At 40.9% G+C, this 144,179-nt stretch overlaps 3 protein-coding genes and 2 long non-coding RNA genes across 10 annotated transcripts; 1 reads left to right on the top strand and 4 right to left on the bottom strand.

Annotated features, from left to right (window-relative positions):
- The first annotated feature begins 9,098 nt into the window (after window positions 1–9,098).
- angptl2b (angiopoietin-like 2b) lies at window positions 9,099–18,674 on the top strand. Its single transcript, XM_034692728.1, has 5 exons — window positions 9,099–9,548; window positions 13,877–14,791; window positions 16,913–17,106; window positions 18,030–18,300; window positions 18,420–18,674. Exons 2-5 carry the CDS (start codon window positions 13,912–13,914, stop codon window positions 18,617–18,619), a joined length of 1,545 nt encoding a protein of 514 aa, XP_034548619.1. The 5' UTR covers window positions 9,099–9,548; window positions 13,877–13,911; the 3' UTR covers window positions 18,620–18,674.
- An 11,542-nt stretch (window positions 18,675–30,216) lies between these two features.
- On the bottom strand, window positions 30,217–30,740 carry LOC117819403. Its single transcript, XR_004632548.1, has 3 exons — window positions 30,568–30,740; window positions 30,425–30,498; window positions 30,217–30,332 (listed from the first exon to the last, which is right to left on the bottom strand). It is a non-coding gene; the product is annotated as an uncharacterized LOC117819403 (long non-coding RNA).
- A 9,367-nt stretch (window positions 30,741–40,107) lies between these two features.
- Window positions 40,108–54,013, bottom strand: zbtb34 (zinc finger and BTB domain containing 34). Its single transcript, XM_034692031.1, has 2 exons — window positions 53,815–54,013; window positions 40,108–46,769 (listed from the first exon to the last, which is right to left on the bottom strand). The coding sequence occupies exons 1-2, from the start codon at window positions 53,830–53,832 to the stop codon at window positions 45,207–45,209; spliced, it is 1,581 nt and encodes a 526-aa protein (XP_034547922.1). The 5' UTR covers window positions 53,833–54,013; the 3' UTR covers window positions 40,108–45,206.
- A 2,917-nt stretch (window positions 54,014–56,930) lies between these two features.
- Window positions 56,931–62,318, bottom strand: LOC117818277. The gene is made up of 2 exons (XR_004632333.1): window positions 62,065–62,318; window positions 56,931–60,252 (listed from the first exon to the last, which is right to left on the bottom strand). It is a non-coding gene; the product is annotated as an uncharacterized LOC117818277 (long non-coding RNA).
- Window positions 62,319–90,803: 28,485 nt separating this feature from the next.
- lmx1bb (LIM homeobox transcription factor 1, beta b) lies at window positions 90,804–143,417 on the bottom strand. 6 transcript variants are annotated; one of them, XM_034691213.1, is made up of 12 exons: window positions 143,310–143,417; window positions 141,499–141,625; window positions 140,916–141,000; window positions 139,724–139,808; window positions 139,239–139,361; window positions 138,577–138,763; window positions 98,128–98,360; window positions 96,008–96,183; window positions 95,432–95,509; window positions 94,997–95,063; window positions 93,118–93,279; window positions 90,804–91,995 (listed from the first exon to the last, which is right to left on the bottom strand). In XM_034691213.1, exons 5-12 carry the CDS (start codon window positions 139,306–139,308, stop codon window positions 91,838–91,840), a joined length of 1,131 nt encoding a protein of 376 aa, XP_034547104.1. In that variant the 5' UTR covers window positions 139,309–139,361; window positions 139,724–139,808; window positions 140,916–141,000; window positions 141,499–141,625; window positions 143,310–143,417; the 3' UTR covers window positions 90,804–91,837. The 6 variants fall into 6 exon arrangements, with proteins under 6 accessions (XP_034547104.1, XP_034547100.1, XP_034547101.1 ...); XM_034691209.1 differs by lacking the exon at window positions 139,724–139,808; XM_034691210.1 differs by lacking the exon at window positions 139,724–139,808 and having other exon boundaries at window positions 141,499–141,622; window positions 143,310–143,341.
- Between the last annotated feature and the right edge of the window lie 762 nt (window positions 143,418–144,179).

Below are 144,179 nucleotides of genomic sequence, written 5' to 3'. Positions count from 1 at the left end.
AGTGATTCAATTATTGGTGTGGGATGCTGGCACTTGCCTTTGAGTTTGTGGATCATTAAAAAATGTTGTGATTGAACAGAGAAATAAATTATTGTTTCATTAAGAACACAAGTTAAAGCTTATACCATTCCAATATAAAATCTGTATATTCAGGTCTGTGATAACAGGTTTAATTTCAAGTGTTCATTGATATTTCAAAAATATTTCACACCATTCATTTGTAAAATAACTATTGTGGTTATAGCTTTGGGCCGTACTAATTTCACAAGCTTCTACACGTTAGCTGAGGTCTCTGGATGGACAGACTTTCAATATTTACATTGTATGCTAGTGTGAACAGACATTATAATGAAAACATTTCTAGTTCCGCAAACTCTTGCTTCCAATCCTAGAGCTCAAGAAAACTCACAATCAACAGACCCGTATGTCTCTCCATGTGTTCATAACAACTCTTCCAAGCACACGGAAATGTCCTCGCATACTACAGGCTGTATTTTAGTGCTGTTGAGGGAATAAGCTTGTCGTTTTTATGTCACTGGGGATTTCAGACTCTGCAAATGGTGCACAAAACTTCACAGATTGTGACAATAGATGTGTACTTGTTGGCTGGCTGCAGAACCAATAGAGTTAAATACTGCCTAATCCATGCACCACGCTTGAATCTATGTTTATAAGCCTTGAGACAGACATATTGTAGGCGATTGGTTGGTTTGACCATCAGTCTTTTGAAAAGAGAGTTTTTTTAAATGTAACTTTAAAAGAAACGAGAGTAGTGGAAGCACTGCAAGAACAAATCGAAAACTACTCAACACAATTACAACATGAGTTCCAATCAAAATAGAGGTGTGATTTTACATGCTGAGCTGTGCTTAGATTCTCAGAGGAAATAATCAAACTGAACTAGTCTACTGACCACATTTAAGAAATAATAACATTGAACACTGAGAATATTTATACTAATTTTTTTCTGGTTTAGATGTACCCATGAACACACTTTTGGCAACCTATCCATGACCATTTTTCCACATATTGCTGCTCTATAGATGCATCGCTTAGTGTCAGACAATAAAGTAAATCAGTATAACAAACAGCATATGATTTTGGCCTGAGTTTGGGGTTCAGTTTTATCCTTCAATGATTCCATAAATAGTCTGGAAATGAGCTATGGTCTACCTTCAACTGGGGTGCCGTTCCAATTATTCCCCAGGCTGTTCTTTCCCAAGACATCAATCATAAAATCTAGCAGACCTGAACCTAAATACACAGCTACAGGATACACCTCGTTCACTCTGATCCAGCAGCTGAAACCAAAGAGAGAAACAGGCTTCTAAGCTTGGGTTAATGAAGCTTTTCTCCATGTCACACCTGACTTGGATGCTGACTTGTTAAGAATGAAACTGCTGCCTAATAAATGTCCAATGTGATGTGAGAGAGCCAAGAAGATGACATTTAAAGAATGATCACCACTGCTTTAAAATAAACCTGTCATGTAAGCATGTGGGATGACACCGTTAAGGCGAATTGGATCCAGGATTTATGAATTACTCCAATTGTAACTTAAAGATGCTTGTGCTCCTGAGTGAGGCTTGTTATAATTATATGGCTGTTACAAATACAAAAAATACTCTGTTAGGAACATCAGACACCCACTCAATGAAACATATCATACTGACTGTGTTTCATACTATATTTTTTACTAGCAATAGTTAGTGTGGAATTGTGTGTTTTTTGCCCAACCAATGGTCATTGGGCTGAAAAGTAGGTCAAATATGCTGCTGACATAATCCACACTAACTTGAGAGCACCACTGAGAGCTGAGTGGAGCTTTCTGAAACCCGAACTCTACTCCAGACAGCCTCCCCTGATGACAGAACTATATGTGTTTACCATGAAAACTTCACTACTCTCCTACATTACAACTCTGTCCTCAGGAGCCTGACAGGCCCTAAACTTCCCTGACACACACTATCCATGTAGTGTGTACCTTCTGCCATTGCTTTTCAGCAGCACATTAGGTCACACATAATTATAGTTTCAAGCTTATCCTCTATGGCACAGGCTTTTATTTGTTGTTCAGTCCTGCTTCCATGGATCCCAAATCACAAAACCAGTAAAATAAAAAACCTTTACCTACAACAGAGTGTGTTCCTTGGGATTCTTTCCAAATGATGTAAAGGCTGCCCTCTTGTAAAACATGTCTGGAGACCATACACTAAACCTTTAGCACTTATGACAAATAGGTACTGTAACCTTGATCTTTAAAATTCCAAGCTACACAGCACAGTGTCATACTACATATATGTAAGAAACAGAGCTGGTCGAGGGTTTTGTACTTGTGTGGTATCTCATCACAGAGGGGAAGATTAACAGGTGAATGTACTTCCTTATTAATCGTCTGAATCCACACAAATAAAAGTTGATCACTTTGCTTGTGGTCAAATCTCCTGATGTTCTTTGCAGCTCCAGCATTGTCAGACAAACTGTAAAACCTCTGTATAAGATATATCAACGGAGTTTCAGACAAGGCCACACAGGATGCTCATGCTTTCAACATCCCACTAATGAAGTCTGAATGAAATCCTGTTCCTCTCAGTTCTCACACGTTCTGTCTTTACTGCTCTCATTTGGCAATTGCTGCAACAGTTGGGGTGAGCTTGACAAAATCCTGAGCCAATCCCATTCTTTCCACTCAGATCATAAAACTCAACAATTTTCCCTCCCAACAGAACAGTCCTTGTCGGTCTCGCCATCAGGCACAGTGAGTCCTTCACAGCAAGGCCATGGAATAATTAAGCAAACTCTTTCCACACCACATCACAGAAGGAAAATGCTAATATTTCTATTTTGATAAATTTGTTGCAGTACCATCTGATTCATAATTTGGCCACACGAAAAGACATAAGGCATGTTGCACAACAACTGTTTACAAGAAGTTAATCCACAGTTGTACTTTTGCCATTCACAAATGCACAACAAACAGCAAGCAGCAGTCGGCCAGGGGTGACAAGGTGGATACAGGTCACAAGAGAACCATCAATCATGGCTGGCAGACAGGGAGTCATGCTGGCCGAGTACAGACCCATGTTTAAACAAAGGTCACTGTGGTGACCTCACACAGTAAGCCACTCATTTAAGGTACCTGCTGACAGCAAAAACAGGACTGCATCCTATGTGATCCATGTCACAACAATTACCGTAGAATGCAGAATATAAGTTGCACTGGTAAAAGGACACTGTCTGGGGGAAAGAGGTCTCAACTGTCTTCCTGCCTGAAGACTTCCATTGTGTTCAGAAACGTGCAGTTTCTATGCAGATGTGTAGCTCTCTCCAGCACCATCTGTTATTGCCATTCGGCCAGCTACCCGGTAAGTCTTCTAAAAATCTAAAATGTTTATTTACTGAAAAGTATACCACTGTTTTCTCACAATGCATGATAATAAACTAATGAGGGAGAAAAGCAATAAAAAGTGACATTGCTACATTGGTTAGCCTGGCTATGTATCCAGCATGCTTTTCACGATGAAGTGGTCATATTCTTGGTAAAATCAAGCGGCAACCTCCGGTCTAAAAATATGAGTCAATGCAGAAGTGTTAAAAGCTGCAGTTCATCGAGGATCCGCTTGAGGCTGGCTCCGGAAGTACCGGAAGTCACATACACATGAATGGGAAAAAGACGATCTTTACAGTAGAAATAAACATGTTTACAGCCTGGTACAAAAGATGAGTGTAGTCTGAATAGCTCATTTCTAGATGTCCTCTCACTGTGAGGGGGGTGAATTTTTTTTCTAACACGGCAATTTCGAAGATATTGAGATTACGAGTCTTCCAATGAGAGGCACAGCTGCCTGTGGGAACACTGCAGCTGCTGGCTCGACAGAAGCAATATGGCTGCCACTGCCGATTGGCTTCAAAACAGTTCTTCAGAAACAGATGGGTGACGTCACGGATACTACGTCCATATTTTATACAGTCTATGGGTAAAATACAGATACATTTGAATACCTCTCTCTGTATTTCATATTGGTAAACTGGTCGAAACGGTGTATAGAACGCAGCTGACTTTTGCATCTAATAGCCTACACCAGATTTTACAATATTTCAGAGCGTAAGTTGGATGTAAGGGAAAACAAACTTTAAAAAGGTGTTTATAGTTTTCTTTAGCACTACGGACAAATAAGTGGTGTGTTGCTTCACTTTCAGCCCGGTGATTAAGATGGTTTTGTCAATGCCAAGCAAGGGTTGAAGCCACTGACTGCTTTCACATCTGTTAATGTGACCACAATACTTTTTGCGTATTTGTGGCTTTTCAAATTTTTCAGTTATTTCACAGTAATTTATCTCTTTCAGTTTGAATAAAAGGTATCCTGTCAGTTAATTAAAGGAAACCATACAAATTTATTCCCTCCACTTTTTCACAGCGAGTAACAGTAGTCTTCTTTGCCAATGGCCTTAAAGTGAATGTAAGAATAATAGGTAGTTTACAATTTTCCAATTAAACATGAACAGCTTGGCACTTGCACAATGTGTCTTTAGAGAGTTGGTTACTTTTTCTTCTACCCCTTTTGTTGTAATGTAATACACAGCAGAATAAAGGGACGACCTTTGAACACCATGCACTGCAATGCTGTGTCAAAGTGTGCCATGTGACCAATCAGATGCAAGGGGAGGGGCACTGGGGATGTTCAGAGCACAGACAGGCACAAGAGGAGTGCAGTGTGCGAAGCAGATTTTGGAATCATTGTTGTTGATGAACTCGTTTATATAAATGGTATTATGTTTATATTTAAAATATATCACAGTAGGCCAATCGCACTGTGTTGATGGGAAACAATAATGTTTAGCATTCAGATTAAATAAGGTTAATAGACATGTGTACTGGTGCTTAATGGTGAAATATTTATATTTTTACACCAAAAATCATGTAAAAGAAGTTATTCTAGGAATGATATGCCTTATTTTAACTAGGATTAATAATGTAAGTAAAATGCATGCATACATATCAGTTATAGGTCAAAACATTGTTACAAATGTCCACCTTTTGTCAGAACTCCCGTCACTGCTGTAACACTTTAACTAATTTACATTCATAAAAAATATATTTTCATATCATCCAGAAATTTCATTTGGGCTAAGAAGCAGGGGATTTTCTCCTTTACTGCACTGTCCCTTATTACACAACTAGTGCTACTTAACATTCATTTTTTACTTATATATTTTCTGTTCTTTTCACTTGGTAAACACTCATAAACAATGTTGTGTTTCATCAAATCAAAGACATAATGTACAGAAAATTTGCAGACAGTAAAAATAGTTGGTGGAAACTGTTTTTGTATGGCCTGTGGCTCAAATCGTGTTAATCAAGCCATAAAACACTGCACAACTATATTCTTTGCATGTTTTGTACATCTGTTTTTGCATTTTCCATTTATGGGACTATATTTCTGACTTTTTTTTTGCTGTGCTCATTGGAAACCTGTTAAAGTCAAGCTCCTCATACTAGGCTTAAGATTCATTCCACTGTATAACTTATACAACTGAAATAGTTCAACCTCTGGAAAATGAAACATAAATATCGAACAGATTTAAGGATTTAAGAAATGTGCCTACCAAAATGATGCCTGCATAAATTGTTTCAGTTCTGTGGATTTGTTTATTTACTGAAATGTTCATTTTTCCAGATGCCTCAAGAGTTGTAAAAGGCCTACTGTGATATACGACTTATGATGTCATGCTTTCCCCTTCACACTTACAGGAGGCACATTGTTGCCAAAACATCAGCTCATGGAAAAAAAGCAGACCCTGTATATCTGCTGTTCTAGAGTACTTGCAATTGAGCATTGTAATGTAGTACTTTCAGACATAATGGTAGGTTGTAAGTTGCAGATAAAACAGTCTTTATAACATATTTAAATTTGAAACACTGTCATTCAAGTTGCTTCATATTAACACAAAACAGTTGACTGTTTCAGCAGAAGTTGCCTGTATGTGAGTGTTATGTTAGTTGAATGTTCATTGTTTTATTGGATCTGACTTGTGCTTGATAAATCTGCATGTTCGTAATAGGATTAACAGCAGCAAAGGGAGTACCAGAAATTACATCATTTATAAAGGATTACTCCATGTTAAACTCTTCATTTTTATGTACTGGTGACAAATTGTTCTAATAACAGAACCTCTTCTCCTGCTAATCCCACATGAACTGATAAACGTGCACATTCATTCAACACAGAAGTCCATCTGTGAAACATTTCCAATATGAAGAAACTTTCCATGGTCCCTCCCATGTGGTTCTAGCAGCTTTAAAATGCATTGATTGCTTACTATTTTAATATGGGAGTTTTTCCCCTTGACTTTTTTATGATCCTTTGTTCCTGCACCTGCTGGAGATTAGAGATGGAAAAATAACTAATTATTACACCAGCACTGTCATTTTGGCTGACACCCAATGAGTCACTTAAAACACTTGACATTGAAAAGAAGCTCAGCTTCCCAGCCGCTGAGTAAGTTTAGCAGTTAGCCGCAGAGTCAGCTGCAGTTGTCATTTAGGAGAGGAAAGGGAAGATGATGTGTCTAAACAACTGAATTATACTAGTTAAGAATTATTACGCATGAGAGCTAAATTTAGTCACATTTTCATTCATCAGGACTCTATTTTACAGGATTAGCTTGTGTGTTTCTGACTGTTCCTTCAGTCTGGCTTATTCTCGGATGTTATGAAATAAAACTGACTGCTTCTTGTTGGTCCAGTATCTTCTGCCAGGAACTTTGCCTCATAACGCCAGTTGTACATTCTCACTGTGTCATCAGGGGGAACATTCAGACCGCTCCTTTTACTCAAGACAGAAATTCAATCAACATCGGAAGAAATCATCGGCAGTCCACCTTTTAACAGTAAACCACACGTGAACAAAGAAGTCATTCATGACTACATCAGCCCTATGTGAAACGAACAAGGATTGTGTTTATGGAGGTGATGAGGTCCTAATTAAAGATGCATCACTCTTTCACCAACTTCTAATTCATACCCAGAGGATGATACAGCTTCTATGATCTGAAACGCAAAATGCTTCCTGTTGCAAATCTCTTTTCCAGTCTTACTACATTTGTTTAACAGTGCATGGAAACATTTCCCAAAAGTGAAGTATGACTGTTTTATTACCGGACCAATCTTTGATATAAAACACATGAACGCGAACTGCACGAGAGGCTGGGTTTCAAAGATGCGGAGAGGCTAAAGTTTAGATCCTGAGGCTTACAGGGAAAAGTGGATGGAAATTTAAAACACAACGGAAAACACTGATTGTATAATATACAGTTCAGTAGCACGTGAGTAGTTACATAAACAGTAGGAAATAACAATCGGGCTTGTTAGATGTGAAAACTTATCCTGTAACTGCAATGCTGAGCTCTAAATTTAGCTCTTTATTGCAATTCATTTAGACTTTCTAAACTGCAAATTAAAAAGACAATAAACTCATATGGATAACTGTTTTTTAACAACTAAATAAAAGTTATGTAACCAAAACGTTGGTAGATGAGAGGCATGCAACTTCTACTCATTCACTGTTAATTTTCTGCCCTTCCTCTTTTTATTTTAAGCACATCCCAACTCCGTTCTGTTTTATAGCTGGCACATATTAAAGTTAGTCACCATCTGTAATAAATTTAACTTTTATGCCCCTTGGGGTAAAAATCACACATTCAATGTACTGTAAAACAAACTCCTTAGCCAAACATAGACATTTTATTTAACGCAAAGCGACAATAAAACAGTGAAGTAAATGTTTGCACCATCCTTAGGCATATACACTGCGTGGAAAAACTGCAGCATGATGAGGGGACTACTTGTGAGTGAGGATATGATGCCTGGTTTTTTATTTGCTCAAGTTTAAAATGCATGCGATGGCAGCTGATGAACACAGTTGTCCATCTGATCCTGGTTTAAAATAACTAAATTACAATGGCTCACAGAGAAGTGTGATATCAGAATGTAAAATCAGTTCAATAGCCACGAGAGGTGTAAATGTCTTTATAGTCAACCTCTAAGGAAATAATGCTTGTGTGCTCTCAAAGGAGAACTCTTAAACATGAAATAATCTCAGTTCAAACAGGAAACCCAATGACGACATTATTGGCTGAGCTGAATCTCAGATCTTATTGAAAACAGGAAGACAACACAAAAACAACAGACAAGAGCCAAGGCAACAGTCACTAAAGCCAAGAGTTTCCTTGAGAAATTTATAGGCAATTGGCAAGACTGTCTCCACTTTGACACGACAGAGTGTTTCATATCCTTTTGTCCTCTAACACACTGGGACACGAGTACACACTGCGCTGCTTTTGAAGCCCTTATGTGATAATCCCCTTGTAAGATGTAGTTCAAGTGTGCTGCTATGTACGCAAATATAGCCACTTTCAGACGCCTCCCCTCCAGGCTAATAACCATAGTCTGCTGCCCCTCACGCAGACCAGGTCTAAGCCAAACACCTGGATTTGCTTCCTATCTGTCAGCCTCTTCCTGTCTCTCTAGAGACAACTGATCATTCATGGCCGATTAGGATCTGATCGGTGTTACATCAGTGCTGCCACCACCAGAGGAACCATGCAGTTCAAGCCAGAAATAGTCAGTGGTGGTGGTAAACCAGTGGCCAGGGGGCAGGAGGGTAGAAATTTGAGTAGTGTGTGTGTTTGTGTGTGTGTGTGTGTGTGTGTGTGTGTGTGTGTGTGTGTGTGTGTGTGTGTGTCTGTGTGTGTCTGTGTGTGTCTGTGTGTGTGTGTGTGTGTGTGTGTGTGTGTGTGTGTGTGTGTGTGTGGGTGGGTGGGTGCCTTGTATTGTGAATGCTTGTAGATCTCTTTTGTGCCATGGGGAGGAGGGGGGGAGAAAGAAGGCCATTGCCTTAAACAAGAATGTGTTCATTTTTAAGAAAGGGGGAGGAACTGAACTGAACTTGTCTGCCTACTGAAACACTGCAAGAGGGGTTTTCATCATTTAAAACCACCAAGGAGGGAGAGGCAGTGAGAAAGTGAGGGAGGGAGAGAGAGAGGGAGAGAGTGGGAGAGAGGTGCATTTGAGAGAGACAGCCTCTTAGAGCTGTGAGGCAGAAGTGATGGATTCAGCCCACAGAAAAGTGACAGTCTTCTCCTAACGGGCCACAGGCAGCACTCAGACCTGACCTGGAGTCTGAACATCTATCAGGAAACTACCTCTAGTATCCAGATTAAGTTTACCAGCTCTCACCTGAAATTGTTCCAACTTCTTCAAGTGGAATTTGAAACAATCTACTTAACATTTCCTGAAAAGTTTCAGCCAAGGTAAGCCTCTGTTGGGCTAATGACAGTCTTTTAATAATAGGCTTTAAAACATCTCTACTTCTGCACTGCTGGAATGGACTAAGGTGACAGAAAGTGAGAAACTAGACGGGTAAGAGGAGGACACAGGGGTGCAGCTTTCACACTTGGGATGACTTTCTACCAGGAGAAACTTCAATCAGCTTTGCCAGGAGGACAAGGCAACTGAGGGAGCCTCATCAATACTCTACAGTTCTCACGTAAGCATTGTGTAACCTTTGATCTTTTTATACATCAATCTAATTTGTAGGTTTATTTGAAAGGTCCAGAGCTTGTTTACATTACATTAAAACATGACCTAATATCTCTGAAATGATAAACCATCCACATGTGTAACAAGTAATGTATCAGAGCAAATGATGACTGTTCTTGGTTTTGACATAAGTTTTTCCAAAGGATCAGAATCAGTCAGGAAAGAGATATTACAAACAGAATGTTCACGTGTTTTCATGAAGCTGATTGAAGTTAGACTCTGGCTCTGCCCTCTTAACTGCTACACCTTACATAATAGTGATTTAGTTTGATCTTGAACTCATCTGTTGTCATGCAGCATCTGGTGTCTGACTCACTGTTTGGTGCAAAAGGGTAATTCTTCTCTCTGATGACTAACTGGAAGACTGAGTGGGGTTAAATCAGCGCAGGGGGATGCTGGAGAGTGGGCTCTTTAGGCTGAGTGCTTCATTGCTACTGATAAAACCCCCTCAAGGGGGATCAAATATAAGCACATGGGTGCTGAGGAGCGTGTGTAGAGGATGATATTCTGTGAAGCAAGAGCTTTGTGAGATACATGCAAACATTGAGATTCTTTTTCCACCATCTTAGAGGTACCATTTACTCCCCTAAAAAGGATAATGTACACAGCCTGCAGCTTCAGGATGTTCCCCTGGGCTCAAGGGGACAGGGAAGCAGGCAGTTGAATCCAGTCTTTGTTTCTGTTGCCAGGGTAGTGTTTGGATAAGGGGGCTTTGAGGTAAAAAGCTGGACCTCATCGAAACAATTCCCGCAACCCCCTGCCGCTGTGTCTAACTCAGATCACAAGTGGAAGAACGCACCAGGCACCATGAGACTCGGAGTGAAACTTAAGTTTGAGCAAGAAGTCTCCTGCTTTTTAGAAAGAAGAAACAAATACACCACCAAACTGAGCAGGTAGTTGAGGTTAATCATGTTCAAAATGTCATGTTACACACTTACAGGGATTACATGCTTCAGGAAAGAATGAGGTCACCCTACAGGTAATGTAATAGTGCAGATTACCATGAGCAAATTGAATTTGACTCTGATCCAACACATATTGGGTGTCATGCCAGAGACTGCCAGTTCTCCACTGGGTCGGCCCTAATTTGAACATGCAGCACAAAGCTGTCCCGCAAAGTGACCGCTTCTTTTCAGCTACCGACAAATTAGGTGCAGTGTAGTCATGTTGTGATCTCCTGTTGTGGATGATGATGATGTGATTATGAGGCATTCACACAGAAAGTAGGACAATGAAAGTGAAATGGGTCAGTAGCTACAGCATGTCTTACAGGTACCGTAGGGATAAAGGGAGTCGTGGTCTTGCGTCTGGAGGGTCTAACTCTCTCCGTCTGCCACCGCTGCCGACTCTCCATGTGTGTATGGCAGCTCACTCTAATGAGGTGACGAAGAATGTGAGGAATGCCATGCTCATGCTGAAATGAGAGGGGCTGGGGTGAGACATCAGCCAGTCTTAGGCTGCCCACCTTCTAATTAATATGTGCTGAGCATGACCAAAAAGGCTGCAGAGCTGTGCTGGTCAGAGACACACTGACCTGCCCATACATTACACTTGATTTATCCTTAAGTACAATCCTGCAGGACGAGTTGTACCACCTGTAGACAGTTAAACCCAAACTTTTAGGTGTGAAGTAGACTTTGAGAAATTACCTAAGAGGAATTGCGGCAATCAAATTACAATGAGAATGTATTTTTTGCTGCACTGAAGCCGTTTGTCTTTAAAACCGGATACACAGACGTATATGACACTTCTCAACACCAGTTAATCATTACAGCCATTGACTAGTCAATAGCAGCTTGTTAAAGTGAACTGAAGTAAGCACAATAATGAGCTGTGGGGACTGTTAACAGCAAAGACAGCAGAGGAGGAGGCTTTCTGTTGTTCCCTCTGGCAGACTGCAGATGGGTTAATAACAGGCTGTCTCAGTTGGGGCAGATGGGACTCTCTCTCAGGTTCCTGGGAGACAGTCAAAGAAGAGTTGTTTTTTTAAAAACACACATTAACAGAGAAACACAGACAGGCACATACCGCATACGCTCATGAAAAAACCCTGACACATTTCATCACAAGCTGCAAGCATTTTCCCCTCAGCTTTGAAGTGTAGTGAAGCCTGCAGCAGGAGATTCCGGGCTAACGACGGCCAACATGGGACTCCTCAGCAGCAGGAGTAAATCTCACGGCACTGCGCAGAGAGACTGAGCTCATGTTCCAGGGGGAGAAACCGCAGGAGCCACTGGCCAAACACAGTCATCAGCGCATTACAGGGGACAAGCCTGAGGCTGCTCTATTATCTTAGTGTGGGCTTACTTGAAGCTGTAATTAGGTACTTTACAAGTTGACCTAAGAGATAATTTTATTGAAAACTGACAAAAGTTTCTTTGCTAGACTGAGAAATATTTTTGACATTACAATTACTTCATCAATCAGCATCTGCTGAGGTGACGTCAAACAACCAGGCTTTGTACTTGGGATTAGTACTCTGAAAGACTTCATACTGTGCTGACAGACAGTTTCATGGTAGATCTGAAACAGAAAGCTCTCTTCTTTGTTTTTTGGTCAGGCCGGTAATGAATCAGGCGAGTACTTGTTAGTTATTGTTACTGTTAAGTGGTCACATTTTTCTGTACTTCTTGTGTTTTTTATAGATATCAAAAAACCTGACAGGTTACACAATAGCACCATGTGAAAAATCCAGTAAAAAGATGTGTTTTCACCGTCTTTTCTAGACAGATAAAGCCAGAAGGGTCGAAGGTGCCAGGGGTCATGTTCTTGGAGAGCGCTGCATTTCTTTTCTCCATGTCTCAGACCTAATGTGCTGGCAGCACGCCCAGAATAATGAGACAAAAACATTTCTGCTGTCTTCCTAATTCTGTTCTGGCTAATACGTGGTACATTATCTTTTGCACCGAGATAAACTATAACAAATGCCTGAGGGAAGCACTGGAAAGATTGGCTATTCTAACGCACTTCTTCAAACCAAGCCAATATAGGCCTTTCTACAATGCTTTTTGATTAGACTGGCCCCTTCTGACTCTAGGGAGGTGTCACACAGGACCCCTCTGTAATCCAATATGCAGCAGCTTTCAATTAACGTGCCCCAGGAGTTCAGAGCCTTGATATCCTTACACAGGAGTTGCATTCTCTGCAGCGCTCAGTGGCATCTGCTAATAACACACTATCTAGAAACAGGGCCTCCACTTTTGTGGGTCAAACATTCAGGCATCTCATCCTCATTCACTTTAAGAGAAAATTACGCTAAATGCTTAAAATCACATTTTACATGTTCAAAGTTGATATACAAAGTCATTTCTAAAGCTGTCCTGTGTTTGATTGCCTCCTCTGATTTCCCTCGTTTGATAAGAGTTCTGTCCAGGACTGATGCAACATGCTCAGTGTTCAAAACAGGTCCTTGAAAAGCATCATCTGGTAGCGTGTCTCAAATTTTCCATAAGCAAAGATGTCCAGGCCTGTTGAGTTGAGCAGATAGGAGTGTTTCTGTGTCAAAGACCAACAGTGGCAGCTGCCCAAGAAAACCTGAGCCACCACTGCAAACTAAGCTAAACACACTCCACAAACAGCACGTAACTGACTAAATAGATCAGCACATCATTAGACAAAAGAAAATATTTGTCTTTGAGGCATCGTGGAGATTAGTAATTTTCAAACCACATGTTCTAAAAAGGTTTGATGTGGAAACCTGATTTAAACAAATCTTGATCAAGACCAGATTTGTTCAATAACACTTAAAAGCTAAAGGTAAAAGGTAAAACGGCAGTGTGTGCAATGGAGACGTCTGATGAACAGGGCATTCTGCATTCATACATTATCCATTACATATGGATATAATATGTTTCCTGTCATGCAAAGTCATAGCAGCCACCGGGGCTTCCAGCAGGAATAGTAGGAGATTTCCTTTCAGATCTAATCTTTTTGGGTAGCTCAGTTTTGTGGGTCTGTAATGATCTCCAGCCTTGCACCCTTAGATGTGAATGCTCTGGGCTTCTGTGCTGGCCTCCTGCTGGCATATTGCAGAAGATGCCAACAGTGTATCATGATGCGTAGCCTTCTTCTGTCTCAAAGAATCAGAGGAGGACTCCATTGATGCTCTGTCAAAATGAATATGTAGCTCAATTTTGAGGGTTCAGTTAAAACAGTGAGGAGAGACATATTGAATTAGGTATGCTTGTGTTGTCTTCATTCTTCAGGCTACAAAAGTGGGTCAGTTATGACAGCTTTTTCATTACAACACAGTCATGTTCTTCATTTTCTGTCCAGGTCTTGGCAGCCTTTGGTGAGTTGGACACTAACTCATGGATCCCCCTCCAATGGTGCTATTGGGGCTCCTTCTTGTTTATGGACTATCCTGTGGCGTTCGGCAGACTCAAGGGAGTACGTCGGATAGCAGACATGGCAAGGACAAGGTCCAAGAATTTGAAAGTAGTGAGGATGGTCCGGAGAGAGAGTTTCTCTATGCTGGAAGGAGCAAACGTGCTCCAGCTGACCAGCAGCAGGACAAGTGTTCGTACACTTTCATTGTGCCTCAGCAAAAAGTGAGTGGAGCCATCTGCGTCAACTCCAAGGAGCCGGAGGCAATGCTGGAGAATCGGGTCAACAAACAAGAGTTAGAGCTGTTGAATGTGGAGCTACAGAAACAGAAGAGGCAAATCGAGACCCTGCAGCAATTGGTAGAGGTGGACGGAGGGATTGTCAATGAGGTCAAGCTGCTGAGGAAGGAGAGCCGAAACATGAACTCCAGGGTCACTCAGCTGTACATGCAACTGCTCCATGAGATCATCAGGAAGAGAGACAATGCCTTAGAATTGGCTCAGATGGAGAACAAGATCCTGAACCAAACCTCTGAGATGCAGCAGCTCACCAGCCGATACAAAGATCTCGAGCACAAGTACCAGCACTTGGCAACTTTGGCCACAAACCAATCATCTCTTATTGCCCTCTTGGAGGAGCATTGCCAGAGTCGCCCTACCCCTCGTCACGTGCCAGTCCCCCAGCCAAGACCTCAGCCACCACCACCACCGTCACAACCTCTAAACAGGCCTTTCCCACCACCGGTCCTTCCACGAATCAGCAACCCGATCAGCAATGAGATCCAGAGTGACCAAAAATCTCAACCACCTCTTCCCACAATGCCCACTGGCACGCATAGCCCCTCCACCACAGACAAGCCCTCTGGTGAGTCTGGCATGATCCAATGTCTATTTTTATACTTAGTACCTTGAATTGTAGATCTATTTTTGTTTAACGCTTACCAAACAGACCAGTTATCATCACAGTCAGTACTAGTCAGAGACAAAGAGTGTGCCTGAGTATTGTGCACTTTCTCATCATTGATCACAAGAAGATAGTAGGCACCCATTCTTTCAGTGGTGGCAAATTTGAATACACCCCACACATTCCCAGGGCAAAGGGCTCTGAGTGAGAACAGTAATGCTGTTGTCTACAGCCTTTTGAGATGCATATTGGCTATTCCCATGATTCAACCCCCGCAAAATAGTTGGCAGATTAGCAGGCTAAATACATGTTCTTAAATAGATTGATGGACCCTTGTTGATGAATCTATTTAACACAACAGTTACTAGATGACAAAGCTTCAAAGTTAATGTGACAGATTTTTTGTATAATCAGTTGTAGGGAACAATTCTTTGCTGGTTCTTTTCATTAATAGCTTCAAAGTAGTGGAAAAAGACGAGCCATTCCCAACCTGACTACTGGGAGTTTCTTTCCACTGACATTTTGTGACACTGCTTGCCATTTTCACCAGGCTCTGTGTGAACGGTAGTCTTTGTATGCAATGTTTGAATGGAGGCAAGTAATTTCCTGCCCTCAGCCACGCAACTAACACCCTGAATTGTTACATAAACCCTTAACACGAACTGGGAGTTTCGCACGATGTAGGAAAGAGAACACAAGAGTAGAACACAACCTGAAAGAGGGATGGTGTCTATGAAAAAGCGGGAGGGGGAGAGTACAAACAGATAGAGATACTGGGAGTCAGTGATGTCATTTGTTCCACTTGCAGCAGGCAGGAATCAGTCATATGTTCCACCAAGCTGCAGACTTTATCAAGCAGAACAGACCAAGGCAGGGCAGGGCAGCTTTCTGGCTTGTATCTGCTCAACAGAGAAATTCCTGAGATTAAATGGATGGCAGAGACAGGACCATGAGACAGATATCACCCAGAGTAATTTCATAAAACAATCTTTGCCTGTTCACATTACACGAACACCTTTTTCTGTTTATGTCTGGCATAACATCACAGCAGGATCTCATGGCATGCCTTTTTTCTTATTTCACACATCTCCTCTTTCTTCATCTCAGGAACTGTTTATGCTTCCCTTACCTCACCTCTACCTTTTTGCGTGACCCTTCTATTCTCTTTTCTTTTTTCTTCATTGTATTTAAACACTTTGTAATCCGGGCCAGTTGGCAAACCACGCAAGTGTGAAATCTTGAGAACTTAAACACTTTCACAGCCAATTGAATCAGGGGAGCCAGTTGCCCCATTAGGGTTTTTCAGTATCCACTGGGTTTGGAATTTTAACAAAAGTCATCCTAGCTCCGAGGAAAATATGGTTTCACTGATTAGTAACAAGAAATCTAAGTAAACAAAGGTTGACCTTGCACAAAAGCTACACACTTTTGTTGCATGAATTCTATCAGAGCAGGATCGAGCAGAACTCATGATTCTTAATTTCAAACATTACTCTTGTTAGAGAAGCCGCTTGGTCCTTTTTTTCAGTAGTGCAAGAAATCTTCATGGCATGCTGCAGTGGCTGTTCTGTTACATCACACAATAACTGCAATACAAACAAGCTTAGCTAACTTCCTAGTAAGAAAGTGCAAGTAAAGACAAGGATTTACAAGTTTCCCAAAAACCCTCTCCTGGTGTAAAAACTGAATATGTAAACCTCCACTTAAAGCATATGTCCGTATAATATAAACTAAAGAAAATCTAAGTGAAAGTAAGTAAAATAATCCTGCACTTTTAAAGCGTCCCAGATGCTTGAACCTTTTCGCTACTGTTTCCTCATTCAGCAGTCAGAGTTCCCTTTACCCTGATGCCAGTGTTTCTCTTGGCTGCGCAATCGGCAGCCATTTCCCTAGTGAGAGAAGCCGCCAAAGTCAATTCTGCTGTAAAAATGAGAGCCTCTGTTGAAAAATGGGATTCCCTATGGCAAAGAATAAAAACTCTTTGTCATTGTGGCTTCTTCTGTATTCTTAACGTTAGAGAATAAGTTCTAAATGCCAGGATTTGATATGCTTGTTATAACTTGATGACATCTCTCTGTTCAGGTCCATTTAAGGATTGTCTGCAAGCTCTGGAGGATGGCCACACTACAAGTGGCATGTATCTGGTTAAGCCAGAAAATGCCAACCGCCTGATGCAGGTGTGGTGTGACCAGAGACATGACCCAGGTGGCTGGACTGTGATCCAAAGAAGGGTGGATGGATCTGTCAACTTTTTCAGAAACTGGGAGACATACAAGGTGCGACAACCTCACACCAAATCAAAGACCTCATAGCCTAGATGGAAGCTGGTGGCGTATGTAGGTTGTTTTAACCAGCCAGATGTGAAACAGTTATGAATAGGTAATTGTTCAGGTTTCAAAATTTCTGATGAAGCACCAGCCTCAGTCACTGCTAACTCTATATGACTCATTAGTTCCAGCAACATCAATTGGTCTTTGTGAATGACTTCACGCTGAAATAAAAATGTAAGAACTCGACTTACAAGTCACATTGGTTGGTTATGTCAGCAATCCACTGATACACTGGCAAAATAAATATATTTTACATTTATGTGGTACATTAAGGGTACCCCACAAAGAAAGAATTCAGGGGAACTGTTTTTTAATCATTTGAAAGGGAAGCCCCCTCACAAAGGGAGAAGCAGATCACTGGTAAACATTAGTTTCCAGCCCAGAGCAACAGTTGAGATCTTTCCAAGACTTTTATGGAAACCTTTAAACCACATTAAATTTGATATTGCATTTTTACACTTATCCAAAGATGTGTTTCCATGATTCAAAACACGTGCAGGGTAGGAGATACCACAAACCAACTTAGAGTGTAACTGGAACCAGAAAAAAGCATAAAGACAACAACCAGTCATTCAGATTTTATACTGTATGCGGTAAACCCTGCTGTTTCTTCAATAAGAAAGATTGGTGGAAATCTGGACACCCGATGCTGGCTATGAACTTAACTCCAAGGGTTCACTTACGTTAATGTTCCATGACAATAAACAACCCCATAGATGGACTCAACTCTCAATTACCTCCAGATCATGAGAAATGACCCCAAATCACCCCTCAGACTTTCAAAGTAACTGTTCAAAGCTGTTCAAAGAGCATTCAGCAAGCATTTCCAAATCTTACTAATGGTGTTTTCTTATCACTCCACTTCACAGCAAGGTTTTGGCAATATAGATGGTGAGTACTGGCTGGGGCTGGAGAACATCTACTGGCTGACTAACCAGGGAAACTACAAACTACTGGTCACACTGGAGGATTGGTCTGGCAGGAAGGTGTTCGCAGAGTATGCCAGCTTTAGAGTGGAGCCCGAAGCAGACTTCTACAAGCTCAGGGTGGGCCGTTATCATGGCAATGCTGGAGACTCACTCACTTGGCATAACGGCAAGCAGTTCACCACACTGGACAGAGATCATGATGCTTATACAGGTAACACTTTTTCTTTTTTGTAAGTCTTGAACTTGGATTAAAAACAATCATGTAATATCATGGTTCCAAAAAACAATACAGTCTAACAATTTAATTTGTTTTTTGTTCTTTTATTCTAGGCAACTGTGCACACTACCAGAAGGGAGGCTGGTGGTACAACTCTTGTGCCCATTCAAATTTAAATGGGGTATGGTACAGAGGAGGACATTATCGCAGTCGCTACCAAGATGGAGTGTACTGGGCTGAGTTCAGAGGAGGAGCCTATTCGCTAAAGAAAGTGGTCATGATGATCCGTCCAAACCCTAACACCTTCCACTAAGCATCCAAGAAACACATACTGTATCTCAATAAAGAAAAACATCACTGCTCTTTAATTCCAAGAAAGCACAATCTGTTTTTTAACAGGGTGGCCCCCCGGCCAAGCCAGATGATAAAGAGAAGGATAATGTTGAAAGGGCAAAGACATGACATCAAGCTGATAAACTGGTACCTCATCAGAGTGCAGATTGCTGTATTTTGTGCAACATAATTCAGTTGTCTGTACCCTTTCCCCTTTTATATATGGCTCAGTTAGGACATATGCTGACTGCTCAGGAGATGTTTTAAGCACACTATCTTTAGCTAAACAAGAACCATTAGCAGACAGTGCTCTCTTTTGAATCCATTTGACCAACTTTATTTGAGATGAAAAAATAAGATGGCAATAGTTAATTTACATAGCTTGGAGATTCCTACCCTTTATGCTTAGTTAGTATGTTTTTTTTTCTTTTGCTGTAAAAGCAAAATAAGATTGACACAGGAAACGATTCCAGTGACTTAATTTCATTCTGAAAACATTTTTTAAATGTTTAATTTATAGGTACAGTTACATTTATTAACTTGTAATACAGGGTTAATATTCCGGCCAGTTTTTTTAAATTTCAGTATCCTAAATATACTACACGAATATTGTCATGTTATTTTCTTGCAACATTCAAGAACTTTGTGGAGGCACCGTCTCTTCAAAGTGCTTCCTTTCCTTGAAAATAGTTGTATTGAAATCTTAAATTGCTTGAAGAGGTATCCATCAATTTGCTTGTATGAACCAAGCACTGTATTTACTGTATAAATTCAGCAGTTTGTTGATGTCAATAGATCCAACACATTGCGTTTGTACATAAGATATTTGTAATATAAGGTTTGAAAATGTGGTATTTCTCTTTTAAGTTGCAATAAAAATGTACAGCCTGTGTGTTTCTCTCTTTTGTCTCTTGGTTTAAGGCGTACTGATGATCATTCATAAAAAACGCCAGCAAAGTGGCCTTTATCTATGATTCAAAGTGACAGAAAGACCACTCTTATAACTATATTTGCCATGAACATGAATTATGTGGTTATGTCATTTAGAGTTACATCAGCTAAAATGTAAAGACTACACCCAGTGAGTCAGACCATTGTCAAAATAACACAGATAATCCTATAAGTCAGAGAAGCTTTGAGTCATAGGTCATCATTAGAGTAAACTACATGTAATTTCCTTGTTTACCATTCACTTTTTACATATATTTTATATGTTTCCTCCTGCACTCACATCTTTCTTTCAAGACAGAGGGATGACAATAAGCAAAGGGTTGAACCCTGGACAATAGTTTTTATAGCAGAGTCCCGTACAGCAAGCACAGTTCATCAACAAATCAACAGATCTCTCTTCACTTTGGCCTTGGTCTACAGCTTTACCTGTTCCACTGGAATCAGTTGTGGTTCAGAATATGATCACCATGTGAAATATGTTTGGTGGGGCTTAAATATTCACAACTAGAACCACATCAGTACGTTTTAAGTTTCTTTTAAGTCATGACCATGATAAGCTATAATTGCTAACGTCAGCCTCACATATGGGTAAAATAATTGTTATCTGTTGTGGTCATTTCTATCACTTGGGTAGTTCAGTTCTGATCCCTCACTTCCTAAAATCTCATTAATAGGGGGCATAAGGGACATTATTGATTTGTTTTAATCCCTTCTTTTCAATAGGCTTCAAATTTGTGACTTCTCAGTGACCTCTTAAAACGTGTTTGAGTTCAACCACTAAAATATGTACTGTTACCAAAGCACATAAAGGGCTAGTGTTGCCATATCACACTTTTTATATATAAACTGCCCTTGCATTAAGGCATGAAAATATTACCCTATGTCTTTTGATAGTTGCCTAGTCTTGATTGATATCAAAAAGGTCCTAAGGAACATTGGTAGACATTCTGGTAGAATTATAACATTTTCTTTTTCAACTTTGTCCAGACCAACCTAAAATTCTTTATTCCGATCTCTGCTCCCTGATGGCTTAGGTTGCTTAGGGACATTTTTTTGTATTGTTTTTTTGGCAACATGTTACTTCACACCCGCAGTAACATTTTCATGAACATCATGCAAGATGAGATGAGAGTAGCAGCTGTGGGGCATTTTGAGAGAGCTGCTGGATGTTTTTTGCACCCTCTGGCATGGTGGATCTTTCCAGCAATCCTTCAACCCTCAAGGTGTGATCTGACAAAGTGGAGTCAACTGAGTACAGCACACTTCTTCTTAACAGACACATGACTTTACAGAGTCTTCTTCAGAAAACCATCCGTCTTCATTGTATCAAATGACTTTTGTTTTTGCAACCATCAGCTGTTCCATGCTAAGTGTTTTCTTTTCCATAGCAGATTTTTACTTTTCCATGTGCTGTTGCATAAGAACCCTCAGACTCTCTGGATCGCCTTTTGACTGACTTGTGTAGAGTTATATGTCCTCTTCTTCTTCAGGTGGATTAATACTTCATTGACTCTTAATCCAAGAAACTGCTCTTCCTGGTCTGTCCCAACATGAGTTAACTGTTTAGAGGGTACACTTTGATTCTTATTATTGATTTTAATCGCTGTTGCTTCCATCTTTAAACCATTTGACAGATTTTCAGTCACATTGTACTGTCATTGTCTTGTCTTGCTGTAACAGAATAGTGTGTAACTTAAAACAATTCTTGGATTTTCTCCATTGCACTGATTTATGGGCCTCTCCCAGAACTGTCGATGTGTTTAAGGATTGTCAAAATCTCATAAAAGTGCCACGATGACAGTCTATATTGACGGTCTCTATTGCAGCATCATGTCCATTTATATTGCAACATTTGCTACAACAGGTCTTGTGATCTATTTTTCTGTATGTATTCTCTGTTAAGGGCATATCAAGACTTCTCCGTTGGAAAATAAAATAATTGGTTCTGCTTTAATAGCTGAAAAAAAAAAAGAAGTATAAATCAGCCTTTACAGTAGTGCAATGAGAAAAACTTAACATTTAACATTAAAGTTACAAGTTTTGCCTAATGAGTGGCATGGGTGACTTGACTGATAGGCATCCTTTTGTTAGTAAGGATGCTGACGGCCTGCCTCAACTCCACCTCTTGACCTCATGCTCGATCGACCAAAAGTTACGTTGAGTCCTTTCCAATGTGGCGACCGCCTTATATACAGAGGCTACATCTACTACAGTCTATGAGTTGGTCACATCAATAGCATCAATTTTAATGCTAATGTGGAAAGTTCCTGATCATTCCTGCTGTTTACTGTGATTGTTTCAGTGGATATGACAGAAATACAAACATTAACATAACTTATACAGTGGCCTGTGTATGTGTGTTTTATTGCCTATTTTGAAGCACAGTAGGAAGGAATTTGAATATGCAGACTCAAACCTGGTCTATTTAATTACAATGATTGAAATCTGCAGTGCAAACAGTAATGGGTCTGCGTTCAGGCACACATGGACTCTTAAAGGTAATGTGAGCAGACACTGATTGTTTGATTCATTTTACACTCATAACTCACCTATGATTAATTGAAGGACTTAATCCAACCTCTTTGTCCCCTGTGCCTCACTTGACACACAGACTGTGTGCTGCTTCATGAGCAAAATGCAGACTAACATGCCCTAATTCACTTTGCCCGATGTACTTTCGACTATGCATTTTAGATAGTTAAAGTAGGGCCCAATGTATGCAACAAGACAGCTTATAGGACACAAACTGAAGGTAATAGTTATGTTGACAATATTAAATATGTAATTTGGGTTAAAATCATTGTGTTTTGAAATGTCTTTAAGGATTCAGATCTATCTGTAAGAAGAAAACTGGTAAACACAGTTTTTGTAATGTCAAAGTTTAACATTTCCAAACTAAAACATTATATGAATTGTTAGTGTTTTAATGTCCAAGACTATCCTTATAGCTAATATCCTATCAAGTGCTATCCTTAACTTTTCTGACCAAGAATGGTGTATTTCTACCAAAAATGTGCTTTTTATTATGTTCATTCAACACATGTTGAAGTTTGCTGTGATAGTCCGATTTCAGCATTCTTTTAATTAAAATAAAAAGCGATGCAGAGTAACTGACACTGTGCAGTGGAAAACTGTATTCAATGTTTTCCTTAACATTCCTTCAGATTATTTTATGAGAACATGTTGTATCAAGCACTATCAAGATCAGTGTTTGCATACGGAATATACACGCCAGGAAATGACAAATGAAAAGTGACAGGCTAGTAAAACTAATGCATCCAGCAGTCCTCCCCACTGACAGCAGAAACCACCTTCACTTCACTATGTGTGAATGAGATTTCCAAAGACAGCTGCAAAATGAAGCAAAAATGACTTAGCGCTGCACTGAACCAAGCTCCATTAATGTCATATTTTGTGAGTAGCCCTGATTTCAGAGTTTAGAAAGCATTTAAGATCTACTTAGAGTGATTTCCACTTATCCAAACCGCTTATCAGAGAGGAAAACGTCAACCTTATATTGATATCCTCTCACTCTGAATAAAACCCAGCTCACAATGCTAGCATTCTTTACTGCCAAAGGAAAGATGGATGCTTAAGTGATGCCAAAATGCTTGTCTTATATTAAACAGACAAACACTGGCTGCTAAAACTGGCTCATAAATCAAAGCTAAAAAAGCTTTCTTCCTCATGACAAAGAGGCTTTGGACAGAACAAAGGAAGGCATTCATCAGTGCTACTGTTGCTGCTGTCAGCTGTGTTTTTGTTGAAGAAAGATGGGACAGTAAAATGCTGTTTTGCACAAAGTCCTTCTGTCTTCCCAGATTGGTAAACACTGTTATTTTAACATTTACATCCAAAACCAGTTTAAGTCTGCTTTTTTAATCAACCTAATCGTGGTTAAACAGAGGACCGTGTTTCACCGTCTCCATAAACAGAGAGGACAGACTCTTTGGATGCCGTGTACGTCTGAGGACTCACCACGATGGAAAACCTTCAGTAAGGGTGGCCTGTGCAGCCCCCAATCCTCAACCAACATGGAAAACCATGGGCTGACAGAGTGCTCACTCAGCATAAATAGGACCGCATTTCCTGAGCCTTCAAACCTGAACCCCCAAACTGGCCTGCATTGTTGTTACACATCTGTAAAGTCCATGTCCACGTACTTTAAGAACCGCTTTCTGCTGTCCTGTGCACCCACAAATAGTTTTCACTTCACCTTTTGAGTAAATGTAGTCCTGGTCCAGGACAACCACAGCTATACATTTTCACTAGGCCTGTAACCACTTAAATTGAATGCCTTTACTACGACATGGAGGCAAAGAGAAGAGATGTGAAACATGAAGTTTGAATAATTGTCAATGGGTTTTAATTAATAAGTTTTTTAATTTAATGTTATCATACTTATTCTGCAGACCGAAACAAATCTTCCAACTGAACAAAACTAAAACCAAACAAAAAGCTCTCTCTGATGAACTGGCCAGTTTTAAGTTATGTTAGAGAGGTTCCAAACAGCTCACAGAAATCACTGATGTCATAACTTTCCATCTTGCATGGTACCAATTAACACAGCTACCACACACTTATTTTTCTCAAGTTGCCATCCCACAGTTGCATGTGACACGCAACACAAGAAAATGAAAAGAGCTGTCACAAGTGCAACAATATGCAGTGGTCCCGTCAGACTATGATGCTCTACTGTGGTCTGACCATCTACTTTATGTTGACACTAGGTGCTATAAAACAGGAATGTAGTATTTCTGATGTCAAGTTTTTGACATAGTGGGTTTCAATAGCATGTGTTGGAAATTATGGCTCAACCTAACTTCAGGTCAACCTAGAAACAGGGAAAGGTGGAGCTGAAGCTGTCTTTTAGCCTTTTGGCAAACACCCCCACCTGTCCGTCAACTAAGCCGGCCCCCTTATTATGGAAATGTATGTAGAACTCTTAGCCTTTGTATCATCTAACAAATGAGTTATAAAGAAATGTCACCCCATACCCATAAAGTATGCACAAAAACATCCCATTTTTGATCTCATGTTTCATACAATCAATTCTTACCAGTGTCTTGATTTGGGAATCAGATGAATACAATAAAATGATCTTAACTGCTACACCAGTGAGGTTTGGAGACAAGACTTTGAGGTAGGGTTCAGCTTCAAAGTGATTATTCTGTGAAGCAGTCTGTATTTTTTTTTTTTTTCAAGGACAGTTACACATGAAGAAATATGCAGGTGTAACTGTCCTGACTGGATGTTTAAAATGTCCAAACAATGTCAATTTTGTGAGAATATAGTTATTCTGTAAAATTATCCATTATTCACTAATGTCCAGTGATTCCCGGTCAATGGGACAGCATTTGTACTGTTCAGGAGTTCCAGTTCTGTTGCTTTCTCTGTTTCATGCAGATCCTGTACACATGAAACTATTGTTCTCAGCAACAATAAAGCAAATGACTGGTCACAACATGTCAATCTGGGATGCCCCTTAGATCGGTCTTCCATGATGTTGACTTGCCTGCATTCAGTTGCTACCCATATAGCAAGCACTATTAACTTCTCCAATTAATTTTCATCTACAAAACAAATAACTGAGCCACAGGTGTCTGCAAGAAACTGCTGGGTTCTCTGATGGCAGGAGGGCCAGTGGTGCTTTTAGGAGGCCCAAAAGAACTTCATTCACCACCACATTTCCCTGGCACCAGATAGCCACACAAGATTGGGTCTCAAATAATCAGCAGGGTACTAGAGCAGCAGAAGGCCTTAACCCAGGCCCTGACTGAGGACAAGAAGGTGTGGCATGTAATTTTATCCTGGTTAGATACAGACGTCATTGAGTCTGTCAGCAAAGCACTGAGCCCACTTCTGGAATTCAAAGGTGGATGTTCAAAAGGAGATTACTTTAATGTCTCCTGTGTGAAGGCAGTACTTCACCTCTTCAAACCTGCCATAATGCTCATGCAACAAGAGGAGAAAGCACTCAACAAGAACTTCATAAAATAAATGTTTAACTACATTAATTAGAGATATAAAGATGACTTCACAAAACATGGCATTGTTTGGACTCTGTATTTTCTCTAAGGCTGCAGGGACCTCAGATATGATTGAATGCCAGAAGACAATTAGCCTCAGTGCTGAAGAAGGCTTAAAGCTGCTGACACATCACAAGCAAAGAAGCCAAGAAGTCCTTGGGAAGCTTCTTTAAACAGAGCTGAGCTGCTGTAAGGGGGTGACTCTTCACCGGCCCCTAGAGATGCAGTGGAAGCAGAGTTTAACTACCAGCTGACACCTTCTAAACACAGGAAGGAAGATCCATGTGCATGGTGGAACCAAGCAGCAACCTCCGGTCTTAAAATATGAAGCTAATGCGTAAAGTTTAAAAACTGCAGTTTATCCAGCATCTGCTTAAGGCTGGCTGCAGAAGCACTGCAATCTTCCTCTCTCAAGCCTGCACGAGTGGATAGACTGCTATTGTTAAAGAAAAACCTCAACATTCAAACAATATGAACAGATGTTTTAAAATACTTACAAACAAATTAAAATATATATTAAGTAATAAAGATTAGTTTTTTTTATAAATCTAAAGATGTATTTTTCTGTTAGGTCCTTTACAAAGAATAAATGCAGGTAGTGCAAAATTAGAGGTTTCATTTCATCTTTGTTTGTTTAGAAATGATGAGCAATCATTTCTTCAAGTTTGTTACTGTTTCCAAAAAATAATTTGGAAGATTTTGTTAGAGAAATGGTTTCTGTGTTGATAGTTGATACTTATTACAAGTTCATTTTGTTATCTATTGGAAAAAAACTGTAAACTAAGTTTACTTACAGTTTTGTTTTTTTGTTTTTTTCATTAAGAAAGCTGTTTTTAGGTTGCATTTTGGTGCTTTAATGTAATCATTTTTATTACTTCTATTCAATCCTTTCGTATTTTTTCTTCACAAAAAAAACCCGATTCCAATGTGAAGTAAAATGTTAAACCAAAACATTAACCACGCTTTTTTCATGTTTATTTTATGGTTACTCTGCAAATTCACAATTAAGCTGCCTTTGGATTTCTCTGCAGAAGCATTCTGTCATAAAATAATCTTTGTCAGTTCGTCTACAGTTATACTTTTTTTCATATGGAGCTATTAAAGTCATATCCCAATGTATTTTTTTCCAACAACGTGTAGCCCTGGTTTCTATCACACTATTCCTCTTCTACCACTGTGTGTTTTGTGGTTATTTTGAGACTATGTCTGCAAAGGTTACAGTTTGTGATTCAGTAGCTTTTGCATTGGTATGTGTACCAAGAGAAAATCTCATGTGCCCCCTCCCAAAAAATAACCCTCATACAATTGACATTAAACATCATAATAAGTAGACATGTACTAAACTACTATGACTAAAATCATGTAACTAATACCCTGGCAAGAAAAAGTACTTCAAGTAAAGTTCATTCTGGCCTTATCGTGTATTCACATCTTTGAATCAAATGTGACAGCACGTGCGCTCACCATGTACAGCACTATGAAAGAGCTGCATAGGAGAGGAGGGGAGGTTTCCAGTGTATCCTCCTCATATTTTCCAGTAGATGCAAGGCAAGGTCATGCTAAAATATTTCATGCAAGAACAGCTGTGAGACAGAAGTTAATTATATAATTATCAATTGAGTGGAATACTTAATATGTGAGCACAGATTTTAAATAGAATCCTTCCTCATACAGAATAAGCCGTAATTATAGTATAACAGACAAAGTGTCTACTGTGTAAATCAGATCCATCTTTCTGTTGTCTTCTCTTCCACTCCCTTCATCAATGTGACCCCTCCATCTTTCTGTCATAGCTTACCACAGACTAAAAACAAACTGAGGTACCTCAGATATACTGTCTATTCAGTCTGGATCACTCCTCTGTCTCTGTCAAATCTATGTAATGGAGAATTTTTTCTGAGGTGACACAGCCTATCAATGTTAATGTTGCACTGCAAGTCAGCAAACGCTCTGAATACTGGAAAACCAAATTGTAAGATCCCACACAATTTAGTGCAATAAAAGATAATGAATCTCTTTTTGAGTAATTTCTTCATACAACTCTATTTCAATGCTGTGAAATTATCACGATGCATACGGGAATTGTTAAAAAGTGCTTAAAAATAATGGCATCACAATAAAGCAGAAATGCTTTGGGGAAATACGTCAATTCATTGTTTTTACCAGAGTTGAACCACTGCATTGTTTTATTTTCCAAAAGCTCAGCTCTTGAGCTGATTTCCAACTGCAGACATGTGCGGACTTTTTTTAAACTATACAGCCTCAATCCAAGACCATTTTTTATGTCTTGTCAAAACGTCCATGAGTCCTCTACAGGGAGCTTAAAGGAAATCTCTTGTGGAAACTGAATTTTCAAGGTATTGCTGTGGCCAGTGTAGTAGTATTTCATTGATTCAACATTGTTCAGTGGCGTTTCTTTACGTTGAGACCAAAAACTGAAATCTTCTATAGTAGATATAAAACGTTTTTTAATTACCAGCTACACTTGTTTTTCAATTTGGTACTTTTTTGTGCAGCCTGTGTATCAACTCAGTTCAACTTAAGCTCCCTATATCAATAATTGCCAAAAGACAAAAGGAAACAAAGACACACACGAGCCCCATTATTATTATCTAGTATAACTTTGAAAATTCAGTTTTAAATTCTCCAGATGTTGAATAAAACTCATTTTTTGGCTGAAACATGAAAAATAACACCAGAGTGCCAAAATGTCCAATACTAGGCTTCACAAAACTGATGTATTACCCTGCAGTTTAATATTACTGCTTTATCTAGAATGCATTTCAGAGGACAAACAAAAGACTATGTCATGGAAATCAAGCAAACAAGGGAGGATCATCAGTCTAGACATTCACCTTACAGGTCTGTCTTAAACTGAAAAACTTTGAATATCAACATTAACTGTAATCTATCACATTAAAGTTATGTCTTTTTTTTAAATAAAGCCAACTCTTGACAAAACAATATGTCACTTCTGCTTATTAATTGCTCATTAACTAATTATAATAAATATCTATAAAAAACAGCTTTGGTCTATTGGCAGTGCACCAAAAGCCTCTGAACCGTTACTGGCCTGTGAGTCAAAACTATTGGAGCATGTATCACCTCCAGTGCAATGGACTGACTCTGTTTTAATAAAGGAAAATATGACCAACATAAAAGGCTTTTTCTGGAAAACAAGGGGTTTCTCAGAATCTCACAGATGTTCCTCTTTACCAGGATTTTATGTTATTAGGTCATCGAAAATACAGCAAGACAATCTCATCCAAACGCAAGCTTTTTCCTCATCTCAGTAAGTGCACGTGATTATCTTTCTTACAGTGCTGGCGATGTATGAAAATACACACTTAATGTATCACTATGTCTATGCTGAAGGTTAAAATTGGTTGAACTCTCTAGGAGTGATGCATAGAGATATGATGTATACCTTAAATCATCCATGTATTACTGCACAGTGTTCTAGTGAGGAGTCAAATTACCCCAGTTAATTACATACTTATGTTATTCTGTCTTGTACAAACTTCCCACAAAATACATGTATGGTTAAAAGCTGCTATACAATTTAAATTCAATCCAGCTAAATGCATTAATTTCTTGCATTGATGGTTTAAAAACACAAAAAGGTCCCAAGGTCACCAGATATTCTATAAATCTGTAATGGTAGCTTCTTGGTTCATTTTGTCGGGTAAAATCAAAAAGGTAAAAATGTGAGAAAAAGTAAAGTAAGAAGGTGAAAGAAGCATTCTCAAAACTACTACAAACCATGATCTGTAAATACAGTTACCACCAACAGGTTGTCACAAACTGTTTGAGCTGCAAGTACAGAAAGGTCAACAAAACTAACACAAAAACAAATATCCTTCATGTCTATCTTAGTTTTTTATCAGTTCATGTCAATTCTGATGTATGTGAGGATTACCAGTCTTCCCAACTCTGACTTTGCTCGTCTACCTATGCATGCTGGCAGGACCAAAACTGCTACCCAGGCTAGCTTACAAGTTGCTGTATTAGCAGATATTTTTCAGTACCTCTCTTTTGTTTCTTAAAAAAAGATGTGCAACGCCAATATTCAGTTGTTTAGAAGTAACGTGAAATTCAGTATATAAGGGCCATTGTAATCCATTTTTGTAATCTAAGAAAGGAGCTAGGTCCTATACACTGATGTAACCAATATATCAGAATAAATCACAGAGAGGTATTTTATTGTGTTGTGTTGTGTTAGTTGTGCTTAACTTAGAAGATTGCGCTCAAAGAATCAAGCAACTGCTTTCCTGTGCTAAGTATAATGCACACATAGGAAGCCGGGCCACGTTTTAATGCTTCTATCTTAATAGTAAAACAAGTTGCAGGTCTCAGCAAATCAGTCACAGGCAGTGGTTCCGTCCATACCTTACCTTACAACTATCAACGCTGCTTGGCTGAACTCAACTACCTTGGAGTTTTAGAAAGCAACTGAATAGAAACTGCACATTTCTGAAGGAAGAGGAGGCCTTCATGTAGTAACAGAGTTTAAACCTTTTTTTCCCTTGGAGTCTGTGTTTTATAAACTAGTGGAACTTAAATTCCAGATTTTACAGTAAATGTTACCTACCTGCTAGTTGCTTTTTGGCCTCATTGTCATTGCTTTGTATTCACTCTGATGTCATGGCCTTGATAGCATGTGGAGCACACATGTGCACTTCAGTCTTCCAAAATGAGAAGGTCCAAATTTAGCTATTGAGAGACAAACAATATCATACCTGTTAGCTGTTTTTTTTAGGCTTCACTTTCATTATGTCACAGCATTAATAGCACAGAGAACACACCTGTGCTCACATGCAGGGACACTGTGGTGCTGTCTGGATAAGGCCAAGTACAGCTTGGCTGTAGATGTCATTCCCTGCAGGAAAAACAATCCTGGTAAACCACAGGACTGTGTTTTCATTTTGTGTGGGTGGAATCCTCTCACCTGTTTTTGTAGACTTCCACGCCACTTTCTCTCAAATCCTTCGTAGCGAGGCAACAGTATCCCATTCAGAGGGCTGTTTAGATCTGTGTCACAGGCAACAAGGTCAATTACCCTCCAATCCCGTATGGTCATTGAGGTAGAATGTCAATCAGATGGAAACTTTTCCAATTCTGAATCTGAGAAGGTTCTGAAATCACATTTCAAAACCAGTTATGTTGCAGTACATGGTCTGTAAATCATTAACAGAATACTCAGAGATAAACTCCAGTAATACAGCTTATGTACTTATGTACTACTACTGGGGACAATTTTAATAAGGGACTCTTGCATATTTCTAGATATTTAAAAAGCATTTCAGCCTTGCATTTGGACCTGGAGCTAAGTCAAGGCTTCTACTTCTACATTAGTGTGCCATAGTGAAATTTACTTACCTTAATTATTTCATTAATTAATTATATCTCGAGGTTTTATCATAGAAATATCACAGGTGCTGTAAATAACATTAACTGGCTCTGTATTTTAATTGTATATAGGAATGTGTTCCTGAAGACCCTAACACAGCTAAATCAACTTACATCTGTGCCAAGTCCACTTTTTACAGGTAAAGATATACATGAAAAAGCCTGTTTTGGTGAACTAAAAACAAATGTAGGGCTCTTTAAGATATCATGAACACCTGTGTGTACAAGGTTATTTTTTTTATATTTGAATGATGTTCAATAAACATCTTTGCAATGGGACGGCTACTTAGAAAGTGTTAAAAAACAATTTGAACTTTCAAGTAGTACGGTGCAAATGACAAAAATGTAATATCTTTACACTATAATGGTGAAACAAAATTTACATTTTAAATTAATAAAGTGCAGCTGGGCATACTTATTCGACATAAGTGTACCAGTTATTATTTGTCACTAACCCCTGTAGCACTCGCTTGATTTTAGCTAGCAATAACAAACAGCCACACACAGCTAGCTAATATACATCAGCTACATTAGCTTTAAAACAACCAGGGTTCCCACTCTTTTCCAGAGATCATTTCCAGGACATTTTCATTGATGATCAAGCTGGTATGATAGTCTAAATTTAGTTCCTAATTTAGTTCCTAAATAGTCTAATATGTTCCTCTCAGTGGAAGTCTACATTGAAAGACATGTAGTCTATGGCTATCAATGAAATCAGCTCTTACATACTTACAAATGATGGCAAATTGATAATAGAATAATGCAACCACAGATGTACAGCACTTCACTTTATTAGTGCAACCAAGTAACATTGATGGGCAACATCTCAGCTTTCTCTTTTCTCAAAAAATATAAAATGAGCTAAGAAAAAAACAAAAGAGCTAGCAAAGGAATCAGGAAGCTGCCTTACTGAAATAATTAAATAATAATAATGATCAGAGGATCAGTGCTTTAATGACCTAAATAGATCTGAATGACAAAAATGGCCACAAATGTTTCTCAACTCAACTCAAACTCAAAATATACCTGCTTAATCCTGATATTCATCCTGCTAAGTGGTCGATATAAAACAAAGCAAATGTCACGTTTTTTTATTTGAGTTACCGTAAACTCTGAAAAAAACGCACCAGTGTAAAGACGCACTCTGTATTTGAAGATCTCTCAGAGGTTTAAAAAAATGTAAACTGTCTTCCTGCATGGTGATGTCTATTATGATCAGCGACATCTACAACGTGGAGTTTCTGTGCAGCTGTGCAGCTCTTTTTGTTCTGTTTGTTTTCACTATCGGGATTTGGACTCCTACTAGCTAGAGCAGGGGTTCTCAAAGTTTTTGGAGCCAGGGACCCCTTACAGGTGAGAAAATTGTCCAAGGCCCCCTCATAACTGTAACACAGATTAAGCACATTAGTGATGTGTCATGATTAAAAGCTGCGGCTCTGAGAGCCGATGCTTTATAGTGAATCAGAAGAGCCGCCTCGCATTGAGAGAGAGCCGGCTTCCAGTTTTTTCCTTTCGCTGCTTAGCTCTCTCAGTGCTCAGCCCCAGCTCTGCTCACAGCAGAACTTTGTTTTGATTGGTCAGCATGGTGACCATGCGGCCAATCATATGTGAGGATATAGGATACAGGTGATGGAGGGGAGGCTGTGTATCCTGGCTACATCTGTTCTTTCAGAGAGAGTCTTCTCGAAGACCGGGCAAATACTCACTGAGAGGAGAAATCAGATCAGCCCATCCAAGATGAGGTATCTGATTTTTCTCAATACCAACCTGAGGACATTAATAATGTTTGTTTGAGTTTGGTTCTGGTTCTGTTTGCTTGAGTTTGGTTCTGGTTCTGTTTGCTTGAGTTTGGTTCTGGTTCTGTTTGCTTGAGTTGGTTCTGGTTCTGTTTGATTGAGTTTGGTTCTGGTTCTGTTTGTTTGAGTTTGGTTTTGGTTTGGTTTGCGTGAGTTGGTTCTGGTTCTGGTTCTGATTGCTTGAGTTCGGTTCTGGTTCGGTTCTGGTTCGGTTCTGGTTCTGTTCTGGTTCGGTTCTGTTCTGGTTCGGTTCTGGTTCCGTTCTGGTACAGTTCTGGTTCGGGTCTGGTTCGGGTCTGGTTCGGTTCTGGTTCGGTTCTGGTCAGGTTCTGGTATGGTTCTGGTATGGTTCAGGTTCGGTTCTGGTTCGGTTCGGGTCTGGTTCAGTTTTAGTTCGGTTCTGGTTCGGTTCTGGTTCGGTTCTGGTTCGGTTCGGTTCTGGTTCGGTTCTGGTTCCGTTCTGGTACAGTTCTGGTTCGGTTCTGGTTCGGGTCTGGTTCGGTTCTGGTTCGGTTCTGGTCAGGTTCTGGTATGGTTCTGGTATGGTTCAGGTTCGGTTCTGGTTCGGTTCGGGTCTGGTTCAGTTTTAGTTCGGTTCTGGTACGGTTCTGGTTCGGTTCTGGTTCATTTCTGGTAGGGTTAGTTACCCTACAGCTCTGGCTGATTCTGGTTCGGTTTGCATAAGTTTGGTTCCGGTTCTGTTTGCCTGAGTTTGGTTCTGGTTCTGTTTGCTTAAATTTAGTTCTGGTTCTAACCCTAACCCTAATCCTAACCCTAACCCTAATCCTAATCCTAATCCTAATCATGACCCTAACCCTAACCCTAATCCTAACCCTAACCCTAATCACAACCCTAACCCTGATCCTAACCCTAATCCTAACCCTGATCCTAACCCTAACCCTAACCCTAACCCTGATCCTAACCCTAATCCTAACCCTAACCCTAATCACAACCCTAACCCTAACCCTAATCATAACCCTAATCCTAACCCTAATCACAACCCTAACCCTGATCCTAACCCTAACCCTAATCACAACCCTAACCCTAACCCTAACCCTAATCATAACCCTAATCACAACCCTAACCCTGATCCTAACCCTAACCCTAACCCTAATCATAACCCTAACCCTAACCCCAACCCTAACCCTAACACTAATCCTAACCCTAACCCTAATCATAACCCTAATCCTAACCCTAATCACAACCCTAACCCTAACCCCAACCCTAACCCTAACCCTAATCACAACCCTAACCCTAATCACAACCCTAACCCTAACCCCAACCCTAACGCTAGCCCTAACCCTAATCACAACCCTAACCCTAACCCCAACCCTAACCCTAGCCCTAACCCTAATCACAACCCTAACCCTAACCCTAACCCTAATCATAACCCTAATCACAACCCTAACCCTGATCCTAACCCTAACCCTAATCCTAATCATGACCCTAACCCTAACCCTAATCCTAACCCTAACCCTAATCACAACCCTAACCCTGATCCTAACCCTAATCCTAACCCTAACCCTAACCCTAATCACAACCCTAACCCTAATCATAACCCTAATCCTAACCCTAACCCTAATCACAACCCTAACCCTGATCCTAACCCTAACCCTAATCACAACCCTAACCCTAACCCTAATCATAACCCTAATCACAACCCTAACCCTGATCCTAACCCTAACCCTAACCCTAATCATAACCCTAACCCTAACCCCAACCCTAACCCTAACACTAATCCTAACCCTAACCCTAATCATAACCCTAATCCTAACCCTAATCACAACCCTAACCCTAACCCCAACCCTAACCCTAACCCTAATCACAACCCTAACCCTAACCCCAACCCTAACGCTAGCCCTAACCCTAATCACAACCCTAACCCTAACCCCAACCCTAACCCTAGCCCTAACCCTAATCACAACCCTAACCCTAACTCTAATCCTAGCCCTAACCCTAATCATAACCCTGATCCTAACCCTAACCCTAGTCACAACCCTAACCCTAACCCTAATCCTAACCCTAATCATCACCCTAACCCTAATCACAACCCTAACCCTAATCACAACCCTAACCCTAACCCTAATCACAACCCTAACCCTAACCCCAACCCTAACCCTAGCCCTAACCCTAATCACAACCCTAACCCTAATCCTAACCCTAACCCTTATCACAACCCTAACCCTAACCCTGATCACAACCCTAACCCTAACCCTAACCCTAACCCTAATCCTAATTCTAGCCCTAATCATAACCCTAACCCTAATCATAACCCTGATCCTAACCCTAACCCTAGTCACAACCCTAACCCTAACCCTAATCCTAACCCTAATCATCACCCTAACCCTAATCACAACCCTAACCCTAATCACAACCCTAACCCTAACCCTAATCACAACCCTAACCCTAACCCCAACCCTAACCCTAGCCCTAACCCTAATCACAACCCTAACCCTAATCCTAACCCTAACCCTTATCACAACCCTAACCCTAACCCTGATCACAACCCTAACCCTAACCCTAATCCTAATTCTAACCCTAGCCCTAACCCTAATCACAACCCTAACCCTAATCCTAACCCTAACCCTTATCACAACCCTAACCCTAACCCTGATCACAACCCTAACCCTAACCCTAATCCTAATTCTAACCCTAACCCTTACCCTAATCATAACCCTAACCCTAATCACAACCCTAACCCTAACCCTAATCACAACCCTAACCCTAACCCTAATCCTAATTCTAACCCTAATCATAACCCTAACCCTAATCATAACCCTAATCCTAACCCTAACCCTAATCACAACCCTAACCCTGATTGAGTTTGGTTCTGGTTCTTTTTGTTTGAGTTTGGTTCTGGTTTGGTTTGCGTGAGTTGGTTCTGGTTCTATTTGATTGAGTTTGGTTCTGATTTGGTTTGCGTGTGTTGGTTCTGGTTCTGTTTGCTTGAGTTTGGTTCTGGTTCTGGTTCTGTTTGCTTGAGTTTGGTTCTGGATCTGTTTACTTGAGTTTGGTTCTGGTTCGGTTCTGGTTCGGTTCGGTTCTGCTTCGGTTCTGGTTCGGTTCTGGTTCAGTTCTGGTACAGTTCTGGTTCGGTTCTGGTTCGGGTCTGGTTCGGTTCTGGTTCGGGTCTGGTTCGGTTCTGGTTCGGTTCTGGTTCGGTTCTGGTATGGTTCTGGTATGGTTCAGGTTCGGTTCTGGTTCAGTTCTGGTTCGGGTCTGGTTCGGTTCTGGTTCGGGTCTGGTTCGGTTCGGTTCGGTTCTGGTTCGATTTTGGTTCGGTTCTGGTACGGTTCTGGTTGGGTTTGCATGAGTTTGGTTTTGGTTCTGTTTGCCTGAGTTTGGTTCTGGTTCTGTTTGCTTAAATTTAGTTCTGGTTGTAACCCTAACCCCAACCCTAACCCTAATCCTAATCCTAATCATGACCCTAACCTTAATCCTAATCCTAACCCCAATCCTAATCCTAATCATGACCCTAACCCTAACCCTTACCCTAACCCTAATCCTAATCCTAATCATGACCCTAACCCTAATCCTAATCATAACCCTAATCCTAACCCTAACCCTAATCATAACCCTAACCCTAATCCTAACCCTAACCCTAATCATAACCCTAACCCTAATCCTAACCCTAATCACAACCCTAACCCTAATCCTAATTCTAACCCTAATCCTAACCCTAACCCTAATCATAACCCTAACCCTAATCCTAACCCTAACCCTAATCACAACCCTAACCCTAATTCTAACCCTAATCACAACCCTAACCCTAATCCTAATTCTAACCCTAATCCTAACCATAACCCTAATCACAACCCTAACCCTAATCCTAACCCCAACCCTAGCCCTAACCCTAATCACAACCCTAACCCTAATCCTTATCACAACCCTAACCCTAACCCTAATCCTAACCCTAATCCTAACCATAACCCTAATCCTAACCCTAATCCTAACCCTAATCACAACCCTAACCCTAATCCTAACCCTAATCACAACCCTAACCCTAACCCTAATCATAACCCTAATCCTAACCCTAATCCTAACCCTAACCCTAATCATAACCCTAATCCTAACCCTAACCCTAATCACAACCCTAACCCTAATCATAACCCTAATCCTAACCCTAACCCTAATCACAACCCTAACCCTAATCCTGATCACAACCCTAAACCTAATTCTAACCCTTATCCTAACCATAACCCTAATCCTAACCATAACCCTAATCCTAACCCAAACCCTAATAATAACCCTAACCCGTATCACAACCCTAACCCTAATCATAACCCTAATCCTGATCACAACCCTAAACCTAATCCTAATTCTAACCCTTATCCTAACCATAACCCTAATCCTAACCATAACCCTAATCCTAACCCAAACCCTAATAATAACCCTAACCCTTATCACAACCCTAACCCTAATCATAACCCTAATCCTAACACTATCCCTAATCCTAACCCTAATCCTCACCCTAAACCTAATCATAACCCTAACCCTAATCCTAACCCTAATTCTAACCCTAATCCTAACCCTAATCCTAATTCTAACCCTAACCCTAATCTCAACCCTAACTCTAATCACAACCCTAAGCCTAGCCCTAACCCTAATCACAACCCTAACCCTAATCATAACCCTAATCCTAACCCTTACCCTAATCCTAATCACAACCCTAACCCTAATCATAACCCTAACCCTAATCCTGATCACAACCCTAACCCTAACCCTAATCACAACCCTAACCCTAACCCTAATCACAACCCTAACCCTAATCACAACCCTAACCCTAATCTTAACCCTAATCATAACCCTAACCCTAATCCTAACCCTAACCCTTATCCTAACCCTAACCCTAACCCTAATCATAACCCTAATCCTAACCCCTATTACATAATTCTTTATATGGCTGAGAAAAAAAATCAGAGTATGGGAAAATAACATGAATAAATCTATGCTTGTGGTTTTACAGTGTCATAATAACATTGAAATGCAAGATGACCCACATTCTATGCTTTTGTAGGGCAATATTTTTTCAGAAATAATTAAAGATTAAGGCAGCTAGTACCATTGATGGCCCAAGGAGCACACCGATTTATTTCTGTCAAACAAGAAGCATTTTGAACCGCTAATCTTAAGATTGAGATATAATATTTCCAGCCACCTTGTCTCTAAAGGCATTTAATGATGTGTCCTGTGTCATACGTTTTAATAACATAGAAACAAGGCAGGGCCGATGATAGCATGACAAACTTGCAGCAGTTTGATGTTCTGTTTTACAAATAAAATCCTTCTAAATGCTTTAAATTGTGTTTATGCATGAAATATATTTTATTTAAAGGGCTATTTAGGCAGTCAACAAAGAAACATAAAGTACCTGACACATAAACCTTGGTAACAATCAGTTTCTGGAGGTTTAAATAGATGGGGTCAAATTAACCCCAAGGATATAAGATGTTAGTAAATTTGAGGGTAACAGAAGGGTTAATTGTCACTTCACGTAAATACTAACCCTACAGTTTCCAGTGGCTTCTTAGCTGGTAAATATATTTCTTCTGGGAATGTGTGAGCCTTGTAAACCACATGGCTGTGTTTTTGTTTTGTGTAGAAGAGAACCTCTCACCTGCTTACCTCCTCTTTCCAACCAGCGGTACTTCTCCCAGATGTCTTGTAACGTGGCAGCGGCATCATATTCAGAGGGTTTGGCAAAGTTTCACAGGCCACAGGGTCATTATGCCCCATTGTCATGTGGGCAGAGCTCAATTTAGTCTATCTTTAATTCTCAGTTTGACTCAAAGTGATGAAAGAATAGCTTGAGTCAGCCCTATTACATAATTCTCAATTACATAGTGGTATACAGAACATTTAAATGCTGTTTTACAAGAACCACTTCAACAATCACATGCTGACTGAGAAAGGAGATTCGAAAGGGTAAGAGGGCTGCAGTTTAAGGGTTTATTGCTATGAAGGCTACTAAAGTATGTAGAAAGTTCAATCCCAAGTCATGTTCTAGCTGCAAACCAGCCATTACAAAATTAATGTTAATCCCGATAGTAGATATTAACAAATGTGTGAAAGTCTATACCTATCAATTATGTACTCAAATCCAACTACATGGGTTTGAGTTACGGAGCCACAATACATCATTCCCATAGAATGCAGTTTAAGACCCCTTGTGGAAACAGCTACCTCGGTTTCCTGGCCTTGTATCTTGTGGTTCTTTTAATGCTCATATTCCACTGAACAGTGCAATTTAGCCTATTATTTTAGGATCAGATGTCTACACAGACCTGTAATGCTGTCATTGGAGCAATCATTCAGTAATAGCATTTTCAGCTATGCGTGATGCTGCCATGTATTATGTTATTCAGTGAGATAATCAGTTACTGCAGTGTATTTAAGAAAATGTTTGAGACTTTCAAACACTAAAACTGTGCTCAGTGAGGCCAATGACAAGTTTCCCCACACAGCCTGTAAGTAAAGACCTTAAAGGGAATGCAGATGAAGCATACAACAGGCCAATTTGGTGATTTATTGGTCATTTGGCTGCCTCATGGTTCTGCTTTCTGTAAAACCTACATACGGTGGTACGTAAGTCTGTGGGGGACAGTTGTACAGCTGTGCCACTTTACGAGGCTATTTCTCTCTTCAGGTGCTTTTTGTAACACAGTTGGGACAGAAGCAACTACACTGCAGAGGATTAGGCAAATAAGTTCACTGGACATCCAATGGGAAAATAAGCCTGTTTGGTGATAAATTAACTTTACTACCAGCTGTTTGAAACTAATGCAATTTACTGCTTTATATTATGTAATGTGGCTTCTGTTACTTTTCTAAATGGCTTTTTTTCCACAAGCAAGAAATTAAAAAAAGGGGGGAAATCATAAATAAATGTAGAAAGAACACTGCAGAATGAAATCTCCCCTCAGACATCTAGTTTGCTGACTGTTGTCTAACTAAACATAGACTTCATTTCGACACACCAACAACTAATGCCTTTGAGATGAGCAACCTTTTGAGCTGCATTTGTTATTCCCTGGCTCCCTCTGCAGGGTCACAGCTGCACATACATCAGATATTCCTCCACATGGTATCATTGACGGCATGGATTCTATGCATGCCAGCAACAGGTTATTAACATGTATTGAATGTCTAGAATTGAAAAGGACTGTTAACAACATAGCTACAGGACAGCTGAAATGCATTGACACGGGTCATTTGAGTTACCCTGCAGACACACAAAAGAAGAATCGTAATAGAGTTTGGAGAGACACAAAAGACAAATCAGAGCCAAATCAGCGTCTTTATTTTATAAACGCATTTTTCTAATGACTTTTTTCATATAATAAAAAAGCAATTTACAAGCTTAAGAACCAAAATGAAGCAGCACAGAATGATTATGAGTAAAATATATAATTTGAATAAATATATTTTATTTCATGCTATAAAATAAATTCATAAATGGCAATAGATACAACATCAGCTCTAGCTAGCTTCATTTACTTCATAGTTGTACAAAACAGTAGAGTTCTGAGGTTCACAGTTGGGTTGTGAGGTTGTGTGTAGAGTGGACATAAACAGGAGTAGGGGCATTTCTGCCGTCATGGTTTCGGTTCAGGTTCTCTGATGCTCCTCGAGCTTCAGCTCTGTGGAAAATATGGGCTCATTGAGACCTTGAGGCAGAATGTTTGGGAACCACTGACTGAGGACTTGTTTCCCCACCTGAAGAGAAGTGCACAATTATACTATGGACATAAGTTTTACGTCCAATGAGACCACTTTTAACACTATATACCCTGAGTTCTAAGTTTTTTTGCCTTGTCACCAAATACATACGAGCCAGAGACGTTAAAGTGCAGAGTTCAGGGAGTTGTGAAAGGAAAAGAAACAACAGTAAGACTGAAAACTTCCCCTTTGATCCTGAACAACTACAACTACAATCTCGGTGCCCGAGGAGCTTAAGTAGAACCTTGAACCTCAACATGACGGCAAATTACCCGCTCCCAAACAGTGGCTCAACAGCCCAAAATCCCTTTCATTCTTTGACACAGCTGGAGGTGCAGCTCTGAACAGTGCCACTGAGTTGGATGACTGAACCACACGCTCAGTTCTTGTGTTGCAGTTTGCTGAAACCACTGGTTTTTGATGAGCTTTTAAAACACTAGCAACAACGGTTGTTCTTTTGAGTGTAATTTTCTGAAGAGGAAGTCGACCTGTCCAAAGTTTCAGAAAATATAAAAAAATCAATATCAAATTGTCTTGGTCTTACTTCAATTCAATAGCTCCCTGACATTCAGTTTGTTTGATGTACGACAGGCCGATATTTCAATAGGCTTGATGATCCCAATACACCACTTTTAAAAAGGTTATTGCTTTTTTATAATACACAGTGGACAGAAACTGACAAAAAAGCTATGGAAGACTTAAGATTTTTCTAAGCCTGTATCAGTGTTTGTAAACTACCTGAAGTGAGTTTATTATAAAAAGAATAGGACGAGCTGCAATTTCAAAAAGTAGTCTGACAGCCTTCCCTGTAAACACTTCCTTTTGATTACTTGTGGCCCACAATGCATCTCCTGTTCCTCTCTGAGGTGTGGAACTAAGAGTTGACAAAGAGTCAATGTGAGTGTGTGTGTGTGTGTGTGTCAAGTTCAGTTGGTTCTGTAATTGTGTACTATCACATATGTAACTATAGTACATGAGAAGCATTTCAAGAATTCCCCCTCCATTCAGCGATGATGATTACATGGACTTGTTAACTCAATTGTTAAAAAAAAAATCGGACTAATCTAAAAGCACCATTTAAGGGGAAAAAAAGGTCCCTAACAAAGTGATGGAGGCCATTATAGCAGAGTCCCTTAAGGGTAACAACTGATATCAACTACATTTCCTGGATGGAATTGGTTCAACTATCAATGAAAAGTTGTAAGTGCACAATTGATGACACAAATACATGAAAACTCAAGTTGAAAAATGATCTGTTGGCAATTTTATACAATTTTGTGGTTGAGCAACGTGCAATTAAGCTACAGTATATGAGGATAAGCTTCTTTTTTTTTCTCTCTCCACAAATCTTTAGTTTCTTTTCTGCTAAAAACCCACGCAGCTGTTCCCTCTCCTGAAGCTCTAAGAGAACAGAGAGGAGCTGCAGGCTTGTGTTTCTCATGCATCCCCTTTTCTCTGAAATGCGTAAAACTACAATACATTGCTAAGATTGTCCTCAGTAGTTAGAGAGGAGGGATACAGTATAGTCTCTGAACACTGGGCAATGGCTTTCAGGGAACAAGTCTGCCTCATCTGATTGTGATCACTTGCTACAAAAGTGGTTAAAACACTAAACCAATTGTGTGTCCCGTAACAGAACAACTAATCAAATGGTAAGAAGCATGGAGGGGGCAGGACTTGAGCTAGAAAAACTACAAACGGACAAGTACAACATGACTTAATTTCTAATCATTCTTGGCATCACTTTACAACAAATCATGTGGCCATATTTTGTTATTAAAACCTCTATATTCAATCCAATAAAAAAGAAAGAGGCACAGGAATCTAAGTGCCGGATTCTAGATATAAAGCTTGTGGCAAGGCACTAAGTTAAAGATGCCACCTTTTGTGAAGTTTCTCTTTTTTTGATTACATTGGCTTTTAACAATTACAATACCTATTGCACAACTTCTACATTGTCAGTTTTTGTATGGCTTAATATATGATGCTATTCATGACTTTACGGCTTAATATCTTCTAAGCAAGTTGTTCAAATTTTATACAAGTGATTGTTACTAGCTGGGAAGCATACATTCCTTGAAAATAGCAATGAACTAAGTCCTACATTTAATTAGGAACCTAATCTTGATGAGCATTCAATACAGTCAGTATCTACTGTTAAAAATCACCCATGAGTCTTTGGTGTGAACTCTTGGCACAAAATTGAAGTAGCAGTTTGTACCCAACATTATTGATAATAATGCAAAAAAAAAAAGGTGTTATGCTTTCCCCTCCTCTGTCTCTAGGTGTAGGGCATCATAGTCAGATCCAAATGAGCTCGCAACTGATTTTGTTGAGGTCAGATCAGCTGTTAAACCAGCACATCACATCATCAGCTGACAGAAATGAACATGACTTAGTAAACATTCATCTAAAAAGTTACTGAAGAGGTCGATCGACTGTGTGGTTGTGGCAACAAAACTGTTGGTGATAAATCCTTGCCTACAAAGATAACGAAAAGCTAGCTATACTGATCTTTGCAAAAAATCCCCTAAAGTTTGGTTTGCTATCTTAACCGTCAATGAGAGAAGATGTTGACCGCACATTCAGTGGAATAGAAAGACGGCCATCTTGATGCAACCTTAGAAATAAGCAACAAGGAATTATGTTCTCCCGCCAAATGCACAAAAAGTAGAAAATTATATGAAAACTGTGAAATAATCAAACTAAATTCGTTGACAAAAAATCAGCATGGACCAGGTGAGACAAATTAAAAGCTTATAGCAGGTGCTCTACTGAAAAACAATTACAAAGCTGATTTGTAAGAAAGGGTCCTTTCAAGCCGAGCTTGAAGTGAGCTATAAATGACAGGATAGCCAATCAGGCTGTCATGTATTACCGTGAAAATCACAATGGAAATAAAACCAAGTCTCTATATATACTAGCAACACCCCCATCCCTGATCCCTATGGTTCAAACAGTAAAGATTAAATGATGTTGCCATATGCAGGGCTCGTAGACAATAGTATTCATGTGGTTGCAGAGTTTCATCAAAGTTCATATTATTTTTACTCAGAAGGAAAATTAATGCTATAAAGCAAGTCAAAGTCTGACAGTGCTGCTGCTGCACCAGAATTAAGACACAAATCAGCACATTTTATTCAACGGGTCAGCACCCAAGATCCTAACCACTAACTCTGCAAAGTGCATCAATACTTTGGATCGCCAGCTACTACGAACAACATTTACCTTAGCCTTAATCCAGCTATAACATGTCCTGGTCAATACCACAACGTAGGACTGACTAATGAGGGAAACATGTTTCACGTCTGCATCTGACCCTCCAACGACACGGAGGTCAAAGATCACGGATCAAATGTCCCGTCATAAAGGGTAGGACAGAATGAACGAAAAAGAAACAAACCAAAACCTCTTTCAAATGATGGAAGAAAAACCATGTCAGAATGGCTGAGATTCCTTTGTTCTTTCTGTTTGCATATTTTTCAGACTTGTATCCTAAATAGATTTGTGTGAACAGATCTGAGGCTGTTCCTGCTGTGCTGAGTTTCAATGAGTTCTCTTGTCTCTGTTAGACGCTTTATATTAACCTAAAAACCTCCCTCAGGACAAAAGAAACGACTTACACGTACGATTATTCAGTAAAAGTTGGCAATCAGAGCATAGAGGAATACAAATGACTTCACTGTATGGACGAAATACACCCATCACATGGATGACAGCATCTTAAACCACACATTGGCTAACAGCGTGAGATCTCCAGTAGTGATGAGAGATACAAGTGTTTGAGAACAAAACGTTCTTCAACAGTACAATTGTTATCTTGTGAGTATACAGGGCCATTTTCTCACTCTATTCTCTCCAGAAAAACAAACATAAAGGAAAGCGAGCAAATTTAATGCACTCCTAACATAGCACCTTCTTAATCTATATTTTAACCTGGCTGACCATAAAACATTTGACAAGGACTTTGTCCCTAATCCATACAATCAGCAAGGAATATTTCCCCTTAGTATCAAGGCTTTGTGTTGAGAGCATAAACTTTACATGGTTTGGCAATAAGATACTGTACAAACAACCTAAAACGGATTCAAACGGTGAACACTTCTGTGCCTGGTAGGTTCTTGGCTATGAGGTAGAACCTGGTGAGTTTCATTTAAGATAAAATACTGTCTATTATGAGTATGTAGTTGCATCATGAGGTATTGAACGGATATGTCACACGAAGCTTTGCACTGGCAGAAAAATCATTCCTTGTGAGTAAGTGACCTCCTGTGGCCACATGTGCAAAAACAGGTCAGGTAAAAAGGTGATATGACTAGCATCTTACCAGAGCTTTCACATTATCAATTATTGCAACATGCCTATATAACTCTGTAAATATGTTTTAAAAAAACATGAAGAGATAAAAAGAGAAATCAAGCAGGGGGTCTTGATTATTAGGACCTCCTCAAAAATAGTAAGTTGTTACTCCCTTTGCTTGAAAGAATCAAATTTCTAGAAAGCACCCATTTTCTCTCTGCATTCAACATCTAACTTTCACAAAATTGACAGAAACCCTTGAAGAAATGTCTATAGTGGAGGGAGCTGATTCAAAAAGAAAAAAAGTCCTTTAAGTTGAGTTAAAATAAACATTTTTTAAAGCTTCCTTAACCTGAAGCAGGACCTAAAAATCACATCTTGATGCTTGCGCCTCCTCTGGACTGCATTTTGAACTCTCCTCCATATCATTGGCTGGTGCCTCTTCTGCATACTGAGCCTCAAAGGCCAGCCCCTCAGATGTATCCTCTTGGTCCTTCTGACCTGAGCTTCCCTTCGTCCTCTCTGGAGAGTCCATGTTATTACTGCCGTCTGACGCTCTCATGTGCTTCTTCCTCAGGTGCTGGTTAAGGGTGCCCTGAAACGGGAAGCATTTGCCACAGATCTGACAGTGGAAAGGCTTGTTGTCCGTGTGGCCACGGATGTGGTACTCCAGCTGGTCTTTCCTAGTGTACTTCTTGCCACAGAACTTGCAAACAAACGGGGTGATTCCCATGTGCAGACGCATGTGGCGATCCAGGCTCCCCTTCTGATTGAAGGTCTTTCCACAGTAGATGCAAATAAGTCTTTCATTGAAGGGATACCACTGGCTCCGCAGGCTTCGCTCTCGCACATCGTTCTCCAACCCTGGGGCTCCCACTGCTGATTCACCGTCTTCAGAGACTGGTTTGATGTGACTCAGCACTGATGCTGGGATGGCCAGGGGGCGCTTTGCCCTGGCTCGCCCACCTCTATAGCCACTGAGGATGGAGCGGGAAGGACTGGAACTGCTAAGGTTGACAAAGCACGGGGAGGTCAGCCCTGAGTAAGAATAGGTAGCAGACTGGATGACGGGACCGTAAGAACCCACACTAACAGCAACTACCTGTTCTCCATCGACCAGCTCGGTGTGGTAGCCATCATCACCAGCTGAGGAACTATCTGAGTAGGTGGGCCTGTCCGTCTTCTCTATCTTCACTTGCACATCTGTTACCTGCCCATCTTTGCCAATCAGTTCCACCTGCTCCATTTCTCCCTCCATGGGAGCGTCATGCTCCGAGACGCCATCACTGCTTCCTCGGTCTGACTGGCCTTCCTCCTGCAGATGACGCCGCCGGCCCAGGACTTTACCCGCCAGCTCAAAGCGTGCTTCATGTGCTGCCTGACTCTGGCGTGAGTAGTAAGGGGGGGAGATCTGGGTAGGGTTCACAAAGAGGTTGCTGTCATTGACTCCATTGTGGCTGACCAGCGAGTCATCCTTCCCTGGGCTGCAGACAGTAACTGGGATACTGATCTTGGAATGGATGCTCTCCAAGATTTGGGTACACTTGTCAATGATGGTCTGCATCTGCAGAAAGCTGGCAGCTGTGAGGAAACTGATGATATCCTTGAGCTGCAGGGACATATGACCTGTGTAGCAAAAAGCAAGAAGCTGCTCAAACACCTCAGGGTTTTTAATGACTGAGATGGAAAGGCCACTCATGGTGCTGAGGGCAGTGTGGTCACGAAAGTAGGGTGAACTAGCTGCCAGCACAGCCTTGTGGGCTCGAAACGGCTGGCCCTGAATGTGAACGATGATGTCACACAGCTTCCCTTGCAGCCGCAGCTCGTTGAGCTGGGTCAGGACATTGTTGCTGAACTCCGGCACATCGAACTCGATGTAGCTGCCGTCGTCCATTTCTTGGATATGTTTCTCCAGTTTGTCGGCTGCCTGAGGGAAAAGATAAAAGAGGAGAAAACATTATGATATGAAACATTAAAAATCCAATGCAGCTATTTCGCAGCACACAATTTTACACAATACTCTCTTGATTTCTAATCCAAACAACACAGGAGGCTGTAAAGATGTACGCTTTTTCCTCACAGCACTATTTACACCAATAGTATTCGAAACAGGACCACATTGATGCCTTGCAGAAAATAAGTGCTAATTAAGATAACCTTTGAAATGACTATAAGCTGTATTGTCCCTCACTGTAGTTCTTTATATGACTTTATATCTGTCTTGTAATCAGTTTATTACAGTGATGAGTTTATTACATATGCTGAGAATAACTATTCAGTTATCTCAAATCAGAGGATTGTATCTGCATTATCTATCTCTGCTTTGTAATTGACCCTGTTTGAACTGCTGCATTGAATCTCTGCCGTCGTATACGCCATAAGTTTATGTAGCCCTGTACCTAGGCAGAAGCAATTGCACATAGCCAGACGCACACCTTCTCAGAACTATAACTACACACCAAAACAAAATAGTCTTGTGAAATGTCCTTGGGGTAGCATTGCATTTTCCTAAATTTACATCTATTCAAGTAGAGCCGTCTACACTGACTCAGGCACTGTACATTCCCTCTTCTTGAATGTCTCCTCTCTTTTCCTCTTTGTAATAACTGCTGTATGATCAACTGCTGCTCAACATTTATTAGCTCCAACTGCGGTATAATACGCTCAGATTCAGTCACACAAATAAAAAGAAGTGTGGTTAGGTAGCACCAGGAACTACCAATATGATCAGCATAGAAATCACACTCCAGAGTGTAGGTGGAGTATTGCAGAGTAACGTGGACACTTCAACACACAAGAATGTAGTGTACACAAAGGCATACACCTGCAGGGTAACTACAGCACAGAGCCAACACATAATATAAACAAGGTTTAATAAGAATTCTTCATAATTACTGTTACTCTTTTGCTCGATAATTGCAGAAACTCTTTTTCCAGTAACTTACTTTCTCCAAACCAAAGTTCTGTCACCTCATTTTTAGTGATCCTCGAGATATATCTTTATCACTCTTATGTTACTGTGAATTATTTCATTATTATTTTTGCCGCAGACTAAATAATCTAAGGCCTGGTCCTCACATATTTTTAGAAAAGGAGGTTTTCTTCTTCTGTCAAAACAATGCAGCGACCTCAGGCAACGAGAATTGAAACCTATGGTGAAGTACTGGAAACCACATACACACCAATTCAAAAAAGCCAATCTTTACAGCAGAAATAAACATGCTTACAGCCTGGTACAAAAGACTAGTATAACGCAGCAATTTTGAAGATGTTAAGATTACGAGGGTTCAATTATGAGAGGCACAGCTGACTTGTTTGACAGGCGGGAACTAGGGCTGGGGGATAATTCGATAACGATAATTACGCAAATTTTTATCAATATAAATATAACAAATGTCCAGTAAATATTCTATATATTTAAACCTGTAATTAGGAAAGGGAGGGGACGCTAATGTGTCTTAAACGCGAGTTGCCACCTAACAGAAGAAGAAGACAACGACATTAAACAGCCAATTATTTTGCAAGGTAAAAGGTAGGCGGGCTTCAAGACGTTTGGAGTGGAAAGTAAACACAGCTGAAACAAGTGACACTGAAGAAAACGCAAAACCTACCAGCTCAAAGCAGAGTTGTTAGTCTGACAGTGTGTTGACTCAGCGTTAACTTTTAACTCAATATACTTTAAGGATGTGGGTGAATAAATCTAACAGCTAACAAACTGTCTGATTTCTTCAACTTTGACTCAGGAGCAAAAATCTGCCTTTAAATTTAAATTAAATAATGATACGTTTTTTAATTGTGATAATTATTGATATCAACTTATATGAAAAAAGAAATGCGATAACATCTTTTCTTTTTTATATCGCCCAGCTCTAGCGGGAAGAGAACACTGTAGCTGTTGGCTAGGAGGCTCAAAGTCCGCCTCTTTGCCTCACAGTAGCTCGACAGATGTTAGGTTGATTTCAGCATTTCCAATATGGCTCCCACCTACGCTTAGCTTCAAAACAGCGTTTCAGAAACAAATGGGTGTTGTCACGGATACTACTTCCATTATTTATACAGTCAATGGTTCACACAAACGCTGAGTTCTCTAAAACATCTCCATCCACATGACAACACAGAAACACTTGACATCAAACACCACATAAGAACACTAAGCACATGCTCATTTAGCAACTTCTCAAGCAAGAGGCAATTATAAACAGTGTTAATGTACTGTGTACAAAGTGGAGACTTAAAAACTATAGAGCGCGATATATTAATTCTATGAAGAACAGCTAGGTTTCATTGTTTCCTGGAACTTTTTTTTTTTTTTTTTTACTGTCTACACAAATACAGGCAAATAAACAATTCCGTATCTTACACCCAAAAGAGAAGTCACAGTACAGAGAATAGGATCCAGCAGCATAGCAATTTCCCAGCAGTTTGACAGTACATGACTCCACGGCGGCTTCATCAAAGAATTGAGATGATATGCATACTAAACATTTAAGGGTGTGGATATTTACCTTCCTTTGTGTACCAAAGATGAAAAAAGAAAAGAGAGGAGATCTGATCAACGTGATTTGCATTTGGAATACACACAGAGTTCTATAATGGTCTAGATTTCATTATGGTCTGATATGAATTTTAACCACTTAGCTGTGTTTCAGAGCCTTCTATAGACAGTGCAACATGAGGACAGTGCAATTGTAGCATATAGTTTGTCTGTCGATCCCCATGTTCTACTGATTTCATTTCATCCGTAACACTCACTAATAAAGAGGATCAGTATGGCGAGTATATGATACAATCGTGACGGGCTGAACACAATGTACCAGAGCACATTACACATACAGTGTCGTGAGGCGTAACAGTCATATAGGGGAAACCATAAAGGTATACATACATCCAGCGTTTGGCAGAGAAAGAAGAAAATCTGGTTCTGCTTGGAAAGCGAGCGTGCATCGAGTTGTCTTCATAGTCTGCTACAAAACCTGAAAGGCTTCTTTGATGTATCTGAATAAATACACATAGGCAAAGACACTGACGCAAACACCTTTGTAACTGCCTGATTGTGGTTAATGCCAGGTGATCTTCTCATCGGTGTAATTTGTGCTCATGAGCTGCCTCTCCCTGCATTCAGAAATTTCACAACATACAAGCCAGAATATTCGACACTTGGCCTAAACTTATTTTGGCAAAAATACATTTACCCTGGTGAAAGGCACTGCTGGCACACTACCCTTACACTATAGCATACTGACCTGTGCTGGTTGATAAAATATGAATAGATAAGCTCTGCTTTCTCTGCAGAATCAGATATGACACATTTCAGAAAGCTGCAACTGTAAGATCAAACGATTCAGTACATTCTGTGTAATAATGTGCTTGTGTAGGAAACTTCCATGTTGCAAAACCTGGCTATGAGTCCATGAGCTTAACCCTCCTCTCTCCTCACCCCATCTGCCCTTCTTACATCTCTCCCACTGCACCCCCCCCCCCCCCCCCCCCCCCCCCCCCCCCCCCCCCCCCCCCCCCCCCCCTCCCCCCTCACTCTCCCTCCAACCCCCTTGCTAGCATTTCAGCATGATGTTCTGCGCATTGAGTCCCTGTCAGCACTTTGGGAATGTAAACACTTTCTCCAGTTGCCAAAGCTTGCCAAGACACCTGTCCAACAAACCATATGCTCTGGTCCTGGCACAGAAGAAGGAAAGATGTAGCAATACACAGCAGTGATAATCACAAGAAGGTGTACGTTATTTCTGCTCGCCCATTACCAGCACTAAAATGCAACATGTTCATACTCTAAACCATATTAGCAATGGCTGCCAACTGCATGCTTACTGAACGGAGCCAAGTTGAAGCAAAGCCAAAGAATGCATGCTCAGTAGTTGAGATGATCTTGCTGGGCAGGGTCACATGCTCGGCTCACGTGGGAAAAACTGAAAATGTTTAAACGCTCAAAAAAAAACTCCATCTGTGGCTAATGTACACGGCCTGGCAATAAACCTATTTGACACAGCTGCTTCATAGTTATAAAGGATTCTGAGTATACAGAGATATTCTTGCTGACCTACACCTGAAGCCTCCAAGTCTCTGCCGTGTTGATCAAAATAAGGACAGAGAGAAAAAAATACAGATGAAAAATCAAAGTCAGCATGCAAGCGCTGAATGTTTTCTTCAACATCAGCAGCATTTCACCTAAGTGAGAAAAAACAGCTTGTGGGGCAGACCAGACCCAGAGCAGAATCGCTTAACATACACAGGTTGGAAGAGCAAGTTAAAACAGAGCATGAAAGCCGAATAAAATACACTACAGTAGAATGTATTGTGTGAGGACCTTAGATGGTGTGAGAGTATGTTTTGTGGAAACTGTTTTAGTTTAGTGGAAGCTCAGTGTGCAGGGCCGAATACTGTATGTTTAGCCTTTGGGTGTGTTCTCGGAGTGGATAACTGGAAACTAAAAAATGCTCATCTTTCATCTCTGCCTACTCATGTGATTATCAGATGAACAGCACTGTCAGATTATAAAGATTTGAACCCTTCTTGTTCTCTTTAAACTATTTCAAGAGCATAATCGCTCTCAAACCTTTTCAAATTTGTAAAAAAAAATAATACAATTACACAGAAATGTTCTGTGCGGTGAAGTACATTGGTATGATCACGCTGTCAAGTTCTTCCTGGAGTTGCTCAAGGCTAAGAGACTGCACAAAGAAATCGTGGGGGTATGATTCTGAATTTTAATGCAGAGGAAAAAGACTTTCTCGTTCAAACATCCACATTCGCAGCAAGGACGGATGGACTCAGGGGAGAGACGACGAGTTGAGAGGTTGTCTGACATTAACGTTGGTAAATTCACTTCACGGTACAGCCAGCAAAAAAGATTATCATCGTGCTACACTGTCTTTCAATGTAAAGCCAATCTGCTGACATTCCACTGTTGAAATCATAGTTGGCGATCATAAATCTGACGCAATGCCCTTAAAACAGGATTTTATTTCCACCTAATGGTCAGATGTTAAAGAATTCAACCCAGACAGCCCCTGTTAGTTGGAGACACATAGGGAAATTTAAGCAAATAAAGATTGTCATTGCAGAGAAACAAATACTCATCATGCTTTTTGCATATTTACGAAAGGCCTGGTGCCTGTTTCTGACAAAAAATACTAAAAACAATTATTCATTTAATTCCCAGATTGTCAATACAGACCTCAGTGAGCCCAGACATTACTTTATGTGGCAGGCATCTCTATGCCTTGCACTGCACAATCACTAATTCCAGCTGGCAGTTAAAACCAATTCAATTTTACTGCTTATCCCAAACAGAAACAGGGCTATAAGAAATAGGGTCGAATGGGTACAAAGCCATAATGCCCGCTCATGCAAAAGTCGTAATTGGTTTGGCTCAGCTCTGTTCTGACATGCCCTGTAGTTATACCATTTAGACTAGTCTCTGGTGCAATTGTGTAGGAACAGGGCATGTTAATGGTTTCACACTGGGCTTTGAACGCAGCATATCAGAACATTCAGAATAAATCTGTGTCGTAGCAATAGAAGTAAACATCCTCTGGTGTCCTAGGTGAACCCAGCTGTACAGAATAACATGTCATGTCCGTATGTGTCTGCACTTTGTCCTTCTCTGCTATATTATTATTTTACAGCTTGCACTAGTCATAACCAAGCTCATTGCTGATACCTGTTTTTCTCTTTACGTTTAGCTGCGGGAGATTCATTCAACACACCGTTAAAGTTTTGTGTGTTTTTGACACAAGAAAAAAAAAACAGGCCTGATGTTACATTCACAAATAGTTCAAGGTTCAAGGAGTCTTTAGTGGTTTACAGTGTGATATTTGTGATATTTCACATACAGATGCAATATCTCAATATCCATGTGCAATATTGTAAATTATTCCATAACATATTTTATCATTATATTCATCTACTGCATGTGCACACTGGCTTAGGCTAATTTTACTTATTTCATGTCTTTAAAAGTACTTCTTTACCTTTTTTTGTACAGATAGTATTTTTATTTTTATTTAGAATTTTTGGATTTGTGTTTAGGTTTATATATTAATTGTCCTTTGTGTCTTGTTGTTAAGTACCACTGCCCCATTCATCACTTCAAATTCCTTGTGTGTGCGACCTCACTTGGCAATTAAGCTTTCTTGAATCTTGAATCTTGATTGTTCATGAGGGAGAGTTATACCGAAGTAGGGCAGCAAAGGCTCGAAACTCCATTACTTATTAAAAGTTGCGTGTCCACATGTATGATTGGGAACATTAGCATGTACTATTGATACCGTCAGAGTATGTAGGGAGTGAATGTGCTGTGTACCAAACTTTATTCCCAACCTTTCTGGTAGTAGTTAGTTAGCTACTGATGTGACGGACTGAGCACTGCTGAGGCTATGGCTAGTGTTAGCCATACCGTCACGTTCACCAGTCTCACAGTTTGTCAGACTGTAACCTCCATTACTCTTTACTACAATCACTTTAAGATTGACTAACATTGGACCGAATAATGCATCGTCTGTCGGGGCCGAAACACCCACAACTACTACCAGGCAGCATATCTGCACTGGCTAGCTAGCTGGCTCCATTAGCCATCGTGTAGTCGGGCAGTTTTTTCAGGGAAAATGTTCTTCTTTCCCTTTGACCGTCTCCTCTCACACATTATACACTATTTCACACTTAAGACGTCCTTTGTCTGACAACACAAACGCGTGTCAACATTGTGTGTCACAGTGGTGGCTAAGTTACACCGTCGAAGTGAGGGGGGGGTGTTCCAACTATGTCTGCTGTCATATGAAGTTCCTCCACTGCTAGCTTTAGCACTAGCCCGGCTTGCTAGCTAGCACTTAGCCAGCTAGCGTACAGTCGGCAATTATTCCTCCTCCATTACTTTTAACGACAAGACAACGACGCACCCCAACAAAACAAATACACATTTATCACACGTACACCACAAACACCGACACCACCAAACTCACCTCTTTGCAAATTAACATTGAACGTCGTCCATTCCCCTCTGCCGCTCGCTAACTCTACAGCCAGGCCTCCCCCCCTCTCCAGTCCAGATGTGTCAGACAGTTGCTGCTGCAATTTTGCATCAACAGGAAGTGTTCTTTTGGCTCTTTGCATTCATTCTATCAGTGTGTTTTTGCAGCAGCCCCTCCCTTGCTCATGTCAGTTGTGTACAGAGACATCATGTTCTTATAATACGACATAATGGAGGACATAAAGATACATGCGCAAACATTAATATGAAGTATCTTGCGGTGGTGTGTGAATTGTTTGCTACAGATAACTTTACTCACATTGATCTGCAGACTACAGCCGGACATAGATGAGTTACATTTGCTTAAACTTCGTATCACCACTTTAAGATTAAAAAATAAATGTCATTGTTTTGTATTTCTTTTGATGTCTGAATGAAGATTTCATTTGCAAAAACAGATAACTCACTTTTGAATAAAAAAAAAAAAAAAAGGTTCAAAAACATGTTTTTTTCTAATACTAGCTTTTGGTATGATCAATCAACTGAGGTTGGGTGGCTTTAACTAAGTCAAAATGACTTTACTAATCAGAGATACCTTGAAAATGTAACTTTATTAGGAATCTATATACAAATAAATATGTTTTTTTTGAAAAATTATAAAAACAGTTATCTGTTTTTGCAAATGAAATCGTCAAATATTGTAGAAAGCCTATACTTATTAACATGTTGTTTCTTAAAAAGTATCTGCTGATAGTATAACTTTCAAGCAGTGCTTATTTGAAGGTATCCTCCAAGCTACCACCTATACCCCCACAATTCACAGCCTATACATGTAGTCCTACATATAAAAGTTTAGTTATCTTAAAAGTTTAAATATTTGTAAATTCCTGAACTTCTTCTTCATCAACTAATTATTTTCCTGTTTCGTTTAATGTAATACGCCTGCCATTAGGATAGCCTATCATTAGGTTTTCCAGCAGTAGTCTACACCAAACAGGTAGTTCTACAGTGCGCACCCCAAAAAAATACATTTGTGGTAAGCCGAGTTGTTACAACTCCAGTGGCTTTTGTCCATTACAAACTAGGATTTTAAAAGTATTTTTTGTTGTTGTTAAGGTGTTCAGTAACTTTTTCAGTCTTCATTTTTATCACATTTTTTTAAATTAAGTTGCATTATCTAGTTTTATGAACTCAGCTTAAACCAGTCAATTCAGCCAAAGTACCACAAAGGGGCGCCATAGACTAAACAGATGATGAAATGGCAGCTTCCTATTCCTCCTGTGAGTTTAATGAGTAACTTTTGGCCGTCAGGACTGCAGGAAAAATAAGTAATTAAACCAATTAAACGACATTTTACAACGGTAGATAATACAAATGCAGCAAAAGTTTTGGATGAGAATACTTACATTCTAATGTCTATTTTAGGAAAAACGATTAGGCCGGCTTGCTTCTGTAGGTTTTGTAAGTCTGGTCTCAATTATTATCTGAACTATTTTGGGTGATCTACATTTTTTTTCCACAAATCCATTAATCCTGCGATAAGAGTGGCAAAGTGTAACAGTCATGTAGGAGCATAAATAAAACATCTTGAATTAAGCTTTCTCTTTGGCTGTCATCTAGCAATGTTTGTTTACTCTTTGATTATAAAATTGCTTGAGAACACTTTAAATTGTATGTCTTATTTGATTGGTCAAAGTATTTATAGGGTGTCCGTTTTTTTGGATGATGAAAGACAGACAGGCACACTCTTGTCTGTTATCTACCAGGAATGAATGCGTGCTGTGTGTGTGTTTCTGTTTTTTCATTGAGTGTAACTGACAGGTTGGCAGCTCAGGTGAATTTCTGACCTAATCTGTGTGCAGGTGGGTGATCAGCAGAGAGAAAGGAATCGCTTTGTCATTGCACGTGCTTCTTGTTAAACAAATCACCCCTCTATTCTCGGCCGTTTTTTTTTTTTTTTCCTTTTTCCTGAGATGGATGCACAACTCAAGGTGCAGCCAAGGTATGGTGATTAGAGATGGTTTTGTTGATCCGCAGGAATGATCATGGTATTGATAACATTTCAAACAAAACCATAATCAAAGGGTTTCCTGTTGGAGTTGTAATCTTTCCTGAAATGGGGCTTTGTTAGCTCAGTGTCATTTGGTTGACCAGGAATTATTTGGCAGTGGGCTAATGGGGGCTGGTGTCTGAGTGGTGTAGCGCCAGGGATCATATAGGGGCTCCAGGTGGTGTGGCCTGGGGCTCTGATGTGCTGCTCCTTTTTAATCCCAGATGACATTGCAAAATCCCCGAACCCCTGCGCCCCTGTATAAGACTGTATAGGAGCACAGACCAGATGATTTGTTTAAAGAGCTCATATCATGTATCAAACTGAGGGAATAAGGAGCTCCACTGTTTTATGTTAAGCCCGAGAGCATAGGTTATTTTAAAGATGAAAGATATTCATTTTACTCTGGAAAGGAAACTTGTGTAATTCTGGGTGTATTTTCTGATACATTTAACCATACTTTGTTGTGTTTAATCTGATAGTTACAATTATTTACAAAACCTCACGTTAGCTTCTTCTATATATTTTAAGGATTTCAGTTTATCTCAACGCCAAAAGCTATGATACAATGCTGCCACAGTCAACACATACCACCCCAATCACAATTTCTTTGGTAATGTTGAATAAGTAGCCTAAATTTTAAGCTTAACATGAATACCACATTGTTTTCTACGTGTGCCAAGAGTCCCAGAATACCTTGGCTGTCAGTGCGTTGGAGAACAATGGTCCCCCAGTGCTCCTGTCCAGAAATAGTCTATAGCTCACTGATGGAGAACATATTTCCCAATAGCAGGTGTCTGAGTCAGTCAGTGCCTGATCCTCAGCAGGACTGTAAATGAAAGGGCCAGCTCGTGCAGGTGCGGGAGCACCTCTTTGGCCCTCTCAGGTTTCTTCCTGATGGAGGAGCTTATTGTGGAAGAATGAACAAGAGAAATATTGATATAAAGTATGTTTGTTACTATTCAAAATCATATCCATCATCCTCTTAAGAATATGTTATAATCTAATGATAGACTTTTTTTCCTATGACATTAAAGACAGAGTTTTTCATATTCATAGATGATTGACAGGCTTTATTAAAATGTGTGTAGCTCAGTCCATGCTTTAGACAAAGAATAGAAACAACATGCCACAAAGTTTTTTGTCTTTGAAAGTGCACTTATAGCAAACACAGCAGAAACTTATAGAATATTTATATACTTTAACATTCGGCAGTTTGACATATCTACATTTCAATTTAAAAATCAGCTGGACTCCAACGAAAGACATTCAAGACTGCTCCTAGAAGCTAAGAGAGTTTAAGCAGTAAGTACAATAATCACTTGCATCGCAGGGATAATGAGCTCTCAGATGTGTCATATATTTGCCTGAGAAATTAAGCCAATTTGTGGAAATGGTGGCCTGGGGTTGGGGGAATACAGAGTGGCTTGTAAAGATGAGTGATATCTGGCACAGCATGAAGAGAATGAGAGGTGTGCTGCCTGGTGCTTAGCTCAAATGAAAGCTCTGATTAGTGGAGCAAAGATCAAAATGACAGAGCGGTGGAGGCTTCAGCTGGGCCTTTGTTATTGATAAGTCTGTCATCTCTGCTGATATTGGAGCAGTAATGGCAGCTGATGATTAGGCCACTCCTGGGCTATTAACTACATTTCTTATCCTTTTACTGGGGCCCAAGAGAGCCTGTTTGAGAGACAAAGGAGTCCTTTATGAAGCCGGCTCCTTAAACGACATCCACCTGACCTAAAAGGCACAACTGTTACTGTCTTTCTGCGCGGCCAAAAGAGTCCAGGATGAGATACATGTCAGGGGTCGCAGTGTGCTGCTGTTTGAAATGAAGGGGTTCTGAGTGAGTAAGCTGTTGAAAGACAGCCGCTGCAAAATTACAGAAAATTGGCTGTTTTGTCAACATTTCATCAGAAGATTTACAGAAAGCTGACCCCGACCCTTTCTCTCCCCCTCTTTCACAAGGCTAAGGAGACTGAGTGGGCCAGAATTGACTGACAAACAAATCTCTTCTTTATTTCTTTCTCGCTTTCTCTTTCCCTCTGTTGGAGGGATATTCAATATGATCTCCTTTTAATGATCCTAAGTGGCTGAAATTACATATCCTCAACACATACTGTTGGGGTAGGTTTGGTCTGAATGTAGGGCACACTAAGGACATAAAGAGTAATAATTACAATGTTTCAGCTCTCCAATTGAAAGAAAAGTCATCAATCATTCTGTATTATTGTACAATAGTGTACAAAGATTCTGCAGTTTCAATATGAGCTGTTTGCGCAGTAAGAAGGCTTTAGACGATAACCATGCAGGACCTTAGAAAGATAAGATGGGTTTTATATTTAAGTTGGCTTGTTAGTGTGCTCTAGATCAGTAATTCCTGACCAGGGTTACTTGTACTCCAGGGGGTACTTTTGCAGGTGCAGGGGATTACATGGGAACACTGAAGAGCAGCTCAACTAATATGAAAAAAGAAAAGAAATCACTTCAATTTGATTAAAAATATTTTGCAAGTGATCAGAGAGGCATAAACAGTGTAAGCTAATATAATGGATTAAATGTTAAAAAGGCCAGAGTATATCAAATATTAAGCAAACAAATTAAGATACAAAATTAAGCACCAAAAGTATTGAATAAACAGTAGTTTTGAATTAAGTGGCTGTAATAATTGTGCTAAAGTCAGCTGATGGGTATGTGTAAGTAGTTAACCAAGTGAAATGGCAAACAGGCTCAGAACAGGGAGCTAATGATAATGAAACTTTTAAATTGTTGGCTTAAAAACACTAGCTGAGGCAGAGTACAAAAGTAGTGATTAAACAGTAAACATTAAAATAGTAATGAATAAGTGGTTTGAATACATAGCTGAAAGTAGGCTAATGGGTGTACGTCATTAAAACAGTTAGCTGAAAATAATGGATCAAAGTTTAGGGTAGCTAGCTAGTGGTAATAAAGAGACCAGGCTTAATTGTAGTGGATAAAACAGCACAAAAATTAATCATTGAACAGTTAAAAATCACAATGGATTCAGTACACAGTGCAAAGTGAGCTGGTAGATTAGCAGTTAGCTGAAGGTAACCAATAAAAAGCTCTACAATGGAAAGTAGCCAATTGGATGGTTAAAGTTGAATGAAAAAGTTGAAGGTAGCTGGTATGATAGTTGTCAGTTATATGTTTGAAACATTAAGCGAAAATTGACTTTATAACAACAAAATGAATGGTTAGCTTAAAGTAACAGATAAATGGAGGACACACTTGGCTTCTGCATCTCAAAGCAAAAGTTCTACAAATGCAGGTTTTATTGTGTCAAGGAATCATCAACAGCACAATAGTTTTCAAATCTTAAAACCAATCTGAATTTAGAGCTTGACAGGAGCTGTCATTGCATGGGTGCTTGAGAACATTTGACAGTGATTTGAGAGAACAAAATAAGGTTCAGACCCTCTACACTAGATTGAATTCAAGCCTGTTGTGTGCGCAGCATTTCCATCTTCAGCTCGGTGCTTTGTCTCTGACCTCCGCTCAGTCCGCTCCCTGCCTTTGGTATTCCCCTACAAAGGCCAACAGGAATCCTGGGCTTGTTGATTTAGCCCCCATTGGCCGGAGGCAAAGCATCTTTCATTAACGTCTAAAACCTCAGGAATGAGATACTGGCCTCACGATAAGATCTGGTAATGCAGTAACATGGAATTATGGAAGAAGAAAATTGCCATTTTGTATATAAGCACCTGTGATCTCCTATGAAAGCCCCCTGTTCCCCCAGGTTGGTTCAGTCCCAGGAGAGGAGAGGGTCCTGGAACCCAATCCATCCTGCACAGGAGAGATTTTCAGGCTGAAGGCCTGGAGCAATGGAAGGTGCTGCTGTCTGTGGAAGGTCAGCTTAGAGAAGAACCAAGACAGTGATCCTGTGTGCCTGCCGGAGTAAATCATCTAATCCCCACAGGAGAAATGCTCCCCCTGTTTGTAGTTCTGTTTGTGGTCAGCAAATGCTTTCAGGTCAATACAAAGCATTTATGAGACACTCCAGAGGTATTGTCACAGTACTTTATCAGTTTACCACTGAGGGTGGACAAATCAGAGAGCTGCAGTGAGAATATGGGAATTCTTGTTTCTTCCATCGCTCTTTGAAAGTATGTCAGTCTCGCCACTTTTCACAAAGGTGTTTCTTTATCTGAGCCTCTGTGGAGAGAACGTGTCAGGAGCGATAGATTTATGTGGCATACTGACATTTTGAGGGAGTCGGATACCCTTTTACTCATGCGTGGGGTCAAATCACAGTCCTCTGGAGAGCCTGGAAAGAATGCAGGTGTTCTGCTTGTAGTAAACAGCCTGAAGACCCACAACATTTCCTTCGCCAATCGCTAGCCTGCGTCATCCAGAAGTCTGTGAAAGGACAAAAGAAATGTTCACATGGCACTCCCTATGATGAAGTCCCCAATATTTTCAGTGTTGGCGCATGTTGGTCATTTTTACATCATTGCATTCAAGAACTCTCAGAAGCGAAGCCAAGGGTTTCTTCATTTTGTTCTGTCCATTAGGGATTTTACAGGGAAATGTTTTTCAGATTTTCCCACGCTTTCTATATGTGTAAAGTTTGAAATGCTGGTTGTTGACTCATTTCTATTGCTTCCAATGAGCGTTCAGGGTAAAACAGATCAAATAGAAAGAAAGGGCTGGAAGCAAGGAATAGAAAAGTCTTATTGTGGCAGAACTGATGTGTTTTTGTCTCCTCTGGATAGTTTCTTCATCACCTCTTTAAATTTTAAAGCATTTGGCACGCAGCCTGTGGCAGGTTTCTCTTGAGGAAGCAGCAAAGCAATGAGGGTCAATGGCACCATAAATCTCAGACTGTCCACTTTGGAATCAGACATGGACACTTGAGATATGCATATTTAATCAAATGTTCATGTCAGTGTGAGTTGAATGTCCAAGTCAAATGCATCCAATATAAAAGAACTGTTGCTGGATGCTAACAAGTGCTAGCATAGCTGGGGAGCTGGTATTTCTGTGGGGGTCTTGAATGTGTTTTCCAATGATGCAAAATGGATAACTTGCATTAGACAGCACATAAGTCCTGCCTTTGGGTTTCTTAGGGCCAGAGCGGGAAGAGAGCTGGCAGCCATGTTTTTGCACCTCATTCCAGAGCAATGCAATAAGTGACAGAACTCCGGCCTCAACATAAAAATGAGCCTCACACTCAAAGATGTGCTTCACTTTGACCTTTGACATCCCTCTACAAGATCACAGCTCCAGATGAAGGTTTTTTATGCCCTCATGTGGTCTATCCAGCATTTATTAAAGGAATTTGAAGGTTATATTTTGGGGAAGAAGTGTAGCAGGTGCCTTTAAAATCAAGTAAAAAAAGACTGACAGTTGAAAATCGTGGATTTTTAAACCATCTATACTAACCTTTGTGGTTCAGATGTATCATGCTGGAGCAAACTGATAATGTAATTATCTAGTTGCTGATGAAGTGAAGCCATTCTCCTTAAATTAAAAGGCCCTTAAGTCCAAAGGAAAAAAAAAACCTCCCAACATATATAATGTAAATAGTTTCTGGCAACAGAGAGGGGTATAAGTTCAAGACAATATTTGGAGGTTAGGAGACTGACAGTAATTCAATTAGACAGGAATCCTCACCCGTTCTGAGGGCCAGAGTTATCCATGTTAATCAGTGGAGACCGGAGACATATAAGCTGCTGGTTTCCTGCTGCTGCTGCTCTGTCTGACTGTGAGCTGTGAGAAGACTGTCTACTTAATATTCAAATTTGTGTCCTTACAAATTCACATTCAAAAGTCACATTTATTAACTCATTGTAATTAAACCAACCCTTCATGTGATATTGATTTAGTACATTGGCTGTGATATTACTCTTTTGGAAAAAATACATTTGATTTAACATTGATACTATAAAGTATACATATCTTATTATTTACGAACTGGGAGCTCTGGAATTAAGTAGTGCCAGACTGCTGATTTTATTAATAAAACTTAAGCTCTTCTTCTGTGTCAAATGTCTTCTGTGTAAAGGCCTTACGGTTTGTATTAGGGCTGCCAAACGATCAAAAATCCAGATTAATCACTGAATTTAAATGGATAACTGCAATTAATCGTATTTTTAATCTTGTTTAAAATTCCATTATTTTTCACAATATTTTTTCAGTCCATGTTTAACAATGTAAAGAAGTTCTTACCAGTGTCTTCATTCGATTTCATCCAGAGGTTGGAGGCAATTCGTGCACGCACCAAAATAGTGCTCTGCTGGCTTTTGTGATACAGTTGCTCACTGACATCAGTCTGATTAGTTGCACCTGAACGCTTAGCTCATAGGTGGTAGCTCAAACTCAACCTACTCAACTCTACTTGATTAATTGTATTTTATTGAAGTGTTAGTTTTAATTTTAATTCAGTTTGACACACTGTGCATATTACTTTTGACTTGTAAGCTAAGCCATCTGGGAGGTTTTCAAAATGTGCCATTTAAAGGGGCAGTGGTGTCATTATTTTCTGTAATGGCAGCAGGAGGAAGCCACAGTGTGCTGAAAGGGACAAAAGAGAATGCAAAAAAATCCAAAACCATAATTGCATTTTTCATATTCTTAAAAAAAATGAGTCACATGGGGGATTGTACACCGCATTGTGTGTTTACAAAGACCACATATTGTATTTTACAAAGATGTTGATGCTAAACAACCAATCTGAAGTTGAAATTTCATAATATTTGTAATTATTAAAAGGGTTAGGAATTCAACTTTGTCCCCTAAAGTCTGTCCTTCAATGTGCCTCTGTATACACTAAAACAGTTATGGGTTTCTGATGTCATTCAGCCTGGCTGCTGTGGCCTTTAAAACGTCTCTTCTTGTGCAATTCCTATGTATAAAAAAACCCAAAGTACATAGCTACAACACCAAAGAGGAGTCTGGGTTTTGTCTGTCATCACTTACAAGTGAGGTTAACAACACCACAATGGCAAAAACAGTAACCAAAAATGTTTAAAAAATACATCTGAGCTGTGAATATTGATTATGGAGCACTTAAAATGTACAACTACAACAAAATCCTTCATCTGGACCAATAAGATATCAAATACAAATGACAGATTTCACCAAATCATCAATCAAGTTTCATTTGTGATTAAATTTGACAATTTGTCATACTTTAGGGTATAAGATAATACAGGCTCATGACAATAAAACCCCCAAATTTACGTTACATCCACAAGGTCTGACACCTATCAAGCGTCATTATCCTGTCCATATTGTAAAATTATCATGCAACACTTACTTATGTGTCATTTACACCTTACTTCGTCAGCATTGTTGTTTCCTGTGCAGCCACATTTAAATGAAGAGGCCCCTTTAATATCCTGTAGCTTGGTTCCAAATTCCTCTAATGAGTTGTCTAGGTTTTGGCAAGCCGTGTCACAGTCTTGTTAATTACATAATGCAAAATCTAACTTTCCAACATAGCCCTTAGCGGTTAGCTTGCATTTGGCATGCATTGTAAACAGTCCTACAGACTGCAGCTCCTCCTTTTGGTTTCTGAATGAGCAGAGAGTCTTATCTAAATATTTAGAGGGAGAAAGTGACAGGGTGAATACAAAGATTGTATTTCAACTGGTATTCTGAACAGTCCAGTTTGGTCCCAGACAAAGCTGTGACCCTCAGAGCGCCAGTCTAAGAATGCGGCTGTCGTCTGGACACTTTGCACCCTGGGAGATGTCTGCAGAAAGCAATTACTTCAACCAGGATGCTATCGCTCTGGCTGGAAGCAAAAAAATCTTTGTCTGAAAAGAGAAAAAAAGAAATGGTGTATCAAAAACTAAGCATAAAACTGGTTGAAATATTGTTTTTCAGTTCATATGTTTTCTTAGTTTAGTTAGTTTTCAGTTTTGATTAGAGGTATTAACAGATTAAGTAAAATATGAACGTCCAAGTTACTATAACAATCACATCTCCCTGCAGCCTCCACTCCAGCAACAGGTGGATGCTGCTGAAAATCAAAATAGTGAGCACAAACCCACAGAGAGAGGACAAGAGCCAGAGCTGTCATCCTGACTTTCAGATGAAGTGGGGGATTAGGATGGAGGTGAAAGCATGCATGAGGACCACGGTGACAGCAGATGAAGGGAGATAGCGCAAACTCTTGTGGAATTCACAAGACGAGGTCTGTAACGGGGAGGGGGGAGGTGAGGGTTGCTACGAGAGAGCCGGGGCCCTCTCTGAAGTATTTTTTGGTAATGTAAATTTCATCACAAAATGTCAATAGTAATGATTGAGTAAGTTCTGCTGTGGGGAAAATTACATTTCTGAAAAGATCTGAAAGGTTAAATATGCTTTTCAGATGACAAAGTCCTCCAGGGAGCAGAACAGATTGCTGACAATCTCTCTCTGTTTTGAACTCTTATGAAATCATGAAGCACGTGTGTGTGTGTGTGTGTGTGTGTGTGTGTGTGTGTGTGTGTGTGTGTGTGTGTGTGTGTGTGTGTGTGTGTGTGACCACAAACCTAGAACACCACCAGTCACACCACTGACAACACTGATATTAATACCAAAGATGATGTCTTACAAATTACAGCTTGTGCACAGGAGATTCTTTTGTGTATGTGTGTGTCACATGTCTTTCCTGGTGTTATGGCTGTGCAGGAATGTGTTTTCGGTGTGTTCCTCCTCCTGCCGAGGTCTAACTGCGGTGGTCTCGCGGCACCAGCAATTGGTCCTTACACAGACACGCTGACTAGGCCGGCTCGGGCTCAGGTATCTCCGCTAACCTCCCCTTTGTCCCGCTTTAAAATAGGCTCTTTTGTCTGCTGTTTTCTGCAGGTCATTGTGAGGAGCGCTTCTTAGTGTCAGCTTTAATTCACACTGTAACCCAAGCCGCGATGCCTCCCAACTATCCACGCTGCCTGCCTGGCATTCAGCTGCTCCTTGGAGAGCTGAGGCTGCATTATATCCACCACCCCTTCCCCCCGAATAACTGCACCCAAGGGACAACTTGCAAACTTTGTTGCTTAAATATTTAAATAGCCCTTTAATTGACATCCTTCAGACCTCACCCAGAGCTCTACCTGAATGCTGCTCTGTGGACATAAAAGAAAATGCTGGTGCTGTTTTTTCGTCAGCTAGTGTCTCCTAATGTCATAGAAATTAAATTATAGAGTACTTAATTTTCTTTTCCAAGATGAAGTAAAATATTGAAGCCACAGTTGATAACCGCAAATTGATCATTGTCTGTGTTGTTGTTTTGATCCTTTTAAGACAATGGTTTAAAATGTTAGCATCAAGCAGAAAAAATGATTCACTTCTCTTTAAACAAGAAGACCCATACATACAGTATATTCAACCTTTATATAACACGCTGACATAGCTCAGTGGCTTGTGTTACCAGTGTTTCCATAACCTCTGACCTTGGAATGAATTGACGTCAAATAAAAAAGTGCTGAAATTAAAGGAACGTCTCTCCAAATTACAACAACACAACCTTACGATGGGAATTGTCAAGTGTATAATGTAAAACAAGGTTGCACAAAAGGAAATGCACCAAAAAAAAGTCAACAGCTTTGGTATTTTTCCCTCTGGAGCTTAACCTAAGATCACAGCTGGGGAGATACAACCCTGAGGCCCTGTCTGCCTGTCTACCCTTCAAGAGCAGAAGAAACAACAGGAGAAAAGAGAAAAGAGGCTCATGTTAAAACAGCAAACATCATAACCTGATATCGACACTCAGCGGGTGTTCTCTTCACTTCTGCAGTCTCTGTTTTTCTCTCTCAGTAGGGTGCAATGTATAAGGGCTTCCTCAAACTATCTCCACAGCTAAAAATAAATCAGACGTACAGTACAGCTGGTGTCAAAAGTTTAAAGAAATTCAGTGAAAGTGTAGACATAACTCACTTTCATTCCAAGGTACTTTTTTAAAGCATAAAAATGTGACAGCTATGTGTGTAATGATGTGAGGTGAAGGGGAATATATGCCTTATAAACAGAATGTTTAACTCTGGGATTGAAACTTATATGATCATCACAGATGTAGGCATGGAACATAAGTTCTTGGAAACAGTTAGATCTGGTTGTGAATTGATCGTTTCAATGTAAATGCTGCCTCTAAAATAAATGTCCCCCAATGTTGAGTCTGTGTGGCACTTATTGCATTACATAATTTATACTAGCATTTAGATCAAAAGTGGCAACAATTTCAATTTACCCTGATTAGACAAAGTAACTGCAATATGTCCTTTTGTTTTCCTCTTCTAATGAAGACAGTATTTCAAATTCTGTTCTATCCAAAAAGTTGAATTAAAAGACCAAAACTAAATGAAAAAGTCTAGTCCTCATTACTTGTCCCTATCTCTCCTGTAGCTCTGAGCCTCGTTTCCATACATATGTGTACACAGGCGAGTTGACTGAAAGTTCATTAATTCCCATGGGATCCCCATCATATACAACGTGCCTGTGAAACTCCTCCCCACTGTCATATTTCAGCCTGCAACCTGCCTCAAGTATGTGCATAAAAAAGATAACTTTTGCTGTTTATTTTAGAGAGACCATATCACAGTCTGCTAGCTTAGCTATACTGCTAACTAGCTGACAGGCTTTTTTCTTGAATCATCCAAAATGTGAGTAATGTCATTCTGCTGAAATACTGTTCCAAGCTCAAAATCCAAATTACTTGATGGCAAAAAATTGAGAACATTAGCCTCTTCTCCATGGCCACAGGTAATTTCTACAAGGCTCCTATCAATCTGTAAAGATATACACTTCCTTACTTTGGTCAGTAGAGGCATCCGTCCAGATCTACAGATGCCGGTCACATGTGTAAGTTGAAACTTGGCGTAGGTCCTTCAGTTACTGCAACAGATACAAATCTTAAACAAAACTACAAAAACAAAAATGTGACAAATGGATATACTTACATTTCTACAAAATGCCAAGTCATGTCACTAAACTTGTGGCTACTCTGTAGCTTTAAGCAACTTGACCCAACAGGAGTTTGAATTTGTTGGGGAATATTTTCAAATGAAGACTAACACTATTTTAGGATGTTGAGAGCATAAAGTAAATAGAATAACTTTCAAATAAAATGTACTTTATTTGTTCATTGTAATGCAGAATGATGTCATCCAGTGGAACAGTGTGGCCTTTATAACTATAACTGGACAACAACAGAAATCTATGGCACTGAGATATATCAGGCTCTGACAATGCAAACAACTTGATACTGGCATCAGCACATTGGTGGTTATGGTCATTTGATGACATTTATTGACAGCACATAAAAACATAACGTTTGACGAAGGGAGCTTATACGCAACAATTGAGATGAAGAAAGCAGATTTAGATGTAAATCAGATCCCAATGAGTGACCACAGTGAGGTAGAGTTTCTCTCCGACAGATGAGAGCTGGGTCTTTCAGACAGGACCGCTGTCTTGAGGAATGGAGAGGAGGTTTGTGGGAGCCCGTCTCGGCCCAGTTCCCCTCCTCAGCTCACATTCTGCGGGTGAACCCGTGTCCTGGGGCCAGCTGGGCGGCACAGTCTCATGTCTCAAGTCCTCACAGTTCACTGGGCCCTTTAAAGTGAGCACACCCACCAGGGGCCCTGAGGACTACAAAAACTACAAACACTGAGCTGTGCAGGCTCCTATCTGAGACACACAGATGCACACTTGCATGCACACATGCACACACACACACCAACTGTTAGCGGCCCATTTATCTCTGATACAATGGAGAGACAATGGCAAAGACAAAGATATTATCTGCATCACTTGTTAGTTAAACTGGTTTGTAATATCACCCTTAAAGTAAAAGTCAGTTCTGGTAAATTTTCATCTTTTTCCTATTAGTTTTTTTCAGAGAGGAGATACAGATACTGAGATGGTTATGGGAGGGAAATGTCAGAGAGGGGATCAGCTTTCAGACATGGCACACTCCGGTGAACATACGCACAGAGATCAAAGGGAGTCCTTTGCCTACCGCAGTGCATCCCCAACAGATCTGACAAAGTGCCCCCATTGTGTGACCCTGACCCATTACTGATAATGGATCGCCTCCAGAACCGCCCCCTCAGAGCCCGAACTGGCCCTGCACATGGAGCTGCGGTCTGCGCTCAGAGGAGAGCTGTGGCATGCTGATGAACACACATGATATGACATGTCAACTTTCATACAGTGTGACAGCGTCAAAGAGACTGCAAGCAATGTGAAGATTGTCTTTCACTTTACTGTCCATCTGCAAAAATGTAACCTCCATGTGTGTGATTTTAATTCTTGACACGTATTACATCCTTCAAGAGTCATTCTTACAGCTCTGTATGTATTGTAGTGCAGTCGTTTGCAGGACTTCAAAGCCAATGATCAATTGCCAAGGGTTGGCAAGTTTCTTGCAGTTGTTTGATATTTCTGCTGAAGCAGCAATGCGCAGGATTTAGTTTCCATCTGAGCTTTTTCTTTCACTTGCAAGAAAATCTCCACACATCTGTGACCGCTCAGTGCTTTTAAATTCTGCTTTATTTCATTTGAAAACTTCCAGAATCAAGAGTGGACTCACTGTTTGCTGTTTGTATGAGCCCCAAAACACAGTCCTGCTGCTGGGAATATTCTGGCATTATAAACTATTACATGGTCATGGATGGTATGGACCATATTCACACAATGGCTGCTTTCCTTTGACATCAGCTCAAATGATGCTATAATGCTAGACTGCCATGATCCTTCTTTTTGATGATATAAACAGAGGGAGTCTGATAAGTTATATATTCGCCCTCTTCTCAAATAATGTGCTGCTGGACTGACACTGCATAATGAAATCTGGCCATGAAGCAAAACAGCATCTATGATTCAGCAACAGACATTATCAGTTAGCTTTCAGTCGAAAAGTGACTCAAAGATTATATTACTCTTTGGAAGTGTTTCAGAAGGAAGGAGAAAGAAGTTTAAATTTCATGCTAACGTAAGATGCTACAAATGAGCTTTCTCACTTACATAATGTAAGCTAGGGGGCTGCTGAATGCTAGCATTAGCTGTGATTTTAGCTTATGGTTTTAATATTTATGTTAATTTAACTTAATTAAAATTTAACTAAAAAATCCTGAATTTGAAGTTATTGTACAGTTAGCTTGGAAGTAGTTGAATGCTAGCATTAGCTGTTTTTTGGGTTACCATATTTGTTGTATTACCTTGAAACATACCTTCATTTGCCACCAGATTTTTTTTACATTCATCTTTCAGCTGTTTTTAATTGTGAAGAAGTGAAATGATGACAATTGTCAGACACCCCATGCTTTAATGACAAACAACCTGGAACCCAGCAGGGCAACACTGAGCACTTAAGATTCTCACACACATATGTGCACACACCCAAAATACATTACCAAATATTTAGACATACATGTGACGCTTCCCCATTCTACCTCATCCATAGCCTCAGGCATGTTCTCCGTCCCTCCCTCTCTCATAATTACTTTAGTGATCAAGGTTAGCGCAGTAGTAAAGCACACTAACCCTTTAACCTTCCGTGAACTCTCCCATTAGTCCACCTTGGAAGCTGATGCAGGGTGTCAAACCCTGTCGCCCACAACAAGCTTGTGAATTAGTCCTGGCATGAATCTAGGAGACAGGTCTAAAGGGCTGCCGATGCCTCAGACGCTGCGGCAGAGACAGCAGGAGCGTGAGGGGGTCAAAAATGCAGCGTTATCAAACACTCCATCCCCCTATTCCCTCCTCTGACCCCCTGCCTGGGCTTACAGAAACAGGACAGACTCCCACTACGCACCCTGCCATTCTGCCAGCCCCGAGGGCTCCTCCAGACAGCTCAGGAATTCGGGATAGGGATCCGACAAGGTCTACAGCTGGGAGGAGAATTTCTCCTATCCTCCGTTTCGCCTTCTTATTGTCTGGCGGAGGCATCCCAGTGCTCCCTGTCTGGCTGCGCCATCCTCCCAGCTCTCAGTGTTTTGATATTGTTTTTGCTCAAGGGCAAGGGTCAGGTGGGTTGTGACATCTGAGTTTGACGGGAAATGAATTGCAAACAGTGGTGATAATAAAGGTGAGAATTTAAGCTGTGGTTGGTTGTGACAGAAAAAATAAAGTATATGAAGGGAGCTCTTGTTTTCAAGTATACATGAAAAAAAATATCAACCTGACAGTTATTTAGAATAACACAATGAGCACATGATGTTCCATAAAATTATCAATACATTGAAAACATCATTCCTTTTTCTTGCTCTCATTTTGTGAATATCTTGTCATCAAAAAATTAAAAATAAAATGATAACACTGCCCATCTAAAATTTCCTGGGGTTGGAGGAGAGGACTAAATGACCAATCCAGGGGGCTGCCATCTTTTCACAGCCGGGTCCAGCTCTGTTGGCTGCAGTACACAGATTGTTTTCCAGGGGGCAGTATTGAACTAAAAGAGAAACACACTAGTGAAACCACATAGAGCCCCTTTAGCTGTACGGAGCCTGAACACTATGAAGGCTCATGGAATATAATCGAAACCTTACTGATAACTGAGGTATTTTTTAACATTTACACTGAGTCAGCAGCTGAGGTAAAGGTCAAAGTTCAAATAGAAATAGACTACCATCTTTTTATCATTATTGTTTATTTTACTGTAACAACTTTGGTTAAAAAGATGCTTGCTTTTCCTTAATACCACACCTTACATATTTTGAGTTTAATGCTGGAGTGAGGTTGTGTTATACTGGGAAGACTGATCAGATAAACCGCAATTGTTGCGCGATTAAGTGATGCAAAAATTGCTCTGTCAAGCTTAATAAGATAATAGTTTTCTTGACAAGCATGGCAAAATCTCTAAGAACTCTTGGAGCTGTTATAAGTGCTCTGACATTTTTACTCTTTGAAGTTTCATTAGGTTAAAACAGAAAAAAACACAGAAAAAAAAGAAACTATGATTTATAATATGGACAGAAATAAAACATTATTGCCGCTAATAAATGCTAATCATCTTATCTAGGGGATATTTAAATTTAGGAGATGTGGAAAAAAGACTTGAAGGTTTAAATACAATACAAAGGGAGATAAAGAGTGCACAAATCATTCTCTCTGCAGCATCTGAAGATCAGCTCGGGGACAGAATAAAAGGAGTGTTCACAGCTGAGGCCATAGTGTTGCCGTCACATTGACTTTAGGCTGAATGATGGACAGATCAGATGCACCGGGCAGATATTAGGAGTGGGAGTAGGATATGACTGGGATGCAGATGAGGCTTGTCAGAGCGGGAGGGAGGAGGAGAAGGAGGGGGTGACAGGGTGAGAGGTGGGAGGGGTGGAGGGTGGTGGGGTGGGGGTTCATATCCAGGGAGACTGGGCGAGCAGCAGTATGCAGGTGGTGGCTGGCTGGTGCTCCTCAGCTGGGCCCGCCGCCAGCTTGGCCCCTGGGTGCCCCGCTTTGAATTCAGCCCTTTGTGCTGCCCCAGGGAGGTCAGACAAATTCACGTCTCATCATACACTGAGATAGAAGTGATACAGGGTAATGACTCAGCTGCAATTTCAACCCTGTCGCCTCTTCTGCAAGAAATATTCATCAAAACAGCTTATCTCATGTGGAGCGATCAGCTAATATTGATCTTTTTACCGGACCAAGACATATTAGACAGACTGATTTGCATATTTTTGATATATGTTTGGTGCTTTGAAAACAAAATACTGTTTTACCTTTGTAGAAGATTTTACAATGAAATAATCCTTGTCTGTTAATGTGATATTTAATGCAATTTAGACCATTTGAGCCATGTGGAGGAAAAGCTTGACTATGTGTACATGAAACTGGTGACTATTTTTTGGCTACCTTTTGTATAAAAATGAGGTGATAATTTAAATTAGACCAAAAAATATTGGTGTGTGATTTAAAATAATGCTTAAAAATCTAAATTGAGCCATTCGGATGCATGTAATAGTTTTCTTATAGGCCCAAAATCTTTTTTTATTACCAAAACAAAGAGAAGAAAAACTCAATCAGGACTTCTAATCTGCCACATAGAGGAGTAAAATGTTTAATTAGTAGAATTTAATTTTAGTAAAGCATGCATGCATACAAACCTGATAATAAATGAAGAATTGTTTTGTATCTGACCAAAACACTGACATCTTAATCACACAGTCATACAGCGAGTCCGCACACACACACACACACACACACACACACACACACACACACACACACACTCACAAAGTGAGTTCTTGTATTTTGAAGGAACCCGTTTGTAAGTGGCCTGTGTGGCGGTCTACTTAGACCGAGTCAGACGAGTGGACAGGCTCTAATGAGAAGCAGGAGCAGTGAGGTGGGAGTGGGACTGGCTCTAGGGAAGGGTCACATTGGGTTAACTATCAAAGATGAGTGCAAACCTATCCCTGTGGAAAAGACTCTGAAGAAAACATTACCCTGCACATGCTAAGCTCCCAAAACTGGGAGTTCCTACGCTTAATTAATCCAAGACATAACCCCCCACAGTACCAAACATTGTTGCTTCAGTCCACGGAGGAGCCAATGCTAACACACTTTAAAGTCATGGTCCTTTCAGTTTTACACAAACTTTAAAGACATTTTATCAACTGTGACTCTGCAGGATAGGAAGTAAGCTGATAAAGAGATTTATTAATAAGCTGTTTTTTTCAGCGTAATTTATGGTTTGCATTTAAAGACAAAGAACATAAAAAGAAGCTGAAACATATCTGTTTTTAAAATATTTATAGAAAGAATATCTGGAAGAGAGTTTAAAGTAGATATGGTTAACCAAAGAAAAAATAAGAAAGTAAATTTATTATTGGAAAGATTTGTGTGGATACATTGAGAAACACCCAGCAAATTTTCAGAAACCACATTATGATAGACATGAGTTTAAACCCAAAGGAAAATAAAGACAGATGTGGAAGTTAAGAATTAAGCCTGACAGCAATGAAGTTGTCTAGACGGCTAATTTTTATGATGAAAAACTGTCTACTGTACATGAATTCAACAGTTATTAAAACCGAGTTCACTTCAATTAATCAAATCTGCTCTGTTAAAGGATTCAGCTTAGATTTTTGTTGTCATTTTAAGATTTCTAAATCAGTTTTAATGATCTCATTCATAATTCCTCACTTGGCTCAAGCTGTCGGCAGCTGTCAATGTACGGCTGAATGTTTCTTCACCAAACTCAGCTACTGTATAAATCTATATGCTCAAACACATTCGTCATACATACTTCAACCTCATGCATGTAAAACAAATGCATGAGCATGAGATGATCATTAGCATTGTAAATGTTTCTGCAGATTCAGATTTTAGTAACAAATGTGAACAAATACAGCTGTCGGCACAATATGAGGGAGCTATTGTGGCATTTCTGAGGATGTCAAAGTCTGTAACCATCTTAAATCACAGCGTTCTATTTTTAATGATAAATGCTGTAGCAACACACTCCCTGCACACACACACACAGCTCCAAGCTTAATTTGCAATCGATCCTATCTCCCCTGTTCGACTCTTGCTGCAGCCTTCACAATGAGAGCCTTTCGTCACAGTAACACATTAGTTTCCCTCCACTTGTCCAGACAGGGATTTCACTAGTAATGGCCCTGTAATGGCCTACAGGTCCTTGGGCATTGGCTTTAAAGGCTATATTATTGAACAGTCACTGCTTGACTGACAATTTGTGTACATCTGTAGATATTGCAAGGCGGCAACTGAAACTGACTGCTCAATCAGGCAAATTGACCACAAGAGCGCAAAGAATGAAATTGATGAAAGAAAAAGTGAATGCCTCGATCATGTCAGAGGGCCAGAATCAGTTCAGCAGACAGGACTCTTTCAGCTTTCACTATCTGGAACATGCCGGCTTTCAGGTTGCAGATGCCTCAGAGCACAAAACACTTTCTGTTCAGACATGCTGAGGGATTTTGGCACCTTTTTCAATATCAAAGACATATACCAGAGCACAGAAAGTGTCATTAACACATGTGATAGGAAGACACAGAAGTATATTTTATGTCAAATTTCACCAGTGTGTGGGAAAAAAAGCATTCAGTTTAACATGAATCAGTGCTGACAGTTTACAGCACACTTACTGTGCTAGACATGTACGTTTTTTTTTTTTTAGATGTCAGCCTCAGATTTCTCTATTGTTTTAGACCAGGACTCCTACTGCTGAGATCATTTTCCATTTTAGATTGTTTTCGGCAGAAGTCGTGCTGAAATTCAAGCCCCCAGACATCACATATTAATCCAGTCTGATCACCGTGATGCCATTTGCTGGAGGATCTTTGTGGTAAACACTAAAGATGGCTGGCACCTGTCTCTGCAGATACAGCACAACAGCGGCACCCCTGTGTATTTTGCATATTTATGTTTTAATTGTGTTACAACCCGCATGGTCTATTAATGTTGCTCTGTTCCAATTGCTGGAGTGACACAAATATGCCATGTTCCCCGTCAGCTCTGCTGTGTTTCTGTCTGCTCAGGCGTGCAACAAACAAAAGAGAAAGTAAAAGGACGGTGGGAATAAATAGAAACTTACAAGTGATGTGCGTTGTATCAGTCCTATTTTTCAAGTAGTGTGAATGTGACAAGTTAAAATGCAATAAGATCAATTACCTGATGCGAGTCAAAAGGTTATAAATTCCAGATTAAAAGGGTTAAAACTATGAGATGCTTAAATGCAATGAAGATGTTAGATTGGTGTTTATTTTACAGTGTTTACTTTTTAAATTCTATCTTTATTTCCTGTCTCCATCTGAGCATCAGAAGTTGCATTTTACCACTGTTGCCAAAGAAATAGGATATTACCAATCACTCTTATACCTCTATTATTTCAAGTATGATGTTATCTAAAATCAGGTATATGCCTGTAAAAAAAAAAGGCAAGGCGTCAAGATTGCAAGAGAGGGTCCAGTTAATGTTTTAAGTGAGTAAAAGATTGAGCAGAGAGGAGTGAAGCGTGTGTGTGCGAGCGGAGCTCTTGTTCTGTAGCACAGATAAACCCTTAGCTGAGTTGAGTGCATCCACATGAGGTGTCCAAGGTTGATATACACATTAAGTCAGATTATGTTTTGCACCATTATCTCGATATCATGTTGCCTGCATTTTGAGTATTGCAGGAAAGTTTTGTTAAGCAAAAGAAGTTTAACATACTTTGTGCTTAAGAGAAATATGAGAGAGGGTGAGATTTATATTTGAGTATAATGCGTATAATCTCAGTTGAATTGAATCTACTTTCTACTCCCTGTACCTTCCTGTTCATGTTGTGTGATTTGTTTTGTGTTTGTTCAGATACATTTGACTGACGATGTCGCTGTAGAAACATCACCCTATAACACCACTGAGGATTTATCTCTGTTTCATAGGGGCGTATCACAGAGACGTTGCATCACAGCACTTTGAACCTCACCTCGAGATGTCAGACCAGACTATTTAGAAACCTTAATACTTTTTTTTTAGAACAGCTAATATTCACTTTGATTAATGACTTTGTACCTCCCTGAAATGACACTCATGCGGTTTATATCTCTGCATCATCCCATAGTCTTTGAACACAAACTGTGGACCAAGAGGACAGAATCCAATGTTCCCAAGGCAAGATGACAAGAAATGTCAAGAAGAGACATGCACCTTCAAAGGGCAAGCCACAGGCAAGGGTTTGTGGGTAGGTTTCTACTGTGTGCTATGGCAGCTCTCTGTCAGGGCTTGCTGCCTCCTCCTGAGCCTCCAGTTCTGAAACACCTAAAGAAGAAAATCAGAGAATTCTGTCAGTCTGAGGTTTGACACCACTGCTGCACGGCTCTAATCCTCTCTTTCTGCTGGGATTTATAAGACTAATGAAACCATTTTATCACTTTGTATGATGGGATCAACCACTTAAGGCATCAGTTTGGCATTTTGGAAATATGCTTTTTCACTTTATTGTTGAGAGAAGATTAATACCACTGCTGTTCCTGTCCGTCGAATGTTGTTGCAGGGTGCTAGCAAGCTTAGCTTGACAAGATTGAAAAGAAAAGAGGAAACAGCCGTCCAGTTAGCTTTGTCTGACTGTAACAAAGTGTGTCCAACAGCATCTGAAAGCTTACACTGACCCCTAAATATGTATTTATTCTGTAATGGAATGTATTCTACCTTCTTTTGAAAGTTTTTACTTTGGATCATATCAGTTAAATAAGCTTGAGCGCAATCTTTACAACTAGCTGCTTCCCCAGGTTACAATGCTTAAGTATTTACACTCCTGGTAAGTGTTTTTAAGTTAGCCTTTCTACTCTTTATGATAAAGGAAGCTGGCTCATGGAAGCCTGTGTAAGGCTTCCACTTTTATGCTAAAGTAAGCACAGTCTAGACCAGGAGTGTCAAACTAATTTCAGTTCAGGGGCCACATACTGCCCAATTTGATCTCAAGTGTGCCGGACCTGTAAAATAATAACATAATAACCTACAGAGAAGAACAACTAGAATTTGTTCCCTTTGTTTTAGCGCAAAAAAGTACAAGTACATTCTGAAAATGTTCACATTACATGAACTATATTTTATACAAAAACAGCTGTTGTATTTTTTGAGTCTCATCGTGGGGCTAAATATTATATTCTTTAAGCCCTGAAACCTGCTGCGAACACACCAAGCACGCAGGTTTCCAATTCATCTGACACACAGAGTGTTACGTTTACAGCAAAAGAACAGATAGATTATAATAATGAAGAAGGTAAACTTGACTGTTATGGACCCCCATGCTCCAGCATGAACAGTTTGCTTGCTGGACAGTGTTGCGTGCAGGGGTCCAAAATGTCTATGAATTTCCACCGGATAATGCAAACTGCAAATATTCGTTTTCCTCACTTTGAGAAAAAAAAGGCCGTTCTTGTGCCCCCTGTCAGCAGTTTGATTGTAGGACAAATTTGAAATAGCAGTCACTTTTATTGGAAAAATAGCAGTTCATGTCTTCTTTGTAATTTCACTGGTGTTAGCCTTTCCACTCTTGCTAGCGTTACTACTATATATACTAACGAAAGATAGTTTAAGCATTTATTAGCCCCATCTCAATATGTAACTCATGGTAGCTTACCATTCTTATGCTACACAGGGATAAATAAGTCCTGCTTTTCCTTCTATACTTTTAATGTCAAAGTAGAAAGTCACAATAGACTGGTGCTAGCCTTTCCACTCTTTATGCTATCTATTTGTTAGCTTTTATTTCTTAAGTAAGCTAACTCATGGCTGATAGGTGTTTATCTTGTCACTCTTTATGTCAAGGAGAGCTAAACTTTGGTACGGTTGTGCTTGTTTTTACCATACAGATATAAGAGTGTTATCAATCTTAATTATTTTACTCAACAAAGGAAAGTAAGCAACTGTGTTTTGAAATATAAGTCTGAGTACCAGGCTCATTTTATCATAGCCCACAGGCATATCTTTAGTGAATGTAACTCCACTGACTGCTTAAAAAAAAGGCAGTTTGGAATAGAAAACCACAGTACATCAGGCTATATCATTAAATTGGCATGGTAAAATACTTCATAACAGAGTTTGCTTATTCTCTTTTAAGACCTGACCCAGTGGTTAGCGCTCAACACCATGGAGCAGGTCTCGTCTGGCTTGTCAGCAGAGGAAGTCAACAGAGAGCTTTCATTGAGGCGGGCAAAGCCAGTCCGATGACATGTATGAAGACGGAGGTGAGGAACATTTGAACTCACATACTGCCATACCAGCCTCGGGAGTTGAGCCAGTCAGCCTTTGCCCAGAGGAAGCAGGAGAATGAGGACTTTTAGATTCAGGAGCCTTATTCAGACACTGTGCCATGCAGGTCTGACTACACCAAGCAGGAGCTCTGAGAAACCTGAGCCTGCTGCAGCGCCACACATGCTGATATGCACAGCTGAGAGGAGTGCACCAGCCAGGGCGAGGGGCAGGGCCACGGCTGGGATTAGGCCAGATATTACTCCTTTCAAAAAACATCACAGTACATGGCTGTGTTCTGCTCTGGTGGCTCCACTTAGCTGACTGACCATAGTGTAATCAATATTTACTCATAACAGCCTCGCTGGGAGGTCGTGACCTTTTGCTGCTTGTGACTGGTTGTAATCTTGAGTTAGAGCTCACAGATCCTGATCTATCGAAGAGGTAGAAAAACTCTCACAGAACAATTAGAACAAAGCGTTCAATGATGCTGCCACAGGACTGCATTGTAAAACAAATATCACTGTTAAATAAGCTATAATGACTGCAGTTACATTTCAAATCAATTAAAACCTGATAGTATTTTTAAAATCTTAAACTTTATTTGTCTGTTTAAACCATCAGCATGTTTTTCCACTTGTGACAACTCCTTAAAGGTCACACTGTCTTTATTACACCTAACATTTCATCTCTAAATCCATCTTCATTAAACACGGAGGAGGGACAATGGCCTTCCTTGCACTTTCAACACTTAACCTTACCAGGCACAACAATATTGTGAAAGTGCAAATCTCTCTCTAAAACGGCCCCACAGTTAATAATTAAGCCATGACATTTGGGAGAGACACCAAAAAATCTATATGGTGAAATTTACTAACCTTTTGAAAAAGGTAGCTAGAGGAGGCTGTTCATCTGTGGTTTATTTGGGCCCCATTTTAATCCTTATAATAAAACTGTCAGAAACACAGCAAAGGCCGGGCGGGGAACAAAGGATGATTGTGGGCTGTTAACTGGAGGAGGGTATGAGGCTAATCAATGCAGTGCAAATCAAAGCTCTATTAGACGACCCTCGTCTCTGGGGGGATTCAACAGAAAGAAACAACTGACAAATTATATTCATATGTAACTTCATGGATTATAATTGCCATGATGAACTGATAATCATGTTGGTGTTTGCTACAATAGAAAAGGTCACATCAGGGCAGAGTGGCATAACCTCTGTCTCTTGAAAATACTGATTATCAAGTTATAGCTGGAGGTCAAATGTGGCCCAGTGGTCATTAGAGGACCTCTGTGCAATAGTCAGCGTAGCAATCACTAGACACTGATTTACAGGTTCATAAAAATCTTCTAATTGGAGCTAATTCATATAAACAAACGAAAGCTGTGTAACATATTTCTTTCATATCGAAAGGGCAGAGGTCAAGCTTTATTTTCAGAGAAAATGTATGTCTTAAGAATTGTTGATAGCCTCCAGAAAGCCTCTCATTGCAGTCATTAGTGTATATAATAAATAGGGGATACATGCAGGAAAAGTGCCAAATACAGAATTCCTAACAGTTTGGTTTAGCCCTCATCCGCTGTTGACTTTCAGATTTACTGTCCACACTCTGCTCCGAGTGTACACTGCGTGTGATTTATCAGCCTCACAGGTGAGTTCTGTCGAAACATCCAAGGCTTGAAAATACGGCTCAGGGCTCACCTTGTCCTGCAGCGTATCCCACATCCAGAGGCAATGTTTGTTAGAGCGGCTGTGAACAGCTTCTCTGCCCAGAGTCGTGTTTGATCCAGGAGAAACTGCCTCCTCTCCTCTGAAAGTTCACCCAGAGAGAAAAAAAAGGAAGTTGCTCTAAATTCAAACTTTAACAAGTCCTCAGATTACAATAATAAAATCCCTCTTTTATATGCAAACATGTATTTGGAAGAGGAGTAAAAACATATAAAGCTGATCCTTGTTGACACGGTAAATTTGCTGGGTAACCTGAACTGCATTGCGCACTCTCATTCAACTCTTGTGGTTAACATGATTGCTGCCTTTACCTGCTTCAGTGACAGATATAATTCTACGCTCCAGTTAGACAAATGCACATTCATGCAGAACACCAAAGGTTTTATTAGTCAATCCCTGTGTTGTTTATTTGCCAGCCGGTAATTAAAATAAGCAAGAGTCAGTTTGATGGTGATGTCATAATAGGAAAACATATCAGTACTAATTACTAGCTGCTCTTTATATGAGTGGTATTGATTGAGATATGTTGGCACTGTGTCCTCATTGAAAAGTAAGGTTGAAATAACAAGTGAGCTAGAGCTACTGTTATAGGACAGAGTGATTAGGAACCTTTCTTGAAACACCTTTTTAAAGCCTGGAGCTGATACACTGATTACAAATCCAACTTCACCTTTAAACATTTCATTGCTTATTAGAACATCAGTCCTTTGAGGGCCTCTGAGTTCGCTCCTTAAATTCTGAGCAAAGGACTTACCCATTAACCACATCCTTAGACAATGAGACAATCTGCTGGCCCATCATTGTAGTTCTGGACAGAAATATCTCAAAAGTTCATGTTGAGTTTTGCTTTAAATTGTTTTATATTTATTGTCCACAGCGGATTTATGTTGTTGGATTTTCTGTTTATACCTATACCAGCTGAAATATCTTAACATCTACTCACAAGATTTGCACAAAAATGTGTTCACTCAGTGGTGATTGCTAAAATATGCATCCAAATGACTCTTGATCCCCTGGTTCATTTATAGCATCACCTTAAGGTTTGAAGTGAAGGTCTTGACAACAAGTTAATGGTTTTCATTACATTTGGCTCCCATATTCTTGCCCCCTTCAGGATGAACATGTTAAACACTTTAGTGATCCCTGTATTTCATTCAGTGTGGTACCTTTGGTGGGCGGGGCTTAGCTTGAGGCAAAACAATCCTCAAGACACATTAACCAGCACTAGCTAGCAAGTTGTTTTTGGCTTGTTTTTCGACAATCATAGAAGATATCACCGGTGTCTCTGGTGGGGTCTTTAACCCTCTGGGACCAAGGGTTACTTGAGTAAATTAACACTGGTGAATGTGAGCTGACTGGACAACCCGTACAATTGGTGGATGGATGATTTGACAGGACTGCTAAAGGTGGAAATGCTGCAAATTTACACTGATTTAAAAGAAAAGCCAAGTGTGTCTAGTGAAGACCAACTGAGGGCATATAAGTTCTTAGATGCCTTTATATTTGTGGTTGATTACTACGTAAATTGTACAAAGGAGGACAAAATAAATAGTCTTGCTAACAAAGATAACATTAGCTCATGTGTGACAAAAAAATGTATTTTAACCCTTGATATATACATAATGCCATCCATCCATAAAACAGTAAATATGTGCTATATGACATATATGATGAATGCAGGGCTGCACAGTGGTGCAGTGGGTAGCGCTGGTGCCTCACAGCTAGAAGGTTCCTGGTTCAAATCCCCGGCCGGGCGGGTGCCTTTCTGTGTGGAGTTTGCATGTTCTCCCCGTGCATGCGTGGGTTCTCTCCGGGTTCTCCAGCTTCCTCCCACAATCCAAAAACATGCTCAGGTTGATTGATCACTCTAAATTGCCCGTAGGTGTGAGTGTGTGCATGAATGGTTGTCTGTCTCTCTGTGTTAGCCCTGTGATAGGTTGGCGACCTGTCCAGGGTGTACCCTGCCTTCCGCCTGAAGCCAGCTGGGATAGGCTCCAGCCCCCTGTGACCCCTAACGGGATAAGCGGTCAAGATAATGGATGGATGGATGAAGAATGCACTGCACATGCAAGCATTACTGATGACTGTACAAGTCCAGTTATTCTGTCTTATTGCATTTAACAAAGTTGTCTTTGTTTTTGTTGATGGGCTGTGGTGGCTGATAGACTGTAAAGTTTCACTTTTAAGACATCACTTTACTCTTTCTATTCTGGCACCTAAACAACACAACAAGACAACATTTTAAGACCCCTATGTTTACTACCCTGTAGGCCAGGGCTACTGAATTAAATATTTGGTCGGGCCGGATTTTCAGACTAAGGACATGAGCTGGGCCGGACATTTTTAGCAGACAGTGAGCAAAGTTAACCATTTAAAGAAAAACAAATAGATAAGATAACAAACACACCGGATGTTTATTAACGTATTGCCACATCCAAAAGAGCATAAACACAATAAGAGAGCAGGACTTATGGGTTAGTTGCTAGGTTACGATAAGTGTTGCATTCAATGTTTGTAATAATGTTGGAATTTTTGTAAGAACTTGTCAGTGTTAGTAAAGGATGTTTTTCTTGCCGGACCCAAGTCACAATCACTTGGCAGTTACTTTCGGGCCACTCGAGGGTTGCTTTCGGGCCACATGTGGCCCGCGGGCCGCTAATTGAATACCCATAGGAAAATAAATTTAGAGAGGAGATCTTAAAAGTGTTTCATTTATGTCTCCTATAGACAACAATGAGATCTGTTTGAAAGCAAAATGAGACTATAGCTTATGTCTCCTGTTTCTCATTCTTGCCTCCATAGTCTCCCTTTCAGTTCAAAAGGAAATCTCGTCAGAATCTGAAATGATTCTCAGGTATTTCTCAAGTGTTGTGACTCCTTTTGAGCTCAGGTGGAGAAATCAGGGAGCTCTCTCAATTGTCTCAATCTAACCTCATCCATTAGTTTTTTCAGACTCAGTTTTTGTGTCTCAAGCTGAGCTCAGATGGAGCAAACAAAGAGCCTGAGCTCATCTTTTCATGGACATTTATAGTGCCCTGCAAAATTAAGATTTCAATGTAATTGTCCACAAAATTACAATTCTTATTAAAAAATTTAAACCACTTGCAAGATCAGCTATTTAGATGTCAAATTATCTCTTCTTTGACTTCACAATATATTCATTCCTTTACAAGTCTGTTTGGAACAAAACAAATTCACAAAGATTTTGTGTATTTGAGAGAAATTGCAAAAGATAGAGATTTCATACCAGGTATGACAGATGATTTATTTAAAATATGGGCAGCAAAAGGGCTGACCAGATTTAGCCAGATTATTGCAATTAAAGAGGTGGATTCTTTTGGGCGCCGGTGGCCTAGCGGTCTAAGCACCCCACATACAGAGGCTACAGCGCTCATTGCAGGGGTCGCCGGCTCGATCCCGGCCGGTCAACCATTTCCTGCATGTCTTCCCGCGCTCACTACTCCCCACATTTCCTGTCTCTCTTCAGCTGTCCAGTCAAATAAAGGCAAAAAGGCCAAAAATATATTTTAAAAAAGAGAAGAAAATTAGCCATTAATGAGATCTCTCATTTAAGTCTCAAATAAGACTCATGTCATGGTCTCAACTATTTCTCCTCGTGAATTTTAGGAGAAACTAATGAGAAACGAAGGAGAACAATTTGAAACTTGAATGAGGCTGAAGTGAGTATCTCAATTTTGTCTCCAGAGACTTAGAAGAGAAAGCCTTGAGCAGTAAAAAATTTCCTCTGGGTCGGGCTGCTGTAGGCAAGTGATGATTTGTGTGTCACTCCAGTTTTGCTTTGTTTTGTCTCTAGCTAATAACATCGTGCAATCGTGGCATCAGATCTAAAGGGTCTATAAGTTCAAAATGTCAAGTAGTCCATTTTGGGGGGTTTTAACTATTTTACCAACCAGTATGGCGAAGTACCAAACATTATCTTGAAAAGCTTAACTAAGGTGCTGAAACTTGAAAATCAAACAACCAAGAACTTAAGCATGTGGTAATCATTGTGCATGTTAGCATCCTGGCATTAGCATTTAGCTCAACACATACGTAGCTATGTCTTAGCACAACCTCAGGAAGCTGCCAGCTAGCTGATTGTTGTTTATTTCATTACTCTCACAAATTCTAAAATTTTATGGCATGTCAATAAGAGAAAGTGTTTACTTTATAACATTGTGAATTGGCCCACAGCTAATATGTCCCTTCATAATTGAAGAATCACATCACATTTGTGCTGCTTTTGTTTCAATCATTAATTTGTGTATTCTAATGACAACGCAAATATTAAGGTAGTTTTTGTTTCACCATCATGAAATTCTCAGGGCTATGGAATTCCCTCTTTTTTAGACAAAATGGTGGAGTCCCCGGCGTCAGAGGCAGGAGGGAGCGCTGGACTTGGATTCCAACATCAAGGGAGAGGCTCCTGGAGGTTAGCAGTGCTGACTTGTGTTAGACCTTTAAGGTCATCATTCCTCTGACTAATGCCCCTGGCATCACCTTCCTCCTTGACTTCAAACACCCTGGCTACATTCCTAGACCATGTACCAATAAGCACTAATAATGCAGAAAAATGAAAACCAAAACAGATGGGCTCCAATAGTGGTGGGGATTACTGAGCGCTATCCAGGGCTCTATCTGCACCCCTGGGCGCTGAGAGGTGAATCCCACACCATCCTTTTCTCAGCGCAGGAACAGAGGCAGGAGGTCAAAAAACAATTGCAGCAATATGTTTACACATCAGAGAAATGCCTACAGAGAGGTTCAAATGGTCACTTCTTTTTTAGACATGGGAAGAAAAAGATTGTACCTGCATCTTTTTCTGATATCTGGATTTTTTTATGACATTTTTTTGAAATGCCAATTTACTTTCCTCGGTGAGCAAGCGAATGTATTGCATCTCTAATAGGTTCACACTATTACATAAATTAGATTACTGTTGGCACATGTTTGTTGGAGCTGTAGTATGCCAGCAGTTCTTCTTACAGTCACAGATGTATTTTACTCTTTTGACTGACACAATAAACCAACTCACTGCTGTGAGGACAAGCATGGATGTTTGGCTGTGACCCCTCTTTGTGGCCAAGAACCACGGCACAGTCCACCATTTGATTATGCACAAGCCCTCAAGGCACATAGAAAATGTGTCAGACGATGGTTTAAAAAGTCTCCCTTAACAATTAACCACACAGCATGGAAAATACCCAACAAAAACACCCAAACGCCCCCCCTCCTTCTCTTCACTCCCACTGGGGACTTGCTGTGAACTCCTGTGAACTCTGCAAAATCATGAGAAGAAATCTAGACTGTACTGAGCCCACAGACGTCTGAGTGTCTTTGGCTCTGCAAAGCTACAATTAATTGGGATTGGTTTGGACGAAAAAATGTGATATTGGGCAGTTGTGAATGTGAAGTTGAGAAATGTCAATTATATGTACAGCAATTTAAAACAATGGTTATTTCAAAATAAAAGTGTTGCATAATTTGAATGTGCCACTCCCAACTGATTGGTAGTTTTGAATGGACTCATGTTGCTAACTCTTGAGCTACCGTCTGAGGTCTTGCTGTGTTTTAATGAGACAGCTGGTGAGAATCTTGCTCTAAATTACCACAAATAACAAATTGAGATCCATATGTTATTCATGGGCAGGGCCAGAGAAGTGAAGGGAACACGAATCACAAACCTCCAATTGTGTCTCGGGTGGAAAATTTCAGGATTTTGGTTATCTAGTGAAAATATTGTCACTAGACTCATTTCCTATGTGGTGCCAGAACGGCAGAAGAGTAAATGTGTGAACAGTTTACTGAAGGCCGACTCTTAACTCTCCGTGAGTTTTGCGTGTGTGTCTTCGGCTCAAGTTTCAGCGCCACTGTTTTCATATCGAGGCCACACTCACCTCAACCTCTGAGTGTCGTCTTTGGCTGATTCACGTCCGTGTGCCAGTGAACAAGCAAGAGTGACATGGGTTCACTCGATTCTTTTTACTGTTTGCCAAACTGGAGGCTTGACTTTAAGAAAGTCGGAACTGGAGGAAAGGGTAGAGGAAGTATAACATGGAGTTTAAAATAGAAAATAAAATGCATCCTGGGCAACAGTGTTTTAATGTTTGCCCTGTCGACTCCCATAACTGCGGTGTACTCAGGACGTAGAGTAGTGCCTTTTAGATTCAGGAGTTATGCATAATGAAGTGTAAACAGTGACTGGGCTTAAGTAAAGTGCTTTGGTATCTATTCTTTACTTTAATTGTACATTTAAAGAACTTTTACCTTTACCCCTGCATTTTAATACAAATATCTGTATGTTCTACTTTTGACATTTTCATACCAGGCTCAGTTATTTATCCCTGATGCTTTTGCTAGGTTTTTACCAATTTATGTGGGGGCACTTTCAAGCAGCCCCTTCCCAACATGAAAACTAGGGTCTCCAAGGATGCTTTTTTTTTTTTAATTCCAATTAATTGGGATTGAAAGAATTGCATTTAAAAAGTGTTATAGTTCACATTAGCAAAATGAAGCCATGTTTGAAATTAAATGTACTTTTTTGATTACTCACTGAATTCCAGTGATCCCTTGTTAATGTGACAGCATTTGCACTTTTCAGGAGTTCAACTTTTTCTATCTGCTCACTATGTTTCGTACAGGTTCTGTATGTGTGAAACTATTGCACCCCACAAAGTTAAGGCATATGACTGGAAACAACATGCCAGCCTGAGGACGTCCTTTCGGTCTGAGTATTCCACAATGTTGACTTGCCTACAGTTGCGGCCCATTTAGTAAGCACTGTTAACTTCTCAGATTTAGTTTAATTCACAGGTCTATGGGGATTCGCAGACTCCACAATAGTGCTCTGCCGGCCTCTGTGATGGAGTTGCTCACTGACATCAGTCTGACCAGCTGCACCTGTATGCTTAGATTGTAGGTGGTAGCTCAAACCCAAAGTACTTTTGTGATATTTTAATTCTATTTGATACAAGTTGCAAATTACTTCAACTTGTCAATTGAGCTGTCTGGGAGTTCGTGAATGTGAAATGTGCCATTCAGAAGAGTAGTGGCCTTGATTTTTTCAATCATACTGGCAGAAATAAGCAGGCAGACACTATGGGCAGCTTAACTATGGTGTGCCAAAAAGGACAAAATAGCATGTTATGAATAAAATAATGTGTTAAGTTCTGACCATAATCACATCAGGAGAAACGGATTAATGCTGATGCTCATTGTGTTCATTCATTTTTATTCTAAATTATCTCTCTAAAGTTATACGATTAAAATGTTACAGTTTCCCAAATATTAAGTTAGATTCAAATAGATTTGCACATCAGAAGTGGAACTGTCCTTAAAGGGCTATTGTTTCTTTTCTATGGGAGGTTCTTTTCAGAGCCTGTTCTTTTGACTTTTCCTTCTCTAAAATGTCAATAAGTTACTCTACTCTTTCCAGAGTCTTGTTTTCACAATCATCTGTATTTCTTCTTAAATCAAAGGTGTGTAATTTTAGATATGTCTGGCAGCATTATCAGACACTGCTGCTGATCCTGAATACAATAGCAGTTTTAGGAGGCGTTGAACTTTCAGTAAAGCCAATATTAATATTTCGTCAGCAGTAAATCATCTTAATGGTTTGGTTGTTTGATTAGTATTTGCATGTGTTAACATGTGTTGCCCAACTTGATCTGCCATCTTCCCTTTTCCTCTTCAAAGGCTGAAACCAGCTTCAAGCTGTATTGTGTTCTATACACCACAGTTTTATTAACATGACACAAATCTGGTATCATCAAAAATAGATTTATCTTTACAGATCTTGAACAATTACAGGATTTCAGTTTTGAATGAAGCCTGAACATTTATATATATTTCAGCACCTGTAGGAGAATTTATGTTTTTTGAGGGTTTAAGTTCACATGTTCTTCTACAATATCAGCACAGGACCTGCTGTTATCCTCTAAACCCAGACACCTCTCTGTAAGCTCACCTGTCCTGCCCTGAAAAGGGAGAGGTTCAGACTAATTGTGCTGTCTATCCCGTGCAAACACAAAGTGTGCGTGGCAGCCCTGTCCTTGTTTACTGTAAATGGGAGCCTTTGTTGTGTCTGTGTACTCAGTCTTTCACTCTTTAATCCCGAAATATACTAGAAACCTGACGCAAACTGCTCATTGTCCTCCTAAATCTTGCTTTTTGTCACACACACACATACACACAGTGTTCCCTGTTTAATATGATGACGTTTTGTCAACTTCGCAACTTCAGGTAGAGCAGCTCCTTTCATATCAGTCGGATTTGATCATCCAAATATCATCCAATCATGTTCAAGCCTCAGATGATGTCATTGCGTGGTGCTAGTGGGGTTACTCACCTTCTGGTATGACAAGTTAAGATAAATGGCAGTTTAACCTTGCCAACAAGTCCAACACCTGGCTGTCAGATTGAAGCCTTGATAGCAGAGACATATTTATATTTATGTATCACTCGGCTCTCATGCTCTAAATCCTCACTGATTTGACAATTTCATGCGCTTCACGCTCACCAGTAACAGCTGAGATTATTAAACCCAGTCATGAGTGTGACATTCGGAGTATATTGAGTCATATTGAGTATCATCAATGTACTGTTTATCTGTGGTCATGTGACTACACAGACAGTGGGTGGAGGCTTGCTGGGCCACATTGAGGAGCTGTCAGAGAGATGAAGGAGCACCCAGATGGTACTTCCAAGCAGCCGCCCGACGAGCCCTCGGGTTATAGGTGGGGTTCACTTGATAGTCGTGCAGCTGGTATGTCACCTGAACTTTTCTCCGACCTCACCCTCACTGCGTGTTCATGTTTGTGCCTCACAGACAAGTCATGTTTAGGAATGATAATGAACTTATGAGTATTAGGTCACCTGTTGGAGTCTCATAAGAACCTTGAAAGGTGAATTAAAATAATGTGCTTACAGTTGAGTTGCAAACTTTGAAGACTAGGAGCATACAGAGCCATGCTAACGGTTCTGTGAAGCAGTACTTTGGCACTGCTAAATCTTAAGTGACAATGCTAACATTTTACCTGTGTTACTTTAGATATGTATACCTTTTCTCATCTTTGTGTAGACTTTTAGCATGCTAACATGTATTAACTACAGTAGCACTAAACCAAAAGTATAGGTGCTTGAAATGTCTTTAAAGTTTGACTGTAGTTTGCCATAGACTTAAGTATTTGATTAGAGGAGTTAAAGCCAGGGGATCATCATGTCTTTAGGGTTCATCCTCAGGGGACCAGAATCTCGCTATACATGTAAAGTCATACTGACTGACACATGGACATTGTTGTTTAGAAATGTCACGGCAACAACAACTACACTAACGTGAAGCTCAACCTTTTAGATCTCCCCCTGGTGCCTGTCTGCAGGAAACTGTAGGTCTTGAGGCTTGCCTGCTTCCTCCAGCAGAGCAGATGGGACATGGGTAAAATTAGAAAATTAAAATGCATGTCAAATAAATCTTTCTCAAACATGGTTTCTGTCAAGGCAGTAAGTTCTTGTCATTCTGATTTCTGTTCAGCATGATACGAATAAGTGTTCATTTTTGACAGGCGTTTAGTTGTAGTTAGATATTTGGTGTCAAAAGGAAGGATGTGACTTCATGATTGATAGCTCTGTTGACAGATGCAGCTCCTGCAGCGTTTATTACCAAATTAGCAGAGTAGAGGAGGAATAGAAAGATAAAACCTAACAATCACAAATACAAGTGTTGTTGAATTATTCATAACCTTGAGTGTCAGCTCAAACCGACATAAGAATCGGTTCGGCTGTGGACTGCACCGACCTGAGGGATCTTTGTCGTTTAATCAGTAAAGGCGGGTACACACTACAGGATAATCGGGCTGATTTTTGTCCCAATCTCACCCTTACGCTCAAAGCTAGCAAAGGCCCGATTGTCTGATGTTTGCAAACGACATCATGTCTGATTTTCCTGTGGTGTGGCGAGTGTGAAGAGAGATTTTTTTCCCGGTCGAAACCGCTCAGAAGGCCTCAGAAGGAGAGATCTTAAATAATGAACATGTTTAATATTTGCGACTAAATCCTGTAGTTTGTGGGATGCTCCGAGAGGAGCCGAGCACGCACAGTGTGTAATGTCAAGTGTACCGGAGCAAAAGCCAATCAAGACGCGAGCTGATTCAGCTGACTGACGGAAGAGGGTTTTCAAGGTATCTGTAATACTTCTGACAATTTTTACTCACCTCCAACTCGTGCTATAATGCATACAGCCCACATCCCCGCTGTCTCCATGACTTTTTCCAAATTATTTTTTTGTGTTTTCGGAAAGTAAGAGGCTGAAAACAATCATCATTGCTTCCTTCCTGATAGTCTGCCATGTTTGTTTACACCGAAGTCACGTTTTACTACACGTGATTTGGAATATTGAGCGTGAAGAACCTGATACTATGCTGAAGAATTGGTTAGTGTGTGTGGTGTGCTCCGTAGTGCACACCACACACTATAAGATTAGAAGAGAGAGTTCTTGTGCGATCTGTCTTTTGTTATCATCAAGTGTGTGGTCTCTACATGTGTGAAGGTTTGAAGAATCCTGTAATGTGTGCCAGCCTTAAGTTAAATGATTGCTTTGATTAGCAGAGGGGGCACGAAATCAACCCTCTGGTTCCACCAGCCACACTGCTTCTGCCCATGCCTTGGCTCAAGAATACATCACTGGTGCAACATGTAAGCGCCTGTCGGGTTGTATTTTGGCCTCAATTTCCTTTTTTTTAACAGTGGAAGAAGAAGGAGCCGCAACCCCCATACGGCCAATAGTATGCAGCTAAAGCAAGTGCTGGTAAATACGAAAAAAATAACAAAATATCTTTATCTAGAAAGAACAAATCAACAAAATGTAGGAATTAATTATTCCTTCTGGGGACTTTTTTTTTTTAAACATCCTTCACACTTGTCTGCTGTAGAGCTTCAAAGAGATAGGATATTGCTGTCTTCAGTGATTTCTATGCTTTTAACCTCCCAAAATCAAATGACCCATCTACAAAAACCTTGTGATGGATGAAAACTAAAATAATTTGTAACCTGCAACTTACTGAGCACCTGACATAAGTTAGGCTATTGTTAGCAGCAGCTCAGCTCTCAGCTCATTGAGATGGGATGTATCATGCAGAGCATTGGATAAATTATATTAATGGGAAAACAGCTTAGCTCAGTGTCACTCTGACTACAGTTACATTTTCCATTAGCACTTCACTGTTGTTTGCTACTGTCATAAGATAAATTACCTTAAATTAGTTCTAGTTTGCTGCTCTCAAATAGAGCAGCAAACTATTTTTTTTCAAATTGCTTACAGGGCAACTCCCTCAGAGCTGGAAAGAAACGTTGATCTCAAGAGGGAACTGTTCTTTTAGGCTTACAGATTACAGTAACTGATGAATGCATAAGCTAATGTACTTTTTCATCCTAAGAGCCACGCTGCTACATGATGAAAAAAGTTCTGATGTCATGTGTTGAGAACACTTCTACTTACAAAACTTCACCATGACGTCTTTGAAGTAGGTGATATGTGGGGCCTGAAATGTTACCATGTGAATGATCACTGAATGGCATTTATTTAATGATATCAGGAGAAAGACATTTTTATTCATCAAACCAGTCAACTTTGGTCAATTAGCAATTTTAACATTTTTGAGAATGCACATATGACAATGACAACAAAAGGTTTATGGTCTGTACGAAATAAATAGCAACATTGCTCATTTACAGCTTGGCTGAGGAAATAAACAAAACAAAGGGTTAATCTTCATATTAAAAAGGCATACAGATGAGTTGTGATACTCATGAACTCACTAATTGCTCAACAGAAAAATGCTCTCCTTTTTAAATAAAGCTTTTCAGTTTTAATATGCACCTTCAAGAGCCTGTTATAGTTAAATAAATAGAATGCTTTCCATTTTTAACATGCACATCCAATTTGCCTGGGGAAAGTATTTACACTTCACTGATCCTACATGTCTCCACTTCTCCGCACTTTTTTCTCCTTTAAACAATTCTTTCTCACCACAGACTCTCATACATACACAAATGTACAGTCACTCTTGCAGACATGCTGCGCCTATTTACTATAAACACAATATCTAAACCTATTGAAAGTGATCAAAATGCTAACGGTGAACATGGACATCCATGTAGTGTAAAGAAGAAACAGTCCAAACACCACATCTTAACCAGGGGGGCAGGGCTTACAAAAAGTTTTAGTTTACAATTGATCATGCACTGTATAAACTCACTGTGTTATTTGGTTTGTGTAATAAGTGGCTTCATTATCTACTTGTTTTCTTTAAGAGAACAAAGAAACGAGTTATATATCCTGTGAAGGACAACAATCCTACCAAATCTCTAACAATATTTAAGTCTTTTACCCCCCAGGAATCTTCACTGTCCTACATCAAGTGGTTTTACTATCTTTGAGTAAGCGTCAGCACATAACCAGGAGACACAGCAAGGTGGTGTTTCTTCCGTTCAGTCCATTCCAGTGGAGAAAAACTCCCGGTCATCGCGCTTCAGGGTTGAGATGGGCAGTTTATTCTGTGCTGATGTTTTTCTTTTCTTTCACTTTTTTCTCTTTCATGATGCAAAATAAGAGTTCTGCATGGAGTAGAGGCGGTCGATGGGGTTTCCCACGCGGGCCTGCATGGAGTTGACTTCTGACGATGCCATGAAGCAGTCGCTGAGGCTGGTTAAAGACGTGTCGCTGTCTATGTCATGGAAAGCGGAGTCATTACCTGTGAAGAGAGGCGATATGGAGATAGCCGTCAGGATTCGGTGGCAGAGGCGTCATTCAAAAAACGCACCAACGCCCCACTCTGACTATGAAACCCATGCAATCTTGTAGTTGAGATTTATAGCAGCGTTGGGAAATTATAATTACTAATAGTCACTTTGAGAAATTGCTGTTGCGTGTCATCACATTCGGGAGAAGTGTTTTGTTAGTTATCATCAAAGCTCACTTTTTGCTGCCCTCACTGGGACAATTGCGGTCTGTGAGGGAGCATGTAAACAAGGGGCATCCTCCTAAAAGATCTGGTTAATAGCAACTGTTTCCGCCTTTCATAAAACCTCAATGTGTTATTTCTCTGGAGGGAATAGTTAACTTTATTACACTCTGGATCTTAATGATAGTGTTGCACAAAATGGGGACAGTGATTTGAGACATATCTTTTAATGCCTTGCCAATATTGTTCTTTTCCCCAAACCAAAGGCGAGTGATGAGACCGGGGATTTGGGTTCTTACAACCGAGAGGAACTAAATGGAGGCAAATTATAAGGAAGTTATGAACTTGAGGAAATGGTCCCTGTGGGGCCTGTTGAGGACATCACTTAGAAATGTGTTATTCCAGTTACATCCTGTGGACTAACTCTTGATTGACTTACTTTCCCCCCTTGTCCTTGTTTGCGTTTTAATTCTTTCCTGTATCACACAGAAATCAGAGACTTGTTGTTTTCACATTCTGATTCATTAGCTCACACAGCCCTCAATCACTCTTTGGATTGTATTTATCTAAAACTGTCCACACTGACCACATGTTTTTACCACCACTGGGAAACATCATCAGTAACAGGGCATGTTTTAGAGGCAGAGGCGGGGAGTTAAAACCATATTAAACAGATTTTAAAATGTGCTTGAAAACCCACTTGCTTGGGTGTTATCTCATGTGGGAGGAGAAGCTGATCTTTGTGCGCGGCGGCTTAAATCAGGGGGGCTGTGGCTAAAACACATGTCCCACACTGGGGAGCTATGAGGTTGATCAAGGGACAGGCATGTGTGTGTGTATTTTAAAGCATGAGTGGGTGTTTTTTTTTTTTTTGATTCAGAGAGGGGTGGGTGGGAGTTTGTGGATGCTCACCATATGGGTTCATGTGGTCCCCGGGCATCTGTGGGGGGGTGAGCCCCTGTTGGAACGGGTCCGTGCTGTAGCCATTCTGATCCATGGCGACCAGCTGCTGCTGCGGCGGAGCAAGTGGTGTGAAGGAGTTCATCATCCCCTCCATACGATTAGACATCACCTCTGCAAGGCAATGAGAGCAAAACTATTATAGGAGTAGCAAACAAAACCCACAGGGGATGAGTCTGCAGGATGTAAATGAACCCACGCACTATAGATGACCAGAGGGAAACCAGGATGATGAAGGCATAGACAGTAGGGCTACGTTTCCTCCCTGGTAGTTTCCCATTCATACCTTGTCATTCTGCATCTACACAGGCTTAACTAAATCCGACTCCTTGCTCCAAATACCTGAATTGTTTGCCGGTTTCTGTTAGTATTCCCATGGAAACCTACAGTAGTTACCCCATGCTGCTTCTCCCACAATTCCCTCGACAAACAGCTCAGCTCTTGGGTAACTAACTTGTGAGAGGGACACAAAACTCTTGTGGCTTTATCACTGAAAACCATCCCTCACCCCCTGCATTTTCCTTTGCAGTGGCTTAGCGAGATGACGTCTTACATTCATTTAGTTTGGCTTGGAGACAGATTTTCTAACTCACTTTTGATGGGAAGAGCTCTTGTTTACACAGAGACATAGTCACAATCTGTTATTCTGTGTAGTTATCAAAGTTATGAACTATTTTCTCACAGCACATTTGACTTCACAGCAGCATATGCTAGACGAGAGAGGGGAAAAAGCTGAAATCTTCTGATTTAGTATTCGCATTGTAATGACACTGCTGCTTATGCATAGCTTATGAAAAGCCTGATGTCAACGTGTATAATGCTTTCATATGAAAAGTTAAAGACCCCGTTTAAAAAGCTTATATATGGTTTCCTCTTTGTGCAGTTTTAACCTGCGTTTGTGTACCGACAAACTGTGCTCGCAGACAATGATTTTTGTAAGTGATATTCAGCTAATGCAGTGATTTCCACTACAGAGTCATGTCTGTTTTTGATGTATACATCCAGTATTGCTTTCGCACAGTGATTTATCCAGATCTTTTGAATCTTTTAACAATATAATGATTGTGATTATGTACTGTGCATGATGACTCCTCAGGTTCTTTTAAATATCATGCTAAGGAACATTATTTTGGGATTGTTTAATTATCTACTTTCACAGAGGCGCCAAACCTCTACTCATCTTTACTTCTGAAAGACTCTGCCTCTCCTGAGGGCCTTTTTTATACCCAGCCATGATACTAACCTATTGGAAATTAATCTAGTTAGTTGGGAGACATTCTTCAAGGGTTTTTTTTTTGGCATTACATAACTTTTCAAGTGTTTTGTTGTCAATGTATCAACTGATTTGCAACATTTTGCAGACTTTAAATTAAAAATGAGCGTAAATTTTATCATAAACAATAGATTTTTTTTTCATTTTAACGGTCTCACATGTTGTCTTTGCACTATTTTAAATTTAATATAGGATACCAAGTATTTGTAAACCACCAAATTCAGTTTTAATAAACATTTTACACATTATTCCTGTGTTTTTAGAAATGGGGTTGAATATGTATTTAACTACACCGTTATAATTTGTCAAGTTTTATGTGACATATTTAGCTCAGACACAAGGTGAGCAAAGCAGATGAATGTTAAATATTGTTCTAGTGTCAAACTTAATAAACTTTATTCACTGGAGGAAAAATTAAGATAAATAAACAATGGAATAAAATTAAACTTGAAAACCCTGATGTGTAAAAAATAATTTAAAGCTACTGCTAAGTTTCCCATACAAAGAGCGATGTGATAATGATCCCCCGGTGAGTGCTGAGTTTCTGCAGTTTCATACCTTGGCCAAGTCTCTGAGAATTCTGTTGTTCTTGTTGTTGCTGCTGTCTTCTTGCCAACTTCTTCATCTGAAACGAAAGGAGTCAAAGTTGTGAGGAGCCCCCAAAACTAACATGCGCTCTTTAATTTAAAAAGGATGCTCCTCGCTGTTCACCCTCGAGTGAACTGCACAGAGTCAGTATCTGAGTGCACTTCATTGTCAAGTATCAAAGCTTTTCAGGAGATAATCATCAGAAAAGAGGAGGGCGTAGACATTTAATGCAAGAGTGAGCTAGATTTGCAACTCCTTCTGCTCTTTTTTTTGGTACATTTGTGAAAGGAATGCAGTGATAAGTTTAACACACATAGTTGTGCAGATTTATGAGCCAGACTCAGAGATGGAACAAGGCTGTTGTATGACACATTATCTGATTCATCTTGTGTTAGCCGCTCTCACCTTAGCTCTCTGGTTCTGAAACCACACCTGCACCACCCGAACGCTGAGTCCCGTCTCTGCAGCCAACGTCTCCCGCACCTGAATCCACCCAGACAAAAGCAGCCCACATTAAAACAACACACTTCACAGCACACTGAAATGCTCTGCCTCTCTGAAATATCTGCCACATTTCCCAACAAGCACATTGCCTCTTTGATATGCTTTGGTTTCAGTGGGGTTTGAATGAACGCAGTGGTCTTTTTGGACCTCTTGGTTATTGGTTCTTCAAAGCCTTGGCTAGGGTGCAGCGCCTGTTTTAGGGCCGGGGCTACAGATGCAGTTTGCCGATCTCAGTATGATATTTAGTGCAGGCGGACTGCGTTACAGCAGCCTGCCTCAGTTAACACAGAACAGAAAGCTGCTTGCCACTTCAAAGCTCGGCTCTGAGGTGGGGGAGATTTTTTTAATTTGAGAATTTTATTTGTGAAACTACTGTAGGGCTCGTGGTCAGCATCTAAATAACCATTACTCCAAATACAAACCAGAGTGGTTTTATTTAAAGTCCCCTTGTGTTGTTGTAGATGATTTAAGTCTTACCTTTCTGCAGGGTTTTGAAGACACCTCAAAGGAAGCCTTGAATGCCCGTCTCTGCTGAGTGGTCAGAATGGTTCGTGGTCTTTTGGGCCTCCTGGGATCCTTCCCATCATCCCCCTTCCCCTGGCTTGCGATGCCTTTCTCTGGCTTGATGTCCAACTCCTCATCATCACTTTTCTCTGCAGAAAGAGACATCATTTTTCTATCGTAAGTACAAGCTTGAACCGACTACACCCTCCTACTCCAGTCTGTGACAGTCTGCTGATTAATATATTCTTGTTCTTCCCCATTTTTGGAAGATTCACACAGCACAAGTGCATAATCAAAGGAGACACATGTGTTTCTGATACTTTGTTATCAATTTATTACAAAAGGAAAAGGCCACATGTACGATCAGACTTACAGGAGGCTGCGGCTCTCGCTCTCGGAGAGAACAGTGAAATATGCACATTTGTCACTGAACTGGACGCCACGTCATGTGAAATTTATGGCACTCAGCTTTGTCTGATTTACACTAAATCAATCTCTGATAAGAATACTACATCAAGTGCAACATGAAAAAGGCAAGTCAAGCACATACGGGGAATGCATCTCCCATGACACAGCAAGGAAGTCCAACTTTTTTTTTTACTTAATTTCCTTCAAAAGTAATGATAACCTGCATGTGGACTGTTGGCAGCAGGATATTACTGCTTTAGGTAGTAAAATCTGTGCACCTTTTATACTTTTATACAAGAAAATGCCATTAATACATTATGATAACTTAGATACTACTGGATTTTTTTAAATTGAGGAAATGTATTTTTGTCTTTCTCAGTAAAACTAGCTTCCCTTTTCGCAGCACAAAAACAACACATTTAGAGTTTTCCCAGAAAAGAATTTTTCATAAAACTTTAAGATAACTTCACCAGTGGCTCTATGATGTTGTTGTAGTAACCATGTTTTGTTTACTCAAAAAAAACATTAAAAAAATGATGTGCAACTTGTTTCAAACTTTTGTCAAAGTTTATGCTTTGTTAAGTGTGAAATAAAGGAGGCTTAGGCGTCTGATTTAAAACACTTTAAACCAATTTTGGGATGTATTTCAATTTCTGTCATTAAGGCCACAAAGTTACACAACCAGGACATGAAAAATAAATGAACGAATAATAAAAACATCCCTCTTTGTTTGGCTGAAAACAACTGTTTCCAAATCTGAACCAGCAGTGTTGTTAATGATTCTAGATTACACTTGGGGTCTAGTTTCTGTAAGGAGAGACCCGCATCACGGCTCATCGTTATCTGATAAGTATCTACATTTCTCGTCTAACAAACCTACACTTCATCTGCCACATGCCGAGGTTAACCTCTGCTCATGTCGACATTTTCTCCGTCTTGAAATCAGGAGACATCACACAAAAGACATGCCTGTGCAATACGCCGGGACACAAACCGAACGAGGAAGACGCAGAGCAAATATTCCCACAAGTTGACAAAAGTTGACACAGGCACAGATGTATTTGACAAATTCCCTCGCTTTTGTGCATGTCTAAATGTGAGCCAGATGGTGGTGAACAGTGAGGCTTGGCGAGGTGCCTCGTTGTGTGTGGAGGCTACGGGCGAGGAACACTGGAGCTGATAAGAGTGGAGGAGCAGGCTTTCTGCAGAAAGGCCCCAAATCCTTCTGTCACTCACCATGATGCAGTGATTTAATTCTTTCCAGCACCAGACCCAGCCCACGCAGAGAGAGCCATTAATACACAGAGGCTTGGCTTCGTCCTGTTTCCACTTCCTACTGTATTATAAACCTACGCTCAACGCTTGAATTCAAATGATAGGAAATTAGCTATTCTAAAGCTGCAGATGGTGCCATGTTGGAAGTTTTAGTATGAGGGCTGCATGCATCATCTCTGAAAACTCCCACATGTCCAAGAAAAATCTGGCAACCAGTTACAGCAAAATAAATATTGTATTTTCTTTTAATACCATTCATATATCACTTCAACCTGTCCATTATGTTGGATGTCTTCACTGGCTACCACAGTGATGGAACAGAGCACACAGAATACAACACCCAGGTGCCATGTGATGATCGCACCCGGGTGTGGATCTCACTCCTGTGTGACAGGGTGCAGAGGGCTCACCTGAGTCTGAGTCATCCGGGCTGACCGAGCTGAGTAAGTCTTTCTCCCTCTCGTAGTCAATCTTGCACAGCAGCTGACCCTCCTTCAGGACAAACTCGTCGCCCTTCCTCAGCTGTCGGTCGCACACGCAGCAGCAGAAACAGTTCAGGTGGTAGACGCACTCCAGGGCACGCATCACAAACTCTGTGGGGGCGATTTTCTCCAGGCAGCCACTGCACTTAGTTGCAAATAACCTGCAGAACAAGAATATATATATATGATCAATATTTTTCTAATTAACAGAAAAGTAGGATTTCTTCTCTATCTGTGCTTCTTTTAGAGAAGATGTCAGAATTTTTCACTGCCCTACAATTGCAGCCTGGGGTCACATTGGCTGTTTTTTGCTGCGTAAAAGACAGTTTAAAACATGGTTCTAGTCTGAGAGACGTCACCCATTGGTTTCGGAAGAGGAATTTTGAAGCCCAATGATGGTGGTCGCCATATTTGCAAGAGGTTAAGAAGGTGGAGACTTTTATTCAAGTCAGCTACGTCCCTTTATCATGCAAAACTCATTACCTCAGTTGTAAAAAATCCACCTCCTCACAGTATGAATAGAGCAGTGGGTTATTCAGACCAAAACCTAATTTTTTTCTACTGGACTGTCAACATATTTCATTTCACGTTACTGCTGTAAAAAGTGACATCTCAACATGGGCGTTAATGACTTCTCCTGGGTTATTGCTTAACTTGATATTCAAGGGAGTATAATTTTAACACTTCTGCATTGGCTTCATTTTTTAACATTGGGGGATGCTGCCTGGCTGTTCCACAAATTTTACAGCGAAAGTGAGACTATGCATCGTGTGAGGAATAAAGCAACACACAAAAAATGTCAAAGCATCATTCCTCAGAAAATACATCAAGACTATACTCAGGGTGTTAAAAAATCTAACTTCTTTAATCAGGTACAACCATAAGCCTTTCAGAGCAATTTTTTTTTGCAAACTTCACAAAGCTCAGGAAATCTTTATTTTTGCGACATTTAAGGACTTCTTTTACTTTACTTTACAACCCTACAGTTTGCAATTGTGGCTGCAAGGAATGCTTTTAAGACTAGTTACAGAGGTATACTCTAAGGTCAGTGAATATAACTTTGAAGAACAAAAAAAGGAGCATGACTCAAATGATTATTTGATTCAGTCCAGTCAGGGATTTTGTTATTTCAGCCTTCCTTCCTCTGGTATGACCTGTACATAATGGTTGCTAACATTAGCAGTTCTTAGCACCATTTGTTTGATTTTTCTGAGTTTGTTTGCTGGAATGAAGACAATTCCTCTCCCACAGCTTTGTCCTACTATTTACCTCAATCTTGTAATTATCACTAGTAGCAGCAACAGTAGCTGCTGTTCAGCAAAAGTGACACATTCCCACCCTGGGTGCTTTTCTTTGGCATAGTGCGTGGCTTCACTTTGTCCCACAGCCTTTTTTTTTTTTTTGAGTTGTCCATCAAGTGTTTTTGATTTAGAGTCAAGTTGGCTTGTTGTTCCTGTGGGCAGCCAAGGAGGTGACTCTTTTGGCAGCAGCTCATCTGTTAAAATTTCTAGGGTGGGTCCAGCCCTGCGTAATTCCAAGTGAACACAGTCACGGACACACAAACACCCGCACCAAGCACAAAAAAGAGACTGGGTCATTTTCTAGAGCAGTGACTACTGAATCCTAGGGTCCTAATCAAGCTTCTGCTGACATTTCTTTCATAACCTGGAACCTCTATATGCATCAGATAACTTATCAGGGATGGTGATTCATTGCTGACTACTGAGCCACCCTCTAGTCTGTTCATATGTCATCTTACTGTCTAATATCATGTCTCTACACCACCTCTATCTCCATATCCCCAACACCTCCATCTTCTTTTATATGCTCCCAGGAAGATGTTTGCATTGTTTTATTGGTGACTGAGAGGCATTTAATTCGTCCTCTGTTGTTCACAAGAAGCCACATTAAATGGAGCAAGAAGGCAGGGAGTGTGGTTGATCTTGTCCAGCCGTAAAGCTGGATTTATTAGCGGCCTCTTTGTTTGCCCTGGTCTGGAAGACAGCTGGCAACCGCCTATCTATTTGTGGTGAACATCTATTTCATTGTGCAAGGCAGGGAGGCAGGGAGAGGAGCGATTGACATCATCTGCTTGTTGGGGACGGGGATGAGCGATAGTGATGAATATAATGTGTAAATATGAGCGCAGGGAAACCAAAGGCAGGTTTTGTTATGGTAATAGTGTTATAGGTGCTGATTGAGTGCTGATATGCTGTGTGTGTGTATGTGTGTGTGTATGCGTGTGTGCACGAGTGTTCACACTTGTATGAGCAGCTGTATGCATGTAGGAACAAGGTAGTGTGGTTTCTGGTTGTGTATGCTGCGCTTTAAAATAATGTTAGTTTAATCTGTAGGAGCAGAGCTACATTTAATGTTATCTTAATTACATTGCATCAATTGATCATTATTCTACTAATTCTATCCACAACGCTTGTTTCTCAAACAAAGAGTGCTGTTATAGAGGGGTTTGTCTTTGCAGCAGCAAAACAACACAGATATCAGAAAACTGGTCCTCACAAGGTTCATAAAATCCTTTAATCTTTCATTTATTACAATAAGTTAAGAAGATTATTATTCAACTATGGAAAAAAACTCAAGGATAATCCTTTGAAAAAGAAATTTTGGCATGTTTCTCAAACAAGCAGGGTTCTAGTTTTTGTGACCTGCCAACCTGGATCTGGCTTCAAAACAAACTTCAAAGTTTGGATGCTGAAAAATGAAATGCAAAGTAAAGTACTTAATGATAAGAGAAGATAAAATAAAAATGTAAAACAGAAAGCTGACGTCAACACACTCCTTCAAAGATACGCTGAATATTCAGGGAGTTGTTCTTCGTTTTTAGGGGGATTAGCGTGTTAACATGCTGGGATCTGGGAAATGAGGTGATGAATCTGTCAAGACGAGTTCCCAGCTCTAACTCTAATGTGTAGCTAATGATTGCCAGCTTAAGCTCAGAAAGAGAGCAAAAAAGTTGAGGAAATGACTTGTTAGCACGGTTTTGATACGTCCAGGACTCCACATTCACCTTCGACCGCTCTCTCAAATCTTCTCATCTAGATGAAAACATTCTCATTCAGCCCTCTTTCCTTTCTTCTTTCTCCTCGCCGAGTCTAATCTTGTAAGCCATTATTTTTCTATTTCCCCTCTCTGTCACTTTGCATTATTTTTGCTGCTGTAATTCCTATTCGTCCCTTCTGGAATCTTCCTGTCCTGCTTTGTCCTAGGGTCTAATCCGGACTTTCTGCCTGTTTTCAGTCCCCGGTCCCCATTCTCAGCGGGGTTCAGATGGAATAGCCATGCATGACGCCCCTTCTATGGCAACCACACCTCCACAGGAAGGCAACGCCGACTTTTCGGATGGGCAGAGAAGGCCTTTGAGAAGCTGGCAGCAGAAGTAAATCCTTCTCTAAGGAACAAGGAGAATTAGCAGGGAGCAGTGGACTAGGGATTTAACCCTACCCCTCTCCTTTGAAAGGCACAGTCGGTCCCACTCCTGCGGCTAGCCACAATCAAACAGAGGAGGAGTGGGGAGGTGGCAGCGGGGAGAGGAGAACACAAACTCCCTGAATGACACAAGCAGTGGATTGTGGAGGAGCCTAATCCCACTTTAATACCTTTCCAAGTTCAGCTGCTAAAGAATGCTCTTTAAAACAACACCACTGTGTGAGCAGTGAAGGTTGACCAGGGGGAGGCACGCCATTCAACCTCCCCAACATTACCTGATTAGTGGTTTGAGGAGCGACCAGAGGGCCAAGAGGAGACAGAGGAGGAGATGTAAATGATGATTTTATATCTAGAAAACATATCAACAGGGGGAATTGATAAGTTTAGCTGAAAAACTGAGATTTCACACCTTCTTGTGAAGCCCTTCCGGGATATTAAAAGCTATAGGTGTGAGTGGAATCAGACTTAAAGTGATTTAGGTGATTATTTACCACGTTCTGACTCTACTTGATCCCACTGACCTGACTAAAATCCACTTTGCGGACTTGCTTTTGTAACATGAGTCCCAGTGTTGCAGAGCCAGCCTGATCAGCACCTTTTAAGCTAGCCTGTGTTTAAAAGACACCACAAAGAAGACCACCAGCGTGTCCCCGCTCTCGTATCACCCCTCCTCCCACACCTGAGCGCACAGATCAAGTGATGAGACCCTCCTGTGTGGATCAATGGCCACATCTCAAGCAGAGAGAACTGTCAATATTTACCCAGGCCTCCCTTGAACCGGACTCATAAATGGAAAAAAGAGCCGCTCTCAGCACATAGCTGCGTCCCAGAGGAATCATTACGTTCCTCTTTTTAATCCTGTGTCCACGTACCTGTAATCCCTAGTCTGTTCTTTCTGACGTTATCTATGGCTCTCTTCTCCTCTCTGTGACAGATTATCACACTGCTGAGACTTGTAACGCCACAGGATGTTTTTTTAGAAAATGCACACACCAAAAAAAAGAAAAACCCAGACCGAGAACGAAAAAGAGCATTACGAGGAAGACAAAAGCCAACGGGGAGCGACAGTTATTTTGTCTGATGAACACTTCAGCCGAGCAAAGTGCAGCTCAGAGACTACTGCCTCGCTGCTGCTCTTCTTCTTCCCCCCTTTTCCGGGGACTTTGGAGAACTATGCACTCTCCCTTTGAACAGATTACAGGCAACTTAAAGTGTGACAACATCTTAAGCTCTCACCACATGTTGCCAATGATTTCCCTTCTACAGACATTACATTTAATGCTTCTGCCGCAGTGATAAGCATCAGGAGGACTGGGGCGGGATAAAAGAAACCCAGAAGAATAAGAAAAAAAAGAGGGGGGGAGGGTTGGGAGTATGGAGCTGCTTATGGTGCTTGATAATCATGCTACGTTTAGCAACACGTGCAACAGTCTCACCTACTCCCCTTTTTGCTATTGAACAACACTGAGAGAAACACCATAACAATTTAGGGAGGAATAGCCAGGGCTATTATGTCACCACATCCCTTCAAAGACAGAGGGGATGAGGATTAGCCAGGCAGCAGCTGTAAGCTATTACTTTGAAGATGGGCTCTCGTGTTTGAGCAGGAAACCTGTGGCCACGCCAATCACTGCTGAGGTGAGAGATGAGGCCTCGGAGGCAGGTCAGAGAAGGGCCTCAGGGCAGGACGGAGGGTGTGTGTAGCAGCCGGTCAAACATGCATCCATGATGCTATCTGATTTAGCTGTTGGCTTACATGTTGAACATGTCTTCTCTGCAGCTAAAGAATAGACAACGAGCATGTTTTACAATGTCAAATGTCTTTAAAGAGGATTGATTCGTGAATGACATTTTTGTTTTTCAGCTAAGTCATAAACAGCTAGCAGCCAGCAACTGGATAGCTTAGCTTAGCATAAAATCTGAACCCTGGGTAAAACAAATATTTAAAAACTTTACAGAACTAATTCAGCACTTCAGAAAAGAGATAGATTTTCTGAGATAAGGATGTCAATAACAGTTTGACTGTAAATAAAAGAGCGTGCAGGTAGATTAGCCTAACTTAGCATGGAGACTGAGATCAAGGTCGGAAAAGTGACACAAGAAATATTGAAGAAACAATTGAACATATAGGGGAAACCGTCTTTTTCTCCTTTCTAACAGTTAGATGAGAAGATTAGTATTAATCTTGCATCTATAATATAAATAAAATAGTATTTAATTAGCTCTGCATAAATCGGCAAATCTGGAATAAAAAAAACTGTGACGCAAGAATTAACCAAATGTAGTTTTTTGTTTTTGTGTTCTTGCAGTGGTTACCAGAGAAGATTTTTAGCAGCTTTGTATGCATGCTGTGATTTTAGTCATTTAGCTTATCTTAGCATTAAGACTTAAACATTTTTTGTAAAAGGCAAGCCGCTAGTGCCATACATCTGCTTTAAGACATCTTTGAAATAATTTCAGGTGGTATCTCGTTCTTTTCTTCTGGAGAGACAACAAACATATCTGTCTTAGCAGGTCTCTGAACTGTTGCACAGCCTCTCCTCAGCTCCTCATGAGACACGCCTCAGTATGTGAAAATTGGTTCTTTGCAACGGTATCAAGAGCTTTAGCTAAAGAGGAAAACATTTGATGCCCAGATGTTGAAGTCAAACCTTTTCAACTTTGTCTCAACCTCATGAAAATCACTTTGTTATGTATAGGCATGTTGTTCTCTTAGATGCAGCATACACTAGGTGTTGGTTAAAAATAGCACCCAGATTTAAGTGAGTCTTTTTTTGATTGCTTGCAGAGGGACAGATGATAGAAGAAAGTTTCTTCACTCAATGGGCCAGTGTAAATAAAAGCAGCTAAAGTATTTCCTGCTTCATTTTTCCTCTATGAAGATGAGGGGAAAACAAACTTTGCGCCTGCGTGAGTGCACCAGTACAAAGAAGTGGGACCCATAACACAGCCTCCATAAAAGATCTCAGTAGCTGACCTTGTTTCATAGTATCAGCGATTCTCTTTGGAGCATAGATTCATGGAGAGTAATGAAGCCAAATAAAAAGTGCCATCCTTCTGCTCCCAAGGGCCAGCTCCAGTCAGCTCTAAAAGCTGCTTAATCACCATCCCGTGCTTACTACATTAGCATAATAATGGCCTTTAAATTGAGGCTCTTTGTTTTTTAATTAAACTCCCAGCAGGTAAAAGTAAAACACATTAACGGGAGATGTGTACACCACTAATGGCCCAAAGGTGCCTTCTTCATCACACAGCTCTGGCCACAGGGTTCTGCTTGTTCCCCACTCTGATGCGCAGCAGCGGCTGCCTGCAAGCTCGCTGGGGAGGGATGAGACGAGCTGATTGCACTTGGCATAGCAAAGATAATAGTGGAGACGTGTCGGTTGTGTTAGTGCATGCATATGCACCTGCCCTACATCTCAGAGGGAGCACACTTAGTGAAAGCTGCTGCACAGATCTATAGTAGATCTGTAAAAAGACACTGCTCACAGTTAGTCTGGAGCGAAGGGCTTCCAAGATTGTCTATCCCACATGTCCGCTATTGTGAAATAAATATGGCCACTTGATTTCTATGGCAGCATGAGCTCCTATGTGCAGGAATGTGCAGCTCCTCAGACGAGTCCCCGGCCAGACAGACATCCGAGGCAGATCTGTGCATAACGCTATACGGCACAGCTGCACAAAGAAATCCTAACCCTTAAGTCGTTATTCAAATGATCTCATTCCAGGGGCTGTGTTTCACAGATTACTCAACACTTGAAGCACAGTTTGGAGAGGATGGGGTTTGCACGTGTAGTCCTAACTGACTGCAAAAAACATGCAAATGATGTGCATATACATCATGATTTTTGACACGTCTTGTTAGCGCCAAATTATGAGATGTGAGAAATACATATGATAAGGCTACGTGTTCGTGCAGAGCTCCAAAGGCAACAGCGGTATGCTGAGAATTGTCTTGCAGCATCAGGCGACGCTTCTTCCTCACATGTGTCTGCTAATGAGTCACTAGGAAAACAGCGTGGAAATAATCCTCCCCAGCCACACAGGTAGAACAAAGCTGATGGAGTGAAAAGGACAGTGTATTGGGCAGCAGAGGAGGCTAAGTACACAAATGTAAATACAACAGTAAGCAGGCAGGCACACATGATGCTGTTTGGACAGCTGGTGTTCCTGAGTATGTAAAATGAGTGCAACATCGCATTTAGGCTCAGTTTCTAGAGCTCAGAACAAACAATACTCTGGTGAGGAAATCAGGACTGGAAGGATGTGTGCTTTTTTTGCATTTTTGGCTTATTTTTTACCTGTTCTCAAAGCAGAGTTGATCCTTACACAAATAAATGAAAGACTGGGATTCAGAGAAGTATTCTCTGCTAAAAAGTGAAGCATTTTGGTCTGTATCCACTGCTGGAGATGTGACATGTTTACAACGCCATTTCTCTAAAAGCAAGGTGCCAGGAGAGAAAAAGATATCACAATATGGCTGCTATTAAATTCAGGTGTCAAATGACCTGCACTTATTTTATATATTTATTATAGCTCTATCTAGGTTTGTTCTTTCCTTCCATGCTAATCTGCGTGAGGTGGAGCAGAGCTGCACCATTAAGAGCTTGGCCCGCTCTTCAAGCCACCACGAGTGATTGCAGCTTCTGAAGGAGAGCTTGGAGAGCGGGGAGAGTGATGGCTACAATAAGTGTAATGGCTATCACATGTTATAGAGCTATGGCTGACTATAACTGCCCACAGATACACAAGGTTTATTGTTTTATTTGTGTTTTTCTTAAATGAGAGGCAGAGTTACAACAGATAAATCAATTTTAGAGAATAAAAGCAGCAATGATCGCAAGTCAAAGGAAGAGAAAGTTTTAGAAAACATGATAAGATGAAGTAGGAGATGCTTCAGAGCTTCGCTAAGATACTTTTCTTTCTTTATTGTAAGAAAATAAATGGACTCGTCTTACAGATTCAGCGCTGGAATGGTTAAAAAACAACATTTGGATTGGAGGGTTTTATAATTACTATTGACCCAGAGGTTCTGGGTCTAAGAAATAAAACAAACAGTAATATGAGGTGTTCTAAAGCACAAGTCTGCAAATATGCAAAGACAGGGTCTGGTGGAGAGCATCACGCTTTGGCTTCTTTTCTCCGCTCTCTAATCTGTGGGCCTACACAATATTAAGACGGCTTTGGAGCCACTTGTGACCCAGCTGTGCACTAATGAAAAATTCCACAGCTCTGTGCGGGGGCCAGCGGAGCTTGACCCCTTCCACCCTGAACCAAGCAGTGTCCATCTTGAGGAGTTTACCAGGGCTGAAAGATACTGGATTAATAGGTAGGGAAGGAGAAAGAGAGACAATCTGGGAAAAGGCTGAAAAAAAGCCCTTGTGTGTTTCCCCTTCGATCTTTAGTATATTGGCGTGGAGTAAAGTGTTTGCGCAGGTTTTAATGGGCGCAGATGATCTGGACGTCATTGTGATGGAGCCTGCTTGTATGAGGGGGATCTGTTTACTTAACAGAGATTCAGTCTAAGCCCAAAATTAGTTTGCCGGGAGAGAATGTGAGGCAACCAGGAATTAGACGTTGTTCACAAGATCCGGATTCGTGTGTTTGTGATCCTGTTGCCCTTGATTCTCCATGTCTGCGTCTCCACTGAGACAAAAGTCAGCTCTATAGAAGTAGATATCAAAAGAAAACCAAGCTCTGGATCAGGATATACGCTCAGCAATTATAGACTAATGTACGCCATGTTAGCTCCTCACATATGTCAATAAGCAGAAGTAGTTTTTATAAGGATGTATACGTTTTGTCTGGTTTGTCTTTCATTATCTGCTCCCTTTTTTTTCTTTGCATTTATTTATCCAAACTAAGACATAATTTAAAGAACACCCACTGATCTCCTGTGGACGCTAACATTGAGTCGCACAGATACATAATCATGCAGATAACATCTAAGAAAATAGCAACACAAATGGGAAGAAAATAGACAAGAACGTAATGAAAATGCTGCAAAAAAATAGTGCAGTGTATTGAAAGTAATTGTCGTGGTTCTGAGACTGAAGACAATTGCAGCAAAAGTCTGAAAATTTGACAAAGATCATGATCTTGAATCTTGCAAGTATTAAAAGAGTAATACGAAGAACACCAACTGATTTTACATTACAAGCCGCACAGATCCATAATCACGAATGATGGAAAGAGTCATGTTTCTCTGACAAATGAGGCAGGAAAAGTCTCAGAATTTGACATGGATCTTGATCTTCCATCTTGCACAAAAAGACAATTTAAATAACACTCACTTAACTCCAACACGATGCAGCACGGAGACATACTCATCTAAGAAAATGGCAACTCAAATGAGAGGGAAACGTAATGATACGAGTGGAAAATAAATGATTTATATTTATGTAAATCGGCACGTTACTGTGGCTAGAAGAAAGCAGTAATATTCTGAAAAATCAACATAGATCTTGATCTTACAATAATAAAAAAACTGATTTTAAGAACCTCCAATGATCTGCTGTAGATGCTTCAATTAAGCTGCGCAGATACATAATCATCATAATCACACCTAGATAGATAGATAGATCATTATTGTCCTTAGCAAGGAAATTTGGAAAAAAGTAAAACAAGTGAAGCAATTGTGCAAAAAAAGAGATGAAGTGTGCAGGATATTAATGGAAATATAATCTTTTTTATTTCTAGACAATCTTGATTTGGCATCTTGCACAAAAAAAACCTGATTCAAAGAACACTCACTGACCTCCTGTGAATGCTAACATGATGTTGCACATAGAGATAATCACGCAGATAACATCTATCAGTATTGCAAGTGGGAGGACAATTCACAAAAACATGATGAAAATTGTGCAAAAACAATATTGGGTATTGACTGAAAGAGTCATGTGGATGAGACAAAAAAGAGCAGCAAAAGTTTGATAAGAGACAGAGCCTGATCAGGCATCTTACAAAAATGAGGATGGGTATCTGAAAGTTTGAGGCAGGATACATCAAGTGAGCAGGATCAATAGCAAGCATTCAATTCTCATCTAAACTAATGATAATAATTTGTGTCTATGGCTGCATCAACGTCATCAATGCTGTAAAATTGCCACATATTTCAAAAAGATGAGTCCACCTTTAATGTCCCACAGGGAACAGACGATGGAGCTTATTAAGAGGCAGGGGGATGGGGGTGTGTGTGAGAAAATGAAAGAGGCAAAGCAAATGAAAAATAAACATTGTTATTGAAAGACAGGATGCTTTAAGACCCGGAGGCCAGGGATTAACATTCAGATTAGCATTCAAATAATTTATTTGAATTTCTGATCAGCAATCCTCTTCAAAGAGCTAAATCCCTGAGATTAGCAGGTGTTATGCTAAAAAGCTGTGTTTTTTTGTCAGCAACGTAGCTACACTAGCCAAACAAATATGTCTCTGAGTGTGAAGGGCTGGCATGGATGTATGGCTGTAACCATGGCGACTGGCTGGTAGTTAGGAGCCGTGGAGAGGGGTGCAGTGTAGGAATGTGTCAAACAGACAGAGGGGCGCACACACACCGCAGAGCAAACCAAAAACCTGCTGTTTCACTAAAGACCATCGGCTACATTACTGAGACCACCTACAAATCCCAGAAATCTTTGGGTCAAGAGGGAAGGAAAGGTCATTCTGCACAATCATTACTTTATTTCATACATTCTTTCCCATTTACTTTGATTTAAGAGACTGTGACTGAGGGAGTCAAGCATAAAAGTGATGTATTTATATTGGAAAAACTCGACTCACACCAAATGCCAAGTGCACCACATTTTATCCTCTATGTCTCACTCTGCTATCTCTAAACCAAGGAAACGGAGGTAGAGAGGCTTTTAAATACCACAAAAATTTAAAGATCAGTAGGTACTAACAGTGGACACATTGTTTAAATAAATCTAGTCAAATTTACAGGAATTTACTTTATTTTTCTTCTATGTATGATATGCAAAAAGTGTGACAGCAGTGATTTTGCAACGGGGCGGTATAATTACTTTTTAATAAATGATTAAAACTACTCACTGATCCCTGTTATTTAAAGCTTATATATTTGTCTTTGCACAAATATACTTTCACTTTTTTAATCACATGCACTCACAAACCACAGACAAGTAGTTATTGAAAATATTGTGCTGTTTCCCAAAGTGTAAACTATAAAGGGCCAGTGATACGTAACTCCATTCCTTAAACACTGAAACTATTAATGCTATTTTACACTCTGAATCCACTGCAATTGGCTGGGAAACCAGCTTTAACAACACCTATAATCACTGTGGAGGTGAAGACTTGAAATTTACTACAAGCATGAATCCAATGGAAGTAAATATACATGTATAAAAATAAAAATGACAGCCCCTGAAAAATCCAGCGAGTGAGCCCTCCTCAGGTCTACATATATTCATATCAACAAATGCTCTCTCCCTGTCTAAACACACACATGAAAGCCACATACATGTATCTTAATTAAAAATACAGCTTCTGCATTTGTGCTTCAGCTCTGCCTCCTTCACAGCCAGCTCTCCTTTCTCGTCTAGGTCATTAAGGTCATGATAGGTCTGTCCAATGTAACAAGCTGCAAAAAAATATTTGTCAAAATCCGAGGAACATTTGGCAGAGGACTTAAGGTGTAATATGAGCAAGAAAGACCTGTTAAAAATACTATCAAATACCAGGAACTTGTGGGTTGGCCTGGCATTTTAAGTGCCCACCATGCTCTGAGGCTATACAGTCCTCGTTACAGCGGTCGCTAGTTCGGCTCTCTGCAGCCACTCTTTGCTGCATGTCATCACCCCTCTACTCCTCATGTTTCCTGTCTCTCACGTTTCAGCTGTCCTAATAAAGGCAAAAGTGCCCAAAAAATACAAATACCAGGAGTCGTATAAGAAAGGCAGAGGGGAGATTTTACACAGGATAAGTTAAAATACAGACTTGATTTTACTACCTCTACGCTCCATTGAATGCTCTTCCTGTCCTAATAGAAAAGTTCATCCTCGCCAAGTCTTGAACAAGAGATCACTTGTATGTTAGAAATATTATAAAATTAAGAGATGTTAGCTGGAATCAGTGATGAAAGTGAGATCTTAAAGAGGTCATAGGGCTGCTTTTTTTTTCTCAAAGCCCTGCTGAGACACCGTGTTGTTCTATCTGGTTGAACTACTGTCAATGTTAAATAACTGCTTACTTTGTTATTTTCTGAATGGGAAAAATTGCCTCAGGCTTCAGATATGCTTAACTTCAAGTAATGACACTGTCTCTTTAAATAAATAAATCATTGCATTTATTTAGATTGAGCCCTGTTATTACACCTCACAGGAGGCTGTTCCCCAGAAAGCCTACCCCCTTTTTGAGCGGCCTTACATATTAAAGTATAATATGATGATTTTTTCATATAAAAATAGCCACCACTTGAAACAAGTACAATGAAATGCAACCAATAATCCAATTATATAATATATAATCTAATAAATATTAAATTGCTGTTATATAATAAAGTACATACTATGTTTTGGTATAGCTACCTTCACTTCAGAAAATTAAAACTTATTTTTACAGTGGCTAAGCTGACATTTAAAATATAGTTAGCAAACTAACAGCAGAATCATATCATTTACATCAGTAATGTATTTTTTTTTTACTTCTATGATCATGAAAGTTTAAATCACAGTTATGTCTGCATGTATATAGAATAATATGATGTTTACATTGTATTTTTGTTGATAATTTCCTCATGTTAATGTTGGATAAACATTCCACTCACAGCATCTAAAAGGACAATAAATGAATTATGTGGACATGTTGCAACCTGCGTTGTGTTCATGCTTCAGTGCATGTGTGTGTGTGCGTGTTTGTAATCCTCATCGTAGCAGCTAATGTTACTCTGAAACTATTTTGTTCATGTCTTCAAGTATTCGAGCATGCATTTTGCCCCGGGAGGTCTGGCAGAAGAGTCGTCTGATGCCACTTTCTGCTCTTTCTCACTGCTCAAGCCTGGTCTTTCCCACACACACACAAACGCCCACATTGAGTGTTTCTCTGTCATGTGGTTGGCGGAGTGTAAAATCTCATCTCTCCAGTTGGGAGAGAACAGGTTCGACAAAATTCCCTTTTCTCCACGTGGAGCCTTTAAGGCACGGAGAGGAATGGTAAAGCATGGCACAGCACGTCTGGTTTCCTCAAAACCTGTGGTGAGTCTGCACGGCCCTGAGGCTTTACCTCGAGTCAACTTAAAGGTCTGACTGTGGCCTTTTAGTGACTGCATTATGACCCTTAACAGAGTGCTGACAGGGTTTGTTTTCACTTTGCTTTTAGCTAAGGATTGGATGAATTGGCATTGTATTGTGGTGCAGAAATACAGGTGCCTCCACTCGCATGGTTCATGCATATAACGCCTGTTTAAACGGCCTGATATGAATTCTCTAGAGAGTGTGATGCAGCAGCTGTAGTTCTGCACATTGAGCTTTGAACAAGGCCGATCTCACTGGTGCCCCTGCCACTCATTGTACACATGATTGGGCCGATATGGATGCTTATTTGTCTTCAGATCTGTGACAATGTCCCCCGCCGCAGTGACACCCGTGTTCGGCCCCTCACAGCAAGGAAAAAGGTTTGTATTCACCCTCCAATTTTACACTCTCTTTAGGTCCAGGAGTGTCTTTGTGTGCTGGGAGGACGGCCCATTCTCTGAAAAAAGCAGCTGTTTCTATAATGCTGTGGCAGCACTTTATGCAGCCGAATGATAATGAAGGGGAAGAGGCAGAGCTGAGGTGCAGCTGAAGCACACACACGCTGAAACAATGGCAGAGGAGGGTCTCTGTGCGACATGGATGTGCCTCAAACACATGCACTCTCTCTCTCTCTCTCTCTCTCTCTCTCTCCATCTCTCTCTCTCTCTCTCTCTCTCTCTCTCTCTCTCTCTCTCCATCTCTCTCTCCATCTCTCTCTCTCTCTCTCTCCATCTCTCTCTCTCTCTCTCTCCAGGTTAGACTCCTGGAGCTCACACATAGCTTGAGGTTATAAGAGCATGTTGAAGCAGGAGGGGGGGTTGGGGGCAACACATTGACACATCCCAATAGTCTCAGCACAGACCCAGGGGACGAGAGGTTGTGGTCCCTGTCCCAGCGGGACCTGTCGCTGCTCCGTCCTCAGGGCAGCCATCTTCCTCTCCACCAGCGACCTAATGACAGAGCCTCAGGCCTCATTTCTCCACCCCTCTCTCCCACCAGCCTCCACCAGCGTCACGCTCCTCTCTGCTCCCTGTTGTCCTACCCAGGTGCCTGTCAGAGGGGTGTCTGCTCTGCGACTGGTGTAGCCGCCCACATAAAGGCCGCCCTTCTCCCCACTCTCCTGCCATGCCCCCTCCCCTCATGGCCCCGGGCTCCTCAGCCTTTCATTTTGAAGTGGCGCGGGCCGGCTCTGCACCAGCCTGGGCCCTCGGCCTGCAGCCTGCTCCATTGTTTGGCCTCAGAGAAAGACTATTATTTCAACTCAATTTACTGTGAGTAAACACTGAGTGATAAGGCCCCCGTCCTATCCCTCACACACATACACACACACACACACACTTCTCTGGTCCCTCCCTCCCTGACCGTGGGCTGTAATATACACCGCCAACAAATCACTGCTCTCAGCCCGTTGCGATCAGCGGCTTTAGAGTGGAGCTTACTAATTCACTTTCCAACACAGATCAGAGGACAGGCCTCGTGTGTTTCCAGCACTGCGCCGCATTTACAGGGGCTTGTGTCCCGATGGTGGACCAATATAAATTTTATCCACCAGCATTCTCACATCTTTACCGCACCATTCACATGCTAAACCTGAGCTAATCAGATGTAAATATTCAAAGATCCAAACTGTGAAAGAGTGCTGAGACAGTTTATTAAAAGACAGAGTTTTAATCATTTTTCAACATCAGTAATATCAAAGACGAGCCGTGCTATGAATGGCTCTTCTTCTCTAATAGATCAGTTGAGATCTGAATAATCATGATAGCAGCTTTTTGTGTCTCCTAAACAATGGCACAGAGTGACTCGTGACTCACAGCTGCAGGAATGACACATTGTGGCCAAATGATACTTAACGGATTTGCATGCAGTCAAAACAGAGCAAGGAACTCTTCAGATAATTTTTTGCACCTTGAAAGAAAAAGAGAAATACAGAGCAGAGATGTTTGTTCTGTTTTCCTTATATCACCACATAAACGCCCTCCATTCCCTCCTCTGTGTGAGAAACTGTGCTATGTCTTAATTATACAGAATTATCAGCCGGCTTTAAACAGCCGTCGTTTGCACTGTCTCCGCCTTATGTGGCTAATATAATTATTGGGAGCCTACTTTATCTTAGGCAGAAAGAGGCTGACACAGTAGCACAAACTAATGTGATAAAAGCTTAGCATATCACGGCTTGATTTGAGGATTTTAAAGGTAAGTGTTTATGACAAGGTAATAATGCCTCATGCAAACGGCTGGCCTGTAAATTGGTTAGTTAGGGCATGATGGATGAGGGGGAGCCTAACCTTATTTCCAATAGAGCCTCTTGATTTCTGGAGCTGAGGATAATGAATTTGATTTAATTAGACCATCCCTCATCTAATTAAGAGTGGGAGAAATCTGACCCTGTGTGTAGTCTTAAAACAGATTTTGAACCAGATGGACACATCTGAACAAAGATGCAAATGAAGCATTTTGAAAAGAAAGAAACGCTTTGTTAAAGAGGTGTCCCATTAGCAACAATTTCTGTTTATGGAGCCAATCCTTCATGAAGTAAGTAACAAAAACTTAATCAATTATAAAATGATTATTGTGTGAAATAAAAACAAACTACCAGCCCATTAAGAAGAGAGTTGAGAAGATGGGATTTGGGATTAGACAGGAGCTATAAAGGCCCAATTAAAGTGATTCATCATCAGATTATTAATGAAGCTTGTGAGGGTCCTCTGCAGTATTGGTAATGGCCTACTTGGCCTATCTCCTCCTGAACCCTCTGGGTAGACCTGCTCCTTACTCTGCCAAGGTAATCTCTTTAAAGGCCGGGGAGATGCAGCCCACCAGGCCCCCAAAGGCACCCTCGTGCTGCTCCCACCCTCACGCAGTATACGCTGCGCTTCACCTCACAGGCTTGACAACTCTCATTATGGCTCCAACTTTTCTAGGCTTCACCTCGGAGGAGAAAAACTCTCTCAACTTGATCATTCTGACAGCTGCGGGTGTTGTATTTGTCATCCTCCGACTAACTGGACGTGCTCGCGAGAAACGGGATTTGAGGAGAAATGATATAAAGTCTTCCTCATCGGGGGCAAAATATCTAAAGCCAATTCTGATTTGCTTCTGGCTCTGATGATTTCTTTGGTTATGTGCGGATACAAAAAAAAAATCTCAAATCAGCAATCACTACTGCACATGTTTGGAAGTTTTACAATTCTTATAATTGACAGTCCATCTCCTTGTAGCCCCTCGTAAGCAAACCCCATATATGCTTAGGTAGCCAACACACTGCAGATCCAATTACCTGTAATACACACTTCAGTTTATCTCACTCCCAGTCATTATCTAAATTGCCGACATATTATTAGGGTACCTGCTTGAGAAGTGTGTGTTTCTCTTTGTCTCCTAATAGGGCCCAGAGGGAGCATTGTTTTGTGCGTAACCCTCTGCAGGCCTTAAAGGAATGGGCTTTTATAACCGTTTTCCAAAACAGAGGCACGCGGGACGCTCACAACACCTCACATTATGCACCAAACACAAACATATCTGTCATGACACAGTGAGTGGTGGAATCAGGAGATTAATTATGTGATTGCAGAGAGAGGAGCCCGGCCCTCTATAAGATAGGTCCCTCATTACATTACCTCAGCCTCCAGAGGAGCCCAATTGACTTCAGAGGCGCAGGGGCTCAGCCACAGAAGAGCTGCACTGATTGAGCAGTGTGACAACTATTAACAGGTGATTATGTGGACTCAGTAGGACTCCAAAATCCAAACACTGTTTGTGGTTTGTTGAGTTTCCCATCTCCATACAAAGAAATAACTCATTTGAAAAAGTTCATGAAATTTCTCAGTGGATTTGGGGTTTAATTGACACTCCTATCCTAATTTATTTTCATTTCAACTGCTCAGCAGCTGTGCCTCTCTTTCTTTTCAGTGTAAACCAGAGTTTAAGTGGACTCAGAGAGGAGCAAATTCCCCAAAAACCATGAATAATCCTGTTGCATTCATTCTAAATTAAACTGCTTTAAAAGCAGTGCAGAGACTGCCAACATTCCTCGTAGATCACAGATATTAAGACCAAAAACAATACTCTAAGAAGAGAGAGCCTCAAACTACAACTTCTGAGCATATTCGACTGTTTGTAGAGAGAGTGTCCCTCCTTCTTCTTTTAACAGTCCTTTGTTTTGTTTGATGCTGGCACTTATTTAATGAGCCGCCCAGCGCTGAGACCGTCACCACCACAGAGGGGGGAACTGAAGGCCAATCGCACCTCGCATCATTCAAATCATGTCCATGCAAGTGAGATGTACTCTTGACACTGGCCGCTCCTCAGAGAGCTTTATATGCAATTCGCAGAATAGCTGCGGCTGAAAATGTCCTATCCATAGGGACGCTCACAAGCAATAACACAGCATATGAGAGACAGACAGCTAGATTGATAGAGAGACAGCTAGACAGGCAGAGATCAAGTCCAATCCTGCTCCCCGTCATCTGGCTGCACGCTCTCAGGTCAGGCTTAGCTAATCTAATTCCTGGGCTTTCCCACAAAAAGCCAAGTGCCACTCAGGAGAAGTGGCAGGGAGAAGGAGACAGTGGATGTGGAGAGGACTGCTGGTGGTAGTGGTGGTGGTGCTTGAATAATTATGAATCAGGGAGCTTAACCTTCTGGGGAGTTAATTTGAAGAGCACTGGGGATAGGGGAGTGGGACTCTTTATTTCCCTGGGGTGCCCTAATGCCATTGTGAGGGAATGGAGAGATCAGGACACGCAGCAATATCGTGTCTGTTAGCCGCCATATGACGAGCTGACCCCAGAGCGGTGTTCACAATCACACCTGCCGTCATCAGAGCTAATTTGTTAAACATATCAATAGCTGCTGGCCTTTTCTCTGCCATGCTGGACCATTGATTCAGCCGCCGTGCTGGGTGAAAACAGCTGACCCCCCCCCTCCACTTCAAGCCTCCATCTTCAAACACCCACACACATGTCAGATTACTGGGACTCTATAGAGCCTGAGTTCTTCTGGGGGAGAAAATGAAATGTAAAAAGAGATACATTTGAATGTTCAAATGCTTTTTTTTCTCCTTCCCAAGAACCCCTCCGCCCGGAGCAAGATTTAACAATATTTATCACTGCGGATATTTAACTAGCTTTGACTAACATTACACTATCTGCTCTCGCATTACATTTTTCCTGAAAACAGCTGATTATATATATATATATATATATATATATATATTATTTTATTTTTTGTGTGGTGTGTGTGTGTGTGTGCTTTGAGTGTTTAGTTCTCACCTGTATCACTCGCAATTTCATTTATGCGTATAAGAGACTGGTATTGATACTAATACCAATACCAATGCAGATACAGATACTGATGCAGATACAGGAACAGATATCTATACAGATATGGCTACAGATACAAATACCAAAACTGATACCAATACAAATACTTATATATGGATATTGATACAGATACCAATACCAATACAAATCTACCTATAGCAATACCGATACTGATACCAAGCAAATATCAATACAGATACCAATAGAGATTCGATACTGGCTTCAGTATCACGTCAGCTCTAAGGTTTCTAATTCACAGTAGGCAGAAAAAGACCCAAACTAAAGGATTGAAGGATGAGGAAGACACAAAAGAGACACAGAGTGAGGGTTAAATAAATCACAGCATGCAAAAATAATGCTACTTTGCCTCCCTTGGTGCTGAAAGTCTTTTATCCAGAGCAGAGCCTCTGTCCCAGCCTCTCACTAGGTGAGTCTCGTGTCATGTTTGTAAGCATAGGGGCCAAGAGACTGTTCGGCTTGCTAGCTAGCTGGCAGAAAGAGCCTGTTGTGTGGCAAGCAGCAGCATAGATCCCAACATCTGGATCCAGTTTGCAGGGAGCACACTCAGACGGGCCCTGACTCTGCCAAGGGGGAATCTTAGCCCTTTGATTCCTCCTCCCATGGCCCGCTTTAATTGTCATCCCTCATTATTTAGTCAAAGGTGGAGGGATGAATCATAAAGTATTACAGAGAGATGACATTTCCTGCTCCAAGAGGAATCCTCCTCAGCCTCGCTCCCCCTCTCATCTCAGCTGATAAGGACGATGTATTTCGTACACGGCCCGAGTACAAACATCCCTCAGCTCAGCTCATGCCATCAAGATGTGGTCGAGAGGGTTTGTGTTGTTCCGAACCGCAAGTGACGCAAGAGGGGAAGGGCAAGACTTTCAGCTGATTTGATGACAGTTCTCAGTTAGAGAGGGGATCTTTGCTGTCAGGAAAATCCATACAAAATAAAAGTTTGTGTTAGCGGGGATTACTAAAAATAAGAGCAATGTGTTGTAAGAATATATGAAGTGAAAACTGCAGAAAGACAGACGGTAAATAAATTATTTGTCACATAAAGGTTATCTTACCTCACACTAAACACCAACCTTCACAAAGCACTTTAATCCTCTCATTCAAATCTGCCTTCGCAAATAAATCATCACATCTCTCTACATATGAATTCCAAATCTTATTGTTTACCATTTGGAAACGCAACAAAGTAATTAGTTGATTGATGTGATGGAAGAGCAATCAGGAAAATAAAAGTCCCCACAGAGTTTTAATTCAATTATCCAAAACAACTCCTAAATAGATCTCATCTTAAGATGACAGTTTACCATTAGATCAAGGCGAAGTGAACGTGATATCACAAACACACAGTAATGTAATTTGTGGTTGCTCTCATCACAGCCGAGTGGAGCTGCTAATCTGGGCAGTAATGACAGCTATGTGTCTGTACAGAGCACCGGGGCGAACTCGAACAGGTTGTGTTGATTTAAGGAGGTGATAGAGGCTGAGCTGCAGCACCTCTGTCGTTGATATTTCCTCTGTTTGTTTTGGAAACTCAACATGCGTGAAAATGTCCCGTGCTCTTGTGTGTTCCGAGCGTAAGGTGTGCCCTCTTCATTACCCCTGGGGTAGAATGTGTTTTCTGCTTTCTATGACACATGACAGCGTCTGTCAGTCAGTCTGCAGTGGAGATCTGTAGCACGGCGAGATCGTTCAATCACTTTAAAAGAGGTTTTTAAGGATGAATGTATTTCAAACTGACACAGAGAGGAAGTAGGCTTTCAGAGTAAAGCTCTCCTGTATCAGCGCCCTCTCAACCAAGACAAAGTTTCAGCCGTCTCGCCCTGCTTATTGTACATTTACTGCATGAGAGAGATGGTCTTTCAGACCCTTCTTCCTTACGCTGCTTTGACTCTTCTTTTTTACAGCCACAATCATTCACTCACCACTGGCTAGATGAGGACATTTACCTGCCGACGTTAAGCCTACCATCAGATTAAGCAGGCTATGATTTCGGCGCTAATTGTGCACGTCCACTTAAGAAGCTGACCAGCTCGGCGAATGAGGAGGCTTGCAGGCCCCGCGGCACGACACCTCATCCATCACGGCCTAACCGATTGCATCCCTCTGAAGGCTCAACACGCTAACACCATTAGCTCTACTGCTGGGCATCTAACTAGCACATCACTCACGCGGCTACATGCCTAACAGCATTACGGCTAAATGCTGCCCCTCTAACTAAGGACATACCGTCATAGGGCTGGAATCCTACGGCTCTGCAGAAACAACGTGGAAAGGAGCCGTCTCTCTCGGAGACAAATCACCCGCTTTATTTTGCCGCTGTTCCTTTTGTTTCTCCGGCCCCTAATACCGCTCATTTGTCTCTTGGAAGGTGCCGGATGCACTGGAAAGAAAGTTGTTTTGATTCTGTTTCCTCCTGCCCACAACAGATCTGGGGCGTTTGGTTCTGAATGTGCATGCCTCTGTGAAGGAGCCATTCAATCGGATTATGATTTCATATTTCACAAAGACAGCACACCACTAGGATGATTTTTAATTAGAACCAGAATCAGTAAAAAGAATGGGGCATGGAGACAATAAAATGAGGAATGCATTCATCCATGTGATGATTCTCTGCTTATTTAAGATCTGTGCCAATGTGCTAACAGCATTAATGAAGTTATAAAGAATTATGAGGGGAAATCAAATTTTCCCTCGCCACTTGAGCGCCACTAAAATGCCAAACAATAAACTACCAGATTGCAAATTAGATCAGTAAAAATATCAAACACATTGCGGTGCAGGAAAATCCATAATTGCATTTAGTGCCTGGCCTCTCCTGGGGGAAGAGACACTAAAGATCATCAGCAGGCTACACGGGAGCCGCTATTGACAGAGCGGTTAAAAATCGACAGGCTAACTAAATAAACACTCCAGGCTCCATTAAATATTCACGGCTGAGATTTGACAGTCGAGCGTGCCTGCCTCTCCCCATCGCCTCCGTTGGCTTCTCTCTGCAGCCCCCCCCTTCCCACCCCCTACCCCTTTCCACTTCTCTCCCCCCTCCTCATCTCCCCTGTGACTCCTGACAGCAATAAATGATGCGGTTGCACCGAGGGCGCGCTGCTCCAGTGGGAGAACTGGAAGGATAGGCAGGAGAGGCAAAAGAACATAAAAGGAGAGACAGCCTATGACCAATGGCCAATTAACGAGGACTGAGACAGGGGCCTATGACATCCACTGACACCCCCACCCCCCTCAACACACTTCATTCGCTCAGGCGGACACTCACACATGCACACGACTGATCCAAGCTGATTACACCACAGCCTCCTCCACTCTCTCTGTTGTGTTTGTTTATGTTCAACTACCACAAAGACAGCTCTGTGTATAGAAAGAAAGGAAAGGGTTGTTTCACCTGCTACACAATCAAACATCCTTCTTCCTCGCTTGTGTTTTGAAACCAAAACTGGCACCTAAACGAGGGTGAAAAACCCATCCACTCGTTCTGCCGTCGAAAACAACTCCTGCAGCCTCCTGACAAGATCATATGCATTCATCTGCTGTGGCGAGCCCGAGCGAGGTTATGCAAATGAGAGATGACAGTGTTATTGTGCGAGGAATATCAATGGAGTAATTACTGTTCCATGTCGGGCTATTGGCCCTCCGCTCGCCGCGCCCAGCCAGCCAGCAGCAGCGCTTCATTTCTCAGCCGCCCTCTCAGGGAGAGATGAGCGGCGTGCTCTGGAGAGCAGAGCTAATAATGGCAGCACGGATACAGGCAGGGCTTAGACGAGCCCCGGGGTCCTGAGCTGCAGACTGCTAAACGTTGCAGGGGTCTCAGGAGAGCCCCCCAGCAAAGATGAAATGATTAAAAAACCACCCAACCTGACTGACAAGCTGACCAGCCACCTATAACTCTTTGTGCGGCAGGTCAAAGCACCAGTGCTCGCTTCAATCAAAACAGCGGGTGACCTTTTTGGACATTAGCTGGCTGCCTGACAATGACTCTGAGTACAGAAGAGGAGAGAGAAAGAAATACTGGCAGATGAGAGGAATTGTTCCAGGTAGCTAACCAGCTGAAATGTGCTGCATGAACTGAACTCTGCACGTTTCAACATAGACTCAAAAGGATTGAAAGGATTTGTAAATCAAGAAGTGATAGAGATAGGTAAATAGCGATGATCCTGTAAGCACTTTGCTTCACTGACACTGTACGATAATAATGATCTGGTCTGGCTTCTTTTTTTTTTCTCCAGTCTCTGGGCAGCGTCCAATGAGCGAAACTTCTTTGTGCATGTAAGTGTCATCAAATTTAAAGCTCAAATTTGTTGGGGTGTATAACAAAGCGCGCTGCTCAACGTGCGAAGGCGTCGGCTGCCTGTTAAATGTCCACTTTATCATCTTTTACATGTGAAGGATTGTCTAATAAATAAAAATGCTAAGAGGCCATAAGTTCACCTGATGGGGGAGAAGGCAACGCGAGGAGAAACTTCAAAGCAATGACGGCTGGTTACAGGCCCCCGAGCTGCGAATTAACATACCAGGCAGAAGGAATGTTTCTCCCACACACCTTAGTGAGGCAGCAACATGATCAATTTTTTTCTTTGACAACAAAAAACAGAATCAAATAATGTCAGCGTCTGAATGGTGTGTATGTTTATAATTTACTTAAAGAAAAAATGTGTAGACTGAGCAATAAATTACCCTTCTATCCAGTGCAGAAGTAGATGAAGTGAATTAAGGTGAAAAAACAGAATTTAGGGACTACAAAAATTATACGCAGGGGTCAAAAAAGGGTTCCATCATTTTGTTTTTCTCTGGATTGAAGTCTTCCTTTTTGGGAAAGCAAAGGATCCTCAAAATGTCTTGTCTTTAAGGTTATTTTGGGTCTTTTTGTTTTTATTAGATGGGACAGATTGAGAGATAAGGAGGCAGGAAATGTGGAGAGAGTGCAGGATGACATGCTCCAAATAATTCAGGGAACTGGGAATCAATCCTTCAACCGACAAGTGCGACAAGAACTATAGGCGTAGTCTACATGGGGCACCTACTTTACCAACTGAGCTAAACAAGCGCCCCCTTAAAAATCTTTCTAACCCATGATTTAAATTTAATTTGATCATTTCTGCTTGCTTAAAAGATAACTATCAAAATAAAAAGTTCAACCTTTCCTTCCCCACACCAATCATTTTCATACACTCCCTTACAGTGCCTCTTATACTTCTACATTTTCTATTACTTTAACCTTAACACCAAATATAATCTTATAATTCCCTTAATCTACATCTACATCTGCTAATATCTCATGATCTGAGGCATTACAAGTCAGAGGCTGGATGAAAAAGGAGGTTGACGCGCGTGCACTTGTACCTTCATACCATTCATTTCCAGGTCAGGTGCACCTCTCGCACTGTCCAGACACCTCATACATCATGCAGGCCAGGGCCGGCTTATCTCCACGCTTATCTTCAGAGTAATAATTCCCCTTAAAGCTGCAGCCTCGAGCAAATGAGTGGACGGGAATGGCAGGCCGGGGTGGTACACCACTCCCACTGCTGTAGGACTCCTGAAGGCTAAGACAAGAAAAAAAAATCCTTGTGTCTGACCATGGAGGTGAGAGCTTTCGAAGCACAGACATTGATTGATTTGGATGTAAACACAAAAAACTGAGGAAAATACACCATTTGTATTCCTTGAGCTATTAAAAGTAAAATCCTTCGACTTCGGCCCCTGTGTTATCCCTTCAGTGAGTCTTAAGTTGGGGGGATTCAGGTGGCATTTCTGAACAAACCCAGCGATAACATTCAACTCAATCAGCCGTGCCTGCTCAACAAGCACCAGAGATAACGCAGACTGAGCTGTTCACAAGACTCTTGTCTAAGCCTGAAAAACTTTTCCTCACAAGAGAGACACAAGGCTGCCGAGCATTTCCTGCACAAACTGGGAAAATTCCCCAAGAATAACAAAGTCAAACACGATTTTCATCCAATCAGCAACTTTTTTTCCATCTTGGACAAAGATGAGAAAATAACACACAAAAAAAATCCACTGTATATTTGTGGTGTGAAATCTCAAACACTCCTATGCCTTCCTTTTAGCTATTGTTCTTTTCACTTAACTAGCCTGTTTTTTCAGACTTTAAGGCTTTTTTTTTTACGACAGTAAAGAAATCAGCCTCTCCCTGACATGGTCTCTAGATAAATACGATCATATGACTAACTGGCTGTTTTTTTATTATTCCTGTGTCTTTGTTTAATGTCCTTTCAACAGAGCTTTGATCCTGCTAACCTTATGGATCCTCATCGTAAACACTTACCTCCTGAAGACGTTTTTATCACGTGAAGGCTCGATGCCAGGCATCTGCACGGAAGTGGAGCAACAGATAAAGTTGCCATTTACAGGCAGCGGCACAGAGGACAACAGACCCTCCGAGTGAAAAGTTTTAAATCTCCTCAACAACTTTTTGTTACGGGTTTTGGACTGTTGGGCTGTAGATTTTGCATGAAAAATAAACGCGTTTTTAAAACCGTTCTGCTGCTAAAAGCTGTTATCTCTAAAATCACCCAAAAAGTTGCTTATTTTGAATTGTAAATAACATCGCCTGTGTCAGTCTAGACTGTTGATGCACATATTCAATGAGACAGATACATCAAAACTCTTTCTATTTTCGGTTAGACACTAAACACACTCAAACTCAGTATGTCTGAGCATACATACAAACGCACACAAACCACCCGTGAACACGCAGTCATTGCCAGCGATGTTTCTGTAAGCAGGAGACCACAGGAATTGTTTATCACTGCAGATCAGAGTGACTAATCAGAAGCAGGCTGTTTCTTCTTGAACCTGCGCAAGGTCGAGATGTTCCCTCATCTCACACTGAGACGCGTACGTGCCATGGCATGACCTATTCTCCCCCCTTTTTAGTACCTCACCAACCCGGGTCCCTGTTCCAAATCCAAAGAGACCCTTTGTGGTGTTCTTCTGTCCTAGCGAAACAACAAACATCAGCGCTGTAGGGAATCCAGACTTACGCGAGACAAATGTTCCCTTTCGTTTTGGTTTATCTATCCCAACCTTGATCTTAATAATTAGCAGATAACGCATATTTCTCTTTGTGTCATGTGTTCATACTTATTATATCAAAGAGGCAAATGGATAATTATGGTAACTAAAAAAAGAAAAGAGCAACCAGAGACGAGAACCAAACTTGATTGCTATGCAAAGTAAGATTTTCCATTAGCATTTGCCAAAGTACCATTAAATGTTATGGGCACATCAGGCCCCAGAGAGTATGTTGGTCAGCACAGTGGGAGTATGACATCTTACACTGTGCAGGGCTTCACTGTGAGCCATGCAGACAGCTTCAAAAGAAGTAAACCGTCAGGAAAAACAGTCTGTAGGCCTGAACCACACGGCACAAGCACTACTCACAACCAGATAAATGCTGAACTGAGTCACCCTCGGGGAGGACGTAATGCTTGATGTATTAAAGGTAGTTACGCAACTTTTCTTTGATACAAACAACAACAAGCTGGTCGTAATATCAAGATGAGGCCAAATGCTGTTAACAGAGAGGAACAGGCTGACTGCTACAGAAAGAACGATGCAGAGCCAAGGCACAGTGATAGAAGTGATGGAGCTCTGCTGCCCATGAGGGATGTTTCAAAGCCACTCGAACGCTTGTCAGTGCAGTTTATTACTTCCTTGAAATATCTGTAAAAGAGGGAACCATTGAGCAAAAGAAAACTGTTTGAGCTGGGGGTGTAAATCTCTTTTAATGCTGCTGATCCTCGTGTTAGTGCCGCTTCCACAAAACCGCTCGCTGTTTCTCTCTCCCTACGGTTCCCTCATTACGCATCGTCTATGGGAAAAATGGCTGCCTTTTCACTTCGCCTTCTCAAATATTGCAAACTATAAGCGCTTTTCTGAGTTGTAACTGCAGGGGCTGTGTCTGCCAAGAGTCTGTCGCTTATACTTAGTCCCCCCTCTTCTCCTCTCCCCTTCCCTCTTCTCTTTTATTTCTGTGGCTGTTGGTTTGGAGAAGCCATGTCACAAAGCCAAAGTTGTGACATACAGCGGCATGTTGTTGTAGTCTAAACTTGATATGGATATTTGCAATACCGCAGCATCTTACAGTGATGGCTACTGGAGCAACATTCCCAGAAACCCTGTTTTTTTTTTGCGTGTATTTTCTTCCCGTAAGGATAGATTCTGACAAGGCTCCTGAAGCCCTCCACTTCTCCCCCAGGTTGGGTTAGTTCCTGGTGTGATGTTTTTGTGCGGAGAGGCCACCTCTCTTTCTTATCTTCCTGTCATCTCTGTGGGACGGCAGGGCATGACTCCTACTCTGGCTCCAGAACCACAGGCTTCCCCTGGACACCAAACCGCCGCTCCACACTAGATGTACTCTTTGAGAGCCTGGTTGTTTAGGGTGTGTCAGAGCTTATTAGTGCCAGAATGTGTGAAAAAAACAGAGCTGGGCAGAACAGTATTCCTGAAATACGTTTTTTATGGCTCGTTTCGAAAGTTTTAAGTGTCAGGAGTGCAGGGTTTACCACATGAAGCAGAGCAGGCGGACAGAAAATTTGGACAATCTCAAAGAAGTATGTGAAGGTTGATTTTTTCTTGTTGTGGTCCAGAGCTTCTCTGACACTATGAATTTTTCTGATTTGGTAAACCACATCCCTCTGCTATCTGAAGATGAATAAAATAACTGACACTAAACAAATTCATACAACCATCCCCTAACATTAATTTATGGGAGGAAGTTTGTGCTTGTGTGCAGGAATATCACATTTCTAACCTTTAACTCAGGGGTTCATAGCTTTTTCAGACAGTTCAGAGCCCTTGTACTGGGTCATGAACAACATGTGCTCAATTAAACATCAATCTGGATATTATGTAGCTCCTGACATAGAAGTGTATATCATAATATTTCATCATCTAATTTATCCGTCATGAGTAGGACGGTTTGGTTAAGATAGGTCTTGAGTCACCACATGATGTCAGACTCACAACTGTTAACTACTGCAAAAAAACAGAATATAGGTTGCACCAGTATAAGAGATGCAGTTTCTTTTTCGGGGTCTTCCACAGGGGAAAAAAAGGTTAAACTGTTTTTCTGTGTGACGATTTCCAATGCTTTCAGTAAATCCACAATGTGCTGTTTCTGTGCAGCTGTGTAGACATTTTTTGAAGGGTTCTTTTCAACCCAGTGCTACAAGTTTTATTCACTTGATAGTTTACTGACAAGTTCTTTAGGTGCATGATTATGACCATACTGTATATTAAAATGAGCGCCACAAGTGTTCACTGACTGTGAAGCCAAAAGATTTAGAGCTCCCCCTACTGACTGGCTTCAGTATATGTCATTAACTCTGCCTCCTTCAAAATAACAGATGGAACATGAGTCGAACTATAGAAATACAGTTCATGCCATGTAGTGTTTCCTCAAAGATACATATTTGTTTTTGAAATTACAATTGATTGACAGCTTCTGCAGCGTTCTATACCGCATAATCAAAGTAGAGTAGGAGAAAACATAACAAACACTAACAGAAGAGACAAGAGTGCTGACTAGCCTACATCAAATATATACCCCTAACTTTTAGCTAGCTATTTCAGGGATTTTAGCTTCAAGTCGGATTTTAGATTTTTAGCTGGTCACGTTAACTTTTTATCATACCTTTTTGACAATTCTCATTTGACCTTAATCTTAAATCTTAAACCTTATAGCTGACTTATCCTGGGAAATAAAAATATGTAACGGAAATCAAATAATGATTTATATTTGATGGAATTACTTGAGTTTCTCTAGTCTTTCCACATAAACCCCTGATAACTGGGGAAGAGCCCCCTGGGTACGAGAAAGTCTTCCTCTGGTTGGGAAACACTGATCTAAAGCACCGGGTCATGACCGTTAACACTGTTTACTGGGAGTAATGTTGACTCTTCAGTTGTTGGCAACATATTAGAATTAATTGAACGTATGCAGACAGGAGTATGTGTAGTCAATGGTGGATAATTTGCTTTAAAATAAGAAGAAAGAAAGATATTAGGGAAAAAAAAGTATCTATTCCAATGTAGAAGTGGTGGTGAAGCTGAAACCTATAATAAAATCACAAACGGCAGCATGTGTGTGGATAGTCTCTTGCGTAGACATACTTGTGGGCAATAGGAAAAATATAAACTTGGTGCTGAAGAACTGAACCTGCATGCAGCCCGGAGAATGTTAATAAGGATTACAGTTAATGCACTTATAATATACACTGCAAAAGCTAGGCATGTTTTGCCACTGTCTTTGAAGGCTTCTGCCAAGCAACACCAACCCTCATGTTTATGTTGAAAAAAAAAAATTCTGTGAGTCAAATCTAACTTAAAAAAAAAGTGCAGCTTAAATAAGCCAGGACTCTCAGGAGGAAGAGATAGAAATTCCTTCTCTGTCACACAGAACGAGGCTGTAATAATTTTTCTAACATGTAAGCCATAAAGCGATGCTGATGCCAGGGAGCGTGCTGTGACCCTGCCGACCCTGCGCCTGCTGCCTGGCCTCTGCTTAGTGTAAGCAGCATCCAGCTGAAAGCTACCAGAGGCCTTCATGTGTGTGTGTGTGTGTGTGTGTGATGTTTCCAAGGAGAGATGGGCCAATTAATCTGATTATAGTCGCAAATCCTCCGACATGTGTAAGCCTGCCTGCTACCATGTGCGGTACAGATGTGCGTCCATGTGTGTGTAAGCATGTATGTACCTGTGTGTATCTAATAATGTGATCCACTGACAGAGAGGAGGTAAAGCTTCAGAATCTTTGAGAAACATACAGTACAAGACCAAAAGTTTAGGATGGCAACCTTAAATCGAGAATGCGAAGGATCCGTCTGACCCTAAGTCACAGATTTCCAATGTAATAACCCACCTCATGTTTATAGCGGTGTGATTCTACACAGTGTGATGTAGTAGCAACAACAAGAAAACAGAGTTCTCCTCTCTGAAACAAACCTGGCAATTAGAACAGGTTTAAAAAGACTAAATAGCAGTTCCACCTCAAATCAACATCATTCTAAAGTTCTTTCTTGAGGCTTTGTTAACTGCGGCTCAAGTTGCGGCTGATTTGAGCTATTTTACCTGAAAAAAAATATTTACAAAACTCAATTATATTGTTTAAAACAAAGGTTTTGGACAGTTGGCTTAAGTAATTTAGCCAGACAGCTGGACCCTTTGGATTCCTAATAAACATCTGTCTTAAAGTTTAAAACAAGCAACTCATGTTGGCTCTGATAAGGAGTTTCATGTTGCACCAGGCTGCAAACAGTGTAAAAGATTAGTATCAAAAACTTAAATCTGATTGGCTGACACAAATCTGGGGAAAGTATATTAATTAACTGTAGAGGAAATAAAATATCTCAAGTGTTGTTTTTCAAACATTTATCATTCTTCTAAATGTAAATGGGTGTTTCCAGAAATAAAAGCTTTAAGGTCAGCTGTAACTGCAGATACATGCTGTGGGCGAGTAGTCGTTCTTCGGAAGTCAGAGAGCGACAGTTAACAGTACCTGAAATGAAATACTGGGTGAAATAGTAAACCCTCTGTCAAAGCTTTCGCGGTCTGTTTAAAAACACAACACCCAAGCACTTAGGGTTTTAAACAGCCTCTTTTCATTGGCATGGCTATGAATATGCCTATTCTGAGGGAGATCCTTTCATTTTCAAGCCAGAGATCTGAGTCAGTCACAGCTCGCCGTATGTTTGAGCCGCTGACTGCAGCCCGCGCTGAGGGGCGGGAGGAAGTGGAACGAGGAGCTGACAGACAGGCCTGATACTGCGCTTCCACCACAGGCCAATCCCCAGCTAACCCCTGTGCTGACAGCCAGGATGTAGCACTCATCCACAGGCCACAGCCCAGGCTCTGGGGCCCAGGAAAAGGAGAGCAGGGAGAGCAGGGAGAGGGCCGGCCTGCTGATGAGAGGGGGTGGGTGGGGGAGGTCGGGGTGGCTGGTGGTGGTGGCACGCACCGCTTTGTGCATGAAGAGGAGACTCCATAGACTGCGCCGCCTGCCAAAGGCATGTCTGATGCTTGGACCACTGACAGACCCACTACACACCATGCAAGTGGGCATGCTGCACACACATATGGTTACACACATGCAAGTACATTCACACAGGAATGCAAAAAACACTTCAATGCAACCACACTTTTTAAGAAGACATGAAGACGTTCACACCACAAACACTCAAGTGGCATTTTTCCTCAAACCAGATTTTCTGGTTACTTCACAGATTAAAGTGTAGTAGTGAAAACATACAACACAGACATAACAGATGACGAACTCGTCCTATTTTCTCCGACTGAGTGCTTTCACTGACAGTCCAAGTCATAAGAAACATTCATCGAGGAAATAGCTAAGGCAGAACCAACTTTCTCATGTAGTTTCACCTCTCCAGCCAGAAGTAATTGATAACATGACCTCATCAAAACTTCACTTCTCAGATATTTTTTAGAAGAAGCGAAGAGTGCGGGTCAATAAATAATGCTGTTCTGGTCGGTGCTGAGCAGAAGCACAGTGGAGCAATGAAGGTTGAGAGGCCAGCGGTGACCTCGGCCGCACGCTGCGAGAGGGCTCCGCTCAGAGCCAGAGCTGTCTCTCCAGCTGGGATCACAACACAACTTCTGAGCTCTGTTTCAGAGCACGACTCTGGCCTGCAGCGCAGTTGTGCTCCCCCTGTGAGGCTGGGCCTGCAGGGCCGGCGTCCAGGGCAGACAGACACTCGGGGGGTCAGTCAACCCACCCACTCTCAGAGGGAGGCCAGCGACAAGCATAGAGGCCAAAGAATGATTGGGGTTGCTTCAGACTTTAGCTTTGCTTTTTTAATGCTGAGTTTCGGTTTGCATGATCCACAGCCTACGACTGCTATTTCAGTTCGGTGGGGTTTCCATTGAAGTGACCCAGAGGCAGATTCTGTGCATAATAATGTGCTAGGAGGTTGAATCAAACAACACTACCGGCTGAGGAGAAAATTTAGATGAATGGAGCAAACAACACAGCCTCTACCTGCAGCAACACATTTTCTTATCAAGGCACGGGAAGGGAAATCTCCTTCCAGAGAGCACCGAGAGACGCACAAAAAACACTTTGAAAAATCTTTATGTTTCATCCCCTTATCCATCCATCCCTTTCATACACACCAGATCATTTTGCGGCGTTCAGGAGTCGGGAATTTCCCAAGGAAGATGTATTGTCGGAGCTTTCCTGGGAAATATTAATACAGAGCCAGCAGAGGAAAGGTAAAAGGAGAGGAGAGGGGTGAGCATGGGGTGAGGTACAGACAATCAGTATCATGGCTGTGCTACCTGATGATGAAATGCCTCTTTCAAACAGACGCCTCTACTGTTTGCCACCTTTTTTATGCAGAACATGATGTCTGTGTTATCAACAGCCCTCAGGGACCGTAAAGAGAGGTGAGTGTCTTGTAAGAATCCATGATGGACAGTGGTCTTCTCCACACACACACTCCGCTGTCATCACTGCAGATTCTCAACATCTGCCTCCCCTTACACCGCTTAGCTCTGCTCTTACCAAGCCCCCATCTCTCTACCTCCCCTCCCATCCCCTCCCACATCTCCCCCCCCCCCCCCCCCCCCCCCCCCCCATCAGGATCATCCAATATTTCCCCTCGCTGCTTTATGAAGCTTCCATGGGTCACGGACCTCATGCACAAATCATGCTGGCTTGCGGTGGGGGGGGCCGGTCAGAGAGGACGGAGGCGAGTCTGACACGTAGAAACCCAATCTGCACTGTTTTCATACACGGGTTATTATTCTTGCCAAGACAGCCATCACCAATCAGCGGCCGCTCTAAACAGAGAAGAGTTTAGGGAGCTCTGGCTGTGTATGCCGGTCCTGGCAGCTGATTTCCACCATAATTCCCCCACCGCACCAGCGGGAAGAGACGGAGAGTAATTCAGAGAGCCTGACAGCCGGCAACGGTTTAACACGGGGGTTAGCCCCAAATACATAGCTCTGGTTTATGTTGATGGATGGATAACCAAATCCCTCTCATTGTTTGCAATAAAACATAGATGTTAGTTTTTACACTGTGACACCACACTTGCTATGGAGCTGAATTATGATCTAGAGAGGAAAGAGACCTGACAAATGCACAAACTTAGTCAGACGCCAGATTTGGAACTTGTATTTGGAAACGCGAGGGAGGAAATAACAAAGTCAAACACACACGGATAATGAAAGAATCAAAGCAGCTCTGCAGTGTGTGGGCACAGGAGGTTCAGCAGCGACGGCAGAATTTTCATAACACAGAATATTGGACTGGTCCTCAAAGCAGGCCGGTAAACAGGACAGACAGAGAGGGATGAGCCACGCGGACCTTCCCCTCCCTCCTGCAGAGCACAGCAGCTCAGAGTGAGAGGAGATGCTGGGCAGGAATCTGGAAGTGCTGGTTAAAGTAATCACATTGGTTTCACTGCATCTGATCTGCAGTCTAACAGACTTCCAACAGTTGAATGAGTAAATAAAGTGCCCCAGGGGACTCCCGCTGGAGATGGATTACCACAAGGGTGCAGACACAAAAGGAGCTGAAGCCCCACAACCCCGATGTGAGTCGTGGACAAAAGCCTAGTGTTGGACCTCGACCAGGGAAACCGGCAAACTTTATTAATCTCATCCTAGACTCAACCTCTCACCACCGCACTCATAGACACACTCATGCTCTGCTGCGTTCAGGTACACAGTCTTAATTGCAGGTGTTTGTGACTCTGTGATTGGGTGCAGAGCAGGGTAAACACATGCATGTCTCTGTGACTGTGTGCATGTGCATGAGCAAACATTTCAACATACTGTAGATGCACAAATGTGTTCGCCTGGGTGTGTATGCGTCCGCTCGAGTGCATAGACCACATAAGATGAGTCTCATGCTCACTTGGCTGTGGAGGCCGGGTCTGGAGGGGGACTAAGGGCCGTGGCATTCTGCGGCCCCATCCCACCCTGGCCCCATTCTTCCCCCTTTTCTGGGCCTGACACAAATAAAAGGATTAGGAGCCCCCGTTTCCGTCAGACCCTCCATTCAAGACAAAGCTCTGACCAGCTTAGTGTCACACTTAATGATAAAAGTGCAAATCTCTGTCAGTCACTTTGGGCAGGAATACCGGTATTTGGAGGGCTAATCTCATTTGATGAAGATTAAAAGGACTAAAAAAAAAAAGACAAAGAAATGCTGTATCTGGACAAAAATCTTTCAGATTTGACCAAATGTGACATTCAGCAACAAAGATGAGGTGCTGAAATGTGTCTTTAAAATCCAGAGAGTGAATGTGAGACAGTGGAAAAGCTTAGATTTGAGACAAAGAAAGAAGAGAGGAAGCAAGTGTACACACACACACATACACATGCGCCCACACCCTCACAAAGAACCTGGGGTGTATGTAGACAAACACACGGCTCTGCCCATTCCCATGTAGAGCTAGAATGTGTGACGTGAGTGTGAGAGTAAGCCTTGGGCACACAACAGTCTGAATGCAGCACTTGCCACTATGATGCCAGTCCTCTCTAGTGTATCTGTGAAAAGCCTACGTGTTGGAAAAACATTCCAGAGTGGGATCACGTATACACAGTTGGGGCCAGCAGCGATACTGCGAGCCAGTGGCAGAGGCCGTGTCTCAATTTCTCATGCACGTTCGACTGGGGCCGCCTGGAGAAACAAGTGTGGGCTACTTCCAGAGTGCAAAGAAAGAGCAGAATGAGACAAACAGATCTGAAATGTGATTAAAAAAATATGTGAGAAATGTGGAGAAATGATTTTGCAACCACAGACACGACGTAAATGATATTTATGAGGAAGAGCTTCAGCGCTGCAAAAGTGCAGCCGCTTAAAATGTTCAATCCTTCTGATTTAAAACATGTAATCTAGCAAATTGAAATAGAAACATTTGCTGAGTGCGTGTATTTCTCGGCTGCCTGCTCTAAGAAGCCTATTACAGTATTTCACAGATTTAGCCAAAATCTAATTTGCAAATTGCCTTTAATGGTTTGTGGTAGGCTTCCTTTTTGTTATGAAGAGTTGTCACGCTGTGAAAATAAACCTGAAGGCCCGAGGACTTGGAGCCAGTTATGAAAATCAGTACGCTGCCGAGGCCGATGGCTCTCTCTCCACCGTCACTGATTAGCATTCCCGATTGACTGACATGTCCCACTGGCTGCCTAACAGCCGGCTTTAGGAGATGAGGTTAAATTGTGGCTACCAACAAATTGCATGCTTGAGTTCCTCTGCACCCCTCTGCTATCATCCAGTGTAATGTGAGCACACCAGGCAGATCCCTGTGCAGATCCTTCTCCTCCCCGGCACTACACCCCTCCGCCCACCCCCACCCCCCTACACAAAGCCACAGAGACCTCGCTCCACATCCCTCGCCACCAGTCTGGCCTCTAAAGTGGTGATGGGCATTACCGTGGCTGAGCCTCTGCGGCTTCCCGGAGCGTCCTGCAAAGTGCTTTGTGCTCCAACTGCTGCACAAGTATCCTAATAGCCCCCCCCACTCCCCACATACACACCCACTCATTCTGTTAAACACACAGCGGAAATGCCTTTACAAAATAAACCTTACACGAATTCACCTGATAATACTTCAGATTTACTGGCACCATCTCAGGAAGCATGCAGTGAATATAAACAGCGGACTGTTCAACCCTTTATGCATGAATCTGGTGTGGAATTTATCACAGCACTGTTCGTGTATACAAGTAAAACAATATGTTGAATCAAATATTTATCACTTAACGGGCCGTTTGTGTGAACCAGGAAGAACAAAAAATAATAGAGCTTGAAGACGTTGCTCGAGATGCAAATAAATGCAACTCTAACATCCGTTAATAGGTGAATACATTGGGTGGAGTGGGTGGGGTGGGGGAGAGGCTGCAAACCATGAGATGACAGATGATGCATCCTCATATGCTGCAGGGACAGGCCGAGCCATGTTGACATAAAACCCAATACTTCCTTACAGAGGAGCGGGGCCAGCTTCAGCTAGCTCCTCGCCGAGCACTAAAAAATCCCAGCAAGCTGAAGCAATATTATCCAGCTTAGTGTTTCTAACATTAGATTTGTCTCTCTGTAGAGGTCCTCTTTTATTTACCCAAGAGCAGTGGCTAAAGACTCATTTTTATCCTTTTTAGGGAGAATTGTGAAAAAAAAACAAAAAAACAAGTGGAGCTAAAAGTTAGGAGGCTTTGTTGAGGGGAAATGCTCACCCACAGCACAGAGCTGCTTTTTAAATACTTTAGCAGGACCAAGGACGCTCTTTAATTAACTGCAAAACTGCCTGGCTAGCTTGACAACACAAACTACATCCTGACTTTTTTTTTTTTCCTTTTTTGTTTTGGTGTGCATGTGAGTGTTCACTAAGTGCCAGGCCATGCGGGAGTGTCCTAGAGTGAATAAAACACACACACACACACACACACACATGCATGGTGAGCTAACACAGGAACCCTGCAGCCGTCAGCATCTCTTACACACACACACACACACACACACACACACACACACACACACACACACACACACACACACACACACACACACACACACACACACACAATGCTGCAGCAGCGTCCCAAGCACAGCTAATTAAAAAACAACAATTTCACAGGAGGGCACTCCAAACAGTTTCTAAAAAGCAGCTCTCAGCACACCAGGGGATCGTCCAGCAGCATGCACGGGAGGTGAGACAGGTTTCAGGGAGCTCTGCTTTTTATGGCTTCATCACTGCTGTGTTTTTCTACTACTCATACAACCGTGACCTCGATTTCATTCTGCTTACTGCACGTGAATAAAAAAATGAATGCAGGGGGGGAAAAAACCCTGCACGCTGATGTGTTTGGAAAAGTTACAAATGAAACACTCTAAAATAAATTTTGCCGGATGGTAAAACTTTATAGAGCGTGGAAAAGTATCCACAGTGGAATGCAACAGCAGGACCCAAAAGCAGGTTGTATAGTATATTTAGTTAATGTTATGCTTTTTTATAGATGGAGTCCGTGGCAGTTCCTAACAAGGCAGTCCATTACAGGGGTGTCGTCCAGTGATAGGCCTTATTACACTCACTGCCTTCAAAGCATCTGCTTGGTTAGAGGAGAGCTCTCCCTGGGGAAAAGATCTCCCTCTTTCTAATGATGTATAATTGACCTCCAAACACCAGGGCACAACAAACTCTCTCGGGGTGGTGTAATTCCACTCTACCTTTTACATACCGCCCGTCTCGTTCAAGCATGTTCCTCCTCTACGGCTATGGTTCCTGTCCAACTGACAGCTCTGCCTTTTTGCCTGCAATTTTTATCAAACCTGCGCTGAAATATTCTCGCAAAAGGCTCCTCTAGATTCCCGAATTTCTCCTCTTTTAGCATAAATTTTATTTTATTGCCCCCTCTGGAAAAAAAAGCCCTGACATCTGCACATATGATTTATTTCCCGGGCCCTAAATCTTACACACTCCTCATTCACAAAAATACCTACAAAGCGAGGATAAACACAGGTCAGCCGCGTGGCGCAAAAAGGAGGCAAACATAAGGGATAAAGGCTAATAAAATCCAATCTTGTTACTATATAATTGCACTATATGGAGCGGGATGTGTTGAACTGTGTTGGTGGGAGGTTTAATAACACAGTACACAATTGTTTTCCCCCGTCTGCACTTAAACCTGTTCCAAAGGTGCCAAAAAAGACTGCTTGCCAATTCCTTGATTTATTATAGGCAGTGAGAGCTGATTACGGGGCATGAATCAGTTGCTGTAGGAATGTAATTAGGCACGAAGACCTCTGCAAGGCTAGGAGCTCTCTTCACAGCCCAGAGCAGTTTGTGGGCTGACAAATGCATCTTAAATGGGTGTCATAAAAGTCAAAAAGGTGCCAATTACATCCTTAAGTATCCCATCAATGCAAACGGAATAAACAACAAAAAAAAGAGATACTTGTGTCTGCGTGATGGGAGGGAGCCTGCAGCTAGCGTTTAACCTGGGAGGGTTTAAAAAAAAAAAGTGTGAGAAGAAGGAGGGTGAAGAATTAAAAGATGTGATGGATAACAGAGTGTGAGAGCAGGCTGTCGCCCAGCAGGTTGTTGTGTTGGATGGGGTGATCTGGGTTGCCACACAGGCTCAAACACAGTATTCAAATTAGCAAATGTAGCAGAGGAGACAGGGTTATACACCGAATATGGAGCTTTAAAGGCAGAGAAGAGAGTTTAAAAATGACTTGCAGGCAAAATAAATCTTTCCTTTCCATCTGTGTGTGTTTATTTCTACCGTGAACTCTTTAAACACGACTAGGAAATAAAAAAAAGAAGTGGACACTGCTAAAACAGGCCAGAGAAAGAGATCCCTCTCTCTCTCTCTGCTTCCAGCCACCTCTGAGCCGTGACGCCGTGACTCCGGTATCCCTGAGTTACCGCTATGAATTTTTTCCATTGTTATCAGCCGACTACACTCCTGTCACAGAGCCGGATGAATGGCACGCATGGCAATAGATGTAACCCTTTGTTGCTCGCGAGGTATCTAGCAGAGAGCTATAATGTCCCGGTAATCGAAGTAGAATTGTTGAAAAGGCCGCACACAAAAGCTGAAAATTCAGTGACAAGCATGAAAAGCGCTCATGCGATGAGAAACACAGGGGCACCCCAGGGTCCTCACAGGGCCAAACAGCCACCCTCAGCATTGTTGTTACTTCTGTTAGAATATTTGGCCCACTTTGACTGCACTCTCTGCTGCTTTTATGTGATAATTAACTAATTAAATCTACTAATTCATCTCACTCTATGGATAATGGCTGACATTTTACCACCTTTAATAAGCCTTAATCAGTGTGTAAAACTTTATTGTGTTTCAATATTAAACATTAAGAACATGAGTTCAATTATTATTACCATGTATTTATAATTCATGAAATAATTATTTTTAGCAGTTACAATATTGATAATACTGTTTTTGTTAAGTTGTTATGTTATTGTAATTTTGGAGGGGTAAATAATTAAATCAACAATCTTTATTTAATCACAATATCTGTCAGCAGCTGTAATCACACTAACACAGAATGGACCAGATTTTTATCAAAGTTATCCCACATTTTGGAAGTCAATTATTAATGTATTCAAAATTATGAATGCGCATTATGCCTGCGTGCGCGAGTCGCGCGTGCGCACACGTCCAAACTTCTTATTTTTACTATTATCTCTAAGATTTCGTTTTTACCCAGTGAACGTCGGCATATTTATCTGACAGGCCTACGTATGACTCATATCAGAGCATAGACAGATATTTTCATTACACCGGGAAATTATTACAGCGCTTCCTGCCGCGTGCAAAACTGATAATATTTAATAGATTGAAATACTCTTTCAGTCAAATAAGCGAAAAACATTATCGTATTATTTTTTTCAAAGCATGACATTGTCCAAGTAAAAAAGGGAACATAATTTCAAAAGTCGTAAGTTTAAGGCTCATCGATCCATCAGATTTAGAAAAAAACTATTCTAAAATATTTGCTAATCGGAAAATTAAATCCACTAAGCGCTGCAGATTCACAATTTTTGAAGAAAAATCTGCTGAAAATAATTTCTTCTTTTTTTTTATTACCGAGCAAACAGCGGTTAGTGGTGATGGGGAAAGGCCACACGATGCACCCAGGAAATAGACTGACACACAGATGTCAGAGAGCGGAATAAAAACCGAGACTGCACGCCTGCACACTTTCGGGCCTGAGCGGCATCACATCCTTCTTTGTCTAAAAAAAAATCTAATTCTGCAGAAACAAATGTGGAAAATACCGTGGGCCCCCGTGACAATAAAAGATCCAAACATATGATAATAATATATGACCGCTAAGGCGAGCGTGCTGCAGCCAGTGTGAGCTCTGTGCTGCACATATTCTCATCGCCTCATTTAGAATTCAAAAATGTGTGAAGTGCTCAAATTATGCTCAAATTATTCCTCTAGCTTTTTACTTTGATGTTTTCCATTTTTATAATTTCTATGAAGTGTCTAGGAAGTGTCAAACGTTCACTTCGACCGGATGAGCAGTAACAACAGGTGAAATTGTGCCACAGCTACGTGTTGGAAATAAAAAAATTTAACACTTGATTAAATCCAATAAAATTCAAATAAGACTTCAACTATAACTGACAGGCTTTGCACACAGTGGATGGCACACGTTAACACACATCTACACACACGCACTCACACAAGGCCTCGAGGCCAACTACAGCCATCACAGTGTCTTTTTCTCAAATCACTGCACACCAACCAAAGCCATCTGAAGACAAGCATGAAGGAGGAGAAAGCAGGAGAGCAGATATTGTGCTTACTGTTGGTAGTCGTGTTTGCAGTAAAGTTTCCTTTCTCTGAAGTAACAGCTGGTGGTGAGAGGCTGTTGACACACGGTGCACTGCAAACACTCCTCGTGCCATGAAGAATCGTTGACCCTCATCAGGAAGCGGTCGGAGATGGGACGCTGGCATCCTTCACACACGGAGGGATGATGACAATCGCTGCCTGGAAGAACGGCAGAGGAGTTATGGAAGAGAGAAGGCCTGAATTAATGACTTCAATGTGGTTCAAAATACTGTGTAGTATTAAATATTTACACACTGGCTTCTTGAGTAAATAAATGTAGGTTCAATGGTGTTAAATTACATAAAAACCGCAGATTATTACAAGTGAATTTGATATTATCTTCCAAACAAGGCCTTCAGATTACATCACTCATGCAGCCTGCAGATGATTGAATCACAAAGGATGCATTCAATTGATAATCCCATCCAGTTTAGAACACATTCATTATTAACGTTGTATTCCTTTACATGCGTGAAAATCTACTTTCCCGGTTTTCACGTGCGTAAATGTCAGGAAACAAGGAAGCAGTAAGCATGCATGCACAACAGTGGCATCCAGACACAAATAACAGACACTCTCTTGCACTTCACAGTGATTTTTTTGTAGTTTTTTTTTCAAATAATAAAAGCCTCACCGAGCATGACTCCGAGCGTGGCCTGTCCCGAGCGCAGGGGATGGTCTTCAATTTTTATGCCGTCCAGCATGATGCACGTCTCGGACTGTTCTCCCACGGAGAGGCGCTCCAGTGACACCAGACCTGTTGCAATATCCATAAGAAGACGACAAAGTCAGACTTGACAAGGAAAGGTCCACAGAGCCTGCCTGTCTGTTCGTCTGTCTGTCTGTCTGTGCGGAGGAAGAGCAGCGTAAAAAAAGGACGAGGTGGAAACCTGTTGAAACCGTTTGAGCTCCGCGTGACACACTCAGCCTGCAGCTCGGAGGAGGAAAATGGAAAATGAGCTTGAGTGGAAGAAATGCAAAAAAAAAAAGTCGACTTAGGCTCTGGATAGTTTTTAAGCAAAGAGAGTTTAAGTCGGCTGCATAAATCCCAGATGAATGGGAGCAGCGTGGGGAGACAGAAAGCAAACAATAAAGGTGTAAAAGTCTCTGAACAGTCACCTGTTAGGATTAGACACTGAGGAAGCTCTATCTTCTCGTCCTCAAGCCGACCGGAGAAAGCGGGGGACTTCTTCACGGAATTACACTTTTGTCAAGGATGAGACGAAGAAGAAGAAAAAGTTGACAACAAATCCCCCCAAAAAATAACTAAAAAGCAGTGTATGTGTGTCTATGGATGTCCCAGCAGGCTGTAACTCTTTGGAAGTAACGCAGACGGTTGGTTGGTCTGTGCTCCTGTCGCTGCAAAAGTCTGAGATCGAGATTGAAGCGAGTGGATCCTCCCACTCCTGCATGCATGGCTTCACTTTTTTCATTCCCCCATTCACCGCCGTTGGGATGCGATTGGAGCAGAGTACAGTGCGCTGCACACAGTCCAATAACACACACACACACACACACACACAGACCGAGGCAACCGACCGTCAATAGACAAGAGACAGAAAAATGAGATTTCACAGACACTGAAAAAGCAATGACAAAACAACAATAATAACAAGTGTTAGCCTATTATCATACTGAAATTATCAACAGACATCAAACATCAGTGATAACAAACTGTGATTTAAATGTCATTTCATATGTGATAAGATGTCTTAAAAAAGGTGCAATCTGTGGAGATAATTCACCAAAAATGACATTACAAATACCAACTGAGAGAAAAAAAAAACTATGTGCCCCTTTAGAGATAATAGCCTATATTTTTATATTGATTCTGAATTGTTGTATTTGGCCCAGCAGTGAAACTAGATGAGCATCTCATGCTTTCTCTGTGTATTGTTTTCAGTTGAAGCTGCTGTCTCCTTTCAGCTGATGCACCTGGCGATCAGAGTGATAACAGCGCGCTGTCCGGCACTGCCAGGGCCAACACCACACATGGATATCTATCTCTTAAAGACAAATAGCACCGATTATTAGAAGAAAAATATATATATATATAAGATTAAAAATACAACCGAGGGACGTGTGCTTGATTTACTTTACAGGGACACATTAGCGCGTCTATGGATCGTTTATTTAGCCTAGCTGTCTTTAGACTTTTTAACACGTGGAATTATTTGTGTGTGTATTTTTTTCTTTGGCATGAAGGCCTTTATATTAGCCTGTGTGTGCGTTACATATTGTACCATTTGGTGAAATCATGCATGGGGTAAAAAGATGACCGTGGAATGATAAATGATCTGCAGATACGTACCGGGATCAAGATGTGTGCAGAGGTGTGAGGAGCGTTGCATTGAGGCCTGTCTGAAATAACAGGTCTGCGCTGCGTTCAGGCCACGCTACAAAAAAAGGTTATCTTGTGTTTTACTTAAATAAGCTAGCATATACAGCTAAAGGAAAAGAGAGAGAGCTGGACCCATTTAAAATACGTCAGCAGAAATGCTACATAGTCAGAGAAGCTCGTAAGGGATTTAATTCATTGAAATTAATCGCAATAGGCCTGACAATAAACTACATGAGCTGCTCAATTGAACACAAAGACATGCCTTAAAGACAGACCAATCCTGACAGACGAGTATGACTAACAGCAACTTTAATAATGTTAATAACAAAGACAACAATAATAATACAAAAGTAATAATAATAATAATAATAATAATAATAATAATAATAATAATAATAATAATAATATGAGATATAGACGTAGAAATAAATCTATATATTCAGCATTATTAGTTGCTAAACAATTTAATAAATGGCTGTTGAAAATGTGAAAAAAACAATAAAATATTTTCTCTTCCTCTTCAGATTTGTCTTAAGTCTCAGTCAGTGTTTACCTGTGATTAGGCCTGGCTGTTTTGTCTCTGACTCTTTGTGAAGCCTCCAGACGATGACCTGTAGCCCAGATCTGTAAACATTGCTCCCACTGCTGCTCTCGCCCTCTGCTGGTCAGTCAGGGAACTGCTGTAGAGACACAGAGGAAGTAAACATTTGACTGGAAATCAGTATTTCTTTTTTTTTTTTTTACATAAAGACACATTTTAGAAGTATTGTATGGAAGCCCAGAGCGGCCATACATTCTATTTACTCAGGTTTTCTGTTAAGAATATTAATTCGTTTTTTGATTTTTTTACTATGGCTCCCAGCTTATTTATCTTGTTAAATGGAGATAACAATGCTAGTTTTTGTGTGATAAGAAGTTAATATCAGTTGATCACAAGCTACTTTTCTATTATCTCGGGATAACAAGGTTGGTGTCTCTTTTGCAATACATCAATTTACCTCTTTATCTGGAGATAAAGCAGTTTGTTTTCTCATGTAATATATTATTTTTTGGGATCTGGACAAAAAAAAAAGACGCTGGTTACTGTGATAATAGGCTAGACGGCTACATGCCATGCTACAACTGTCCACACTATAGGGAGGTTAGTTTTCTTTAACCCTCCTGTCCCCAAATTTACTAACATATTTTATCCTTGGGGTCAATTTGACCCCAGTAATCTAAACCTCCAGAAACTGATTCTTACCTAGGCTTATATGTCAGGTACTTTGTTTCTTTGTTGACTACCTAAATAGCCCTTTAAATAAAATATATGTCAAGCATAAACACAATTTAAAGCATTTAGAAGGACTTTATTTGTAAAACAGAACATCAAACTGCTGCAAGATGTCATGCTCTCATCGGCCCTGCCTTGTTTCTGTTATCAAAACATATGACACAGGACACATCAATGAATGTCTTTATAGCATGGTGGCTGGAAATATTATATCTCAATATAAAGGTTGGTAGTTCGATCCCAGCTCCTGCAGTCAGATGCGGATGTGTCCTTGGTTATAGTGACCTAAATATCATCCAAAACAACCCAAACAAATGTGTGTAAAATGTTGATATTTCTTATGTTTTATACAGCTAAAACAGCCTGGGGTCAAATTGACCCCAAGGAACACCAATGCGTATTTCTTTTTTTTTTACTGGAAATTGGAACATGTCAACATTTTAGTTTTATGTTTTCCCATTTGTCCCCATTAAATTAGGAAAAGTCATGAAATATGAAGCCAAAAAAATGATATTAGAGATTTGATGATTTAGAGACGTTAAAAACTGAATGGGGTCTAATTGACCCCAAGGATAATAGAAGGGTTAAGGAAGTAAGACAATTTTTTTATTTGTTTTGCAGATTTAAAACTCTGGGGAAGTTATGATCATCTGATTAGATCAAGATCTAAAGAAAACAACTGAAATCAACTTCTTACAGAAAATGGAGTAAATAAAATGTATGGATGCATGTCTGCTTAGGGCTTCCGTAAAAAGGACACATCACAGCAAAGGAAAATGAAAAGAAAACGCAGTTGCTGTTGTTTTAAATCCGTTTCTATAGATTTTCAAAAAACATATTTCTTTTTGATACCCTATACATTCCTAATAAAGTTATATTTTCAAGATATCTCTGATTAGTAAATTCATTTTGACTTAGTCAAAGTCAACCAACCTCAGTTGATTGATCATACCAAAAGCTAGTATTAGAAAAAATGTGTTTTTGAAACATTTTTTTTATTTTTCAAAAGTGAGTTTACTGTTTTTGCAAATTAACTCTTCAGAAAGAACACAGTAGTATTCTTTCTCGATTAAAACTACTCCATAGCCTACCTGCGAGTCATGAAGTCATCCTCCCCCGGCTTAGTTTTTGTCTCTCCAGTGTCCAGCTTTTTTATCAGCATGAGGTCAAAGCCCTCCGCTCGCACTATATTAGATTATCTCAGCAAGCAATACGAGGCATTATGAGCTGAACAACATCAATATAAAATAATCAATACATTCTAAAAAAATATATCCTTATAATAAGCCTGTGTTATCCTGCTTGTAGTCCCCAGTTCCCTCGTCTATTGAGCAGGTATCGGCCGGGTCACTTGTGTGAATGAGGACATCAAACATTCATTCAATAAATCAATCCGCCAACTTTTAGCTCGAGGGCTTTTAATGAGCCTTTACGTGCACGATCCCTCCCTCACTTCATGACGGAGAAGAAAAAACACACTTTGCAGCAGGTGTGAGCTCGGGAAGAAGAAACGCTCTGCTAAAGTTCGGTAAATGAGTTTAAAGTGAGCAGAACTGTTGCGTCCATCGGAAAGGTAAGAGAACACGCGCTCTAACAGCTGCGCACATTCCTGAAGCCTCGCGGACAGCTGCGGTTTGGATTAAGAGCCTTCAAAATGAGATTAAGATTTGGATTTTAAAACAGTGTCTGTCGGGGGGGTGAATACAGTAGAAATTAATCGAAAAAAGTGAACATTTGATCCTACGTTGAAATTGCAAGCGCAAAGTAAAAAATAATCGAGAATATCTGCTTTTTTGGAGACAAGTTCATCAAGGAAAGGTAGAAATATAACGCAAAATTTAACCTATTAAATATGACGTCATTTCAAATTAGTCTTTTTCACTTAAAAGGTTATTTTAAAAAGATAAAAAAAAATGTTACTAAAGACCCTGAACCAAATTGAACCTAAATAATTTGACGCA

Source organism: Notolabrus celidotus, chromosome 9, assembly GCF_009762535.1.
Source record: "Notolabrus celidotus isolate fNotCel1 chromosome 9, fNotCel1.pri, whole genome shotgun sequence".
NCBI lineage: Eukaryota > Metazoa > Chordata > Actinopteri > Labriformes > Labridae > Notolabrus > Notolabrus celidotus.
The sequence above is the reverse complement of the archived record's forward strand: the minus strand, read 5'-3'. Positions and strand labels throughout refer to the sequence as shown.

Bases quoted from the DNA above. Each gene is read 5' to 3' on its own strand.
- angptl2b (XM_034692728.1), top strand. From the start codon at position 13,912: ATGGATCCCCCTCCAATGGTGCTATTGGGGCTCCTTCTTGTTTATGGA. The intron at 17,107-18,029 runs GTGCGACAACCT...TCCACTTCACAG, and splicing joins GAAACTGGGAGACATACAAG to CAAGGTTTTGGCAATATAGA. The intron at 18,301-18,419 runs GTAACACTTTTT...CTTTTATTCTAG, and splicing joins AGATCATGATGCTTATACAG to GCAACTGTGCACACTACCAG.
- lmx1bb (XM_034691209.1), bottom strand. From the start codon at position 140,955: ATGCAACGCTCCTCACACCTCTGCACACATCTTGATCCCG. The intron at 139,362-140,915 runs GTACGTATCTGC...ATATTGCAACAG, and splicing joins CTGCACACATCTTGATCCCG to GTCTGGTGTCACTGGAGCGC. The intron at 95,064-95,431 runs GTGAGAGCGGCT...CTTTCGTTTCAG, and splicing joins TTCAGAACCAGAGAGCTAAG to ATGAAGAAGTTGGCAAGAAG.